Here is a 144179-nt window from a genome sequence, read left to right as displayed (position 1 = left end):
ACACAGACATTGTAAAATAACTTATGCGTGCCATTTTCAAATAAAAAAGATTCAGCCATTTTTAAAGACGACCAGCCGTACGCACTCCTTTAGCGCTTGTCTTCCTCTGCAATAACCTTTCATCCCAAGCGGTGTGGTTTTCCCTCGAAAGAACAAAATCACAGTAAACTATTCTTGCTACATACTACCTATCTATCTATCTATTTATCTACTTAGTGTCATGTTGATTTACTTCCTTTTTTTTCAAAACTCCTCCCACAAAGGCCACCGCTATCACACAAGCAAACAACACAACATCCTTATCTCAAGAAAAATAGTACTGGGGATATGCAATAAAACGAAACACATATGCCATGTTGTCTTATATTGAAATGTTTGCCACTTCAAAGTAGATGTAAGCCTTTATTTTCTGGAGCCGCTCCATGTACACCTGCCTCCATTGTAAAACACCAGTGCGGACAAAATATTTTTTAAAAATTATTATAAAACACTTAAGTTTAGGGCACAGTTTTATGTGGCAAATGCATATATACCATGTTTGTGAAGGAATAACTTTGACTTTAAAAACACCAAATTTATCCTTTGAGAACTCTAAATATCCATTTTGCACACTTTTGCAAAAGTGGGGTGCCCTATATAATATAACTAGGTAATCAGCAGTGCAGTGACCCAGATGTGAGGTTTCCTACAACACCTGACACGCCCCTTGTTCGGTCTACCAATGACATGGACCTGGCTCCTGTTAGAGTTTGTGTTCATGAAATTCTCAGTGCCTTCAATAACAACACCATCTGATGATCGTAAATACTTCACTTTTGAGCAGTGTGCCACCTTGCTACACAACGATTGACTACGGTGAATAGCAGATGATGTTCTGACTGAGTATTTACAATATTAGAGCTTTCTAAGGCAGTAGACTGGGGCATAGACAATTAATTTTAACCCTTTTAGCCAATGTGCATTCAAGGCTTGTATTGGGGTAAGTTTGTGAACGCTGTGTGTTTAGTGTTCCACTAATGAAATGACCATCCATTTTTAAAAAATGCTTAACCTTCAAATTGAATAATGAAAGTTTTTCTAGTTTTTATGTGACAAATGCATAACACAATAAAAGGAGAAACTTACTTATGACCAGTGTGGTTATATGCAGTGGTAATAAACAGCTAATGAAATAAAAAAATCATGACTTTCTCATTTTGCTTGGTCTATGTTCATCAATGTGTAGGTGTAAGATCATAACACCTCAACTCATGTTGTCTCTACTGTGTTAATTTATAAATGTGGACAATGCACCTTGTGTATGCTAACATTTGGAGAAGGGTGCTTTGTGCATGTGCCATAATGCATGCCAAGGAGGGCGGGTAAAATAAGAGTGCAATGTGATATTTAAAGTAATGACATGCCTTATGGAAACAGTAGTATTTCAGCAGTGACATTAAGTTTATTGGATTAACAGAAAATATGCAATATGCATCATAACAAAATTAGGTGCATTTGGGCACCCCAACAGAGACATTACATCAATACTTAGTTGAGCCTCCTTTTGCAAATATAACGGCCTCTAGATGCCTCTTATAGCCTTTGATGAGTGTCTGGATTCTGAATGGAGGTGTTTTTGACCATTCTTCCATACAAAATCTCTCCAGTTCATTTCAATTTGATGGCTGCTGAGCATGGAGAGCCTGCTTCAAATCATCCCATAGATTTTCGATGATATTCAAGTTAGGGGACTGTGACGGCCATTCCAGAACATTGTACTTCTCCCTCTGCATGAATGCCTTTGTAGATTTTGAACTGTGTTTTGGGTCATTGTCTTGTTGGAATATCCAACCCCTGCGTAACTTCAACTTTGTGACTGATGCTTGAACATTATCCTGAAGAATTTGTTGATATTGGGTTGAATTCATCCGACCCTCAACTTTAACAAGGGCCCCAGTCCCTGAACTAGCCACACAGCCCCACAGCATGATGGAACCTCCACCAAATATGACAGTAGGTAGCAAATGTTTATCTTGGAATGTGGTGTTCTTCTTCCGCCATGCAAAGTGCTTTTTGTTATGACCAAATAACTTAATTTTTGTCTCATCAGTCTAAAGCACTTTGTTCCAAAATGAATCTGGTTTGTCTAAATGAGTATTTGCATACAACAAGCGACTCTGTTTGTGGCGTGAGTGCAGAAACAGCTTCTTTCTCATCACCCTGCCATATAGATGTTCTTTGTGCAAATTGAGCTGAATTGTAGAACGATGTACAGATACACCATCTGCAGCAAGATGTTCTTGCAGGTCTTTGGAGGTGATCTGTGGGTTGTCTGTAACCATTCTCACAATCCTGCGCATATGCCGCTCCTGTATTTTTCTCGGCCTGCCAGACCTGCTGGGTTTAACAGCAACTGTGCCTGTGGCCTTCCATTTCCTGATTTCATTCCTTACAGTTGAAACTGACAGTTTAAACCTCTGAGATAGTTTTTTGTAGCTTTCCCCTAAACCATGATACTGAACAATCTTTGTTTTCAGATCTTTTGAGAGTTGCTTTGAGGATCCCATGCTGTCACTCTTCACAGAAGAGTCAAAGGGAAGCACAACTTGCAATTGACCACCTTAAATACCTTTTCTCATGATTGGACACACCTGTCTATGAAGTTCAAGGCTTAATGAGCTAATCCAACCAAGTGGTGTTACAAGTAATCAGTATTGAGCAGTTACATGCATTCAAATCAGCAAAATTACAAGGGGACCCAAATTTTTGCACTGCCAGTTTTTCACATTTGATTTAATTTCATACAACTAAATACTGCTTCACTAAAAATCTTTGTTCGGAAAACACCCCAGTACTCAGATGTTCCTAGGAAATGAAAGATACACCACTGTTATCTTTTTTGTTGAAAGTAGAGTAAATTATTATGCAGGCTGAGAGAGGTTCCTAAACATTTTCATTTGACTGTAACTGTGGGGCTTCAGCCACTTCTCCTAGAGCCATGCTTTGTAAGATATAGTCATGAACTGAAAAGTCAACACAAGGTGAAATGGAACCGCACATTAACTCTGACCTGATTCCCCTGTAAGCACTGCACAACATGTAATCTATATTAGGTCATCAAAAGGACTTTCAAAATGTTTAAATGTAACAAAAATCATCATTTTTAGAAAATCTCAAAATTGAATGCCATAGGTTTCAATGTGTATCAATGCACACACCCCAAACAGAACTCCATTTCACATTAGCCCAAGAACACATCTTGAATTAACTGGAATACAATATATATAAGAATTCTACTTACTTAATAGTTGCTTTCATTGATGTAAACACTGAAATCAAGAAAAATAACATAAGCCTTCTTTCACCTTTAATAAAATCTTATAAACAGCAATATTTAAGCAAAACAAATTAACCATTTTTAGGAAAGAAAACTGGGCCTGGTGGCATACGTCACATAGATTATAACTTGCCTTTTCCTAAGGAGACTAGACCATTAGATGTTCTCTTTTCTCAGATCTGTTTAGAAAATGTTTTGGTTTTCATAGTCTACTCAGTTAAAAGTACTTTTCATTATCATTTTCTTCATCAATAAGAGACAAAAAAAGTAATTTAACCAATACACATTTTGTACACCATTAGGGTAGCACAGTGGTGAATTTTACCAATTGCTGCTGCAATATTCATTGTAATGCTAGCAATGTTTTGCATTGACCCTGTATATCATTTTATATGTTTAAAGTCGGTAGGGAAGTAAGTACACTTTATTAGTAGAGCCGCTGCTCCTCCGCATCGAGAGGAGTCAGATGAGGTGGCTCGGGCATCTGATCAGGATGCCTCCTGGACGCCTCCCTGGTGAGGTGTTCCGGGCACGTCCAACCGGGAGGAGGCCCCGGGGAAGACCCAGGACACGCTGGAGGGACTATGTCTCTCGACTGGCCTGGGAACGCCTTGGGATTCTCCCGGAAGAGCTAGAAGAAGTGGCCGGGGAGAGGGAAGTCTGGGCATCTCTGCTCAAGCTGCTGCCCCCGCGACCCGACCTCGGATAAGCGGGAGACAATGGATGGATGGAGAAATGTACTATTTATAATTATATATGTTGTAGATTGTAATGTGAAGATAATTATTAGTTTGCCTTCATCTTAGAATTGTGTGAGAGTTATGTGTGTAAATCTTGAAATAATAAAGGAATAATATCTTTCTGATCATGTTAATGAAAACATTATGAGACAATTCATAAGTGCAAACAACTGAAATTGGGGTGGATCTCCAGACGTACTTACATATAAATATTTGACTCAAAAATCATGAAATCTATGATAGCGCCTAAAGCAATGCACTAAGTGAAAAATTAACTAGTATTAAAAAGGTCAGTGTGATAAAGCATGCCGGGGTCTGTGGCAATGTGCTACTGTGGTTTTTAAGTAAAAACAGTACGACTCAGGCTCTTTAAGTTTAGGAGTGGCTGAGAAGTTGGGCTGCTGCAAGGTGTTTGGTGTGCAGGCATGCCAATTGTGTAATTGGTCTGCTGTCCCATACTGACACTCCACACCTACGGGACGATAAAAACTAAGTCTGTGCAGGATAGACCTGTAGCGTAAGATAAAAACAAAGGAAACAATAGACTGGAGGTTCATAAGGAAGAAAGAAGAAAGACAAGAGGGGTGCAATAGTGCAGAGGCAAGCGGTTGGGAAGTGGCCCTCAAAGTCAAGTCAAGTCAACTTTATTTATAAAGCACTTTACATACAACAGCCGCTGACCAAAGGAGTAAGTGTACAGCACCCCAGAGGGAAGGTCACTCCTTCTGAAAATTCAAGAGCAGGAGTAACCAAAGGGCTATGAGGATCATCCAGCAGACAGAGCCAAGCTTGGGGTGCCCCAGCAGTAAGTGGGTGAGGTAACTGGGGTGCAAGCCGATTTGAGAGATTTGGGCATCTCTGCTGGCTAAGCAAACCTTGCCGAATGAGCAGCAGAGACATGGTTTTTATGGATGCATTGAGATCAGTGTCAGTTTTAAAGAAGATGATCCTCACTGTGCTGATTTTTAACCAGTCAGAATTATGTTTATGATTTTAACCTCCACAATGAACACTGCCTTTTATGGAATATTGATTTATTTATTATGGAAGACTATACTGCAGGTGTTTATATTGTATTTGGAATCAAAGCACTATGCACTTTGCATCAACCCTTGCCTGTTATGTCTCCTCTTTGCCCAGTCCGTCCTTGGGACATGACTATCGATGCCCTGGGTTCAAGGGAGTAGGCCCACTGCAGGCAACCCAAATATCACAGTCAGATCCAGTATTCAGATGAGATTTACAAGCAAATTTCAGTACACATAGAGAACATAACCAAACATACACATAAGTGCAAATAATCGAGTCACAGAGTATATTTCCAGACACACCCAAAGATAATACATTTCAAATAATAACCACAGAGTTGTGATAACTCCCAGAACATTGCTGTATGTGAAAAAGTAATGACTATTTAAACCAGAGGGAAAATATAATATTCATACATAAAATAATTATGTGAGATATATGAGAAACTACGGTTCATTAATCTTTATATTTTTTGATAAACAGAAGTCGAATACAATTTCCATATACAGTATAGGAAAAAAGATTAATTTTATGCAATATGCCTACGGAAGAAGCAATGCTTTAGGGGTTCTAGAGTACACTCTGGCTGTAGACTGTAGACTTAAAGCATTCTTAAAAAACAGAATGCAAGATGCCACAATTTAAATTATACCTTGGTAAATGTTTACAGATTGTGTCCAGTCTTGTTCGAACTCTTACTTAACAACTTTCATTGCAGTATGACGGAGTAGCCATTGAAGACGCGATTTTTCTTGTTTAAACAATAAATCTACAGAAAGTCCTTGCTGTTTATGTCCAAGTGGGCTAATATGTTGAATAGAAATGATAACTTAGAAGCAGAGGTAGGGTTAATACAGTATATGCCCCTAAGATCATTTTTTAGCATTACTCTTTCACATACTGCACTGCTTCAGGAGCAATCACAACTCATTCTCTAGGTGCGTCTGGAAAGGCTCCCTTTGTCTCTGTTGTTTTCACTTGCCTTACTCTGTGTGAATGGCCACATGCTATTCAAGCATGCATATAGTAAGCTTAGTTGCTTGGTTAGACACAAGGATATGCAGTTGAATAAACTAACCCCTTTACTTGTATCAGCGCCTAGGTAATGCAGCATAGAATATGACATTCTCAAACCCACTTAGTCATTCCAGTTCAGGGGCATGGAGGACTGGAGTCTATTATGGTGGCATCGAGGAACCAGATATGGATGAGACATTAATATGCCACAGGCTCACTTACACACATACACACACAAAAACTCACACCAACACAGTGTCAACTTAGAATAATCAGCCTTCCACATGTGTGGGCAAAAATTCATGCAGACAGAGGAAGTGTTGTGAAAACAACTCACAAAGATGCCAAAAGGCTGTAAGGCCTACTAAAGTCACAAAAGACTAATGCCAAGACCTTCACTAAAATGTCCAGATATGGCCTTACCCCAGACAGTCAGCCCTTAACTACTACCTGCAGCCTTCGGCCTACAAGTGTTAAAGAATGGGGAGCTGCCCTTAAAAGTTCGAAATGCACTAAAGTTCTTAGGATATACAAAAAAAGGACAGGATAACCTCTGGCTTATTGAGATAATCCAAGCAAAGTATCTTTATAAATAAATATTTTATGCCAGCAGCCATACCACATGCATCTGAGAAGTGGTCATCCACCTGAAGCTATGTTCAGGCCCAGACAGTACTTGGGTTGCTGCTGGAAAAGGTATTGTTGTATCCTGTAGTATGTGAGTGGATCCCAATACCCAAAGCATAGTATTTTGCTGCAAAAACAGTGCCATCCTTTGGATGAGACGTAAATCAGGGTCCTGACTTTCTGTGGGTATAAAAAATCCCTGGGCATTTTTCATAAAGAGAAGGGTTTAACCTGATGTCCAAGCTAAATTGTCCATCACAGCCTAGTCATTCTGGCCTCCTAATAATCCCCTGTGTCTAATTTGCTAACTACCTTTCACCCCTTAACCATCTAACAGCTAATTTGTGATAAACATAGTGGTGCAAAAAAGGCTGCCATTGCATCATCCAGGTGGATGCTACACATTGGTTGTAGTTGAAGTGGCTCTCCTCTCTCTCTATGTAAAGTGCTTTGAGTGTCTTGAAAAGCACTACATAATTGCAGTGTCTTCTTAATCTATTCAGAAAAACAACAACATTGAACAAAAGACAAAAAATAGAAGATGAAAATAACCTGCTAAAAAGTAGTCCAAAGTAAAGACGTTTCAATGCAACTTCCAAACTTACATATCCAATAACTGGAATAAAAGTTCCACAAAACCAGACAATTAAAAGAAGACAACACTCACAATTCAAGAACATCAACAAACTCAATGAGCCACTCCTGGGGCCCTGTCTCTCACCTCAATATAAAGGCAGAGGGAGACTTTAAAAGTAGGGAGGCCTCCAAAATGTAGCACAAGAATTTCACTAGGTAGTGAATACTCATATTCTTGCAGTGTATGTGACAGTAAAGGTTTCTCTCCAAGTCTCTTAGGTTCCACTCACAAAACACAAGGAATGTAGGAGCATTTAGGGGCTACCATTAGGGGTTGCCACAGTGGATCATCTTCTTCCATATCTTCTGTCCTATGCATCTTGTTCTGTTACACCCATCACCTGCATGTTCTCTCTCACCACAGCCATAAACCTTTGCTTAGGCCTTCCTCTTTTCCTCTTCCCTGGCAGCTCTATCCTTGGCATCCTTCTCCTAATATACCCAGCATCTCTCCTCTGCACATGTCCAAACCAACGCAATCTCACCTCTCTGACTTTGTCTCCCAACCGTCCAACTTGAGCTGACCCTCTAATGTACTCATTTCTAATCCGATCCATCCTCGTCACACCCAGTGCAAATCTTAGCATCTTTAACTCTGCTACCTCCAGCTCTGTCTCCTACTTTCTGGTCAGTGACACCGTCTCCAACCCATATAACATAGCTGGTCTCACTATGGTCCTGTAGACCTTCCCTTTCATTCTTGCTGTATCCGTCTGTCACAAATCACTCCTGACACTCTTCTCCATCCATTCCACCCTGCCTGCACTCTCTTTTTCACCTCTCTTGCACAATCCCCATTACTCTGTACTGTTGATCCCAAGTATTTAAACTCATCCACCTTCGCTAATTCTACTCCCTGCATCCTCACCATTCCACTGACCTCCCACTCATTTACACACATGTATTCAGTCTTATTCCTACTGACTTTTATTCTTCTCCTCTCTAGAGCATATCTCCACTTCTCCAGGGTCTCCTCAACCTGCTCCCTACTATCGCTACAGATCACAATGTCATCAGCAAACATCACAGTCCACGGGGACTTCTGTCTAATCTCGTCTGTCAACATGTCCATCACCATTGCAAATAAGAAAGGGCTCAGAGATGATCCCTAATGTAATCCCACCTCCACGTTGAATGCATCCATTGCTCCTACCGCAGACCTCACCACTGTCACACTTCCCTCGTACATATCCTGTACAACTCTTACGTACTTCTCTGCCACTCCTGACTTCCTCATACAATACCACAGCTCCTCTCATGGCACCCTGTCATATGCTTTCTCCAGGTCCACAAAGACGCAATGCAACTCCTTCTGGCCTTCTCTAAACTTCTCCATCAACATCCTCAGAGCAAACATTGCATCTGTGGTGCTTTTTCATGGCATGAAACCATACTGCTGCTCACTAATCATCACCTTACTTCTTAACCTAGCTTCCACTACTCTTTCCCATAACTTTATACTGTGGCTCATCAATTTTATTCCACTGTAGTTACTGCAGTCCTGTGCATCCCCCTTATTCTTAAATATCTACACTAGTACACTTCTTCTCCACTCCTCAGGCATCCTCTCACTTTCCAAGATTCCATTAAACAATCTGGTTAAAAACTCCACTGCCATATCTCCTAAGCACCTCCATGCTTCCATAGGTATGTCATCTGGACCAACGGCCTTTCCATTTTTCATCCTCTTCATAGCTGTCCTTACTTCCTCCTTGCTAATCTGTTGCACTTCCTGATTCACTATCTCCACATCATCCAACCTCTTCTCTCTCTCATTCTCTTCATTCATCAGCCTCTCAAAGTACTCTTTTCATCTGCTCAACACACTCTCCTCGCTTGTGAGTACGTTTCCATCAATATTCTTTATCAACCTAACCTGCTGCACATCTTTCCCAGCTCGGTCCCTCTGTCTAGCCAATCGGTACAGGTCCTTTTCACCCTCTTTAGTGTCCAACCTCTCATACAACTCATCATATGCCTTTTCTTTAGCCTTTGCCACCTCTCTCTTCACCTTTCGCCTTATCTTCTTGTACTCTTGTCTAATTTCTGCATCTCTCTGACTATCCCACTTCTTCTTTGCCATCCTCTTCCTCTGTATACTCTCCTGTATTTCCTCATTCCACCACCAGGTTTCCTTTTCCTCCTTCCTCTTTCCAGATGTCACGCCAAGCACCCTTCTTACTACATCTGCTGTAGTTTCCCAACTGTCTGGTAACTCTTCACTGCCACCCAGTGCCTGTCTCACCTCCACCCTAAACTCAACCTTGCACTCTTCCTTTTTCAACTTCCACCATTTGATCCTTGGCTCTGCCCTCACTTTCTTCCTCTTCTTGATCTCCAACGTCATCCTACAGACAACCATCCTATGCTGCTTAACTACACTGTCCCCTGCCACCACTTTGCAGTCTTCAATCTCCTTCAGATCAACTCTTCTGCATAGGATGTAATCTACCTGTGACTGTTCCTATGAAGTCAGTAGATGGATTAGGAGAGGATGGTGGGTCATGAGGTTGCTAGAAAGGGGTGTGTGGTGTTCCTGATATCTCTGCAAAAAGACAAAAGTCCAAGTCTTTAGAGTCCTGGAGCTTCCAGTTTTGCTATATGGTTGTGAGACATGGATGCTATCCAGTGACCTGAGACTTAGACTGAACTACTTCAGTACTGTGTCTCTTTGGAGAATCCTTGGGTACTGTTCGTTTGACTTTGTGTTGAATGAGTGTTTGCTCATGGAGTCCCAAATGAGACACATTACCTGCATTGTGAGGGAGCATCAGTTACAGCACTACAGTCATGTGGCGTGATTCCGAGAGGGTGATCCGGCTTGCAGGATCCTCATTGCTGAGGACTTCAGTGGCTGGATCAGGCCAAGGGCACACTCATGTAACACCTGACTCCAGTAGATAGATGGTAATTTCTGGAAGATGGGACAGAGCCTCATGTCTACCAGGGGGGTTGCAAAGCAGGATCCTGAGTTGTTTCCTCATGTGGTGAGTGCAGCAATGTGCTGTACAAGTGCATGCCCCCCAACCTGACCCGAATGCTAACAACTGGGTCCAGCCTCAAAGTATTTATGGTGTACACAAGTTTCCACAATGAACTTATTCAAAAAGCAATATTCTGTATCTTTTTTTCTGGTGTTATTTAGTGGCTGCCTTTATCATCTAGGAATAAACTTATTGTAGGTTTTCATACCATTTTAGTCCTACTTTTAGATAAACCTGTGCCTTGGTTAAACATGGTGATTTTCTATTTTTATTTATGTTTGTTCACTTTTTTTTTTAGGAATTTAGAAAGTATTTGTGTTTCACACATAGAGATAAGTATGTTTTCCTAATCTCTCCTGTTAAGATTTTGCCTTCCTACTTCTTCTGTAACATTTGGGTTTAGATATTGTTTGCCAATGACCACTCAGGCAAGAAAGACACTGAAGTAGCTGCTTCTGTTTAGTATTCATTTTCAACAAATGAGTATACTCTACTTATTATTGTCCTCATTTGTATACAATGAGGGAAACAAACTTTACAGACAAAGAGGATTAATACAAAAGGAGAATGATCTATGCAAGTATCAAATGTTATGACAAAAGAATATACTCCTTTGTATATTTTTCACAAAAGCAAATTACACACCGCCTGGTTTTTGTTTTAAATGAGGGAATGATGGAGGGAAATGGACAGCTAAATAAAGAAGGAGTTAAAATGAAAGCAGGAGTGAGTTACTAATTATGACATTGACTGAAATGTAAAAGTCTAGATGCATGGTTTCTGAAGACCAAGTCTGTGAACCTCTTATGTTGTGCATTAGAATTCCTGTTGTCTTCACTAGCATGTGCCTGTATAGAACAGATGGCACTTTCTTTTTACGTTTGGTTCTTACACACATAACAATAACACAAAGCAATATATTGCATTTTTTGGTTGGCACTGGTTTTCACCAGTATAATGGCTTTTTACCTGCTCTATTATTTTTTTGAAAAATGGCCAATACATTTTTGGTAATTTAAAGGGGACATCAATGAAAACTCGTCATGCCTTTTTGACCTTTGAGTCTCATCACGTTCTCCAACTTGCAAATACCAGTAACAGCACCTGCAAGCCATTCATACTTTTAAATTAAAATGGTGTCATTCACCTTGGTCATCATGAGGATAATGACATGGCAAACTACTTACCTTACGCTGCAGACATGAGATGGCTTGTGTTGGCAAAGGGGCATGAGGATAGAAAGGGTTAACCATCCTCCCCGTGGCAGATGTCAAAATATCCTGAATCAATTTAGATTAACACAAAGGCACTTTGCAAATCCTGATTATATGAGCACTTTCTCTTATTAAACTCAGAGAACTGCTGTATTCTGAGAGCCAGGATTTTAATCAGGTAGGTACCATTGTCAGCACAAGCAATCCCTCTAAGCCTGGCTGCCCTGCTTTTTTTTCTCTCTCTCTTTTTTGCCAGGACCTGCCATTATGCTGGGCTAACACCACTCTGACTGGCATTTTAATCGTGATGATCCCCACAAAGGTTAGGTGATTGGATTTAGGACACGTACTAAAACGAAATAATAAATATATAAAACATGTTTACAAGAAATTTTCTGTGAAAATTGTACTGTGGCTTGCCAGGACATATGGACCAGATCACAAGGCCAACAGCTGCATAGCTGTCCCCTTTCCTGTACACAGTGGTGATTGACCTTCATGCAGATAGTGGAATGGTACTATTGCAACATCTGGCCTCATTAAAAAATATATATTTATTTATTTATCATCTGGGTTTAAGTGTTCACTTAAAGTAAATGTCTGAAATCAAATGAGCTCTTCACACAGACTATTAGAACTATTAGTGAATAGAAAGAGGACATGCTGTGTGTGTGTGTTGGGCGCACAAGCAGACCTCCCTATTTATGCTTTAGATTGTTCTTCATACTTGTAACTTGTATAAGACAGGTCATGTCATGAAAAACATCCGTAAATGCTATTTCATGACTATCGCTAAGTGGATGATTAGCAGATAAGAAACATAATAGGCTTCACTCTGACGCATACTGTGCCTTCTTTGGCTTTGCAAAATTAAACACTTCTGCAGTTTAAGAGAAACTTTGGAGCACTATAGCTAAAGGACAACTGATACTCCAATAATAAGGCGTGAATACTGAGTGGACTACCTTTCTCCAGGATTTAACTAAGTGTCCTGCAGTTCCTTCAAGTCTGATTCTGTCCTACTGCATTATGAAATTGCTTACCTATTTATTTATCAAGGCTTATCTCAATGAGATTATAAATCTTCGTTTCAAAGGAGACTGACAGGGATAATGGCAGTTACAAAGTGATGAAAAACATTTTGACATTTGCTAATCTGACTCAACTCAAATTTTGCTCATTTATTTTTACAAATCTTAAAAGCTGATACTTTGGGTTTGAGGCAGCTTGCATATATTCATACCTACATCAAATTGTGATCATTGGAAGTGTTCCTGAAACTGGATATACAAACAACAATGACAATTCTGTATCACTGAAACTGAGACCCATTTCCAATTCATGAAAGATGTATACTGCTTCAAATGGTGATTGTGATGTAAAACATAATATGGAGACTATTCTTCTTAATGTGTCATAATTATATGCTAGAAGGAAAAATAGCAATATATCTTATGTATGTACCATGTAATGGACAACACTAGCGTCCCTGACAGGATTTGCTCGTTTCTCTTAACTGTCTGGGAGGCCAATACAATGGAGAGTTCGAGGGAGGCTCTCTATCAAGACTGTATGCTCCATTGACCCAGTAGATGGCAGCATCCCTGGGCTTCGGTACCCATTTGGACACCTGCAAGAAATAATAATAATAATAATAATACATTTTATTTATATAGCGCATTTCCCATGCTCAAGGCACTACCAGGAACAGTAGTCCATTGGGGCTGCCCTTTTGGGGTCTATGGGTGCCACTATGGGGGTCTGCAAGGAGTTACACTCCCTACTTTATGGGACCTCCGTATGACCCGGGAAGTGCTTCCAATGGGCAATGTCCTGGCACAGAAAGTACTCCAGGTACTTCAATAAAAGTGACCAACCATGCTGCCTTATCCAGGTGAGTCGGAGCTGGGAGAGAACACAGGCTATACTCATCCAGGAGGAATAGAGGAATAATAGAACAGTATATTGCTGTGCAGAGGTATTGTGTCTATTAAAAGTTTGAATTGTTAAACCGCAACTGTGTTGGCTTATGTTTGGGGTTTTGGGTTCAATGAAGCTGCCTCTTGGTCACAACTCATTTCTGAAAACAGTGTTTATTTTGGGGAATTTGATGCCTGCACTTAATAAACATTAGGAACTCTGCTAATAATGAGTAAAAATGGTAGAGTTTAACCTAATTTTACAATGCACACAAAATAAAATTGCCAGTGCTACTATCTGTTTTAATAAATGCACTTACCATTCTCTACTGGAGTTTAACATGCACTGGTTGATGCACTTGATAGCAAAGATAAGGAAGAAAGGAAGCATTCCATTATTTTTTTTCTTACATAACAAATTACTTTGCCGTATGCTGGATCTTGCATATGTGCTTTATTAATTAGCTTTAAATATATTTTGGCAAATATGATAATGAAAGTTTACACTTATAAAACATCCAGAGTGGGCAATCCCATGGCTAGACTAAACAATGGGTGTGACAGGTTTAAAGACCTGAGAGGCAACACAGTAATGCAGCTACATAATAAGTGTATTCATCATCTGTTTACACTACAATAATGCTGCCAGCATCATCGGCTATTTAATATTAAAAATCATTTGGAATTGGGAAATTCATAACAATGCATTCTTTGAACAACTATGTCTTAAAATACAACCTTTCACACACACATTGCCTTTTGTGGCCACCAGATGGCATATCAGCTCCCCAAATCTGACACAGACAGGCACCAGCAAGTCGGGTAGTACATATGTTTTATTTTCCTCTGTGAAAACCTTTTACTTTGTTCCCCAGCACACAGCACAGTACAAAGCACCAGTGAACAACACAGTACAGTAGTTTCTCTTCTTCTTTCTCACTCCATTTTCCACCTGCACTCCTCCTCCAACAAGCTTTGTCCCTCATCCTCCCGACATTGGCTCTCTGAATGAAGTGAGACGGTCCCTTTTATGCTGCACCTGGGAGCACTTCAGGTGACCCATCAACATTATCTGGAAGAACTCATAGGTGTGGTGGAAGCCTAAAGTAGGACTCTGCAACTACCCCTGCCAGCCCCTATAGAACCCTACAGGGCTGTGCCAAACTCCAACTCTCATGGAGTCCTATAGGAATCCAAGGCACTGCTGCATCCCAGTGGTAGTACCATCTAGCACTCCACGGGATGCAGTGCCCTGTCCACACCTGCTCCCACGGTCCTACCTTTATGACAGCCTCCCAACTGGGGAAGAACCCCAGCCATCTGTCACTCTTTATTATTTTGCAAGTTGGAGCTACAGTATTGCTAAAAAAACCCTAGCCAGCTTTTCTAACCGTTTTCACCCTGAGTATCTCTTGTGGAAACTGTACCATGGAGCAGTGAAGAAGGCACAGGTAGCATCTCCAAAGTTTACTAGCTTTGTCAAAAGAGTGTACCCCTAGATAATATGAGGCAACACTGGGAACAAGACTTTTCAATCAGAATTTCAGACAATGAATGGAAGTCAGGTACCAATAAAATATTTTCCTCATCCATTTGTGAAACATATGGTCTAATTCCATTTAATATTTTTCATTGTACACATTTCTTTTAACTCAGACTTTCCATACATTTTATTGGTCAAGAGTCTAGTTACAAATGCTACCTTCAGACACCTGCTTCACTGGGTCACATATTTTGGAAAGGTTAGACTCTTAGATTTTTGTTGTTGATCAGTAGTTTGCTTTCACACTAATCTTTAATTCTCTAACCCCACTATTTCCAGTAATACCAACATGATTTCACAGATTTATAAAAAATCTATTGTGGTAACTTACACTACACTGATGACATGCCTCCTTATCTTAGTTGGGAAACTTCTAAGTCATTGTTATAATATGTTTTGTTATTAAGTTTAATGTCACTGTTCTCTGTGCCCACTGTTATGGACTCATTCATACAGGCAGACCAAGTATGGTACACAGGGACTCAGCATCAGCATTTAGAATTGCCGAGCCAAGCACAAGACTAGAGAGCCAAAGACAACTGGACAATTGAATAGTCAGCCTAAAGACAGACTAGTATATTTCTGTCTTCTGTCAGCACACTATCCTCTTTCCTTGTTGGGAGAATGAGAACTGTATGTAGGCATTGTGCTATTCCTGTAATTTTGGAGGTGGGGTTTGAGTCCTTTCCTGTCCTTGTTTGGATCCAGAGAAAGAGCCTGCACATGGAGCAACCTGAATATAAGGATGGACCTATGGCCAACACTTTGAAGCTGCCGGGAGGAAGATTATGTCTTCCGTCCAGTGAAAATCCTTTTAGTGTGGTGACGAAAGATGGCAGACTGCGTTGATGAAGACCCCCACATTTCTTGATAGAGTCTGTCATAAGCTTCCTGTCTGTAATACCGCGTGAACCCGTCAGTAAAGAGCTAAATTATCCTTTATACTTCTCGTGTAATCTTGTAACCATCATATTGCATGCTGGGGGGAATAATACCTTTTTTTATTTATAATTATTTAGATTCAGGTTAATTAAAATGCCACAATTGAAAAGAACACATTTCCAGAGAGTAAGGAAACAGTCACCTAGCATAACACAATGAGAAAAGGATGCCTAATTTACTCAAAATTAAATAACTAAAATTCACTATATGAGGAACTGTTTAAAAGTTGATTAGAATTTTGTAAACTTTCATTAATGCCTTTAATTAATTACGCATAATAACCTCTTCTACAGTAAATGCCATATATTCTATGTTACTAAGAGGTAAATGTAGAGTACTGCTACTGTAATTTCTCAATAAGTTACTTCCTAAGTATATTGGGAGTTTTTCTCAAAGTTTTTTGCACAAGGCTACCAGCGATGTCATTGAACAAGTGGAACAGAAAAGGTGGTAAGGAGTAGATTAGGTAAACTAATTTGTGTTTTATATTAAATAAACCAGAGTTATGTATTTTAATATAGTATTACTACTTCTGCATAATGCTTTCTTATTTGTCATGTGTGGAGAGTTGCAACTTGTTGAAGGTTGGTTGGACTTCCAAATATGAATTTTACTACACTCTGTGCATTTGACAACCCTACTGTACTCCTCTTCCTCCTCCTCCTCCTACTACTACTACTCTTTTGCTGCCCCAAAATCTCATATTAAATCATCTTATTTATCGGTCTTGATGGACAGGATGGAAAAGAAGGAACTGATAGCACTGTATGCCTGGCAGCATTTTTACTCATTCACTGTGTTATAAGTTATTAACCCAAACTTGTAATTAAAAAAATTAAAAATGACTAACAACATCCTTTTAAAAAAGTTTCCAGAATTTGTTATCCTAGCCATTGTCTTAGTTGAGATTTACTCTTCCCCAATCTATAACATTCAACTTCACTCACTTGGGAATTTCAGAGTGTTATAACACTGTCCGTTCATTTTAAAACTGTCATTATTATAGGAGCCGGTGCCTAGCCCTGCAACACTGGGCACAAAACAGGAACCAACCCTGGATAGTGAATCAGTCCATCACAGTGCACACTTACACTTGCATTCACACCTTGACCCAATTTAGAGTTGAAAATTACTTTAAAATGAACTTCTTTCTGATACAGGTAAAACATGGAGTCCAGGGTGAAAAAATATGCAGAATCGTTAACTGCAAATTCCACATAAATTAAATCCTGGACAGGATTCAAACCTAAGAGCTGTGAGTTACCAGTAAAATATCTACTGCAGCACCATGCCACCCTTATAAAAGTGCACTATTCAGCTCTAGCGAGATGCCCTTAGATCACGGCTATGCTGCAGCTTCACCCTTCACATGTTTGATCCATTTATATATCTTTGCAGTTTTACCATGTTGTGAGATCCTGATGCTGTGCACCTTAATTATCTTTGTGCCAGAATCTTTCATACATCTTCATTGTGCAGCTCTCCTCAACTAGAGATTAATGTTTCCTTTTACTTGTCCTGTCTCATCCAGTCAGACTGCAGTAATCTACAGATGTATACACTTGTAATTTGTCCTCTTTATTCATTTGAGATTTTAGTGTTCATTCCTCGAAGTTACACACTTTCACTGACCAAAGTGTGACCTTGTCAGACTGCTCTGATGCTGATTTTGATTTGGTCTTTTGAGGACCTGATGCCATCCATATTTATCCCAGTGGTGTTTTATGCTTTAAGACGTCTTCATCCTGTAGCATTGTCCATGTGACTTTTCAGTGTTTCATACCTCAGTATCCTACATTCAACAAAGTGTTCAGACTGCAGCTTTGTTCACTAATGATTTTATTTTGTCAGATTAATGTGGCCTACAAGTCCCCTCCTCTTGCAGTTTCATACCTCAAGATTCTTCAGTTTTAATTGACTAATGTTTGATCTCGTCAAACAGCAAATGTTATGAACCCTTGGATTTGATTTTGATAATTTTTGTTTATTTTTACCATATATTTCTTACGGTTATTACTTTTTATAATTTCTTTTGTGTGATATCATCACAGCACCATCTCATTGTTGGTTTCCAGCATGGGCAGCACCATTTTGAACTCAGTTTTCATTGATTTGGACTTGTTGTTTACATTAACGGTGTCCATTGCTGTTCACGTGATTAGACAGTGTTGATGGAATGTGACATTGTTGTGTGAGGATATTTAAGATGGCGGGGTTGCATGATATCCAAGTTTTGTATTAAAATGCAATGAAAAAATATGAATTTGTCTTGTAGTTATGTATATAGAAAAAGAATATTGTCAAGCTTGGGTCACAAAGTTGCACAGGAGAGTTTAGCAGGTTTTTCAAGGAGTAGAAACTTTGTTGCTGTTCTGCCAGATAGAAACACAAGTCTCTTACAGAGGCGATCTGGCCTCACAAGGAACAGCTGTCAAACTTGATGCATTGGCCCAGACTCCTGCTCACAAGAACACAAAGTCTTCTTCATCAAGGGGGTCCAGAGGCCTGGTAGCAGCGGCTGGAGCAGAAGGAGTCTGGGGAAAGAGAGACAGGAGAGCGAGACCTCAGGATGGCTGCAGCTCGGTCTTTTAAACGTTCGAAACCTCATGTGAGGAACACTTTGCACGGCAAGCCAGCAAGCCAGTAGCTGATCCCGCAAAAAGGAGCTGTAAGAGTGAGTTTCTTTCCCATTGAAAAACTGTTTAAGAGGTGGTTTCTGAAGGGTTGACGCATCCCCCTGCAGCAGAGGTCACAATATTAAATAATCATGAATGTTTGCTTCAACCTTGTTAAGAATGTGTAAGGAAGAAAAATTGCAGAAAATGTTTAAGAAAAATGACCAGGAAATGAAGGCACTTGAATGGGTCAGACAAACTCTTCATCAGGGAACAGGCAGGAGGTTGATACAAGGGGAGAAAAACAGTAAACTGATCATCAAATCCCAATATACAATGCATTAAATGAAAGGCAAACAAAGCAAAGGTCTTACCATTAAATTCTTCTTGATAGTTCAGATGTGGGAAAAGTAAAGCAATCCAAAGCTAGGAGGATAGAACAGGACTTCTACTATCTTCAATAGAAGGAGGATAATGATATCACCTGTCATGTGACTTGCTACATGCATACACAATATTGTGTCATCATGATGAAACTGTACAAAACGGCATTGCAGTCACTGTATTAAAGTAAAGTTTATAATAATACTAGTTTATACCAAAATCCTCTTGTGCAAAAAAATAAATGAACTTTATAGATGTGTGGAATCCTTTTCTGAAATTTGAATTTCTTTAACACAAACCATTTCCATGAGATATCAAATTCAGTGAAAAATTTTCTTTTTGAAAAAAATATATTGTTGATTTTAAAAAAAACGTTATATACAATAAAATACAATACAGTATATTTTTGTATAGCCCAAAATCACACAGGAAGTGCCGCAATGGGCTTTAACAGGCCCTGCTGCTTAACAGCCCCCCAGCCTTGACTCTCTAAGAAGACAAGGAAAAACTCCCAAAAAAAAGCTTGTAGGGAAAAATGGAAGAAACCTTGGGAAAGGCAGTTCAAAGAGAGACCCCTTTCCAGGTAGGTTGGGCGTGCAGTGGGTGTCAAAAGAAGGGGGTCAATACAATACAATGCAGTACACAGAACAGAACAAATCCTCAATACAGTATAAAATAAAAAAAAATTTAGAAGTAAAAAAAAATTAAAATTTTAGAAGTACGAAGCAGAATTTAACAGTAGATGATATCACATAATAAGATTTGGATATTTTTAGAGTCCTGGAGACCTCATCCATCAAGCTGCCTCCCCCATTTGGCCATTCCACGGCTGAAACAGTGCTGGGCCAGCCAATCCGATGAAAGGACGCCTCTTTCCCACGATTCCTGTGATCCTCCATCAGGGATGACTTTACCTTAGGCAGGCAAAACAACTTGGCAAGTGGGCCGTGGCACTAAGTGCTACATTTGAGTACCGAGAAGAAAAACAGAATAGGTGAGGGTTAGTAACAAATTATAACTATCATGTTATGTATGTTTTAGTGCTAATGACTAACAACAGAGATGCAGTCTGTACAGTTAATCAGCAGCTCTAGTCAGGATATGCTAAACTGAAGTAGTGAGTCTTCAGCCGGGATTTAAAAGCTGAGACCGAAGGGGCATCTCTTATAGTAGCAGGCAGACCATTCCACAGTTTAGGGGCCCTGTAACTAAAACTATATTTGTTTAATGGCACAAATATTTTTCATGTTCAAAGTATTATTTAAAGTATATTATGAGCTGAATAATGGCTGTTTTCCTTGTTCTTAATGCTAGTTGAGGTAGAAATAACTAAAAATTAAGTATTTGCTAAACATGTTTTGTTGTCAATCAGTACTATTTTCCCTCTTTTTGTTCCTTCAAGATAGCCAGGAATTTTAATTTAGAAGGTTAGAAAGGTGCCTTTTTTGGTTCAAAAGACAGAAAGGTGTTATTTAATTCCAAGTAGGTGTAACATAACTTAAAAAAATCCATTTCATACACTCGTTTTAATTTTTCCCCAAAAATATGGGGAGAGGTTTCACCACACAGATGGAGAGATGTTATAGTGGAAAGTGGACTGAGTCCATGATAGCAGACATCTGTTTGTCATTCCACTGTGAAACACCTCCTGAGGATCATAAGAAGAAAAAACTACCAGGTGACTATCCAGTGACCTGAGATGAAGACTTGACTGCTTTGGTGTTGTGTCTCTTTGGAGAATCCTTGGGTATCTCTGGTTTGACTTTGTGTCGAATGAGCGGTTGCTCACAGAGACCTGAATGAGGCACATTACCTGCATTCTGAGGGAGCATCAGTTACGGCACTACGGCCATGTGACTCTACTCCCCGAGAGTGATCCAGTTCGTAGGATCTTCATTGTTGAGGACCCAAGTGGCTGGACCAGGCCAAGGGGGCACCCACATACCACCTGGCTGTGGCAGATAGAGGGTCATTTTCAGAGGATGTCTGCCTGGTGGGTTGCCAACCAGGATCCCAAGCTGTTTCATTGTGTGGTGGGTGCAGCAACATACTGTACCAGTGCATGCTCCCCTACCTGACCTGACTGTGACTACTTTGTGTAAGTAATAATTATATGTAAAACAATACAATATGTGTAATAATATTCTTTCAAGTCTAAATAGTTAATTTTAACTCTATAATACTTTTTTCTTTAAAAATAGTGTTTTCTTCATTTTACACCTTCATCTCTCAAAGAGGGCGGCACGGTGGCGCAGTGGTAGCGCTGCTGCCTCGCAGTTAGGTGACCCGGGTTCGCTTCCTGGGTCCACCCTGCGTGGAGTTTGCATGTTCTCCCCGTGTCTGCGTGGGTTTCCTCCGGGCGCTCCGGTTTCCTCCCACAGTCCAAAGACATGCAGGTTAGGTGGATTGGCGATTCTAAATTGGCCCTAGTGTGTGCCTGGTGTGTGTGTGTGTTTGTGTGTGTCCTGCGGTGGGTTGGCACCCTGCCCGGGATTGGTGCCCTGTGTTGGCTGGGATTGGCTCCAGCAGACCCCCGTGACCCTGTGTTCGGATTCAGCGGGTTGGAAAATGGATGGATGGATGGATCTCTCAAAGACTGGATGTGATTGAGTAATTCTTTTGCCACATTTAGATTCAGTACCCTTGAATCTTTGAAGAAAACCTAATATTTCTGATGGGCACGTATTTTTTTTTAAACCAATGTAATTAGAAATAAAAGTATGCATAACAAAACACACAAAAGAATAGGATTCTCAGGTGTAAAAGTAACAGGCTTTGTCTTCATTTGTGTCTTAAACTTATCAGTCTGTCACTGACTCTGTGCTTTCCACTATGGCTGTTTTTTGCCTTTTGATTTACCTTCACCATTGCCTGGCTGGTAGTGTCATTTTACTGTACATGGTCTTTGAACTCTGCTCACAACATCACTATGCTGAATCTTTGCTTACTTTCTGTCTGAACTGGTCCAATCTCAGTAGCCTTTCCCTCCTTGGAGTGTGGTAGCTGTATTTATTTATCTCATGACCCTGCATGATTGGGGTTTCCTTGTTTCATACCTGAGTATTCTGCTGATTTATAAGGAGGTTTGATGTTGTCAAAATGCAACATTCTGTAGTTTTGTTCACTTGTGATTTTAATATCTCAGGTCAAAATTGCCTCATTTATTTATCTTATAACTTTATTCACTAGATGTTTCATTGTGGGGTGGCATTGTGTGCCTCACAGTAAGAAGACTGAAGTTCATGTCCTGGGTACTCCCTGTGTAGGGTTGGCATGTTTTCCCTGTGTCTCTGTATGTTTTCTCCTGGTTTGGTTTCCTCTCAAAGACATGCAAGTGAAATGGACTGGTATTGCTAATTTGGCCTGTGTGTATGTGTGTCTTGAGCCGTTTAACAGCAAAGTGTTCTATGCATGTGTATCTGCTTGGGTCAATTGCTGGCATAAGCTCCTTCTGCTTCATGACCCTGCCCTGGGTAGCGGGTTGAGAAGATGGATGGATGAATATATTCATTGTTTTTTTTACCTTTGTGCTCAGCAGGTTCACTGACATGTCTTTGATCTAGCAGGAGTGCCAGATCCTTCTGTTTCTCCCATTTGTGGTTTGATTAAATTATATTACAGTTCAATATCTAGCATTTTTACCTCTGTTGTGGTTGATCACCCAATGTATTTATCCTATAGCTTCACTCACTGGCTGCTTTATTGTTTCTTGCCTCCTTGCCTGTAGATTAACTGATTTAACGTTTGATTTAATCAGAATGCGGGATCATTCTGTTCTACTAACTCGGAGCTGAATCTTGCCAGATCTTGGTGACCCATGTGTTACCTGTTTGAAGCCTGATCATCTAATAAATGTATTCGTATTTTTTCATTGTTGTAGTCCTCAGTGACATGCAGGCTTATGAACATGTAGCTTAGACGCTTACACTTAAGCGTTCTTACACTTAACGTTGAATAATACTTTGGCGAGATCTGCACCCCTGTCTTTGTCAAGTTATCCCCAGCTAAGGTCAAGTGTGTCAGGTACGTCTGTCTTGAAGGTTGTAGGATTTTGAGAACGCTCTTACGGGAAAGGTAACAACTTTTTAGTATATGTATTATCCTCCTATTTCACATCGGCGCTGACGCCACAGTCTAGACGGCAGGCGGCGCAAATCTATTCCTGCTCAAGTACAGAACGACGCGGGCCAGCAGCTGTTGGAGTGTAAAGCTGCATATTAGCAGTGGGAGAAGCGGTGAATCTAAACGGAAAATAAGTAAAGTGCAGCACCCTCCTCCCAGCGGAATGAATCAAGGTGAAGACATGCGTGCGCCGTAGGCCGTAAAGGGTCAACGGACATCGGGGACAGGCGACGATCGAGGCGGTGAGTGTGTCTCTCGGAGTTCGGTGGGGAAGGTGGTGAGATAAGGATGAACAGTGTGTGTGTGTGTGTGTGTGAAAGGGGATTAGTTTGAGAAGTAATTGGGAAATTAACTGGAAACGTTGGGACATCCAGGCGGGAGAGACGGAATAAAGAAAACAAAAAGAAAGTGAGGTCGCGTGCTTCCCGCCGATCGCGATGTTCACGTAGCTGGCGAGCCGTCACACAGGGCCCCGCTGGACTCGCCAACCCTTCTCCCTGCTTCTATACAAAGTGTAAAAATCTGCAAGGTTCATCATTAACCTCCTTCACTTGTGTGTCCGTGTACGAATGGAATGTGAAACAGTGGTAGTTTTTCGTTTTTTTTTTATTTTATCTCACGCTGAAGGGAGAGGCAGGGCACACATCCCCCTACTAATGCCACCAGGGGTGCGCTCAGCAGGCACACAGCCATGCTTCCTCTGTAACGCATCCCACTCACGATTTAGCTTACATGGATACGAGGAAAGGTTAAGGATACCTTGTCTCAAGTCGAATCTTCAACTTTAATATATCAATGGAGGCTGAATGATTGTCAGCGCAAAAGTCACCCAAGAGTCATTTTGACAAAGGAAAATCGTTGAGTGCAGGAGATCCAGGTTGGAGACCACCTTAGAAACTAGACCCACTAGTAATGGCTGTATGTCTGAATCAGTGTCGAATTCTGGATCTTACCCAACCTTTTCACAGTCTGCTCTGTGTCACATTTGGACCTACACGTTGAAAATTAACCCATACTAGTTTTGTTTGTTTTATTTATTGAACGCAGTAGTATTCGGACTTCTGTGCTTTTATAGGTGGTACATGTGAAGGTTTTCATAAAGTGATTCTGATTCATGATCAGACATTCACTTTCGGCAGATGGGGGATCAAGCTTGTCCTTGAAACCAGGGCTGTGGAGTCAATACACAAAACCTTCAATTCCAGCTCTTAACTCTTCTGGCCCCGACTCCACAGTTTGTAGTTTGATTTGTATATTTAATATGTTGATTGAAAACACATAACATACAAGATAAAAGGCATTTCATGACTGCCAACATGAATTATCAGGCTACTTTTTAGCAGACTACCCTGCTAAGTTTGGTTTTAAAAGCTGTAAAGAGGCTCTTGTGGCTTTTTTATATTATTTATGAAAGAAGTGGCAAACTTTGAGTAACAAACATAAGACAAAACTTTACAAATTAAAACAGGCTATATTTTTATAAAAAGGCTAAAAGGAAAAATAGTTTAATCCAATTAGTACAGGAGTGGATTTGCCACCAGGGGTTCTGGGTGCACTCCCAGGGGCCCATGACAGTAAGGGGACTTTTTGCAAGACAAACTTGATGAAACCACGGGGGCCAGAATGATCAACAGAGCCCCCTGCTCAATGAAATGACATCCCAATCTTGATATGTGCAAGAGGGACCCTCCCATTCCCTGTGGGGGGCTGAAACAATCAAGGTTTAATGAAATCAAAACTGACTAGGTGTCCATGCACTGCAGTTTTTTAGAAGTACTGTATTTTAAACTTGCTGTTAAGGTGCTAAGTCACCAAGGGGTCTGTGGGGATCTTAATCTATCCTTGAATTGCTATATGTAAAATTGTAAATTTTAACATTGTGTTTTTCTATTTACATTTAGTCAGAGTCAGTACATTTTTTACCCACTCTGACTCAAGTAACCCAATTGCTTCTGACTCCACACCCTTGCTTGCAACATTCAGCCCTAATACAGGAACAAACCTGGGTGAGCAGCTTGTCCATCGCAGGGAACACCCAGGACTGGTGCTGAAACTCACATTAACACTCACAGAGAAAGCTCTGGAAGGGTGGGAGGTGTGCTAAACAATGTGCCACTGTTCTGTCCTAGTGTTAGAAAAAAATTGCATATATTGTTTTTAAAGTTTGAGTCTATTTTTTAACATATTATTGTTCCATACATCTGTTTGTGTATGGAAAGTAATCTGTCTCTCTCTCTCACCAGTGAAACGAGTTAGATTATAAGTCCTTTTATGAAGGTGGAAAGATTCAAGATTTTTATTTTTTTATTTTTATCTTTAGTGAGTCCAGCTTGGCACCATTTACTTTTTAACCTGCAATGAAATTCTTGGCACGAGAGAACCCAAGGTGCACAAGAGACCATTCATTCTCTTTGTCATGGTATTGGTTAATGTTAGCAGTGAAGGTTTGGTTGACAGTTTAATAGAAAGGTTGGAGGTTCAAATCCCACTACTAACACTGTGCAACCATGAGAATGTCAATTCACTTGCTTGTTCTCCAGTTGGAATAAACAAAAGAAATATAACCAATTGGATTTCAAATATTGTAAGATGCTTTAAATAAGGACATCACCCTATTATTATTATTATTATTATTATTATTATTATTATAATATGTTATCATCCCCAGGCTCATTTTTAGTTTCTGTTTAGTTTCGCTGTACAGACAGCAAACAGTCTTCAACTAACAGCTTCAACTATCAGCCATTTGCTGTGTTTATTCAGACTGGCCGTTTGCCTCTCCAAATTCCTTTTACCTAATTTGTACAATCTTTGGCATTCATTAGGGCTGGAACCCATTTTGCAAACAAGTGCTAGAAAATAGTAAGCATTTCTATAATAGTTGTAAAAGGAGCTAAAGAGGGCTGGTATCAGGAAGAACATCTTTTTATGCTTGTTGCCGGTATACTTGCAAAGTATGTGGAACAAAGCAGACAGTCTTTATAAGATATGCCCACTTATCAATTTGTTTTTTGAGCTCTTAGGGTTTCAGGTGCCAGAGCCCACCCAGGCAGCATTGGGAAAAAAACGGGGAACAACCCTGTACACACTGCACATTTAAAATAGGAAATGTAACTCTTGACAGTGTAACATTTAACACTTTAAATGTGAATATATTGAAACTACCAATAAAATGTTAATATAACACTTTTTGAAGTATTGATTTAAATAACAGCATTATGGTGTTGTGTGAAGTGTTGATGTTTAACACTTTTTTGAGCATTTTAACACTGTAGTGGAGTTTTAAGTCACTGCAACAACACAGTTACAAATATAAAATATTGCACCCATGTACTGTTCAACACTATTTGATTATTGTTTATTTTATATCTTTTTGAGTGTTAATGCAGTTTAAATATCAACACACGTGAAATAAACAATGATTTATTTTAATAATGAAACACACCAGCACATTATATTGGTAACATTTTAATACAGCCTTGACTGAACAATTGACAGCTGCCACATCTATGTTGTCTATGAAGGCCAAACGGTTCTCATTGCATACAGGAGTGCATTGCAAATGCAATTATTAAATAAAGTAGCTTCCATTAAAATAAACTATTAATTAAAAATGAAAAAAAAAGCTCTAAGGTCTTTAATAATGGTACACAAATGCACATGTCATTAACTGATACTTGTCCATATAGCCCAGATCATGCATTTCTCCTACAAACATATCTAACACCAAGATGTACTTCCATGGGTTCAATAACACCTCATTTTTCACTAAAACATTTCCACCATTTGCTCTCTGTATTTAAACCTGTGAAAGGATTATGTACATTTTCAAAAACTTCTTCCACTGAGCTTCTGCTGGGATTGTCAGGAGGTATTACTCTGAGTACTTTGTTCTTAAAGTTTGAGTGAACGTCATTTAAGTGCTCTTCCATACTTTCAACAACTGAGAATATTACAGTGTCAGCTACATCACAGCCTTGCAATTTTATAATAATGAATGCACAAATTTCTGTTTTCTGGTCTTTGGATAACTGGGTATTTTCAGATTCAACAAAACCATGTTGAGACAAGATAGGTGTGCTGGCTTGTGGGGTATCACTCAGAACACTAAGTGCTGTTTGAGGTCTGAGCAGGACAGCATCACTACATCACACAACAACATTTATTAAATGTTTCTTAAAACCTAAAAAAAACTTTGAATTGTAAGGATCATCCATCTTGTGCACAACTCAGATTGAATCTGCTTTCCTGGATACAAATCATGCAAAAGCTTAAGATGTAGAACTAATGACCGTACTGTCCCATGCATTCCTCTGCAAATATAACACCTATACATCATGCAAGAATTTTGCTCTCAGATGCTTCACTACCAAGCTTTCTTTGCTAGTGCCAACATCACTGTTAAAAGTGGCTGTGTGCACAAAGGTGTTTCATAACAGTGTAAACCAAAATACTTCATCAAAGACATCCAAAAAGCTGCTCCCCTGAAATGGGATCAGTTTTTTTTATCTAGAGTAATGTAGAAGCTGCTTACCTCCTGTTTTGTCTTTCCACAAACGAGTAGGTATGGCTGTTTGCATTCCTCCCTCTGAAGATGTTCCTCCGAGCTTCTGCCACATTGGGGGAAAAAAGGCACAAACAGAAATAGTAGTGTTACAATGCTAGTGGCTGACAGGTAAAACTGATATAGACTCATCAACTACTTCTTACATTATGGAACATTATGAGATGATCCATGACATCACATGCACTAATATTTGTTGTTTTCTTATGTCAAGCAGGCTGGGGTGACAGGATGTGTAGTAAGACCAGAAACAATGTTAATATCCCATTTTGTAAGCAACAACATGATTGATTATAATTGATTAAAATATTGAAGATTTAAGAATTTGGTTGATTTTTTATTTTTAATTACCTGGTGTGTCATTCCATATATGCTGGCCTCTAGCAGAGTTTAACAGATAGATTTATATGAGGTGCAGGTGTTAGAGTCTCAGCTTCCTTGATGACCTTTGTTTTAAATGATGTGGGCCACGTCTCTAATAGCTTGGCAGTCCTTTCAGGACCAAACAGTGTGCTAAAATCTTGTAATACCTAAAGCAAACATAGTGTAAGAAAAATGTATCCTTTATGTAACCTGGGATAAAGTAGATCATTTAACTTTGTGTATTGTCATTCAGCCCTGCATCACTTTCACTGCCTACTTACAAGCCCTTTAGTGTCCAAGATTCTTTGGAAAACAGACAGAACAGTGCTCAAAGTCTCAGGATTATGGATGAGATGTTGTCTGTACTGGATTGCTTCTTGCATCTTTTACAGAATGATCTCCTTGTCAGTTGTGTGACTCATTAAAGCTATTGCTTCCTCACAGGCTCCGTCTTGTAGTTGGTTGTTCAGATTGCTCATTGTCTGTATAAGCACTGGGACTCCAGTGCCTTCAGGCTTTGAAGACTGCACCTGAATACCAGGACCCATCTTTCACTAAACAGTTTGTAAATGCCAAGCCAAAAAACCGGTACCATTTCCAGTGTCATAGTAATGCACCTAACACCCATGGAAACAGACAAAAAAACACCTCATATGTTGGAGGAAATATGTTCATCAGTACACTATACTAATGGCATATCAAAATGGCCACACACTTTTTTCTTCTGGAGATAGTTAAGGGAAATGGGGGTTCTACCACCAGCCTGAGTGGCAGTAAGAATTCTATATTTTTACACTAGGAAGCTGAAAAATACTAATAACTAAAAAAAAGTAATCACAAAAACTATATCATTGAAACATATGATTATCTACAAGGGTTCTCACAGTCTTTTTCTATTTACTTTATATATTAAGTAATTAAAACCTCTGAAGTATTTAAGAAAAAAAATCTTACATATCCTTTCTTGGACAGTGGACCTCTGATAGGTGGAAACAAAGTGACGATGTGCAAGGCATACTTTTCTTTTGTTAATTAATGAGGGATTCTTCTACAAAAAACAAACTAAAAAAGTAAAAACAAAAGTAGAATACCCATAAGTCTGATTAACAAAAATCATAAAATAAGGTGTGCTGAGTAGGGCTAGAGGTGATATACTAAAGCATGCTGATCTGAACTCCCATAAACACTAACAAAAAATGAATTAATCCATTCAAGTTCACTGAAGGAGCGATCTACATGTGTTTAGTGTTAGTCAGATGGTGCTTTATTAGTAAATCCTGCTCCTCAACCTCAGTCATATGAGCTGCAAGGATGTTGACCATTTTTTCGCCTTGTGTGGTCACAGATTGATCCAGTTTCATCATACTCCTTACTACAGTCTCACCTCCCGATTTTTTAAATAAAATACTCCTTATCAATTAAAGGAGAAATAAAAAAACACACTGAATCAAAACAGAGCGGCATGGTGACGCAGTGGGTAGCGCTGCTGCCTCGCAGTTAGGAGACCTAGGTTCGCTTCCTGGGTCCTTCCTGTGTGGAGTTTGCATATTCTCCCCGTGTCTGCGTGGGGTTGCTCCGGTTTCCTCCAACAGTCCAAAGACATGCAGGTTAGGTGTATTGGCGATTCTAAATTGTCCTTAGTGTGTGCTTGGGGTGTGTGTATGCGCTGTGGGTATAGCGGGTTGGATAATGGATGGACTAATCAAAACATGTTTTGAAACGAAGTACCTAAAAAATAAATGGGACATGAGCATCAGTAGGCTTTGCGCCCCAGGAACCAAGTTACCCGAACTATTCTATAACATCTCAGTAATTATTTACTGCTCTGATGCTGATCTTTCCTATCATAAAATAGACCATTATGATAGCAATTGACAAGAAGAATTCATAATTAATTGCAGAAGTACAGTATTTGAGGGTTCCTCTAGAGTGTGTCTTGCACGATTTGGCTCATAAACTAATCAGCACATCATCATCTCCTAACAGGCTTAAGTTTCAAGTTTGGTATTTTTCCATCCAGCCGTTTTGGCTCTAGACCATCCTCAAGAAATTGTTACACACAGACACACGCACACTCACTCAGACAGATACATACTCATCATCGAGATGTCAATGTTTTTTGGTATCAGGGGACCCTAAAATGTCAAGATTCTTCGAAACCCAGAGATAGAAATTTTTGACAAATCTAAAACTTTCTCTCTGCTCCCATAGTTATGGTGGGGGAGGGCGCAAAGCAATAAATACTTATGTTCAGTTAAGATCATCATAAAATCTTAAATATCATAGAATTATGTTTTTTTTTCTTAACACTTATATAAATTATGCAAAAATACCTTCAGTGATTGCACAATACAAAATATTTCCATGGCAATATGAGTGAACAGATATTAGCTATTTGCACTTCAACATCTCTTTCATTGAGGACCAGCTTAGCTGGGTTCCTTACCTGTTTTGCTTCTGAATTATCCAAAACATCAGGCGTTGCTTGTGGAGGACATAATATCAACATCACTCTTGCAACTTGATATTGAGAGTGTATCTGTGATGGATGATGCACAGGAATAGGATGGAGCTGGGGCAACAAAAAAAAAATGAAAATGAAGCCATGTCATCACTTTGTTCTGCATACAAAAGTAGCCAAAACATTAAGAAAAACTAAACAACTTGCTAAATATTCAGGTAGAAAATCATGTACAGTATAATCTATAAGAAAAAGTGCTATACCACTCAATATCAGTATAGCATTTAAAGGCAAAAAGCCAAAGGCTAACAAGATCAGCACAGTACTACATAAATGAAAGTGCTGTATATTAAGAGAACAGTAAACATTGAAGAATAAAGCATTTCTGGTTTACCATAATCTTCATAATCACAAGTTTCATCTGTTATTATAAAGCATATTTCCTTGGTGTTCACCAAATCTTCAAAGGCAACCTCATCAGCCTCTGTGCCTGCCTTATCTGGCATTTTAACTCTCTTGTCCAGAGGAATAGTAAACTTCTCTCTTACTGATGAAAAGACAATTTAAAAAAAGTTAAACAAAAAGGTACAGTTTCAAGCTATAAGTTTCTTATCGATATGCTAAGTCATTATTCTCATTCTCACCAGTAGAGATGAATTCATCAAATAGGCTCCCAGATTTTGATCTATTTTTTGTGTCTTCGATACAGGACTTTCATGATCATCTCAATTACTTTAAATTTTGACTTTAAAAGAGAAACAATTCAAAATTCAACAGAGTTTATTCGTCACACACACAGTTATACAGGTACAATGTGCAGTGAAATGACAAATGCTAGCCTACTCCAAGATAGTGCAAAATAAAGCAAACACATACTAGAAAAAAATAAAATTAAGAAGATAATAAAATTACTAAATTAAATAAAATTAACTATGTTAAATTAGATGAAAATTAAGTTAAAATTTGAAATACGAAACAGTAAAAAGTGTAAAGCGACTGTGCAGCAAGTTAAAGTGAGTGTACAAAATGAGTTTTAGGTTTAAACTAGGGGGCTCCGCCCCCTGCTCGCTTCGCTCGCCAACCCCTGGTGTTGGGTAACCTGAAATACATTGATGTATGTATGAGATATATTGGAGTGTAAAGGTGTAGATGACGAACAAAGTTTGTATTGGCCTCTCTTTCAACCTCATGTAGCATTTTTATAGACTTAGCTAATGGGTGATTGTTTATGACTTCAGCAACGTTTCTCATTATCAGCTCTGTGCATTGCTTGTTTTCAGGAAGATTCATTCGTTGATAGATTGCGTCATCTGGATCTAACACGTAGATGTGTGCATATTTGCGTTCGTGATTTAGTTCAGGGTGCACTGTTCCAATCCAATGTAATATTTGTCCACATACGTGAAAGCAGTATGGGCCATTGCCAGCTGGTGGCCTGATATTTACCCCGGTAGATGCAAAAGCAAATGAACTATTGTAGGATCTAATGCAGTCCATAAAGTTTTTACTTTCGGGCACATTGTTAGTTAGAAGCTTCCGTAGATATTCAGGATATTCATCTAAAGGAGGCAGTCTAACCTGACCCTTTTGACAACAACGTGTAAAGTCATTAGTTGTATTGCCAGTTGTTTCTTCAGGGAAGTTAAGTGAATGACAATGACAGCAAATGATATTCATTAATCCTAATGAATGTTCATTAATAGTGGACTCATTACAGAATGCGTTGTCAGCTAATTGGCGGAATTGTTTAGCGGCTGTTTGTCGTTCCTTTCTTTGCCGTTTATCTATTGCCTCTGCTGTTTGAGAGGCGCGTTGTAGGCGCCTGCGTTCATTAATTGTATTCAGGCGGGCTCGTTTCTGTATGTCCGTTAGTTGAAATGTTTCGTTTTGGAGCCGTGACTCCTTTGGTTGCGTTGTTTGAGAAGCGCGTTGTAGGTTCCTGCGTTCATTGTTTTTATCCAGGCGGGCTCGTTTTTGTAGCCCCGTCAGTCGAGCTCTTTCTTTTTGGAGCCGTGCCTGCTTTGCTTGCGGCATTTCAGACGCGCGTTGTAGGCGCCTGCATTCATTGATTTTATCCAGGCTGGCTCGTTTTTGTATCTTTGTCAGTTGTGGTCTTTCGTTTTGAACCCGTGCCTGCTTTGCTTCCGCAGTTTCAGATGCGCGTTGGCGTCTATGTTCATTGTTTTTATCCATGCGGGCTCATTTTTGTAGCTCCGTTAGTTGAGCTGGATCGTTTTGGAGCCGTGACCGTGACTCCATTAGTTATCTGTTGTCTACCGTTAGTAATATGGATAATTGCACTTACTGTTAATACGGAGCGTTTTCTGTGGTTGTATTGTTAATAATGCATCACTGTAATGTGATTCACATATGCTATATGGTTTGGACGTGTGAGGATGCCGTACGTTTAATACGGAGAGTTCGTTTATTCTTATTACCCGGACCATGCTGTGTAGTGTGGACATTTAGTTCAGAAGCGCGTTGTAGGAGCCTGCGCCTTTCGTACTTTCTCGCGCCTTCCGTACTATCTTTGTGGACCTTTGCGGACTCCATAGTGTCTTCCGTTTGACTCTAGGGTGCAGTGCAGAATCCTCTTTTCTGTGTGGCTGTGTCGTTAGTCGTTAGCTATGGGTGCGTTGTTGCTTCATGTCTTATTTACGTTAGTTGAGTTCTTTCGTTTTTGAGCCATGACTCCTTCGTTAGTTGAGCTCTTTCGTTTTTGAGCCGTGACTCCTTCGTTTGCGGTGGATCAGACTTCGCTTGCGGTTTATGAGACGCACGCTGTAGGTGCCTGCGCACTATGTCTCCTGCGTCCATCGCAGATGAACAATCTGTTGCTGGAGTGTTTAAAGTCCAAAACTATCTTAATTACCCTGATCCTACAGCACTTGTCATAGATATCCTGCAGAGAGGGTAGGGCTAACCTTAAGATGTGCTCTGCTGAAATAAATACAGAAATAAACATTAACATTTTTGCATTTATGTCCTGGTCTACCAACATGAGACTCATGTAAATGATCCGTCTCACCTGCACTCAGTTTACACATCCAATCTTCAATGTGTAAAATGCATGTAATTGTACTTTTATATCATCGATTTATCTCTGGTCCCTAATTCCTGCATTTGAGTCCAAGGGACTGCACTCAGCTAGCCACTGGTCGTGGGTCAAAGTGTGTGCTAGGTGGTGGTTTAAGCCAGGTGATTAGACTGAGCAATATTTCTCAGCCTTTATGATGCTGGGACCATATTTAGTTCACTGATGACACACTGGAAGCTGCATGGGTGTGTGTGGATGGGGGTTTTGTGAAACGAGGAGGATTACCAATGCCTTTATATTAAATTAAATTAAAATAAAAAAAACTCTATAATAATCACTGGAGTTAATGGTGTATTTGTACATTTGGATTATTTCTTTTAGACCCCCATCCGTGGTCAAAGACATCTCTCCAGAGTGCTTTTAAAAGTTGGCAATCATGTCATTCAGACTCAACTGTAATATGCCCTTTAGAAATGCAGTAAACAAGAAGGTAACTTTACCGTTATTGAGATTTACCCAACTAAAGTACTCTTTACCTGAAGTTGTAACATGGCTTCTGATGCCAGTACTGTATAATGTTAATTATGCTTTTCATTCTTATGAAAACCTCACCTCATACATAAAGACAAAATACATGGACACTATAAACATGATGTTAGAAATTTACTGAACAGAACATATTTAAACAGGTTACAATCCTTAGCTGTTTTGTTTATTTAAACTATGCATACCAGCTAATGTTGGCACTCTCAGCTCAGACTTGTGATAAATTATTTAAGTTAAAATCTTCAATTAAGTCAAACTTCAGTAATTAAGTTAATGTAAACACTTAATTAGTTAAAATAACAAAAACAAAAATTAAATTAGTTATGCAACAAGAGTGAAGTCCCATGACAGAGAGAAAATGGTGTATGCCCACAACCCTGATCAGGATAAAGTGGGTTCGAAAATGACTGACAGACTAACAAAGAAATCCGTATGTTTTTAAAAGTTGTCAGTCCTTTTATTATGACTTTAACATAATATGCATTTTCAAAATGCTGTGTGCAAGAAACTGTATCATGGTTTCTGTACCACCAGTAATGTTAATAATACCTGTTGTTCCTAAGAAAACCTCACCTTATACATAATGAAAAAAATGCATGTGAACTATGCTCATAATGTTATAAAGTTGCTACATTGAGCTAATATATGTATTTAATTTGTTGTTGAAGTTCAAAATGCTTGCCAGCTTGTATTAATGTTATCATTTTAGAAAGTCTTTGTTATAAATTTGTTCATTAAGGAGCTTCAGCTGAGTAGTATTGCAGTTATGAATAATTACTTTAAACACTGAAATGGCTGTAACACTAACAAAAATAAAGTTAGTTTGCCTGGTATTCCATGGTTGCCAACTGCGAGAGAAAACAATAGACTGGACACTTCTCAGAAAAAATAGTGTTATTCCAGAAACTTCTTAGACCAGCACGAAAAGATACCAGATGTGGAATTAACACTTTATGGTAATAAATGTTTAACTCCAAGATATGCAACTTCTTTCAATTAATTTTCACACTGACTAATGTTACATATTTGGTTTTCAACTCTATAACCTAAATACTCTAACTCTGAAATCGGTAACACCAAAATTTTAACACTGCCACATTTGTTGTGCAGGGTGCCAGTCCATCATAATAATTGTTATGGATCACATGAAATTAAAACAATTTTCACAGTGTATCATTGGTTATAGAGTTCCCAATACATTAGTATTAATTTAAAGACAACAATATTCTTGTTGTTGCCTATTGTAAAACAAGTCGTAACAAATTGACTACTAGCCTTAATAAAAGAGTCATAAAATAGATGGGCAGATGGATGCCCCAACTTACTTTCTTGCCCTCCATCCTCTCTTCTGCCATTGGCCTGCCACAGATGTTGTGTTTGTAGATTGAGGGGTTTTATGTGTTTTGGTGGCTATGCCTATCTCAGCCAGCACAGGGCGCAAGGCAGAACAAACTCTGGACAGGGGTCACAGACAATATTAAATACCAGTAACGGCATACTGCACGATAACGTGCAGTGACTATGCTTGACTTATAGTTTTCATCCTCTTTCTCTGTACGTTTAGTATTTGTTTGCTCAAAGGTTGATGTGCTTTCTGTTTCGTGAGCAGCTCTTTTCTCCACCCTAGAGGCCCGCTTCTTCTCTTCTTCCGTCGGCATCTTTTCGCGTTAAAACTGATTCATTTAAGCTGGCACTTAAGTCTTCAATCTGCCTCAAGAATGATTTAAGATATGAAGAGGTAAGGGAAGTGACTGCGAAGGTGGTAGGGAATGAGAACGACACCTGTGAGCATGCGCCGCACCGCCGCCCTGCTGCGTGCTGCCGAGAGTTGATTCTACAATAAAATAAAATAAAAATAAAAAGAGTAATAAAATCATCACCCAGAAAGCGGATAGTAGACGTCACGTAGTATATATGTACCAAATTTCAGGTCAATAGGTGAAACGGTTTGCGAGCCACAGGTGATTTAAAATCCTGGACAGACAAACGAACAGCCACGGTAGCGTATTATATAAGAAGATATTAGTATAAAATTTCTACTGAAATAAATTCTTTTCAATGTTTACTTTTCATTGTATACATTTTACATTATTGTGGATTGCTTCAATAATATAAACAAATATTTTTTTAAAGACAGGTGGCATAGTGTAGTAAAAATTAGCATTTATTTCCTAGCCTCATCGTTATCCATAGAATTAAAAAAAAAAAACCTGTAGTTTTGTGTGGGCATTAGGCCCACATAAAAATATCGATTTTCCAATTAATCATTATTTTTCATTTAAATGATTCAATATCACTTCTTAAACTCTCAAGATTGATTTTGTGAATCTTTATCCTGCTCAGTTACTATATGTAGATTTTTGCTTATCTTCATTTTTGGCGTCCAGTCCAGTAGATTTACTACTTTGCATAAAATGGAGTGTCGTCCTTAACTGAAATCAGCTCCTGTGTGGACTTACTATGGATTGAAAAAGTGTGTCGGTAAAAAACAACTGGATTAAAAGCAAAGACATATGTAAGCTGTGCAACTCCGAAGTATTGTTGTAACTATGACTGGGCGATATGGAAAGAAAATCTTATCACAATAATTTTTTTTATCAGTCGATATCAGTATATATCACAACATAAATCAAGTCTTTATTTCTGTCAAGTTTAAAGCTTCCTTTTTACTCCTAAGTGAGATGTTAAGATATCATAAAGTTAATTTTGGTTTACATATTTATTTTCTGTCAGAAGCTGAACATGACAAATGTACTGTAGAACATTATCCATATTACTAAACGAGAATGGTAAACCGGATGGATGCAGGGACATCCGGACATGGGCCGTGGACGCAAAAGACGTACTGCGCAGGTGCCCCACAAATCCCCCACCCTCCAAGCAACGGAAACCGGATGGAATGCAACGTAAAATAAGAAATGAGGCGCCGCGCCCATAGCACACAGAGAAAAGGAGTCAGACGCTGGCGCCGCACACAGCGCCGCACGAAGCCCATTGCACACGAAACGGGACACACACAAAGAAGAGGATTGAGACCCACGACACACAAAGCACCCCTCCAGTAACTGAAATAAGAAATGAGGCGACGCGCCCCTAGAGCACCAAAAACAAAGGAGTCACATGCAAGCGCCACATAGCACACGAAACAGTTCGCACACAAAAAAGACGATTCAGACCCACGACACACAAACACCCCCTCCACTAACATAAATAAAAACTCAGGCAACAAGCCCCTAGCACACAAAAAAAAAGAAGACGCGAGCGCCACACAAAGCCCATTGAACACGAAACGGTACAGACTACGGACATAGCACATGAAACGTACACAAAAAGGACGATTCAGACCCACGACCACACTAACATAAATAAGAAATGACACACAAAGCCCCATTTCTGAACAAACCGTCCGTATTAAACATACGTCATCTCAGCACATTCACACTATGCAGCATAGGTGGATCTCATTACAATGAGACACTATTAACCGTTCAACCGCAGAAAAGGCTCCATATTAACAGTGACTGCGATCCTCCTTATTACATATCCATATTTCTAACGCTGAAGAACAAACAAGTCATGAATTCACGATCACGGGTACAAAACGATACGGCTCGGGTAACGGGACCAAACACACGAACCCGCATGAAAAAAAACAATACACGTCGGCACTTACAACGCGCTTCTGAAACTCCGGAAGAAAAAATGTCTCGGCTCCAAAAACGCAAAGCTCAACTAACACAGTTACAGAAACGAACCCAGATGGACAGACACAATGAACGTAGATGCATGCACCGCGCGTCTCAAAGTGCTGCATCGAAACAGGCACGGGTTCAAAACGAAACACCTCCCATCTCAGACATACAGAAACGGCAGCGAAGGAACAAAATAAATAAACGCAGACGTCTACAACGCGCATCTGAAATGCCGGAAAACAAGCAGGCAAGGCTCCAAAAACAGAAAGCTCAACTGACCGACATACAAAAACGGGCAAGGCTCAATACAAACAATGCACGCCGTAAACTACAACGGGCTTCTCACACAGCACAGGCAAATCGATTACAGCTCCAAAACAACACGTCCCAAATACTGGACATACAACGACGCGCCTCTCAAACGGCACAAGCAAAAGATACACGTCACGGACATCAACGACAGACACCTGCTAAACGCTTGCGCCAGTTACCTGACAACGCGTTCAATAATGAGTCCACTATTCAGGAAAATTTCATTGGGATTAATGAATGTCATTTGCAATCATTGTCATTCACTTAACTTCCCTGAAGAAACAACTGGCAATACAAGTAATGAATTTACACGTTGTCGTCAAAAGGGTCAAATTAGACTGCCTCCTTTACATTCATATCCTGAATATCTACAGAAGCTTCTAACTAACGATGTACCTGAAAGTAAAAACTTTATGAACTGCATTAGATCCTACAAATCGCTATCCACTATGAACATGAACAGTAGCAATGCACGTGACATCCGTCTTGCAAAACTGTTAATTATTGATAAATGTACAATGGCATCCAGTCACTTACTCAACACCATTGATAAACTTCTACAAACGTTGATGAATGATAATATTCCCTCTGGAGGAAAGGTACTTTTATTAGGAGGAGATTTTAGACAGTGCTTAGCTATTGTTCCACATGCCATGCGCTCAGCTATTGTTCAGTCCACCTTAAAATACGCAGACAATTGGCATCGCTTTCAAAAGATACAGTTAGTACAAAACATGCGATGTCCAGATCCAGATTATAACAATTGTTTATTACAACTGGGAGATGGTACACTCACCAATACAGATGGACTTCACCCAGATATTATTACAATTCCTCAATCCTTTATCTGCGACGACTTAGTTACAGAGATATTTGGAACAGCAATCTCATTAGACCACATACCCCTTTTAACACAACGGACTATATTATGTCCAAACAATATTAATGTGGATCACATAAATAACCAAGTCATTGCATTACTTCCTGGAGAGACACAAGTCTTTCTAAACTCTGACAAAGCTGACTCTGATGACGACAATGACCATCTTCATTTCCCCTTACAATATTTAAACACTATTAACCCAGCCGGATTACCACGACACAATCTTAGCCTTAAAAATGGAACAATAATCATGCTATTAAGAAACCTTAACACTAAACAGGGTTTATGCAATGGCACACGTTTGGTCATCAACACCATGACATACAATGTTATTCAAGCGACAGTTCTTACAGGATCACATGCTAACAATACTGTTCCGATGCCTAGAATTGACCTTACAAGTTCTGACCTGAAATTACCTTTTACACTTAAATGGCGACAGTTCCCCATTAAACCTGCATTTGCCATGACCATCAACAAATCACAAGGACAAACCATGGACAAGGTTGGCATCTACCTCTCTGAACCCGTTTTTGGACATGGACAACTTTATCTGGCCTTCTCACGAGTTCGACGTTCATCTGACGTTAAAGTTAAGGTTATAAGTGCTCCATGCCAAGGAAAACTCATTCAAGGACAAGACACCATCTTTACTACTAATGTTGTGTACAAAGAAATTTCCAATAAACCTTTACACTGTGCCACACACTTTATTGTTTGCTTTCTATATGCATCATTTACACCTTCACACTATGCTATATCTCATTCATACATCACGCTCTTTGTCATTTCCCAACACCAGGGGTTGGCGAGCGAAGCGAGCAGGGGGCGGAGCCCCCTAGTACAACTATATTTCAAATAAATAAAATCTCAATTCTGACCAGTCAAAAGCTTTCAAGTTTTACAGGAGAACACATGAAATTTTTTGGACAACTCCAAATAAATAAAATAAAATCTTAATTCTAAAATAGTAAAATCTGTATATATCCCCAGTACAAATTCAAACAGCTTTCAACTGCAAATGAAGGAGAACATAAACCAAATTGACATATTTACTTAATTGTGGTCAACTTATGCAAGGCAAAAAAAGAAAGGCACGAGAAATCCCCATTAGTGTAGCACTTACCTGGGTCTGGAACTATAAAATCTTGCATTATGCGTGCCCTAATGGATGGTACTGTTTCAGTTGGTACAAAAGATTAGTGGTAACCTTTGTGGCAACATGCTTTTGACACAATTTGCATTGGAACCTACTCTGTTTCTTGTCAGACAAAAAAATCTCGAGACTACCGAATTCTTCGGATCCTTCTTTTCAACAATGTCCTCATCTTTTGAGTCTTTGGCTGTGTCCGTTGGAGTATTTTCTTCAGAAATGCTGATTTTTTTTTCAAGTTTTCTGTTGTCTTTTTCTCTTTTATATCACTCCCACCCTTGACATACTGATGTGCAGGGCTGCTGTAGCCCAATTACTATTGTGTGTGCTGCTGCTACTCCTACGCTCAGTGCTGTGTGCGTCAACCAAACGTGACTTGATTGTAACTCTGTTTCAGCCACATGACTGTTTTGGCATGGTGCTATTTTCATTATCCTTTCTTTTCATTGGCTTTTCATGTTGTCTGTCAAAACATGTGAGGAATGAGTTCTATTGACATTGTATCAATCATGTCTTATACTTCTACTGAGGAAAAGTTATTTTGTGATAATTATCTTTATCGTATTATTGACCAGCCCTAATTATAACATAACATATCTCCAAGTTTTCATTTAATTCACCTGAAGCCCAAAAAAATGACAGAATCTATAGCAGTTTTTTACCTTTAAAGGTAAGAGGCCCTACACCATTGTTGAAAGCGAGGGCTTTCGAAAAATGATACAGGTTTTGGATCTGCGGTATGCCATACCATTCAGAAGGCAGATGAGTAAAGTTATTGTGCCTAGGCTTTATGAAGTTCTTAAGTAAAGCATCGCCACATTGCTCAGGTCAGTGGAGAGAGAGCCCTAACTTGCAACATGAGGACATCCAGGACAGCAGATTCCTACATAACAATCATGTCACTATATTAAATACAACTGGATACTGGGTATCTGTTACATGACAGGCACACCAGGAGTAACCTTGCTGCCTGTATGGCTGGCTGTTGTTCCCAAAACCTTTCTAAAATCTCCAATGTGCTGTTCCATCGCGGGACCGCATCAATCATAAGTTTGTGTTTTGGCAAGTCCAATAAATGTTGCTTCTGTTTAAGCATGTGGCTAATTGTACTGCTATTGTGGAAAAAGTTCTCAACATGCCTCACCCGGGTGAGCAAGTGGGCAGTTGTTGGAATTTAGAGCAACCTGTAATACCAAAGTGAGAGTGTGAGCAAAGCAGCTGATGTGAAGTAGCTCCATAAACTGGACTATAGCATTGTCAGTCACAATGGCTGGTTCTTTGTCTTTTATGTTCTGTTCATTCAATGCCACTTATAGGTTCAGTAACTTATAGGTTACTGAACAACACTTATTATTTAAGAAGCAATATTTGATTATTTTACATTAATATTATTTGCAAGATGATATAGATGTTTTACAAACTAGACACCATTACATTGTATTAAAACAAGGAGCTCACATTATATTTGTGGACTCTGATGTGGCGATACATATGTTAGTTAAATTATGGTGAATTTTGAATGAGTCCAGTTTTGTGAAAGTCTTTTTTTTTTAAATAGCAATGCTATTTTATACTATGTAGACACCCTTCAAATAAAGTGTTGCTGAAATTTGTCACATTTATATTAATGTTTTCTGTGCATTGTTAAGTACTCTCCAAAAAGCCAGCACTTCAAATATATCAGTGCTTACTAACTGAATCAAGATAAATCGAAATCAGATTGAATCGGGGCATTATAAATTGAAATCAAATCAAATCGGGACATCAATGTTGATACCCAGCCCTAGTGGATGTCCTTAAGGTACTCCTGTTCTTCCTGTATGAATGTTATAGAGGTACTCTTGTATGAATAGTAATTTATTTAATGACACAGATAAACCAACTAACTTTATTTCTGGTGGACATTTTCTGTAATGAACAAAAGGGCTATCGAGTTACCCAAATATAAGAATGAAATATTCATGTTAAAAATCTCTCATATATATTTCTCTTCTGGTTCGTCCTGCTTCCACTTCAAAACTGGTCCCGCCCACACACAGCCGACACAGCATTTCTCAATTACTATTCGTCCTCTTCCAAACCCTTCCCCACGCTGCCTGCGGCCTCCCATACACCTTGCTATTTTCGTTATATTGCAACGGTTGTTTCCTAAGCCTTTGTTATACTGTAAAATGAATGACAGTATCGTTTCTGTCGACGGGGTTTTGTACAACATCATCTCGATTCCGGGATCCGGCAACTGCCTGTTCCTATCAGTGGGTTATTTCTTGACACAAACGGTTAACGAAGGCAATGCACGCTCACTACCGGTAAAGTAGCTTTATCACCTTTGTGGGAGCTACCTGTGTCTTTACAACAGCTTCTTACACAGCAAACATCAGAAGCTAAAAATTATCGTGAACACATTCAAGAATACAACTCTTCTCTAGCGTTTGCTTCCATGGGTGCACAGATAACTCAACCTCCTGGCCACGGACCATACTGTTTTAAAATATACGGGCAAATTTATCACCAAATCTCTCCACTATACTGTTCGCTAACACTTCTACCACTCCAGGATATGGACAGTTGTATGTTTTTGACACAGCGCAAACTACTGAAGTACGCTTACAAAATAAAGCAAACTCTGCATGCAACGAAAATTTACTTCTCCAGCTAGATTCCATGCTCAGAATCATCAACCCCTTCGCTAAATCATATAAACACATGCATAAATTGCTCAGTCCAATCCAACAGCATCTGTACGAACGGTTTTCAAGGAAAACCCTAGGCAGGATTTACGACGATACAATGTTCCAACATGTCACACTGATGTTGCAGTGATTTTCATCAGAGAAGATGGCGAACCGCCTGCCAAAAGGGACATTTGCATCTATCCCATAGGCAACTCCTGTAAACAGATTTCCACGCTGAATATGAATTGCGATCCTATGGTTTACCCACTTTTATTCCCTTACGGAGACATTGGCTGGCACAAAGATTTACAGCATGTTCCCGAATAAAAGAACCACCAAGCAAATAAGGCTTACTCAATGCCAATTTTATGCGTACAGATTAGCAATGAGAAATACATTTAGTGATTTGCACTCCAGCGGCAAACTATTCCAACAGTACATTGTAGATGCGTATGTTAAAACAGAGGGCGCGCGTCTCAACTATCTCAGATTACATCAACAAGATCTGTGCGTGGAACAATACAAAGGACTATCAGACGCACTGCAAGCAAATGCTGAAAATAACAACGTACGTGTAGGCAAAATGATCATATTACCATCCACATTTCCAGGAAGTCCAAGATACAGTGCATCCGGAAAGTACTCACAGCGCATCACTTTTTCCACATTTTGTTATGTTACAGCCTAATTCCAAAATGGATTAAATTCATTTTTTTCCTCAGAATTCTACACACAACACCCCATAATGACAATGAAAAAAAAGTTTACTTTTTTTTTTTTTGCATCGACAAAGTATTGAGCAAAGGCTGTGAATACTTATGTACATGTGATTTCTCAGTTTTTTTATTTTTAATAAATTTGCAAAAACCTCAAGTAAACTTTTTTTATGTTGTCATTATGGGGTGTTGTGTGAAGAATTCTGAGGAAAAAAATGAATTTAATCCATTTTGGAATAAGGCTGTAACATAACAAAATGTGGAAAAAGTGATGCGCTATGAATACTTTCCGGATGCACTGTACATGCAACAAAACTTATCAGAATGCCATGGCCATAGTACGTAAATTCGGAAAGCCTGATTTATTTATCAGTTTCACATATAATCCTGCTTGGCCGGAAATTCTACATGCACTGTCAGATACCCAAAGACCAGAGCACAGACCTGATACCAGTCTTCAGCCACGGTCAGTTGTACGTGGCTTTTTCTAGGGTTAGATCTTTCGACTCATTATTTGTCGTCTACACCAAAACACCTATTCACAACTGAGTCTTTCAAGAAGTATTTATTTCTTCTTGATTTCTGAATTCCTTTCTTACCGTTTTCCGTTCCTATTCTTACACCGCCATATGCTATGGCGGGCGTCAGCTAGCAAGTATCTATTTGAATATACAGTACTAGTTTGTATGGTAAAAATTCTAAGTACTGCATTTATGTTTATACAATATGTTTTATTTATTTATTTTTATTTATTTTTTACTTTTTTGTTTATGGTGCGTCATCATGATTGACACAGGTAAAACTAAATCTTTCAAATTAACTTGACACTGTAACACTAGATGGCACTATGCCAGTGCTTAACCCAACACACAGACACTAACAACACGAGTTAAAAGCACCAAGAAGTTGTTTAATTATTTTCTTCTTGTACAGTGCTCCTCAAGCACCCCAGCCACTAAACAGGCAATTAAATAACCAATAAATCAATAATTATACACTCAAATCTCTACTCCTCTCCTCCACAGCTCCCAACAAGCTCTGTCACACTCCTCCCGACTCTGGCTCTCTTACTAGGTCTCCAGCAGCTCTTTATATTGTCTTTGACCCAGATTTGCTTCTGTCCTTCTGTCCACGTGACTTGCCAGCACTTCCGGGTCAGATGAGGAAGTTGTTTTTTCTTCAGTCCAGAAGTACTTCTGGTACCAGTAAACACTCCCCAGTCTCCCTGCAGCATCTCCTTGTGGCACCCACGGTACCAAGCAGGGCTGTGAAGCCGAACTCCAGATCCCAGGGTGCCCTGTGGGAATCTGGGGCACTGCTATGCTGCAGGAAAGTCTCCATCTAGCGTCCCGGCCAGGTTGAGCTGCCAGCTGTCCATCATAACATGTAAAAACACAGTACTTCACAGAGCAGGGTTCCCCTACAAGTACAAACTGACGTAATCAAAGAGAAAACTATGCAGTTCAGACTTTGGACTGCCTTTTTCCACCTATAGTGAATTTAAAAAGTCTAAAATGTCCAAGAGGGGAATAAATTTTGCAAACAGTTTAGTAGTGTGCCAACATCTTGAATAACGTCACACATCATGCTTCTAAGAGTCATATGGTAGCAACAGGATATTGACACTAACAGCAGCCATTCAAAAATGCACAATCAAAATTAAAGTACAAAATGGATGCGCAGAAACATCACAAAAATAAAGATAAAAGTAATAACACAGTCAAAATAAAATTAAATGAATAAATATTTCAAAAATGAAATCTACATTAAACAAACCCCTTAAGTTTAAGAAAGTGCAGATTCAGATACTGATAGCTATTCATTATTTTACTTTAATAACTCAGAAAGATGGTGTAATGTTCTGCTTTGTCTTTCTCTTGAAAAATTGAGTTATTAGGTTAACAACTAATGATTTGATTGAAAATAAGCACACATGCATATATGAAAATACAAATGTGGACGGTGCACTTACTCTGTGTGACATTAAATTTTACAAATTATTTAAAGATGATGTATTTGTAGTTGGTTTGACATTTGCATTGTGTGCAGTATTGGCTAAACACAATGCTGTGATGCATTTTAATAGTAAATTAATGCTTTACATACCCTGCTTTTTGGGTCATAATAAAAAAAAAAAACCTTGAGGGAAGCTTAGTTTTTGCACTGTTTTAGCACTTTATGTAGAAGGTTAATGTTTAATGTTTGTCAGAACTGGGCTCTCAAAAGGGCAGCATGAGTTTTCCCAGATTTGGGTCTGGTGCTGCTTCTTGCACTTTCCTCTATTGTTGCCAGGATTGTCTGATGGCTCTACGACCATGAATTCAACTAAGCAGCCAAGTAAATGGATAGCCGGAAAATTCCTGTTTTCAAATTGTTACTTTAGGACTGCACTAAATTGTCATTGTTTTAATTCTGCTCCGTACTTATAAAAATTTTTACATTTTTTATTGAGGATTTATTCTGTTCTGTGTATTGTATTGTATTGACCCCCTTCTTTTGACACCCACTGCACACCCAACCTACCTGGAAAGGGGTCTCTCTTTGAACTGCCTTTCCCAAGGTTTCTTCCATTTTTCCCTACTAGGTTTTTTTTGGGAGTTTTTCCTTTTCTTCATAGAGAGTCAAGGCTGGGGGGCTGTCAAGAGGCAGGGCCTGTTAAAGCCCATTGCGGCACTTCCTATGTGATTTTGGGCTATGCAAAAATAAACTGTATTGTATTCTATCATTGTTTAAAATGCAGAATCATAGCATTGTTTTTTTAATCAGAATTACCCAAGTGAGAGAATATTACAGTAAATTTGTCAAGCAGATTCTGAATAAGGCAACTTTATACTAATCAGGGATTGGAAGTAGCCACAAAAATCACAATCAATACATCCCTGCTTTTCACACATTGCTTTGTAAAGTTGTGAAAGACACCTGAACCACATCCCTCACTGGCTTTAACATTAACGTAAAGTCTGATTTAGGCTTTTGGCCCCCTGAAACTTAAAACCTATATCTGTTTCATCTTCACAACTGATAGTGGATCTTAGACAGCATTTATGCTTTATCAAGTTGTCTCATCTTTCCTCAGAAACTTTAATACCACAGGATGCATCTGTCTGTTTATGTTTGTGTCCGCTTTTATCAGTCGCTGTGCCTCTCTTTCCCTCTTGCTGTCTATTACATTTACTGCAACATTTCCCATCCACTATTAATTCCCAATTAATTTCCATATAGTATTCATGCCTGCATACTGCCCAACCAAAACCTTTTTTTTTGTTCCATTACACCACTACTAAAACAGTGTTAGTAAAGAACTGAGCTGCCCATAGAACATTTGCTGTGTAGGCTTGTGTGTAGGCTAACAATTCATTTCAAGTTAGACAAGTGAGTTTCCCTCACTGTTTTTATAGTTGTCACAACTGTATGCTTCAACAATATGGACAATAAGTGCCTTATCTTTTCCAGGAAGCATCATCAGCTTGAGAGGCGGAAACCAAATAAAACACGCAGAGTTGTCATATGTCTGTTTAGGAATGATTCCAGTTACAGCTTACAAACTGAATATCAGGATGCCTCCAAAGGCAGATTTCCTGTGCATTTCCTGTTTCTAGTATGTTATCTTTGTGGAATAACTAACGTGGAAACTAACAATATGTAACGAACTTTCAGAAATGTCTTTAGTGAATTCCCTCTGGGTTAGTTATCTGGCCCTACTCCATTTAATATGGGCATCAGGAGTTGGGTGTTTTTTTATGTATATTTTGCTAGACTGTAATAGATGAGTGATAAAATGATTCTCACAACTGTTATTCCAATGCCAGATCTGAATGCTTTCATTGTGACAAGCAGATGGATACACAGTCTCTTTCAGACTTATTTTTTATGCAGTTTTTATGGTGCTGCCTCCAAATCATTCCCTCTTATTAATTTAATTAGATATCAAAATCACTTCCTCACTCTGCATGCCTCCCATGATTTTTTAATTTTTAGTGTTATTTCTTTTAAAATAGTTTTAATTGTTTGACATATGACAACTTTCTACTGTAATTTAGAAATAAGATAAAGATTCCATACCTAAACAACAAAGAAATTAAGTATTGAATTCAATTAATAATTTTTATTGAAGAGAAGAAACAGAAACATAATGAAACATAAGTATATAACAGATACATAAGATACCAGTTTTACTCCCAGTGTGTGATTATTATTTTTTCTCTCATTTTCTACAGATAAGGAAATAACAAACTTTGCTGCAGTCCTTTCAGATGTCAACATGGATAAAAAAACAGAAAACGTTAGTATATCATTATCAGTTTTGGGATGACCTTTCTATGATTTTTTTAACAAGATCAGTACAGAACAGTCTTATCCTTTGAGTGTCTTTTTTAACGGTTGTTTCTTATCTACATGTCTGTAACCGTTTTAGAATGTTCTTAAGAAGAAAATTAAGGAACAGCACCTTGGGATCACGGCAGGTGGTGATTCTAGATCAATGGTATCATTGCCCTTGGATTGTGAAAGCCTTTGCACGAGTGGTGTGCAGCTAACATCACACCCAGAAACATATAACAACAGCAGGAGCTTTTGGGGAGACACCCCTATCATCACAGTCACAGAAGATTCCGCTTTTTCTGATCCTATAGAACAGGTAAAATATTTGGTTAACAATGTGCATGTGGTGTTAATGAACTTTAAAGTGAGACTGTGAGTGTGTCACGTGGCAACAGCTGCCATCAAGAAGCATGCAATAGTATGATTTAAAGCTCACTTGATATGCTTATTTCCACTTGCGTGAGGTGCAGTAGGGATTGATAACAAACAAAGCGAACTTATTTGGGAAAGGTTTTGCTTCCAAAAGAATGCAGTGCAAGACAACTATGCAAGTTAGTAGCCCATGTCAAACAGAGACAAGAAAGAGAGAAATGTAGAATTTTTTTACTGGTTGTAGGTAGTGTATGAGTCTACTCTAGAGGGCCTTCTTCTCTTTGCATGATGTCATTAAGTGCACTACCAAACAATATTATTTAGATAATAGTCAAAGACAGTCAAAAAGAGAAGGTAGGTACTCCGTAATGTGTGTTTTTATGTTATGAAAAATGTCTGTAGCTTCAACATAAAAATAAATTCTAGTGGTATGATGATACACAAATCTGTTAGGCTTACTGTTGTAAATAATTAGTTTCAAAATAAAATTCAAACTAAAGTTTATAAATATTTTCAGTTCAAAGGATATATCATTGTGGTGTTGCGGGTCCACAGCTCCCGTTCTAAGGCCAGGTTTAAAATAAATAATCACCGCACTCGCGGCTTGGATGGGGGGCGTGGTGGTTGTGTGGCTGAAGCGGTTCTCAGGGTGATTCGCGATGTGGGCGTTTCTCACCTAAGTGCACAGGTGAGAGACCGCCCGCATCTGTGATTGTTCCTGGGGCTATTGATTTGCCACAGCTGCCATGCCCTCTTGATATATAGAAGCGCAAGTCGGCTAGGGGAGAAAAAAAAGAGAAAAAAAAAAACTAGAATGAGAACGAACAGAGGTTGCAAGACACAGGGGAGAGATAGAAAGAAAGCCAGTGTGGGAGAGCGAGCGAGCGAGTGCAGGCCTGCATGCAGCTGAACTGTGAGCCTGGGTGTTGGGCCGACACCCAGGGAGTAGTAGTAGTGGTCACTCCCAGTGATGAAGGCCGGATGACTCGCCGGGGAAGGCAGCGGGAGTCAGGACTTGGGACGTGGTTTCCCCACCGTGAGAGCCCTGGTCGTTGGGGAATCTCAAGTCACTGTCAGGAGGAGCCTACTGGAGCCAGGGATTGGTGAGGCAATCCAAACAGCTGAAGCAGGCACAGATAAGGTCAGCTGCATGTAGGGCGACTCCCCTATTGAGAAGTCCAGATGGAAGAAGCATGGGAGCCACCAGATAGAAGACACCAGGCTTGTAATGTTTTTAATTGACTGCTTTCTGCATGGTTTTAACCTTGTTGTTTTAAAGATTTTTCAAATGGTTTTAACCTCCACTTTTTACTCTTGTTTTATGGATTATTTATTTAAGGCAGACTGTTTTGAATCACTGCACATTATTTAATTTGAAGCACTGCATTTATTTAATTTGGACTTTGTTCTGTTTTAATAAAAGCACTTGGCACTTTTATACACCATCCCCTTGTTCCATTGTTGTTGCCTCACTGCCTAGCTCATCAGTAGCATTTCCGACAGTGACAGGTTCAAGGGCTCCCGGACAGAAGATGGGAGCATGCATGAACCCGCATCGTCACAATCATCTGGAAGGCTCTATTAAACAATACAGATGTATGTACTTGTGTCATTACTCCCTGTGATAGATTCTGTTTATACCTCAATCTTGTTTAATGTTTCCAGTGATCAGAAAGAAATAACTAATAAATCACTAACAACAACAATAACACTGGCAAATTCTGTAATCTTGAAATGCATATGTTCACTTTGAATATTGTGGGAGCTGTCAGCAATATAACCAGAATCCACACTCTTCATGGAAAATCTAAAAGCTCCAGATTCTACTCTGAAGGCCATGCTCATGTTTTTCTTTGATAACGAAAAATGTGATTTTGTTCTATGTCAATGAACCACATACAAACAGTTCTTTCTCTAAAATACATAGACCTTTCTTTATCAATTGATTTTGTACGCAGACTTGAATTTTGCTGAAATTACTCAACAGGCAAACACGCATAGCATTTGTAGTTTCCTTTTGAAAGGCACACATATAAGAATAATTCCTTATATTTTCTTTAGTTCTTTTGCTACTGTTTAAATCATGGGTCTCCAGCCTTTTTTCCCCTGAGAGCTACTTCTTACAAAATGAAAATGGCTGAGAGCTCCTCATGTTTTCTAACGTTTATTCTCATACCTTATTTCAAACCAAACAAACTGAATAAGCTTGTTTTGCCTGAACATTTACAAAATCTTGGTGTCCACAGCTCACATTTTGCATTAAAACATCACAAAAATATTTAATTCACCTGCAAGTACATTTTGTATGTCTGTGTGTATTTTCTAGTGTATCTCACACTATTGAATTAAAACATGAATGCTATTAAAACAAAACAATGCGATTCCAAATACACAGATATTACCTATTCATTTGTCATTTTGCTACATGTCACTGTTTCACTTCACAGGAGTATTCACATGTCCAGTTGCATGTGTGATGTGTTTTTAGTTAGTCCGATGACTGGCACTGCATGGAGTCAACAAGAGAGGTGTATGGTGGAGTGTAGCCACTTAGGTTCACTCTTATGGAGTCATTTAAATGTTCATCTGTCAGTCTTGTTGTGAACTTTGATTTCATGACATTCATGCCAGAAAAGGCAGACTCACAGAGGTATGTAGACCCAAACAAAGCAGACATTTTCAGAGCTACTTGGTGAAGATTCTTATAGTTATCTGGCTCTACTAAGCTCCAGAAATGCTGAGAATAGTGTTGGGACTTTAACTGCACATTATTTTGAGGGTTTACTAATATATAATATATAAAATCCAACATCTGTCTGTCTGTATGTCTGTCCGCTTTTCATGAGAGAACTACTTAATGGATTTAGATTCGTTTTTTTTCTATAATTTGCTTGAACATTCTGGTTGATTTTGCGACTTCTCTCATTTTGCTATGTATCATAGTTCGCTTGTGGTACCGAATTATTTGCGTGAATCCGAGAAACACGCAGTGGGCCGAGGAGAGGGGCCTTCCTCACTCACTCGTCAGTTTTGGGGCGTGTTCCTTAACTCAGCTTAGCTAGCGAACGAGAGAACAATTGAGTTAAACTTTGTTTGATATTTTAAATAAAGTGTTACTTAGGTCTTGATGAGTTTGACACATTGAAAAGATAGATTGCAATTCAGATCGTGGATCGTAATTTTGTGTTAAAAGGATCGTGATATGATTTTTTGGAAAGATCGCCCACCCCTAATTTGACTAACGAAGTTTTCAAATTTATGTAGGATTCATTAACCCTTTGGCAATCTAGTTGGAAAAGGGTTGCGAGCTACCGGTAGCTTGCGAGCGACGTGTTTCAGACCCCTGGTTTAAATATATGTACAAAATTTCAGTCAAACCTCCAATTTGGCAGGTAAAACTTTACAAGTTGTCACCAATACCAGCATTGTTCTGGTTAGGCTGGAATAAAGCCAATAACATTAGCAAAGTCATTACCAAAAAAAGTCAAAAATACCAGAGCTTGATATGCAACCAAAATCTGCAGGCATTGTTTTTACTTCCTAAAAAAGATTTGTTGCTGACTAACACCATGAAAGTTGGCCACAATAACCACAATCTTGGACGCTAGGAATAATGAATAATGAACTTTACATAGGTTTTCATCAAGCCTTTCACTCTTGGATTTTGTTTTTTGCACATATTTTTGCACACATGCAAGTAATATCTAGGTAAGTCTATGGTTGTCACATCTGTACCATCCTATCCAGAGGAAAATATTTCCTGGAAAATTAATATTTCCCTTGATTGTCTGCTAGAGAATAGTTTTCTTTAAGGCCCTACAAGATTTTTTCAGTGTTTTTCAGTTGCAGATTTCATTTACATAATCTTGTAATTTGACATCCAACCAATCTTCACCTTGTCCCAACAAACTTAAACAGGTTTGAGTTTGTTTTTAGTTGTAGGGGGAGGCTCTGTGTATGTGAGTACTGACAACCAAAGAGTGCTCACCTGGAAGTACAATGCATGAAATGCAGCTGTGAGCACATTTTGTTTTATTTCCCCCAACAGAATGGAAAGTAATTCATACATATGTTTAAATCAGTTGCTTAATATAACTTTTATTACAATTCTGCATAGTGCTCATCTGGATAATTAAGAAACACAAAATTGTTCTTTACCAATTATTTTTAATAGCATTAAAAATATAAAGCAACAATTAAATTAATATGTAAAATAATAAATAACAATATAGAATCGATAAAAGGAATTTTCAATGAAAAAAGTTTCTCTGTATATTTCTCCCAATGAATAAAGATGGAATACAAATTTAAATATGATCCTTACAGATTAACAAATAAAATATACAGTACCTGAGCTCATTTCTACTTTGAGTTGTGCCAGCAGCCATTAAGTTGTGTATTATAGCACACTGTCACAGTTCTACTTTTCTATTTCATGTGTTTTGTGGACACAGCAGAGCATTTCTGCTAATGGGATGGCATGTTAAAAACCTTTGGTGAAGTAAGCTAAGCTGCCAGTTTAATAAAATATTACAGTAATAAGTCACAGTGTCTTTTTTTCCTTTCTTGTTACAAACATAAATCACTTTCGATAAATACATCCCAACAGTTTAATGGATGTTACAGAAGCAATCTTAAAGATGAAAGAATTAAATAAAGTTACAGCAAGATTTTGTTTATTGCACACTGCAAATCTGAGGTTGCCTATAAAATACTGCATCTACAACTTAAAATTGTACAATCGTATTTTCTGAATAGCCTGCGTGAAACAGCATACCTTGACAAAGATTTGGCTGTGTTGCTATCTGAACAAGGAGCTATAATGTAATTTAAATTCCTGCAACAAATCAATAAAAGGTAAATGTTGACAGCCCTTACTGAAAGTACATTAATAATTGGACATTAATTTTAATGTCATGAATTTCAAAAAGCATTAAATGTGGCATGAGAAATAGTTATGGATTTTCATTACTTATATAGTTTTGTGGCAGAAGAAACTTTTACAGTGGCTATCCTCCTCTAAATGATCTATTTCCAGGAAATACTGATTGTAGGAAATTTAGCTTCTTATGCTATCCATGGAGGTAGGCCGAGTCATACATGTTTGCAGTCCACTATTTCAGCTTTTATAGCTTCTTTTAAATAAAGAAAGAAAAGAGCTAGTAATTTTTTTGTTTCCCTAATGTTTTAACAGTTACAAACATACATTGGTCTAAGATTCTCATGTGTATGGAGACTTCAAAGAACCTTCCAGGAACATCACAACTTACTGTAATGCTCAGAGGTTTCAAAAAATGTAAAAGTCTGTTTAAATAAATGTAACTTTAAAAAGGTGCAAAGTCTTGTGCTACATGAAGGAAGAAAGAATTCAGATACCTCTAACAATGCAACACCTTCAAGTCTATACCTTTTGAAGTTTCTGGTTGTTTCAGGACGATAAATTAATATAAAGATTTGAAAAACATAACATATGATGTTTTTATTATATTTATTATATTATTAATTTATTATATTTATTAATTTATTATTTTATTGTATTATGTGACGCTGGAGAAAACATTACCTGCCTTCTCCCAGTATGTGGACTGTAACACCCAGGGAAATAAGACTATTGATTTACTGTATGCAAACGTTAAAGACGCATACAGCGCCACCCCGCTGCCTGCGCTTGGGAAAGCAGATCATAACCTGGTTCTGCTTCAGCCTCACTACAAACCAAAAGTGAGGGTCCTACCTACAACCACACGATCATTCAGGAAGTGGACCCCGGAGGCTGAGAAGGCTCTGAGAGAATGTTTTGGAACTACAGACTGAGATATCCTGCAGGGATCACATAGTGAGAACATTGAGGAAGTTGTTGACTGCACTACTGACTACATCAACTTCTGTATGGACATTGTAGTTCCAGTAAGAACTGTATGCTGCTATGCTAACAACAAGCCATGGATTACAAGTGACATCAAGGGCCTTTTGAACCAGAAGAAAAGGGCTTTTAAAGGCGGTGATCAGCATGAGCTCAAGCGCGTGCAGAAGGAACTCCGAGTCCAGCTCAGGGCGGCGAAGGAGCAGTACAGGAGAAAGCTGGAGCAGAAGTTGCAGAATAACAGCATGAAGGGAGTGTGGGATGGGATGAAGATCATCACTGGCTGCAGCTCGAAGCGGGGTACCACCATTGAGAGATACGTGAAGAGAGCAAACCAAATGAACAACTTCTTTAACAGGTTTGACCACCCTAACCCACTCTCACTCTCACCTCGGAGTACTGCACCCTCCACACATCCTTCTGCTGATACCAGCATAGGAGAGACATCCCCACCCATAATTACAACAGCGCAAGTGAGCAGAGAGCTGAGGAGACTTCATGCCAGCAAAGCAGCGGGTCCAGATGGAGTATCGCCATGACTGCTGAAGGTCTGTGCATCAGAGCTGGGGGGTCCTCAACAGCACATCTTCAACCTGAGCCTGGAACAGGGGAGAGTCCCGAGGCTTTGGAAAACATCTTGCATCACCCCAGTCCCAAAGGTATCACGTCCTAGTGAGCTGAATGACTTCCGGCCTGTTGCTCTGACATCACATGTGATGAAGACCATGGAGAGGCTGCTGTTTCACCACCTGAGGCCACAGGTTCAACACGCCCTCGACCCTCTGCAGTTTGCATATCAGGAGAAGGTGGGAGTGGAGGATGCCATCATCTATATGCTACATCGATCCCTCTCTCACTTGGACAGAGGCAGTGGTGCTGTAAGAATTATGTTTCTAGACTTCTCTAGCGCCTTCAACACAATCCAACCTCTGCTCCTTAGGGACAAGCTGACAGAGATGGGAGTAGATTCATACCTGGTGGCATGGATCGTGGACTATCTTAAAGACAGACCTCAGTATATGCATCTTGGAAACTGCACGTCAGACATTGTGGTCAGCAACACAGGAGCGCCATAAGGGACTGTACTTTCTCCGATCCTGTTCAGCCTATATACATCGGACTTCCAACACAACTCGGAGTCCTGCCACATGCAAAAGTTTGCTGATGACACTGCTATCGTGGGCTGCATCAGGAGTGGGCAGGATGAGGAGTATAGGGACCTAATCAATGACTTTGTTAAATGGTGCGACTCAAACCACCTACACCTGAACACCAGCAAAACCAAGGAGCTGGTGGTGGATTTTAGGAGGCCCAGACCCCTCATGGACCCTGTGATCATCGGAGGTGACTGTGTGCAGATGGTGCAGACCTATAAATACCTGGGAGTGCAGCTGGATGATAAATTAGACTGGACTGCCAATACTGATGCTCTGTGTAAGAAAGGACAGAGCCGGTTATACTTCCTTAGAAGGCTGGCGTCCTTCAACATCTGCAAGAAGATGCTGCAGATGTTCTATCAGACGGTTGTGGCGAGCGCCCTCTTCTACGCGGTGGTGTGCTGGGGAGGCAGCATTAAGAAAAAAGACGCCTCACGCCTGGACAAACTGGTGAGGAAGGCAGGCTCTATTGTTGGCATGGAGCTAGACAGTTTGACATCTGTGGCAGAGCGACAGGCGCTCAGCAGGCTCCTATCAATTATGGAAAATCCACTACATCCATTAAACAGTGTCATCTCTAGACAGAAGAGCAGCTTCAGCAACAGACTGCTGTCACTGTCCTGCTACACTGACAGACTGAGAAGATTGTTCCTCCCCCAAACTATGCGACTCTTCAATTCCACCCGGGGGGGGGTGGTAAACGTTAACAATATATAAAGTTATTGTCTGTTTTTACCTGCATTATTATCAATCTTTAATTTAATATTGTTTTTTTGTATCAGTAAGCTGCTACTAAAGTATGTGAATTTCCCCTTGGGATTAATAAAGTATCTATCTATCTATCTATCTATCTATCTATCTATCTATCTATCTATCTATCTATCTATCTATCTATCTATCTATCTATCTATCTATCTATCTATCTATCTATCTATCTATCTATCTATCTATCTATCTATTGAAATTACTGGCAATCCAGATATTTACAAAATATCTTTCTAGTAACACATTACCTCCCATGAGATTGTCAGCAATCTATAATGTTGGAAAATTATACAAAAATCCTTATGGTCTACTTAGTTAAGAACATAACATATAGTATGCTTAGATCTTGGGTCTGTGGGAAAGGTTGGGTAATTTGAAGACTGCAGAGAATTTCTTAAAACATCAAACCTAATCCAATTTTATCCTACGTAGAGTCCTTTGCATTATATAGTGGTCTGTGCATAGACTCTTTTAGACTTGGGAATTTTTTCCCTGGACATATCATATCACATATAATGATGCCTAATGTTTCATAAAACAAGTGACATTCAGTTCGTCCCGCAAAAGGCAAGTATTCCTTTGGTCAGGTCTGTTGGTTTTGTCATTTTATATCAATGCTGGTCTCAGTTTGTTATTCTGAAGAACTTTTTATACAAGGGGATTAAAGTTTTACATGAATAACATGACATTACTTAGGCTATACCATATGGTGAAACTGACAGTTTAATATTTTCACTAAATGTTTATTACAGAAGAAACTGTCCCTAGAGGGAGAGCAGGTCAGCCTCTGCCAGATTAAGGTTGAAATGAAGGCGACCAAAGACAAAGAGATGGAGCCAGAGTTTACACTTAAGGTGAGATTGTTACATCAGCATAAGCTGTGTACTAAGAGCTTGATCACTTTTAAGACTTTAATACAACAGTTCAAAGTGAGCTCCTTTTACTTTTTGTAGGTAGTATTTTATCCTGTTTCTCAGATTCAGCCGAAATTCATTCTTGATATTACATTGTTTTGCTTTTGCACCTTCTAGTTAAATGCTTTGAACAGTGATCTCATGCATGTCTTGTTCATACATCTAAAAAGCTCTAAAATGCCAGATATTATCTTGGTGTCTGAGCTATTAACCCTGACATGTTCTAACATCTTGGTATGGTGAATTGGTCTGCCTTATGCCATAAATATATTTACGCTAAGGTTGAAACTGTATTGAATGATACTGCATTAATGTTACCAAACCAGCATTATAGGCTAATATGTAACTGGCCTGCTTTTGCATTTGAACAGCTTCCCTACAAAATACTTCTCCTTTGGCTTTACATATTCTTCTGATAGCTATACTTAAGTTGTTTCACTGAAACAAAAAAGTAGAGAAAAAGAAAAGCTTGAAAGTAAGGTTTTATGTTTTAATATTGTGCTCCTGTAACTGAATGTCTATCTGGTTTGTGCTACATGTTTATGGAGCATGCTATACTGCATTTCAGTACCATGTTTACACTAATGACTAAAATTGATCAAATACTACCACATCAGACTCGTACACATATGGAGCACATTGCATGAAGTCGTATTTCATTAATATAACCAGCATTTTTACTGTGATCCTGTTTGTATCACCTTCTGTTAGAACCATTAAATGCAGATATTGTGACTATAGCAAGAGAGTCACAGAAGCTCATTTTTGGGAAACCGTGATCCACATAGCCACATGCCTCTTTTCTTCTGTTGCTAGGGAGTACTTAACTATGAGCATATGAAACCAGATCTGTTTGGCAGTATCTAAGATGAACCATTATCTTTGGAGATGACATTGAAAGAGCTGCGTTTCAGGAGAACACTATACTCATGCCTAATCTGAGAACAATTAGCAATCAAGTGTGTCAGAAAATAAAAGTGCTATTTGCACCTTGCATTAATCAGCCTAAATTGTGTTTTAAATAGCTGTTTTTCTTTTAATTGTGTTGACCTCTTCTTAACAGAGTACTGATGTTTTTTGGGGTAATAGTGGGTAGAAGTTTGAATAAAGAAAAAGATAAGTGAATGGGGCTATCAGAGTTCAATAAGCAAAGGCAGTGCCCAACATTTCAGGCAATTATCATTTCTCTCCAATTGGCAGCAATTTTTCACAATTTGGAATAATGTGTGACTATTATGGTTTGTGTTCGTAATTACAGCCCTTTAACTGATCGGTCAGAAGCAGGACACCACACAAAGAGCCCCTGCTGTGCTCAAGCAGTCTTTAATGTGTGTCAAGTGCCTTTTTAACTTTGTTTGTTTTTCTTTCCTTAAAGTAAAATGGAATAAAAACTATAACATTGGCTTTGCAGAACCAAAGCTCAAAGTACCTTGGTGAAATAACATCTGTGTGACTTTAGTTCTAGGAATAAATTAATTCCCTGATAGCAGAAAACTCTATCTTGCTTCTCTGTCATTTAAGTATCAGGTTGTACAGTGAAGTGGGCATATGGGCTGAGGACATCTGTTTATAGTCTGCAGTGTAACACTGACTATACACTGCTTAATCGTTAGACTTTTAGAAATACATTGTTAATATAACTTGCCTTCCAATGTAACTGAAGTCTTATTCAATAGAAGGATTGGATTTGGAAAATAATAATATTTAGAGGAGCATTGAATGTTGAATATTTTTATCAGACTTAAGGTATTCATCTGGGTATTTCTAAGCTATGTTGTATTAGGTCAGTATTAACTATGGTGATCCAACCTTTCCATACCCTTTGTACTTCTGCTTGTGACAGAAAGGAATAATGCTGTATGTGTATCCCTTTATCTAGAAGCACTCATATCTTTCACTTTCCCAGTGTATACTTTATATATGATTAATCCAGTCAAATAAAAACCAGTTGCTGTTCATTGCCAAAATAGCCAGTTGACAACAGAGGTGAAGAAAACAAAAACTCCAGTTAACAACATAAACCTTCAGGGGAGTGTCCAAGGTTGCTTTCAATAGACAAAGTCACAGTCAAAATCAGAAAAGGTCACAGTTATATAATCATCGACGAAATGACACGTTTATGAGCATTAAACAACCCAAGCATGCTGTACGTGTTCTGGGCAGTCTAATAGAAAGGTTGTATTCTTAGATTCCAAAACTGTCAGTATGTCTGTGTCAACGCTCATGGACGAGAATAATAGCCTTACAATGTAGCAGTAATAATGAAGTGCCACAGCAGGATATTGAGAAGAGAAACAGATTAGCGGACTATCCTTAAAAGGTCATAATGATTATCATGCTAGATTTGCACAAATGAGTAACAAACATAGAAGCAATATGAAAGCTAGTCAACAGCTGTAATCAAGCCTTGTCAGTCCAAAGAAGTGGAACGTCAGTCTGAATTTTGCTACTGTTACTGTTGGGCCATCCCTGACACAAGCAGGCAGATTAGTCCACAATTTTGTCACCCAGTAACTAAAAACTACATCTTCCACTGTTGTTTTATTAATCATTGGAATCTTTAGTAGAATAGCATCCTGAGATGAGGTTTCTATGCACTGATTATCTCAAATAAGTAAATAGGGTCTAGATCATTTAAAACTTATGTTTAACAAAAAGGATTTTGAAATTAGCTGTAGACTTTATTGGAAGCAAATATAAATACATAAGAATAGGACTGATGCAGTTGTACACCACAATTCTATTAGTGATTATTCCTCCAGCATTTTAAATATAATTAGTTATATGTAGAATGATTTCAACAACCCGTGAATAACAAATTGCAGTGCCCAGTTCTACTAGAAACAAATGCATGAATTAACATCACTATACTCCATAGTTATAAAACTGTTTTTCGATAGTGTTATGTTTTGTAAATGATTAGGTCTATTGAGTAAGAAGTGGCAAGTCTTCACTGCAGTCTATACTGTACAATTACCACTAATTAATAACATTACGTTTTTTATTCAAAGATCAGTAGTTATTGCTCATCCGAATGGTTTAGCTGTTGACACATTTAAAGAACACAGTAGCAGAAATGTCATTAAAAAGACGAATGTTATGGGATCTAATTATATCGCCCAGTAGCAGAATGCAAAGTGAAAGCAGTGATGGTCAAAGTACTGAGCCCTGAGAAAGACCATATTTAAATTCAGAACTTAGTGGTGAACTACTATCATCATACCTGGTATGCAATCATAAGAATAGTAAGTAATTGTGATATCATTTAGAAAAGGTATGTTTATTTTAAGAGAGATGGTCTTCACCTTAACTGGAGGGATTTTACATTTTTTTCCAAAATTTGGCAGCAAATACACAATTTAATGAGAAATAGGAATAAAAATGTTGTGTCACCAGGGATCCCTGTACTAGTAAGTGTATTTCTATTAAAACATAAAATCAAAACTTTTCTTGTAGTTTAAAATTCTGTTTTCTAAACATAAAATCAATAGGAATAAAGCTGCCTTACCTGATGATGTTATACTAAATACACTACCTAATTTCTCTCTCTTTACTGAACCCAAACTCAGAAACGTTTGTTTCCTTTAGTTGAAACAAAAGTTGAAGAGGTGACCTTGGGATAATTTTATGTCAGAAACTATATATTACTTATAAAAATCTATGTGATTTATCATTCATAAAGATGTTCACATTAAAACCTAAGCTAACAAAATTATAGTACAGGGTATTTGGAGTTCGCATGTTCTTTCCGTGTCTGTATGGATTTCCTCTATGTGCTTCAGTTTTCTCCCTCTGTCTAAAGATATAAAGGTTCTTACTAATGTATAATTTCTCCACGAAACTTGAGATTAAAAATTTTTCTCTGCCACCATTACAAACTACATGCAGGAAATCTATATATATAAAAATGGAATGGGTGGGTCGTCGGGTGGGCCTTTTTTTCATTCCGTCGTTTTTTCGATGTTTTGAAAATGTAGAATGATTATTTGATTTTTTTGTTTTTATTTGATCGTGTCTATGTAGCCGCCGTCGTAATAAAGTATCGCTAAAATCGTCATTTATCGTAATTTATTTTTGACGTATAACGTCGCCGTCGTCGAGGTCAGTGATACCAGTGCAAAAAATCTGCTTATGGTTGAAAGACACGCCCTACTCACTGGACAGTTAAAAACACCAATCAAACTAACGATGACATCAAGTATTACCCAATCAAAAGTAGGAAAGGAGGCATCTTCATAAAATGCGTGTGGGATGATTTGCATGAGACGCTGCTTTAAAAAAAAAAATGATAAAAAAAATACGGGATAAATCCCGTCCAGTATTGATTCAAAACGGGACGCGCAATTTCATTCTCAAACGCGGCACGATTCCGTATTTTAAAGGACGGGTGGCAACCCTACAGTGCCAGGTAACCACCCATACAATCACATTGTGATTCAGACTAGGAATGCAATGAATGTAATTACCCCGATCTACATACAAGGCGAAAGTCTTGCAACATTCAAAGATGATGGTTTGGGATAAGTACACCATACAACATAAAAGAGCTTATGAAGCCTTGAACCGAAAAAAGCAACATCTCAGAGATCGTAAAAAAAAAAATAGGAGCTAATGTCGTTTTACTCGCTGTAGATTTTAGTCAAACATTACCAGTTATTTCACGAGGGAGACCAGCAGATGAACTCAACGCGTGTTTAAAATCCATGCTTCTCCCACGCTCGGTTATATGTCGCGTGTTCTCGGGTAGGTGCACCAAAAAATTTATACATTTAAGCATGTAATGGGCAAACAAAAAATGAGGTATACCCGAAGGCACAGCAGTAGTACTTAATGTAACTTTACTTCTTAAATGTTAATGTTTTACTGTTTAATAATTTATACGCTTCTTATATGTTGTTCAAATTCTTTTATCAAAATACCACTGACAGCGCAATGCACGATAACATCGAGTGAATACACCATACGCATCCGCCCACGGCTGCCCTGCTGTGCGCAGATAGGACTTGATTGTACAATAAAATAAAATAAAGATAAAAAGACTAAAACAATCATCACCCATAAAGCGGGTAGTAGACGTGACGTACTATATGTGTACCACATTTCAAGTGTATAGGTGCAACGGTTTGCGAGCTACAGGTCATTTAAAATCCTGGACAGACACACAAATTGCCACGGTAGCAAATTACAGAAGAAGATTTTACTGTTTAATAATTTATATTTATATGAAACGAGCTGTATATACCCGGCGTTGCCCGGGGCAGAAGTAACGTAATCGGTCAAACACTTACATATATACCAAAGTAAACCTAATCGGTCAAACAGTTACATATATAAAAAAACCGAACCTAATCGGACAAACAGCTTCATATATACAGAAGCGAACCTAATCGGACAAACAGCTAATCTATATACATAACCAAACCTAATTGGTCAAACAGTTACATAAATACAAAAGCAAACCTAATCGATGAAACAGCTTCATATATACAGAAGCGAACCTAATTGGTCAAACAGTTATGCATGTGCAGAATAATTTTACAAAGATTATGCGTGTTAACAATCATTAAAAAGAAAAGATTGAGGAACTCTTCTTCTATATGTGATGAAGCTGGATGAAGCTGACTTGACGAAGACGTAGGTGGCATAGATTGGTTTTTCTAAAACAGAAGAAAAAAATGAGTATCTATTATTATTTTAAATTAGAATGAAAATGAGAACCTTGATTAGAGATAGATTATCCGTATTAAAATATGTGCATGAATAAACTTTTGCTAACTCTCTAGCAAAAGTTTATTCATACAAATTGGCATGGGATGGCTTTGTGAAAAAGTAAAAATTAGATAAAAATAAATTGACAATGCGTACTTCGATTTGACTGAGATTATCTGTAATGATGAAAAAAAAGTTTAGTATGTTTTTTTTTCCATACGGGAAGGATGTAAGACCTTACATAGGCACCCTTCAGCCCGTACTGAAGGGTAGTGTCAGATTCTTACTGACTAAAAAACACCCTTTTTATTCCACAGCTACCCCAAAAACCACTATTAGGCATTACTTTGGGGTGGCAGTAGTTTAGTTATGAAACAGCTGGGTCCTGAAAAAAATCTGTCTTATTAGTGGCTTCATCACATATAGAAGAACAGTTCCTCAATCTTTTCTTTTTAATGATTGTTAACACGCATAATGTTTGTAAAATCATTCTGCACATGCATAACTGTTTGACCAATTAGGTTCGCTTCTGTATATATGAAGCTGTTTGATCGATTAGGTTTGCTTTTGTATTTATGTAACTGTTTGACCAATTAGGTTTGCTTATGTATATAGATTAGCTGTTTGTCCGATTAGGTTCGCTTCTGTATATATGAAGCTGTTTGTCCGATTAGGTTCGGTTTTTTTATATATGTAACTGTTTGACCGATTAGGTTTACTTTGGTATATATGTGAGTGTTTGACCGATTACGGTACTTCTGCCCCGGGCAACGCCGGGTATATACAGCTCGTAAAATATATAAAACAAAAACATTTTTTGGGTGGAGTATTCCTTTAAGAAGATCAAAGTAATCATACAGAATTAGCTTCTGATACTCAAAAGACACTAAAATGCCAAAAGGCATTTATTGTTTGCAAACTTAACCTTTCTTCTTACCACCTTCAATCAAATGGTCAAATAGAAATTGTAAATAGTGATTTACAGATATTCTTGTGTTGTAGACATAAACTTAATTTAGGATGATTGGAATTCTATGTAACGCTTAGCTGAGATAGCCCCAAAATGTCCGTAAATCATTCTCCCACGAAAACACTCCCATTTGAATATTTCTGCTGCAATTGTGTATCATCTTTGGTGGTAACTCTGACCAAATGCATTCTGGTTCCATTCATAAGTCCATATCTGACTTTAAAGAAAGTGAGTCCAATCACTTAGAAATTGACTCTTCTCAGTTTTTCATAATTTTTTCGCATCTCACATTTGATACAAGTACATTCTAGTCCTTTTCATTTGGTTCATTGGAAGGGTTATAGGCCTGAGAAAATGTGTTGGATCCCTTCCCATGACATTCATACCCCTACACTCTTCTGTTCTTTTATTGTCTCTTTTTTAGGAAACCAGATAGGCATGTACAACCTATGCATCTTCAGGGAAGAATTCTGTTAAATTATGTGAATATTTTGATAAATGTTCCCTTATGTAATACATTTTTTATGGTCTTCTTTTAATTTTTCTTCAGCATCTCTATGTTATTCTGGACTTAGTTAGCTGAGATTTTGTCTGTGATTTTAGAGTAATAGTAAAAACCAATCTAGACTATGTGTTCCTTTGTAGAGTGTGTTCCTTTATGGTGTTCATTTTATTGTCCTGACTTGGCACTTGTGCGCTCAAAAATATGTTTTGTATAAAACTTGAGAGTTGCTCTTATACCTAGAAAGTTTTGCACTGTTTGGTGTTTAGCTAAGGGAGGAGATGCAAGTGTGGTTCAAAAGGTCTTTTCAGTTACCATCACAGAATTAATATTGGAGGAGACAGAATCATAAATCTCATTCCTATAGGTTTATTTTGGTGTGGTGTGGAAGAAAGGCAGGAGGGGGTCTGGTCATCTATGGGAATGAGGAATAATTTAAAAAGGAGCACATTACAGTTAAAACTAAAATTTCTAATCCAGACATCAAAATATTGGCTGTAGGAATTTGTACACATTATCTGCCTAGAAAACAAAATATTGGCTGTAGGGATTTGTACACAATATCTGCCTAGGAAATTACATTATATCCATCCATCCATTTTCCAACCCGCTGAATCCGAACACAGGGTCACGGGGGTCTGCTGGAGCCAATCCCAGCCAACACAGGGCAGAAGGCAGGAACCAATCCCGGGCAGGGTGCCAACCCACCGCAGGACACACACAAACACACCCACACACCAAGCACACACTAGGGCCAATTTAGAATCGCCAATCCACCTAACCAGCATGTCTGTGGACTGTGGGAGGAAACCGGAGCGCCCGGAGGAAACCCGCGCAGACACGGGGAGAACATGCAAACTCCATGCAGGGAGGACCCGGGAATCGAACCCAGGTCCCCAGATCTCCCAACTGCGAGGCAGCAGCGCTACCCACTGTGAAATTACATTATATAATCCTTATTAATGTTTATATTCATCCCTCTTCAAACAGGAACTTTACAAGTGAAATGAGTCACTCTGTTACCAACACAATTTAATAACGATCATTCTGATCCAACCTTGTGACTCTGAAAGGAACAATGACATTATGTGTCATTTTCCACTTGTGGAAACAACAAGTTGAACCTATTTTAATAAAAAGTTAATGATGCATTATACAGTATAGCCAAAAGTATGTGGATACTCCTCTGAATTATTGAACCATGGTGTTTTAGCTGCACCCACTTTTAACAGGTGTTCAAAATCAAGCACATAGCTATGCAATCTCTATAAATAAACATTGGCCATAAAGTGGATCATAGTGAAGAGCTCAGTGACTTTAAATGTGGGGCTATCATAGGATGCCACCTTTGTCACAAGTCAGTACATGAAATTTCTGCTGTGCTAGATCTAAACAGGCCAACTGTAAGTGTTATTAATGTGAAGTGGTCTAGCAGCAACAATAGCTCAGCCATGAAGTTGTGGACTCTGCGACTGCAGAGTGCAGAGCATACCATATACAAATCAACTATATTATGTTGCATTGCTCATAGCGGAATTCCAGACTGCCTCTAGAAACAACATCAGCATATATGTGTCCAGAACTTCATGAAATTTGGTTCCAAACAGATACACACAAGCCTAAGGTGTTGCCTCAATTGGTGAAGAGCATGCTACCTTTGGACTGTGGAGCAGTGGAAATGTGTTCTCTGGTTTGATGAAACACACTTCACTATCTGGCCATCTGTTGGAGAAATCTGGACTTGTTGGATGCCAGGAAAAACTACCTTCTGGACTGAATAGTGCCTACTGTAAAGTGTGGTTGAGGAGGGATAATGATTTCATGCTATTTTTCAGGTTCATTGGTTGCAGGGAATGGTACTGTTAATTCTGTAGCATAAAAAGATGTTTTAGATAATTGTGTGCTTCCAACTTTGTAGCAACAGTTTGTGGATGGCTCTTTTCTGATACAGTAGGAGTGTGTCCCTGTGCATAAAGACGTTGTTTGATGACTTTGGTTTGGTGGGCCTTGAGTGGCCTGTAAAGAGCCCTTATCACATTTCCAACTAGGGAATCCATTCCCGGATGGGTTTATCCATTCCCGGGAATTCGGGAATCCCACATTTCATTCCCGGGAATCCCGGGCTCCCGGGCATCTCACATGTGAACGGTTTTAGAACGACCGACACTTATTTTTAATAAAACTACTGCAATATGTTGACACAAATAAAAGACTAACCTTATATACAAGCAGTTCATGCTCATATAAGTACATGTATCTTTAGTTGCGGTAATAAGAGCATAGAAAGCACAATGTCCTCGCAGGTGGCGCAGTGGTAGTGCTGCTGCTTTGCAGTAAGGAGACTGTGAAAGATTGTGGGTTCGGTTCCTCCCTGTGTGGATAGTGCTTTGAGTACTGAGAAAAGCACTATATAAATGTAATTTATTATTATTATTAACGTGTCCATCGTGCGGTCGTCCAAGCAAGAGCGCACCTTCGTGCAGAAGTATGCCAGTAGCTGAGAAAGCATGCTCTGCCTCCACTGAAGTAGGCGGCACAATCATCAGATACTGATACACTTGTTCTAAACAACGCCCGCGCTTGCTGTTGCTCTGAAACACCGCCATTTCAGCTTTTACTGATGCATCCAGTTTCTTGTCATCATTCTGTGATGGCAAGTTTCTTAGCGCAGATAATGCGGATGCAACAGACTGATGCATTGCAATTTCAAGTTGCTGTTCAAAACTGTTGTATGATGAAGTGCAAGCTGCAGCAATGGCGCCACCTTAATTATTTTCAACTATAACTCTGTTATTTCTTGATCGATTTTTACACTTTTACACGCTATATATGCAAGCTTGGCCATTCCCGTTTTCCCAGGAATTACAGCAGTTTCATTCATGGGAATGCGGGAATTAAAAATGTCCGGGAATCCTGGGCTCCATTGGATTCCCTATTTCCAACTGAATACCACTGGGATGAATTAAAATGCCGATTGTGAGCCAGGTCTTCTCGTCCAACATCAGTAACTTACCTCACAAGTGCTCTTTTGGCTAAATGGACAGAAATTCCCACAGTCAAACTCCAAAATCTTGTGGATGGCTTTCCCAAATGAGTGGATGCTGTTATATCTGCAAGAGAGGAACAACTCCTTATTAATACCCATGGTTTTGGAATGGAATGTCCAATAAGCTAATATATGTGTGATTGTCAGGTATCCTCAAACATTTGTCCATATAGTGTAACTTTAAATGTCAACTATTGACGCCATCGCGAAGATATCATCCCAATCTAACTCCCACCTAAAAGTCTCTTATTTGATGACCACATATTGCCACTACAATAGTGAGGAAGTTGACCCTGGTGGCTGAAATGGCTTTAATAGATTTTCCTTCACTCCCACTGATACAACCATCTTACAATGACCAGGCCCCCCACCATCTCTACTGCATCAACAGTTCCTACCACTTCAACTAGTATAGCCAGTTATGAGTCCTCTTGTGATGATTAGTATGGGGTGTCTATAATGGATCATCAAGTGAGGAAACAACTGAAGAGGCTTCATAAGGGGAAATCTGGGGACCAAATGGGGTTAATAGATGCACTTCAGATTTTTGTGCATGTCTGTGTTGCACATTGATTACCATTTGTATCATATTCAGTCCTTCCTTCATCATTCTGGCACTCATGTCACCAGCCTGTCCTTGAAATACACTACTTTGGATGCATCTACATTGCCCCATAGTTACAAAATATTCTAGCGCTCTGCAGGAATACCCAGGGGTGTGCCTGTATGTCTGATGCCATTTTCACCACACTACTTGGGTGCTTTAACTTTAAGCCACCTTTAAGGCTCCTGAAAGCACTTCTGCTGTGGAAAATACCAAGTAATGTTCCAGTTACAAAGAAGGCTGGCAACTCTTCAAATAATGACTGCAGACCAGTGGCCCTTGTGTCCTGTGTCATAAAGTTCTTCAAAAGCATAGTCCTGGATCCACTCCAGGTTGTTTTTCAAAGAAAGATTGGAGTGGATGATGCAATTTTGTATTTGTTCCACAAAGCTAAATCCCATCTGGGCCAAGCTGACACCACTGTGAGGATTTTGTTTTTTGATTTGTTACATGCTTTCAATACTGTTTAGCCATCCTTGTTACACAGCAAGTTTAGGCATATGCAGGTAGATGAGTCTATGGTGTCCTCAATAATGACTTATCTGTGTAGCAGACTGCATTTTGTGAGACTCAAGGACTGTGTTTCTGTAACAGATGTGAGCAACACTGGATCACCAAAAGAAATAGTCCTGTCTATTCTGTTTAGCCTGCACACCACAGTATATACATTTAACACCAGGTCATATTGCTTGCAGAAATTCTTAGACGATTCTGCACTAATAGGGTGTATTGATAAGATGGATGAGACAGGGTATAGGAGTCAGGTGGAGGACTTTGTTTCTTGGTGCAAATAGAATTATTTTTGACTTAACTTCAGCAAAACCAATGAACTGATTATTGACTTTTGCCAGACCCAAAGGTTTGTAAACCAGTGTACTGTTCAGGAAGTAGAGGTGGAGGTAGTAAACCTCTACTAGTACTTGGGGATACACATCAATGACTAATGTAGTAATAGAGGAAATGTATAAGAAATGGTAGAGCAAACAGTTTTTTTTTCTTTACATGTTCTATAACTCTGGCATAGTCAGTGTAGTCTACATAATGTGTTTCCAAACCACCAGTCTGTGGACTGATACTGGTCTGTAGGATATTTTGTGGTAATTCCTAGGTCCTGTGTTTTAACCAATGTGAACTGTTTTCCAATAACATTTAATGTGAAAAATTACAACATGTTGTGTGTGGATTGTCGAAACTCCAAAGTGGAGCACTTTCCAATCAAAGGTGAGTAAATCTGTATAAGCAAAACTCAAAGGAAGAGCCACACCTCCAATATAATGTTAGTAAATCTGGTCAATTAAAACTCTAGGAAAACCCACATGTCTGATTTAAAATGAGTAAATCTCGACAATAGAAACTCCAAGGAGGGCCCACAGTCCCGATCTATTGTTAGTAAATCTGGAAAATACAAAATATCCACTCTAACAAGAGATTGCACTAGCAGTAGTTGGACAAATTATGATATAGAGTAAATAAGTTTATTATATTTTCCACCTCCCAGTCCATAAAAGGTTTTCTCAGTATTCTGCTGGTCCATATGTCAAAAAGGCTGGTCTCCATCACTCCAAGAGAGACCCACTGAATCAACAATTTGATTAATAAGGTAGGCTTAGATATAGGATGTACTACCAAGCTGCTGGAACCAGTGGTGGAGGAATGAGTCAAGACAAAATTGATGGTCATTATAAGCAATGCTGTACATTGTGGCGGACAGCCGGGTCCCATGCCCAGCAGGGACGCCCCTGCTGCATCTGTTCCGGGGGAACAACCATGGGCAGCTCAATACCTCCCCCGGGACGCTTAGTGGCAGCCTCCCTGGTAGACAGTGATCCCCCAACCTGTCGCATGGCTCCATGGGAGATGGAGTCCTCCACAGCCTGGTTGGGGGCTTGGATGGCCGCTAGGGGGAGCTGCATGGAATCAGCAGCCTGGCTGGAAAAATCTTCAGCCCCACCCGGAAGTGCAATTAGGTCCAGTGGTCAAGCACCTGGAATGCTTCCGGGTGGGATATAAAAGGGCCAGCCACCACCACTCAGGAGCGAGAGTCGGGAGGAGGAAGACTAAGCATGAGGAGGAGTGGTGGTAAAGGCAGAACGGATTGTTGGCGGTGTGTTTATAAGTGCTTTATGGATTGAGTATTGCCTGTGGGTCACGGGGAAGACGTGCGCCCACAGGTGAAGAAAAATAAACTCTCTTGTTGTTTCATACGTGCCTCTGTGTCCATCTGTGTCGGGTCAGGCACCTATATAGTGCCTTGTTACAACATCCACTGTATTAAACACTGTAAGTGAATTCTTTTAGCCACAGAATTATTCAGCAGAATTATGTTAAGAGTAGTACTGAGGCTCTTTCATCCCAATGCTAATATGTCTTTATTATGCCTCACTGTTATGAAGCTCTCTTTTTTGTAGTTGGTTCTTGGTTTTGGGAGGATTATTATTGTTATTGTCTGTTATAGTCTACCTGAAACTAGTGGTAATTACTGACCTTCCTAGAAGTGGTGTCATTTTTCCAACACCAAAACCAGTGCCAGGCAGTTTTACTCCAAAGTAGAGTAATCATATTGCTACTTATTACCTTTTGACACCCTTGTGATGAGTGCCTAAATGTAAGAGTTGTTGCAGGCAGATAACGGTATGACATGGCAGGAGCAAGACCTAGGGGAGAAAGGATAGCATGTGTTCGCCATGATGATTCACAAGGTCATAGATGCCAATGATGAAACTGACGTAATTGAACCCTCTGGAGAGATTAGTAGACATACCTTCTGCCTCATATCTTCTGATTTGGAGGAGAAGAATGCAGTAAAGGTCTGCGTTGCACAGAGTTTTTGATACCACTCAAAAAAACGTTTTTTCCTTTTTCTGGCCACTCCCAACAAAATTCCATCCAGTTTCTGCCTACTTCCGCAAAAAGTTCAATTCTGCTCTGACTACATTCTTGTTTCCCCTCCAAAGGTACTAGAATTGGGCATATAGCCAAAGTGGATTCATGACAAGAAAAAACTTAAACAGGAAAAAAACAGCATGTAGATTTGAGTAAATCTGTTCATGACTGAATGTTCATGTTTGCTTCATCAGGCCGTGATCTTCAGCTCTCTCTGGATCGGTTCGCAGTGTGAAGCGGCTGGGATGGGAATCAGCACCCCCAAATCCGAGACCATGGTCCTCAGCCGGAAAAGGGTGGAGTACCCTCTCAGGGTTGGGGGTGAGATCCTGCCCCAAGTGGAGGAGTTCAAGTATCTTGGGGTCTTGTTCACGAGTGAGGGAAGAATGGAGCATGAGATCAACAGGCGGATCGATGCAGCGTCCGCAGTGATGCGGGCTCTGCATCGGTCTGTCATAGTGAAAAAGGAGCTGAGCCGTAAGGCAAAGCTCTCAACTTACCAGTCGATCTATGTTCCTACCCTCACCTATGGTCATGAGCTATGGGTAGTGACCGAAAGAACGAGATCGCGAATACAAGCGGCTGAAATGAGTTTCTTCCGCAGGGTGTCTGGGCTTTCCCTTAAAGACAGGGTGAGAAGCTCAGTCATCCAGGAGGGGCTCAGAGTAGAGCCGCTGCTCCTCCGCATCGAGAGGAGTCAGATGAGGTGGCTTGGGCATCTGATCAGGATGCCTTCTGGACGCCTCCCTGGTGAGGTATTCCGGGCACGTTCATCCGGGAGGAGGCCCCAGGGAAGACCCAGGACACGCTGGAGGAACTATGTCTCTCGGCTGGCCTGGGAACGCCTTGGGATTCTCCCGGAAGAGCTAGAAGAAGGGGCCGGGGAAAGGGAAGTCTGGGCATCTCTGCTCAAGCTGCTGCCCCCGCGACCTGACCTCGGATAAGCGGAAGAGGATGGATGGATGGATGGATGTTCATGACTGATTTTTCCTTTTCAGTTACATGATACATCATTTGATGCATATACAGTGGTGTGAAAAACTATTTGCCCCCTTCCTGATTTCTTATTCTTTTGCATGTTTGTCACACAAAATGTTTCTGATCATCAAACACATTTAACCATTAGTCAAATATAACACAAGTAAACACAAAATGCAGTTTTTAAATGATGGTGTTTATTATTTAGGGAGAAAAAAAATCCAAACCTACATGGCCCTGTGTGAAAAAGTAATTGCCCCCTTGTTAAAAAATAACCTAACTGTGGTGTATCACACCTGAGTTCAATTTCCGTAGCCACCCCCAGGCCTGATTACTGCCACACCTGTTTCAATCAAGAAATCACTTAAATAGGAGCTGCCTGACACAGAGAAGTAGACCAAAAGCACCTCAAAAGCTAGACATCATGCCAAGATCCAAAGAAATTCAGGAACAAATGAGAACAGAAGTAATTGAGATCTATCAGTCTGGTAAAGGTTATAAAGCCATTTCTAAAGCTTTGGGACTCCAGCAAACCACAGTGAGAGCCATTATCCACAAATGGCAAAAACATGGAACAGTGGTGAACCTTCCCAGGAGTGGCCGGCTGACCAAAATTACCCCAAGAGCGCAGAGACGACTCATCCAAGAGGTCACAAAAGACCCCAGGACAACGTCTAAAGAACTGCAGGCCTCACTTGCCTCAATTAAGGTCAGTGTTCACGACTCCACCATAAGAAAGAGACTGGGCAAAAACGGCCTGCATGGCAGATGTCCAAGACGCAAACCACTGTTAAGCAAAAAGAACATTAGGGCTCGTCTCAATTTTGCTAAGAAACATCTCAATGATTGCCAAGACTTTTGGGAAAATACCTTGTGGACTGATGAGACAAAAGTTGAACTTTTTGGAAGGCAAATGTCCAGTTACATCTGGCGTAAAAGGAACACAGCATTTCAGAAAAAGAACATCATACCAACAGTAAAATATGGTGGTGGTAGTGTGATGGTCTGGGGTTGTTCTGCTGCTTCAGGACCTGGAAGGCTTGCTGTGATAGATGGAACCATGAATTCTACTGTCTACCAAAAAATCCTGAAGGAGAATGTCCGGCCATCTGTTCGTCAACTCAAGCTGAAGCGATCTTGGGTGCTGCAACAGGACAATGACCCAAAACACACCAGCAAATCCACCTCTGAATGGCTGAAGAAAAACAAAATGAAGACTTTGGAGTGGCCTAGTCAAAGTCCTGACCTGAATCCAATTGAGATGCTATGGCATGACCTTAAAAAGGCGGTTCATGCTAGAAAACCCTCAAATAAAGCTGAATTACAACAATTTTGCAAAGATGAGTGGGCCAAAATTCCTCCAGAGCGCTGTAAAAGACTCATTGCAAGTTATCGCAAACGCTTGATTGCAGTTATTGCTGCTAAGGGTGGCCCAACCAGTTATTAGGTTCAGGGGGCAATTACTTTTTCACACAGGGCCATGTAGGTTTGGATTTTTTTTTCTCCCTAAATAATAAAAACCACCATTTACAAACTGCATTTTGTGTTTACTTGTGTTATATTTGACTAATGGTTAAATGTGTTTGATGATCAGAAACATTTTGTGTGACAAACATGCAAAAGAATAAGAAATCAGGAAGGGGGCAAATAGTTTTTCACACCACTGTACTTGAACACATCATCAGTGATAGAAATTGACATCACTGGGTGTTTCGGGTCTTTAGAACTATCATACACCATCTTCCAGGAGACCCATTTGAGGCTGATCAGACCTCAGCCTGTGTCCAAGTGGCTTACAGCAGCTCAAAGGTTCTCCTCTCTTCAGCCAGAGCCATCAGGAAGCTTTCTGTGTTATTATTCCATATTATTCCTGATGACTCTTTCCCTGCTTGTCCTGATGATGATGCCATAGGTTCCATAAGCCTTCTGCGAGGATTGCCCTGCGAACCCTCTGTAACCCACTTCTACAGGCCAGCACCTTGTTCTCCACCCTTGCCACTGACAGCAGTCTATGGCATTTTGCCCTTTTCCTCTCTTTCACAATAGTATTGAGTAGATTGGTTACAATAATTAAAAAATGAATAAATAGATGGATAGATGAATGATATAGCGTGACCAGAGGGTGACCAGGCATCCTTTTTTTCCTGGACTGTTTTTGAGACCTAAAATAACAGTACTTATAAAGTCCTTAAAATTTCCAGGAATTTATATGGATCATTACTCAGGTTATGAAAACCATCTATAGACTTACATATTTTGTCCATTTCATGTATGACATATTTATGTTTTGAGCCTGCACATGGTATAATTTAAATGCGGCATAGGATTTGTTTAAAGAGAAGAACACATGGCAGTTTGACTGACTTGACAACTAGGAGGACTTGGCAAAGCCACTATAAACCAACTACTACAGAAAGTGCCCAAAAAAAGTGGACATATATAGACAAGTAAAATAAATACTGCAAATAAAAACGTCCAGTTTTCATCTTGGAAACAGCAAGTTGGGAGCTGAACGTGCATGCGTTAGTTCTGTCACTTGTAAATTAAATCTTGTGTTGATTCAGCAAAGTACAAAGCTGCTATTCAGGGAGAATGCTGATCAGCAAAAGTGATAAGATGGTTTATTGAGGCTTGTTTCATTGTGTTCTAAAATGTTCAATTAAAACTCATAATTTTTAAAACCCACCTTCGGGTGGGGGGATGGGTCCTAACTGTTGTTTGTGCGTATGCGCCGAACAGCAGTTTGGAGTACCCACCCTTTTTAGAGTCCCTGGAGGAGGTGCTAGAGGGCATACCTTCTGGGGACTCCCTCGTACTGCTGGGAGACTTCAATGCTCACGTGGGCAATGACAGTGAGACCTGGAAGGGTGTGATTGGGAGGATTGCCCCCCCCATCTGAACCCAAGCGGTGTTTTGTTATTGGATTTCTGTGCTTGTCATGGATTGTCCATAACGAACACCATGTTCAAGCATAAGGGTGTTCATATGTGCACTTGGCACCAGGACACCCTAGGCCTCAGTTCGATGATCAACTTTGTGGTTGTGTCGCCGGACTTGCGGCCACATGTCTTAGACACTCGGGTGAAGAAAGGGGCGGAGCTGTCAACTGATCACCGCCTGGTGGTGAGTTGGCTTCGATGGTGGGGGAGGATAACGGTCAGGCCTGGTAGGCCCAAATGTGTTGTGACGGTCTGCTTGAAACGTCTGGCAGAGTCCCTTGTCAGAAGTAGTTTCAACTCCCACCTCTGGCAGAACTTCGACCAAGTCCTGAGGGAGGTGGGGGACATTGAGTCCGAATGGGCCATGTTTCATGCCTCTATTGTTGTGGTGGCTGACCGGACCTGTGGCCGTAAGGTGGTTGGTGCCTGTCGTGGTGGCAATCCCCGAACCCGTTGGTGGACACCGGCGGTGAGGGATGCTGTCAAGCTGAAGAAGGAGTCCTACAGGACCCTTTTGTCCTGTGGGACTCTGGAGACAGCTAATAGGTACCGGCGGGCCAAGCGGAATGCGGCTTTGGTGATTGCTGAGGCAAAAACTCGGGCATGGGAGGAGTTTGGGGAGGCCATGGAGAACGACTTTCGGACGGCTTCGAGGAGATTCTGGTCCACCATCCGGCGTCTTAGGAAGGGGATGCAGTGCAGCGTAAAAACTGTATATGGTAGGGATGATGCGCTGCTGACCTCGACTCGGGACATTGTAGGTCGGTGGGGGGAGTACTTCGAAGACCTCCTCAATCCCACTAACATGCCTTCCAATGAGGAAGCAGAGCCTGGGGACTCGGAGGTGGGCTCCCCCATCCTTGGGACTGAGGTCACCGAGATGGTCAAAAAACTCCTTGGTGGCAGGGCCCCAGGGGTAGATGAGATACGCCCGGAGTTACTCAAGGTTCTGGATGTTGTAGGACTGTCTTGGTTGACATGCCTTTGCAACATCGCATGGACATCGGGGATAGTGTCTCTGGATTAGCAGACCAGGGTGGTGGTCCCCCTCTTTAAGAAGGGGGACCGGAGGGTGTGTTCCAACTACAGAAGGATCACACTCCTCAGCCTCCCTGGAAAAGTCTATTCGGGGGTACTGGAGAGGAGGGTCCGTCAGATAGTCAAACCTCGGATTCAGGATGAACAGTGTGGTTTTCGTCCTGGTCGCGGAACAGTGGACCAGCTCTACACCTTTAGCAGGGTCCTGGAGGGTGCATGGGAGTTTGCCCAACCAGTATAGATGTGTTTCGTGGACTTGGAAAAGGTGTTCGACCGTGTCCCTTGGGGAATCCTGTGGGGGGTGCTTCAGGATTATGGGGTACCGGACCCCCTGATAATGGCTGTTCGGTCCCTGTACAACCGGTGTCAGAGCTTGGTCCCATTGCCGGCAGTAAGTCGAACCCATTTCCAATGAGAGTTGGACTCCGCCAGGGCTGCCCTTTGTCACCGATTCTGTTCATAAATTTTATGAACAAAATTTCTAGGCGCAGCCAGGGCGTTGAGAGGGTCCGGTTTGGTGGACTCAGGATTGGGTCACTGCTTTTTGCAGATGATGTTGTCCTGTTTGCTTCATCAGGCTGTGATCAGGCTGATGGAAATCAGCACCTCCAAATCCGAGACCATGGTCCTCAGCCGGAAAAGGGTGGAGTACCCTCTCAGGGTTGGGGGTGAGAACCTGCCCCAAGTGGAGGAGTTCAAGTATCTCAGGGTCTTGTTCACGAGTGAGGGAAGAATGGAGCGTGAGATCAACAGGCGGATCGATGCAGCATCCGCAGTGATGCGGGCTCTGCATCGGTCTGTCATAGTGAAAAAGGAGCTGAGCCGTAAGGCAAAGCTCTCAACTTACCAGTCGATCTATGTTCCTAGCCTCACCTATGGTCATGAGCTATGGGTAGTGACCGAAAGAACGAGATCGCGAATACAAGTGGCTGAAATGAGTTTCCTCCGCAGGGTGTCTGGGCTTTCCCTTAAAGATAGGGTGAGAAGCTCAGTATCCGGGAGGGGCTCAGAGTAGAGCCACTGCTCCTCCGCATCGAGAGTCAGATGAGGTGGCTCGGGCATCTGATCAGGATGCCTCCTGGACACTTCCCTGGTGAGGTGTTCTGGGTACGTCCAACCGGGAGGAGGCCCCGGGGAAGACCCAGGACACTCTGGAGGAACTATGTCTCCCAGCTGGCCTGGGAATGCCTCGGGATTCCCCCGGAAGAGCTAGAAGAAGTGGCCGGGGAGAGGGAAGTCTGGGCATCTCTGCTCAAGCTGCTGCCCCCGCGACCCGATCTCGGATAAGCAGAAGTGAATGGATGGATGGATGGATGGATGGATGGATGGATGGATGGATGGATGAATTTTTTAAACCAATTGTGACTTCTCCTAATTTATGATGCATGTAGCTGTATATTATATGGAACTCTTTTTGCTACACTGTGGCTTGGAGATCATTCTCATAATTTCTGAAAGCTCTCTTTCATACACGCAGCACAGAGAGAAGCAACCAAAGTGAAAATGAAGGACAACAACTATGTCTTGCTTAAAAGTAAATACCTATTGCATCATTAAAGAGTTTATGTTGCAACTAGTGATGACAAAAGAACTATGAAAAACACAAAATTTGGATATAAATCATTCAGTTTGTTAGGTAAAATTGATAAAATGCCTTTTATTTTTTTATTTTTCATTTTAAATGTCATCCCAAATTAGCTTATATATTCATTACAAGATAATGTAGAGATGCTATGCATAAGTGACAGCAGGTGATTACTTCAGCCAAAGATCATCAGTTTTGGCTATTTTTCAGGTTCACCATGAACATGAAGATGAAGTTATGGGGACCATAAGGTCTTCCGGTGATACAGTAAGTATCTTTAATTCAAGGTCCTGAATAAAACAAAAGATGTCTTCCTTAAACTGAATGATGTACAGTTTGATATTATATTTGTTGATCTGTTAAGAAATCAATATATTCTCTTGTGTGTATTGATGGTCTGAATGAAAATACTATTTTTTAAAAAGTCATTTGTAGATGCAGGTTTAATTCTAAATTCATTTTTATCACCTGTAATTAAATACTAAATTTTATGTTCTGAACAATGGACTCATTATGATTTTATGTCACGAACAGAGAACACGAGTATAATGTGTAACATTTTAAAAGATAGAGGTATTTACAGATAACATCAGTTTCTTCAGGCTAATATTTTAGTACCACTATTGTTACATTTACTTGCTTGAGTGCATAGTATGTACTGGTAAAGTCTTTTTATATCTTCAAAAATAAACATTAGAAAGGTGGAGAGCAATCCTGGGATTTTTCAATTATTTTCTAAATCCTCTTATTCTATTACAGTGTCTTTAGGAGCCAATAATATGATGCAGGCTCCAGCCCAGGACAGTATGTCAGTCCTTTCTCAAGTCAAATCAAGGTTATTGTCATGTGCACATAGTACATTGTGTACCTAGGTCCAAAGAAGTTCTTTTTTACATGTCTTCTGAAAACATCTGGCAACAATACAGTCCAAAAATAAGTAAATAAAAAATTATACACAGCATGATATATATTTTCACAAAAGCAGACCACAGGCATCAAAAGGTTTGGGGCAGCTACCCATATATTGTGCCTTGGATGCAAGAAGGTTTGAATTGATTGAGATGTTCACAGTTTTGACTCCAAAACAGAACTGATTTTAGTTTGGTAAAATGGCAGCTTTAAAGTCCGTGACAGGAAGTGACGTCATATGGACCGGAACCGGAGGTGATGTCATCGCGACCGGAAGTGACATCAGCCGGAGCATCGAGACTGAAAATGACATCATCAGTAGTGCCAGTACTAGAAATGATGTCATCAATAGCACTGGCACCTAGTGGGATTTCCCAAGGATAGTCTACAGAGGACAGAGAGAGAAAGTTAGTGCGGCTCGCCACTCCCTGATCTGGCATGGTACTACTGTTATTTAAGCCCTCTAGCTGCCTCCCATGCGCACGTGTTTGACAATATACAAATGTATACTAAACAAGCTGTGTTATCTGGCTTTGCCCATGAATTTTCATAAGACAGTGGGTCTCTATTATAATGACACCTGTTAATCAGATGTATCAGAACTACTATGTAAGTAAGTACAGTGGAACCTCGGTTCACGACCATAATTCGTTCCAAAACTCTGTTCGTAAACCGAGTTGGTCATGAACCGAAGCAATTTCTCCCATAGGATTGTATGTAAATACAATTAATCCGTTCCAGACCGTACGAACTGTATGTATATATATATTTTTTTTAGTTTTTAAGCACAAATATAGTTAATTATACCATAGAATGCACAGCGTAATGGTAAACTAAATGTAAAAACATTGAATAACACTGAGAAAACCTTGAACAACAGAGAAAACTAACACTGCAATAGTTTGCGCTATAGTGCTAGGAACCGCTCGCTAAAAACACTTTTTTTAATGAGTTTTAAGCACAGGGGAAAACATGAACATTTGAAAAATCCGTAATTTAATAAACCACCAAGAAAAGTAACATTGCAACAATGCAGTCTACGAACCGATCACTGGAAATAGAACTGAAAACAAAAACAAGCCTTCTCTACCTTATGCGTCCCTTGCTCGCTCTCTCTCTCACGCCTGTGTGTGTGTGCGTGCGTCTCTCTTTTGCGAGCCTGGAGCGCCTGTGTGTGTGTCTCTCTAGCGCGCTCCTGTGTTTGTGCACGCCTCTCTCTCCCGCGCCTGTGTGTGTGTGTGCATGCGTCTCTCTTTTGCGAGCCTGGAGCTCCTGTGTGTGTGTCTCTCTAGAGCGCTCCTGTGTGTGTGCACACCTTTCTCGCGCGTGCTCCTGTGTGTGTGCGCGGCTCTCTCTGTCTCGCGCTGCCTGTGTGTGTGCCTCTGTCTCTCGCGCTGCCTCTCTCTCGCGCTGCCTCTGTGTGTGTGTGTATGTGCACCGCGCTCTCTTGCTCTCTCTCTTGCTCGCTGCACAAGAAATGCACAGGGAGAGACTGAACATGTACAAACCAAAAGGGAACCTGGCTTGTTCATATACCGAGTGTGTGGTCGTGAACCGAGGCAAAAGTTTGGCAAACTTTTTGGTCGTAAACCGAGTTGTACATGTACCGAGACGTTCGTGAACCGAGGTTCCACTGTACTTTTCTGTATACCATATTTGTAGTTTGTTTTTATTTATTTATTTACTAGGGAGCTCTGCCCCATGCTCACATCGCTCACCAACCCCTAGGCGGGTGCTGCGTGCTAGCCACTTCGCGGATCGGCCGCTTGCGTATGAAGATACGGATGTACAATTTAAACATTATTATTTTCATGGGAATTGTTACATATGCATAATAGAACTAACTATTTGACATTACAGGGATTAATTAACCACAGTAAAAATTAGTAAAACGTAATTAATTGAAAGAAAATTATGTTTAATGTTGCGTTAGAGGTATTCATTGCGTTATACGTTTTCGTTCTGTAAACGTTTTAATACGAATGGCATATCAAGATCTCCTTTGGTGTGTAATGTTGTCCGTGGAACATTACATTTCTTGTCATCTGTTAAAATTTTACATGTCAGAATTGTTCGACAAATTTTGAATACAACTAATCTTGTCCTATGTCATAGCCCATCACTCAGACATAAATTACGCAATAACATTACGATACATCCTTCTTTTAACAGTAATTCAGCCAATACAAGACCGGACGGTGTTATCAGTTGTAGATATTCTATGGTATATTGTAAGTTGATGTTTTCATCTTCCACAACATCACCACCAGCTGAGCATAGTCTATTGATATGCATATAACCAATTTGCCGTACAACTGATCAACAATTTTCTCGTTAATTCGTTTGACTTCATTGTTTCTCGGTGCTAGGATTGCCCATGTACTCATTTCTTCTGTTGATCACTCTTCAGGATGAAATTCTTCAATAAGATTTGGACATAATAAGTCTTCTTTTATTGGGAACTTAAAGTGAGGAAAACATAAAAATTTATAACAGCTGAGAGTGCAGGAACTGAGTCTGACAAAAACATTCACACAGATGAGAGGTGAGAGGACCATGGTTGAAAATGGTTGAGAGGAGGGCAGGACTTGAAAAAATCTCTTGACAAAAGCCTCATCTCGGGGACTTGAAAAAATCTCTTGGCAAAAGTCTTGTCTCAAGATTTTCGTTTATAATAAGAGAGAATTATTTGTTTATTTACCAAAGGCTAATATTATTGACAGGCAGTATTATTGTGTTGTAGTATTGTGTAGGCAGTATTGTGTTGCTTTCGACATAGGACTTCAAACCCTGAGGCTTAAAATTCAAATCCTGCTACTGGCATTGTATGAACCTTAACAAGTCAGATCACCAAATTATATTAAATAATAATAATTCTTTACCGTTATATAGCACTTTTCTCACTACTCAAAGCACTCTCCATGCAGTGAGAACGCGGGTGCAAACCCATGTTCACCTTGCTACCTGTTCTCCAGTTGAAAAAAACAATCGGTTAAATTTCTTTTATATCTTAAATGTTTTGTGTTTCCTTGGATAAAGGTGGTAGTCCAATAGTAGTGGTCAGAAGGTTGATTGTGGTTTTTCAAGTTTTTGGGAAGTTCTTTACCTGTACATTTTTGAATTAGTGGGGAGATTTGAAATGGACAATTAGAATTAAGTACTACTATATTTATTGACATTATCCTTTTGTTAATTATAACTAATATTTCTTAGATGTTTGGACTTGTTTTTCTAATTTTACTTGGCCTTATGGGTTTGTTACTTAGCCTTTGTGTTTTTTTCCTGATAAAGTAATTCAGAAGAAACTTAGTAGATTCACTTCACTTCAGTTTCTTCAAATAGGCCACAGTATATAATGATTGTAGGAATACTTAATTGCTTGTTCTAAAACTTTACTGTCACCATTGTTTAGTTCTTCAGAAAATTTTTTTAAAGCTAAAATGCTAAATAAACTACATTTACTAACTGTGGACAGACATATATGATCATATGCTGCCTTTGGAACATCGGTTGTAGTTTACAGAGATTAATTTCCTTCTTTTGTGTGTCCTCAGCTAGACCCTTTGGAAAAGGAGTGGATTTATTCTGCAGCCTGTGGAAGGCTTCCAGTGTTATGTCACCTTTTAGAGCAGGAGCCAAGTCTGGTACACAAAAAGGTGAGTTCATTTATCAAAGAAATGTTGATGTTAGCAATATTTAACAAATGTCTAAAAAAACAAACACTAAAATGAAGCAGCACATTTTAAATTTTGTACACGCCATTTCACATTTCATGACTTTTCCAGTTCATGACTTTTTCCAGATTTTCAGTTGCAAACTTCATTTACACAATCTTAATGAGTTAGAGGAAGTCATGGCATGCTCCAGTGATCATGTGACATCCCCAGTGACACAGTACAACTAGTTTGTGACTTGCCTTAACAAAATCAAACAGGTTTCCTAAGTCTTAGGGATGTTGTATGCAAAAACCGACAATCAGTGAAATACCGGGAAGTACAATGCATATAATGCAGTGATGAAGTATAATGAATGCGGGTGGTTTGGACCTCACAAACAGAAAGAAGTTGCATCTGTCTAATGTCTCATGTTTTATATACCACAATAGAATATAAGAAAAGGCTGAACTTGCAGTACCTTTAAACTTTTACATGGGTACTGACTCCATCAGGCAGTTTGGTATTTATTGACTGTCAGAAAAAGGGGCAAGCTCGCACTATTTTGGAAATGTGAAACTGTTTTGGAAAGTCATCACGGAGTAATTTGGCATGTCACATAATACTCTACCTAATTGTGTAATGTGACATTGGCCTAAATTGCATATTCAACCTAATAAATTGTATCCCTTAGGGTAAAATAATATTAGATATTTAAGCTTTAATTTAAGCTAACCCTATCAACTGCTAGCCCTGTCTTAAATACACTCATGTGAGTTTCTGCATGCGCTTTTCTCCAGGTACTCCCACATCCCCATTGACATAAAGATTAGGTTAATGGGTAATTCCAGATGGGTTATGTGGATGTTTGCACATATTGTAATGACCAGGGCTGATTCATGCCTTGCACCCAGTGCTTTCAGAATAGCCTCTGACACACTACAACCTTCAATTTGCTATAAACAAGTTTGTTAATATTATGTTATATAACATCAGCCACACCATTAAAACCAATGACAGATGAAGTGAATAATAGTGATTATCTCTTTACAATGGCACCTGCCAAGAGGTGGAATATACTGTAATAGATAGCCAGTCAGCTCTTCTGTGTTAGAAGCTGGAAAAATGGGCAAGGATAAGGATATGAGGTTTATTACCAACAACTATTAACAAATAAAACACACATGTTGGCAAATTTTCTTTTTTCTATAACGTCACCAAGTTTCAGTTATATTAGTCAAAGTGTTTTTGAGATTTTCTGGTACTAAGCTACAACATTAAAACTGCTCACAGGTGAAGTGAATACCATTGATTATCTTGTTTCAAAGGCACTTGTGAAAGGGTGGGATATATTAGGCAGCAAGTGAACAGTCGGTTCTTATGGGATGTGTTGGAAGCAAGAAAAATTGGCAAGCATAAGGATCTGATCGACTTTGACAAGGAAGGACAACCAGTGTACTGGCAAAATGTCATGGGCGCCTAATTCTATTTGATGTGTGAACGAAAGGCTTTTCCCACATTGCTCTGGGCAATGTTCTGCTGGAAAACCTTGGGTTTTGGCATTTATGTGAATGTTACTTTGACACACATACCACCTACATCAATATTATTGCAAACTATGTATACTCCTTCATGGCAGTGGTACTCCCTGATGGCAGTGACTTCTATACCAAGGTAATGTGCCCTGCCACACTGACAACGTAGATTAGGAACAGACTGAGAAACATGACAAAGAGTTCAAGGTGTTTACTTGGCCCCCATATTGCACAGATCTCAATATGATCAAGCATCTGGTGGGATGTACTGGAGACATAAGTCCAATCTACAGAGTAACCACCTCGCAGATTAAAGATCTTAAAGAATCTGCTGCTAATGTCTTGGTGCCAGATACCACAGAACACCTTCAGGGGTCTTGTGGAGTCCATGCCTCAACACATCAGAGCTGTTTTGGCAACACTAGCGTGTCCTACATAATATTAGGCAGGTGGTTTTTAATGCTGTACCTAGTCTATGTGTGTTTTGTGTCTGATCAGGTCTTTACTTACCAATTGTGTATGCTAAAACCATGTTTAAGCTTCAAGGTTATCACTAGACCAAATCTGCAACAATATACCTGTTGAACTATACCAGTGAGTTATTTTAGAGTGGAGAATGGGGTCAAACTAACTGTTCTTTTCTTTTTGTCTTGTGCTTTTAAAACAGGATTTCACCTCTGTAAGTATCTTAATTTTCATTAACGTACATTTTGCTTATCTTTTGTATTACTTTATCCAGTGTTTATGTTCTTCACTATGTTCTTATTTATGTTCACTATGTTCTTATTTATGTATTTTATTTGATCTTGCTTGTTTTTATGTTTCTTTTTGAGCCTTTTGTTCTATTTATTTTCTTTGTTAACTTTGATCTCATTTTCATTTTACTCCCTTACACTTTTCCTTCTTCAATTTTTGTTCTATATTCATGTTTCCAGACATGGCCTAGAAACTGCAAAATTATATTATGTAGATCTTGTAAACTGGTCACACCTTGACCATGCCTTTGTCCCACTTGCTCTCATTCTGTGTTTATTTATTTAATTGCCTGAATGTATTATTTCAAGTATGTTTATCATCTTCAGCAAAACAGAGGCAGATACTTTGAGTCTGTTGTATGGAGTGAATAATTTAGTGTTGCATGTGTTCTTACATTTTATCGACATACTGAAGTAAAAATATATAGCAAATACTGCCCCAACCACCTATGATTATAATAATGGAAGCAAAACTTTATAAACCAGTATACACTCCCATACATGCACAAAACAACATTTTGTGTGTTTGTTGTGTTTGTGAAAAAAAATAGACGAATTTACTATAAATATAACGATGGATCATTGAATTGTGCACTACAAAGATGTGCTTTCCTACATAAGGACTGCAGTATAAAAGTATTACCACACTAAAAGTATGTCCTTCCTTCCCTCACTTACAAAGAAATAATAAGTGATGTAAAATAAAAGAGGAGGTTTGTGTCATAATTAAAGAATCATCACATAATAATATGATTTAACCAATGAAAACATGCATGCAGCAGCACAAAGTAGAAACACTATTTTCCTCTGTTTTGCAATGTGTGCTTTGTGAAATATGTTTGAGGCTGGACATTGAGCTAGTTTTGGAACTTTGGGAATAGCTAGATTTTTTTTAAATGATATTTTCATGTATTTTTCTTGTGTACTCTTAAAAAATGCCATAACCTAATTTTCTTCATTGCTTAAACAGTTTTGAAAAAATGAATGCTTTACTGGTCCATCGTGATGTTTTTCTCCAATTCCTTACCACCAGTTATTTTTTCTTTGATATTCTTAGATTCCTCTTTATACAGTTTTTCAGCAGGTTTATCTTGTATTATGGCAATCAATTAATAAATTCTCATCTTATTTTTTTCTGTTACTGTTTGGTCATGTCATTGCTTCCCATGTCTATCACTACACTAAAGTGATAACACTCTTTTTTCCATCTTTAATTTCTACTTCTAATGCTTTTGGGTATTTTCTCTCTATATCATTTCCCTTACTTTGCTTATGCAGCTACCTTCTTCTGTCTTAAATGACCTACAGACAAAACAGATCTTTTCCTGGTTCATAAGGATTTGGTTCTAAGGTCTGTAGGCCAGCTGGATTCCCCTCCTCTGCTTGCACATGGTTCCTTAAATCTGAAGTGATTTCTGTAAGGCTCTAATGATCTCTTCTGTTCTTTCTGGGTGTTGGTCCTCCTGCCTCCTCATTTTTGGCTACTATCCCAGGGGGTAAGTCATAAATTGTTCATTAGCCTGCTTTTATAATATCTTCTTTGTTATGTGTACTGTTAATAACCAAATCTAAAATTACTTTCCCTTAAGTTGTACTTATATTGTATCATATTCTAATAAAACCTGAATAACTCCATTTTGAGAACAATCAAGAAAGTCACATTTATTTATTTTGAGACAGGTGGCTATGCAGCAACCATAGTGTTTCTAAGCTGTCAGCATTATGATGAAATTTTTATAAATGACACCACTTCCATTGCCTCTTATTGCACTTTATATAGATGATCTTTTATTGTTCACTGAGTCTTGTTTTAACTGTGTTCAATTACTAGTTTCATTAATAAAGAAACAAAACAACAAAAATATCAAAGGAGTCCAGCAAACATGTAATTTGTAGCATAAAATCACGTGAACTGTTTTCTATAGTCCAACTATCTCTGTTTGCTTTTCCAGCAGCTTCTCTCTTAACTAGATATCTTTGTCATTAAAATAAAATGGCAGAGAATGCTGGAGGATTTGATTGATTTTTAATGCACATCCCATTCTGGAATGGTGTCCCTTTGAACTTTTTTTCTGTGCTAAAGAGAATCTAAATTTTTTAACACTGTATTTGTGCTACACAGTACTTTTAGAAAGCAAATTGCTTTTCTTTATACCCATCAGTGTATGATCCGTATTTTACTAAATATTTAAAAATGTGCTTTATACACAATATGATTCACCCTTTCGGATCTAACTGTAAATACTTATTCCTTTTCTTTCTTTCTAAAGTATTCTTGTAATAATGCTTAATGGTGTTTAGACAATACTAAATTTGCTTCTCTTTTGCATAATGAATCATTAGTTACACCTATTCATGATTAGTTTTTGTCTTAAATGAACAATCCAGAAATTTTATGAAACTCAGAATGTGAACTGAATGAATCATAAAAGTAATGCATATTAACATGTAAATTTTTTGGGTTTTGAAATATATAGCTATAATAATTTTTTTTTCAAAAATTCAGTTTCTGCTCCACTTGATGTTTATTTTGTATGTTTTTGTTCTTCTTTTGTCTTAATGTATGTATATTTTTATGTAACTCTTGTTAGAAAATTTAAATGCACATTTACATATACAATAAATTCCAAAATAAGCTGCTAAATACAAGACACAATTAAACAAGGCAGGATTTAACCAAGCATTAAGAAGTTGGTTTAACAGATAACCAGACACAAAGTTGCCATCCTAAGAACAAGATCAGGAATACAAACACCATTGTAGATTATGTTACTGTTTTTAAGCCTTCTGTATTATTGCTTCAAAAGTAACCCATAATGAAAACAGAAGCTTAGCTCATGGGCTAACAAAGTCTGATTATCAGCATATATGTACCGCGTAGTTTTGTTCAGTATCAGAATTATTTTCACTTCTCTATATATATAATTTTTATTTGTATGATAACTACTGATATTATAGATTATCTCTCAGGCTGATATTGGGACTACAGGATGCAGTAGTTTTTCAAGCATTGAATTTATTGCCATTGCTTTTGTGTATAATCATAGCAGTAACTCACATATGCTTCCTCTCTCTGTCCTTTTATGTTTTTATATTGATGTTAACATGCCTACCTGAGGTTTGTTTCTGTTGATCCTGACCAGTTCACCTTGGCTATTTTCAACCCTTTTACAGTTTGTAAGTATTTTCCTATTCCAGTTATGATTCATTGAGTAATTTCTGAAGACATTTTTCACAGATCATTCCTTATTTGGGGATGTAAAGATGGGAAAGCTGTAATTTTTCAGGTGCTACCATCAAAGTATCAAGAAGTGTAAGAAAGAGGTAGAAGCAAACATGCCACTCGAACTTCCTTTAGCCCAATGTGGAAGCAAGTAGACCACAAAAAAACAACATTTTTACATAACAATGTAAAACGTTAGGCCAAAATGTCACCTGTTCTGCCACAGGTGAAAAACTGGAAAGTCAAAAAAGCACCAAAGGGAAAAGAGCATCAGGAGATGAAGTCTAAGTCAAAAACAAAGCAAAGTGTCAAAACCAGGAAGTCAAAATTATCTACACCAAACCCTAAACACTATTCCAAACCCAGAGAACTAACAATTTGAAGCAAGAAGTCTTAGCCTAAAATACCTTCACCAAACAAACTCTTTTATTTATTTTATTTTATCCTTGATCTTGAGCAGAGAATTACAGACTTATTTATCATGGCACCAGTGATGTCATGAGTGGCAACTCTATGGCCATACCCCCAACAACAAATTGTTGTGTTAGATATAGCATTGGCTAGTCAAAATGAAGACGTCCATTACAAACAATGTTGCATTGTGGCAATTTTATAATCTTACCTATAAAAAATTATCAAAATCTAAGCAATATAATTAGATAAAAATACATATTTACATTATCTATGGTTTATAACCAAAGTACAAAAAATATCAGAGAACTCAGAAAAAATTAAGAAAGCTCTGAAAAATGTATTAAATATCCACCTTAATAACAGTTTCAGAAAATGGTTAGCCACAGAAATTAAAACATGCATATCAGTGTTGCTTGCCCCTGTTTTGATTAACTCTAGCTTGTTCATATCTATAGTTATTAATTGTTGGTGAAATAGTGAAAACTGGTGTAATTCATTCCAAATGTAATTAACAATACAGCCAGTGCTGTAATAAAAGAATATTTACTGTTGTTGTTTTTTTTAGTCTAATATATTTGTGTTTAGACTTGGCTGATTGCCTTGCCTGGAAGTTCTTTCTACCACCTGGAAGTTCTTTGTACCTAATGGGCATTGTTGCAAGGAACATGTTGGATGAGGTGTCACTGTTGTAGTTTATATGTTAATTGTGAAGTGTAGAATGTGCACACAAAAGAACCCCATTCCTCTAAGAGTAATCAATCAGTTTATCACTTGGAGGTTCACTTGATGTTAGATTTGTAGTATCTTTCCATAATTGTTATCCAAGCTCAGCCAAAATTATGAGTTTATTGTGTTATAAACTGAGACACAAGATTTACATTGTGAAATTGTGTCTCCTTAAATTCTATTTCTTTCTTTGACTCTTTGAATCTTTGTGTCATGTCAATCAATTTTATGTTTCATTCTTTAACTCCTTTATACCTTTCAGCATAGTCACTAACACATTTGTAATGCTCAGTATGCCATTTACTTTTGTCTTCATTTATATCAAAACAGATTTCACAACATTTGATATCCATTAACCATCACCTAATCTCTTTTCAGTTCATGAAGATGAATGATACTAGTTTTTATTGGACATATAGCCATGTTGCTGAAATATATATAAGTATTAAATTGTATTTGAATGGCAGACACTTTGTAAATTCAGTCTTCAAGTTATGTGTCTAGCAATGCATCCCTAAACCTATGCCAAACATTGCGAATTGTTGGCTTTCATGTGTCCAAAGCATATATTTAAGCTGGAAGTCTGAAAACTTCAAAGCAAGTGTTTGAATAAAAAGGCAATGAAGTAGTGTTTTAGGAGGCTTGGGCAACAGAAATGCATAATTGCAACAAGTTAGAGAGGAAGAAAAAAAGATCAGTAAAATGTACAAAAAACATTTCTGTAATTCTGGATCTACTTTTTAGAGTTAATGTAAGGGGTGATAATTGTTTGGTGCTTGAATCCCTTCCCCACCCTGTTTCTGACAACAAGAGTGGTGGTAGGTTTGGGGTTAGGTATCTGCAGGTCATACTAACATCATCAATCACCTCTCCCTTGACAGCCATTCACACCCTCCCCCGCTGTGAGCACGCTCAGTTTGTTGATTTGTAATTAGCTTCTCTCAATCGCAGGAAATGTCACTCATTTCTCCTTCAAAACACACACAAACACGCGTGCATGAACACAGCCAGTTTTGTCAGACCCCCCATCACCCAGTATGTTCCTTTTCTATTAATAGCAAGAAAGGGTTGTAGTGTTAAGTACAGTTGGGGGTCTTGTCTTAATTTTTTGAATAGAAATCATCTCAGTCTTGAGTGAGATAGATTATTAAACTAGCTTTAATCTTGTTTGCTACATAATAAATTACTGTAGCATTCAGTGTTTTGTTTGTAACTCTCCCCAGTCTCTTCCAAACAAATGTGTTTTGGTATCTGTGTCCCTGGGCCACTTTTGGGACTATTTTTACAGTTCAAAACATAAAAAGATTTACTTGTGTCATACAGAAGGACCATGTCAAACACACCAACCGTTCAAGACAAAGTGTAATTTTTTGAGATTTAAAAATTTGATGCCCCTTTTTTTTTTTACAACAGCTGTTTGTATTCACACAGTAAAGACAGGACCTATGTAGGTTTTCATAGCTAATCTATTATTTGTGCTGCTTTTCCTAGTGAACCCAGGCAGTGCTTTCTACAAATGTAATGGTGATTGTTGAGTTTTTGCTTTTTATTTTACATAGCCCTTTAGCATTTAATGTGTTGCATCATGCTTAGTATCTATTGTTGGTACTATTATGTCTGGATACCATAGCATTTAAAAAAGAAAATGACTCTATTAGAGTATCTACTTTTTAGTAATGCAGCTAACAACAGGGGATGCAAAAAGGTCCTTTTATATGGATTGCTTAACAGTACAGACTATCATGTTACCCAGCACACATATCTTTGTACAGCAGCCTAAGAGAACGCATTATGTGACATAAACCCATATTATTTTTCTGTGATAGTTGAATCATGTAATACACTACATGTATTATCCTGTATTTTTCTTCCGAGAGAATTTTATAAAAAAATGTTATGTCTTGAGATTGTGAAGTATACTTTGTCCACACTGGTTATCACAGCCAGAAAATGAAAGACTTCTAAGTTGATCGTGTGGATTCCAAGATATCACAGTCTGAACTGAAGTCTTACTTTCAGTAAATTATCCACTGTTTCTCTTCTTAAATCATTTAAACAGACAGGACTACATTGGGCAGCTAAGCATGGAAAAGAGGACATGGCCATTCTGCTGGCCAGTGCTGGAGTGGATGTCAACACCAGGGCTGTAAGTACTTAGATATCTGCAAAGGATCCAACAATTAAAGAATCAATTAGACGGCACACCCCAGTGCTCAAAATAATTGGTAATCAATCTAGTTATATACAAAGCTGTAATTTTATAAAAAAAACTTGATACAGAAACAGTACAGTTAAAATATGTATTAATTAAAATCCTTATTATAAAAAAATTAATTGCCCCTAAAGAAAAAATCTAAATCAACCTATTCATTAGGAAAAAAAATTATTATTTACTTGTAAATAGTGGTACCTTTCCTCCTCTTATACACATGTAAAAAAATATGATTGGAATTTGCTGTTTGACACTTGAATTCTATTATGCCTCTGATTTCACTTGAAAAAGTAATAAAAAATAATGTAGTCTGTTCAGTTTAAGATCACATAGAACACTAAATCAAATGGTATTTTAAAATACCATTTTATATTATATGCTTACATTGAATAAAATGTCTTTTCCAAAAAACTAAATTTACGTGTAGGACATAGTTCCAGTAATGAGTCAAAAATATTCCTATACTGTATACTAGACTGGTGTAAAGGGCATAACTTCACTTCTCAGCACACATACTTGAAGAAGCAATTCATCTTCTTTTATGTCAAAACCTTTTTCAGATAATGCTATAATTAACATTATTCATTAAAAGCATGCACACTTGCTTAGTATTCTCTTTCAGCTTTCTCCAACTACCAACAAGTCGTGATAGCATTTGACCTAAATGTATGCTCTCAGAAGATTTTTTTGCCACAGTACCAGTATGCTGCCCTGTAAAATACATTGAAAGAACATTTACCGAAAAATTAATTACGACTGAAAAACCAAAATCTGGAATATGCAAACTATGAAAAGTTGTATATATATATATATATATATATATATATATATATATATATATATATATATATATATATATATATATATTCATGCTTGGGATTGCATCATATTCACTTTTAAGATGTCAGCTGTGAAGCTGGAAGTCTATTAAGTTATTCTGGCAGCACTGTACAGAGCCTTCTTTTGTTAGCGTCAGTATGGCTGTAAGCACTGCTCAGAAAAAAATAAGGGAACACTTTAGTCACACATTGGATCTTGATGAACAAAATATTGTTTTTTTAAATAGTGTTTTGAACAACCAAACCAAAATCACCAAACAACTGAAGATTGGATTCAACATCATACTGAAAATCGAAGACAAACATTGAAATCAAAGGCTGATCCAAATTGAGTGAATTTCATCACAGCAACTCATAATGTGACTTAGTAGTTATGTATAGCCCCCATGTGGCTGTATGCACTCCCAAGAACATCTGAGCAAGCTCCCGATGAGACGGCAGATGGTATCCTAAGGGATCTCCTCGCAGACCCAGATGCATAGCATTCCAGAGGTTCTAAATTAGATTCAGGTCTGGGGAATGTGCCGGCCAGTCAATGGCATCACTGTCTTCATCATCCAGGAACTGCCTACACACTTTGGTCACATGAGGCTGGGCATTGTCCTGCACCAGGAATTACCTAGGACACATTCCACCAGCCTAAGGTCCACAATGGCTCTGATGATTTCATCCTAGTAACTAACAGCAGTCAGGGTACTGTGACCTAGCACGTGGTGGTCCATGCAACCCTACAAAGTATGCCTCCCCAGACCATTACTGACCCACTACCAAACCAGTCATGCTGGATTATGTTGCAGACTGCGCAATGTTCACCATGGCATCTCCAGACTCTTTCATGTCTGTCACATGTACTCAGAGTGAACCTGCTGTCATCTGTGAAGAGAACAGGGTGCCAATGCCGGAACTACCAATGCCAGTCAAGCTGCATGGTGATAAACTGTGAGCCAAGGTCCCAGTAGTGGACGTTGGGCCCTCATTCCACCCTCATGGAGTTTGTCTCTGAAAGTTTGGTCAGAAACATGCAGATAAGCAGCCAGCTGGAGTTGACTTTGTGTAGGGCTCTGGCAGTGCTCTTGTTGTTCCTCCTCGCACAAAGGAGCAGATATTGGGTTGATGCATTCTACAGCCCTTTTCTGCTCTCTTCATGGAATGGCCTGTCTCCTGGTATCTCCTTGATGCTCTTGAGATTGCGCTAGGATGCACAGCAAACCTTCTTGAGATGGCATTTATGGATGTGCCATCCTGGAGGAGCAGGACTACCTGTGCAACCAGAATCAGCTGCAAGTACTACCTCATGCTACCGTTAGTGACAACAACACTAGCAAAACCAGAGAAGAATCATTTAGAAAGGATAAGGAGAGAGCAATTGTCTGTGATCACCACCTGCAAAACCATTCCTTTTTGGGGGTTGTTTTGCTTTTGCCTCCCCAGTGCACCTATTGTCACTTTCATTTGCATCAAATCAGGTGAAGTTGATTCATAAATCGCTTTTGCTTCCTAACTGGACAGATTGATATCCCTGAAGCTTGATTGAGTTGGTGTTAGACTGTGATGATTAAGTGTTCCATTAGTTTAGCATAGATACATTTTTCATCTTCAATCACAGAGGCCAGTGTTATTTTTGATGGGTCATGTATACAATTATCACAGTTGCTTCTTGTTCTGCATTTATATCATCATAATCTAATATGTAATTTTCTGCTTTCCTTTTGCATCATGGCTCCTGGATATATTTTTTGCAGCATGTAAGTAGAATGATATGTTTTTTATTATAATTAACTAACTCCTTTATCAATGATTGTTTATGAGATTTGGAGGTTAAGTAACCAGTCTAGAGTTACACAGTGAGACAAGAGCAGACATTGTACCAGCATCCTTGAGGATTACAGTCCAATGCCTCAGCTACTACACCATACTGCACATACTCTACACTGCAAGGCTAATATCTAAGAGTGATTTAAAACCCTTAACAAATCTGTTTTTAAGTTCAAATTTATTGTCTAGTTTACATAGTGCTATGAAATTCTTACTTGCATATCTCCTCAAAAAAGTAAAAATAATACAATGCCAAGAAAAAGACATACACACAAAATAATGTTCATAGATAGAATAAAGCAAATACTGTATATACAATTACATAACATACATATATACAGTATAAGACCCTGTAAAGAATTGTTATTATGACTAGCTGTTCAGAACCCTTGCATGTTAAGAACATGAACAGTTTTTGTTATGATTGGCTGCTCAGTAACCTTACAGCCAGGTGCAGAATTTGGCCCTGAACCTTTGCCAAAGGGATGAGCAAGAAAAGTGACTGTGCAGAATGGCCAAGGACTTTATTAATATTGATTGATTTATTTAAGGCACTTTGTGTTATATACCTGTACAGTATGTCTTTTACAAAAGGAAGATGGATGCCAGTAACATTCTTAGCTGCTTTTACCATCCTCTAAAGAGCTTTACAATCTTCTTGCTATGAAGGATGTTGTGCAGCAATTGAGGATGGACTCCACTGTGCACCTGCAGCAGTTAGTGAGAACAGATGGAGGAATTCTACCTTCCCTAAAACACTCAAGAAAGCAAAGGTGTTGGTCAGCCTTATTGACAAGAGCTGAAATGTGTTCTGCCCACTTCAGCCCATCAGTAAAAGTCACCCCAAGAAATGAAAAGCTGCTGATCCTCTCAACAGCATACCCTCCAGTGTAGATAGGAATGTGGTGTGCTTTTTGAAGTCTATGACCATCTCTACTATTTTTCCTGACATTAAGGATGAGATTGTTGTCCTGGCACTATTGGGTCAGCAGGTAAACATCATTGTAAGCTGTCTCATCATTGTTGACAATCAGGCCACACACTCATAGGTTAACAAGCCGACTGCCCTTTGGAGTGCCTATATTCAGGGTCAATGTTGAGGATGTGATATTGCCAATTCACACATGCCGATGTCAGCCAGTTAAGAGGACAAAAATTCAATTCCTGATGATGCCACTAAGTCCTAAACCGAGAAGTTTGGTGGTCAGCTTTGCTGGTATAACAGTGTTAAGAGCTGAACTATAAACTATAGAAAGGACTCTGCTAACGCAGTGTTTAGTCTCCAGATATGTCAGTATGGTGTGAAGTACAAGGGATATGGTTACCCATATATGTAAGCAAACCACAAAGAGTGATCTTATCTGATAGAGTAACTTTCAGCTGACTTTTCAGCTGTACCATACAGGCTATTTTACCATACATCTAAATGTAGAATATATATTTTATGCACTGGGCATGCACACCTTGAGAAATGGTAATGTCATCTACTTGATATTGTTTCGTTATGTGTCATCATCTTTGTGTTTGTGTTGGAATAGGAAGTTTTGTGAATTTGTATTTGACTATAGTAAATATAAAACCTTGGGGAATATTTTATTTCCCTTCATTTTAACATAAAGCTTTTTATGTGAAAGGTAGTACTTTGTAGGAATGTGAGACTATGTGAGAATTAATGTGTATTTTTATATATTTGTTTTTTTGTAAATGTGATTGCATGTTCTGCTAACCATCTTCATAAGTGTCTGTGCATGGATATGTGAGGCTGGTAGAAAGGTAATGAATCTTTTAAATTAATTTTGTGTGAGGCAGGATTTATTTGTGTTATGAAGTCAGATTTTAATGCAATGGCCCTACAAAGTCAGTTGAAATTAATAATGGTGTAAACATCTGAACTGTTTGAAAATACATTTTTGATAGTACATACATATTTTTAAGATGCAAAAACTTTTTTTTGTATCAGTGGTTTTAGTGCTTTCTAGATTTTTTTTTTTGGGTTCCTCTTTATTTTGGAATTTGATTATTAGACTTTAACAAAATTTGCCTTAAAATATTATTATTGTAAAGTCCCATATAGTATATACATAAAAATGTGTGTTTGTGTTTGGATTGAATTTTGTGTTTTTGCAGTACTACACAGGTGTCTTCATTTATTATTTGTGACATTAAATGATTTTTGTTTTCTGACATCTCATCTTCATGCTCTTCTCTTTCATGTCTCTTTGTGGTTGATATGCGGGCTCCATAGGGAGTAAGTACCTGTCCTGTCCTCCTTTTCATTTAGCCTTTCTTGGAGTACTATAAAATCAGTGAAAGGTGAAAAACTAAAAATACAGGGTCTTATCAGCTTACTCTTTTTAGCAAAAAGTGTTCTTGTAGTGCCTTCCTGTGGTGAAGTAATGAAAAACACCATGCAGGAAAATAACAGGTTGTAAAAGTCATATTGCTTTGAGCAGCAAAATAAAAGTTTTATATGTCAGTGATACAGTGTTTAGGGATGTTATGAAGTTTCCTTTTTTTGCCGTTTACATTCAGATTTTGTTGTGTAACGCATACTGGTTGGTGGTGGTTTCTTTACTGCTCATTCTTTTCATAGAAAATTTATATACCAAAACTATTTTGATATATATATCAATACAATTACCTCTAACAAAAAACAAATGTTTCTTTTAATTGTATGCTGTCTGTGTTTTTTCAGGTGTATCAGTATTTTTACATTTTAATTGTGTTTGCTCATATTCTTCTTCCTCTGCTTTTGTCAGCATTTCACCATGAAGCTTCCTTATGAATGTTTGAGATCCACCTAGCTAATGCTTTTATTGCTTACTTCGTAAAGTTGCAGGATTTTTAAAAACTGTCTTCTAAATTTGTCTTTGTATTATCTTGCCAGGGCTATACGGCACTGCATATTGCAGCTCTGCATGGTCATTCTCATATCATGAGGCTTCTTATTGATGTCTATGGTGAGACTCATAATAAGTTTGTATGGTTCGAAACATTTGAACCCAGGATTTCTTCATGATGTTTTTTTTTCTCCCTCCTCAAGGGGCTAAAGAAAATCTACGGGATTATAGTGGCCGTTTGCCTCACCATTACCTTAAAATGCATGAATTTCAGGGTGATGCAGGTGAGAAATACACTTGAGTTATGCAATGGACATATATTGATTGTTTATTTGTTATTAGGCTATTATGACGATGTCAGTTTTATAGCAAATGAGGATTAAAAGAAATAAAGTGTGCTAAAAAAAGTGACATGTAAGAGAAATGTAAAGGAATATCAAAATATTGATTGCCCTGTGTACACATATGTGTGTATATTAAGTTTTGATTGGTAATCTTTCTTATGATGCCTTTTTTTACCAGAATTCACAGTCTCTCGTGCTATTGAGCGCAAAAACAAAAAGTTGCCCATGCTGTTCTTGCACAGGAGCGGTGGGACCTCGAAAAAGAAGTGGGGTTCTGCAGAAGATCTGTCTAGTACAGATGAAAGGGCTGGAACATCTCAGACATTGCTGTTGCCTCCTTTTAGGCCCAGAAAATTCTCCAGATAGCAGAAATCTTCAAAGCAAAACTGTTTTTCACCAAGACCATTTTTATAATAGTTATTGTTATACCAAAGCTACATTTTTTAAGTGCAAATTCCATTTTAACATTTAAGGTTTGCTAATATACAATTTTATTTATAAATTACCTTTATATATGTCAGTGTTTGTATGTTAAACCAAATATTCCTACATTTATAATATTTATTTTATATAATCATTACCGATTTTATGATGGATGTACAGTGGTGTGAAAAACTATTTGCCCCCTTCCTGATTTCTTATTCTTTTGCATGTTTGTCACACAAAATGTTTCTGATCATCAAACACATTTAACCATTAGTCAAATATAACACAAGTAAACACAAAATGCAGTTTTTCAATGATGGTGTTTATTATTTAGGGAGAAAAAAAATCCAAACCTACATGGCCCTGTGTGAAAAAGTAATTGCCCCCTTGTTAAAAAATAACCTAACTGTGGTGTATGACACCTGAGTTCAATTTCCGTAGCCACCCCCAGGCCTGATTACTGCCACACCTGTTTCAATCAAGAAATCACTTAAATAGGAGCTGCCTGACACAGAGAAGTAGACCAAAAGCATCTCAAAAGCTAGACATCATGCCAAGATCCAAAGAAATTCAGGAACAAATGAGAACAGAAGTAATTTGAGATCTATCAGTCTGGTAAAGGTTATAAAGCCATTTCTAAAGCTTTGGGACTCCAGCGAACCACAGTGAGAGCCATTATCCACAAATGGCAAAAACATGGAACAGTGGTGAACCTTCCCAGGAGTGGCCGGCCGACCAAAATTACCCCAAGAGTGCAGAGACGACTCATCCGAGAGGTCACAAAAGACCCCAGGACAACGTCTAAAGAACTGCAGGCCTCACTTGTCTCAATTAAGGTCAGTGTTCACGACTCCACCATAAGAAAGAGACTGGGCAAAAACGGCCTGCATGGCAGATTTCCAAGACGCAAACCACTGTTAAGCAAAAAGAACATTAGGGCTCGTCTCAATTTTGCTAAGAAACATCTCAATGATTGCCAAGACTTTTGGGAAAATACCTTGTGGACTGATGAGTCAAAAGTTGAACTTTTTGGAAGGCAAATGTCCCGTTACATCTGGCGTAAAAGGAACACAGCATTTCAGAAAAAGAACATCATACCAAAAGTAAAATATGGTGGTGGTAGTGTGATGGTCTGGGGTTGTTTTGCTGCTTCAGGACCTGGAAGGCTTGCTGTGATAGATGGAACCATGAATTCTACTGTCTACCAAAAAATCCTGAAGGAGAATGTCCGGCCATCTGTTCGTCAACTCAAGCTGAAGCGATCTTGGGTGCTGCAACAGGACAATGACCCAAAACACACCAGCAAATCCACCTCTGAATGGCTGAAGAAAAACAAAATGAAGACTTTGGAGTGGCCTAGTCAAAGTCCTGACCTGAATCCAATTGAGATGCTATGGCATGACCTTAAAAAGGCGGTTCATGCTAGAAAACCCTCAAATAAAGCTGAATTACAACAATTTTGCAAAGATGAGTGGGCCAAAATTCCTCCAGAGCGCTGTAAAAGACTCATTGCAAGTTATCACAAACGCTTGATTGCAGTTATTGCTGCTAAGGGTGGCCCAACCAGTTATTAGGTTCAGGGGGCAATTACTTTTTCACACAGGGCCATGTAGGTTTGGGTTTTTTTTTTCTCCCTAAATAATAAAAACCACCATTTACAAACTGCATTTTGTGTTTACTTGTGTTATATTTGACTAATGGTTAAATGTATTTGATGATCAGAAACATTTTGTGTGACAAACATGCAAAAGAATAAGAAATCAGGAAGGGGGCAAATAGTTTTTCACACCACTGTATTTGTCTTTTTGTTATAATCGAAGGCTGAAATATACATACATTGTTCAAAATGTATTGCTTTATTACTTAGAATTGTGGTTATATTAATAGACTTAGAAGCTCATATTTATAAAATGAGTTTATGCTCAAATTTCTTTGTACATTTCTGCCTTCACTGGTGACAAATCGAACATCTCTTGAGTTTGTCCAGTGCAAATCTTTAGTGGTTTATTAGACACTATTGCTTCTGAACCTTTGTAATTTTGATCAAAAGGGAACTGTATGTATTATTGTATGCAGACAATAACAACATCAAATTTCCAAAAATGAATATACCTTAACCCTAGACTTTATTGCCACAAAATACCATCAGGGTAGAAAATATAAAAAAATAAATAAGATCATTTTCTGATAACTTTTTAAATTGTGAAACCCCTATTAACCCATAATTTTGTAAGCTGCATACTTGCCATTGATACAAGGCATAAGGTTAAATTCTGTTTATTGTTCATGTTTCTCCCATTCTGCCAACCTCTAGTCATCTTTTCTGCTGCAACTTAAAACAGCAGCTTGAACAAATTCAGTGTGAAGCATCAAAGCATGTTTCTTTTTGCTGTTCAGTTTACAAGAATCTACAAATCCAAACATCATCTGTATGAATTACCATCAATTTACCATTTAATCATCCAATCACCAGGTACTACAGATTTAATTTTATTATTTGCATAGTGTTTAAAGTTACTTTCATATCTGAAGGAAGCACAGTGCCCTTTTTCATTAATTGTAAATGCTGATGATTGTTGATGAAGATGCAGATAATGGGTAATCTGTCATATAGTTAAGAGACTCATAAATCAGTATTTATCAGCACTAATTTCATAATAAAGTTTCCTCTCACATAACCCTCCCAAATGTATTTTGGTTTGATTGATTAACCTATATTGAGTTTGTGTCACCCTGTATGGGCTGTCACTCTTACTCATAACAGGCCATAGTGTGGGTTGAATCCCATTATACATCTGATGATGCCAGAGTAAGCCGACCAACCATGACACAGTATTGGATAATGGGCTTAGAAAACAGAACAAAGCACTTTATGAACAGAGAATCGTGTTTCTTTGTTTACTTTGGATGAGCCTGTCATAGAACTTCAGTAAGTAAATTGTTTGCGTCCCTTTTTAAAAAAATATAAAAATACAGTATGCATGTTTGTTAATAAGAATGGGCTATTTTTATTACTTAATTCTGGTATAACAGTAATCTTAAAACAGGGGAAACGAACAACTAGTGCGTCTTGAATTGTTTTCTACTCAATGGTGATCATTAAAGGATTACACAATGCCAAGTGTTTTTTTAAATTGTCAGTTATTGAGTAAAAGGCAGTTCCCCTGTGTTCTTCAACATGCCATAACTTTGCTTTCTTCCTTCATGGTAACATTTATACTTTTCTTTCATACATTCCACATGGACTCCTTGTTATAAATTCTTTCCATCTTCATTTCCTGCTACTTATCCATCTTTTATGTACATCTGTTTAAAGACTCCTCTTACTTCTTGAGCATGGGAAAGGTGCTATATAAATAAAACTTGTTATTATTATTATTATTCACAATACACTTCCTACTGTGGATCGTCTGCCTTAACCTCTTGACCTCAAGCCTTCCTATTTTCATGTGGTTCTTTTTCACTGTGCTCCAAGTCATTGTTTAATTTTGTTCAAGTTCCTACATCTGTTAAGGTTGCATCTTTTGTTTGGAAGAAGCCAAAATCTTCACCTCCTTGAAAATATGTTCTCTCCAAGTTACTTTCTTAATCTTTCTATTTTGTCAAAAACTATAGGTGTTCATTGTTTCTTCCTGTGTTCATACACACCTGTCTATTAATCACTTTTATGAATCTTTCCAATCTGCCTTTTTATCCCACCGCAGCATAGATGTGTCTCATTTTCAAATCACAAATAATTGCCTCATGAATGTTGCCACTCCACAGCCTTACTGCCGATTTTGACATGAGTGACCACAAAGGTTTGCTAACTTCCTGGTAATCTATGTTGGACTAATTGTAGCCTGTTATACATGAATGTATTCCTACCACTGCACCTTTTCTAATCGTGGTGGTGTGATGCAACAACTTACACCACCATGCATTCCTGACTGAAGATATATTTTGTACTGTATAAAGAAAATAATTTAATGTGTGTTTGTGATCTGTAGTCGTCTTTGGATAAATGCTTCAGCCATATTTACATATGAAGTGTAATCAAAATGTTATCGTGTTGAACCCGAAGGAGGTATTTTATACTGCTAATTTTGTAAGAGGCCAAGGGTTAGCTTCACTGTAGTAAAATGTGTCAATGATTGGACAAATTTGTAGCATCTTTGGTTCATAGTTTATGTTTCTTGTTTTTGTGGAAATTAGAAATGTTGCGCTACCAAATTTCATGGTAGGATATTTCTTGAAGGTGACCCAAGATCTGGCTAATGTTCGACATTGACTACAGAAGAAAATGTTACACTGTGGAATGAATCGCAAAGAAAAATAAAAGAGTGGCAGTCCATGAGATAGACAAAGGCATTAAGGCTGGTTCAGCGAACTCCTTCTTTATGAACAAGTGAATATGAGAAATAAATGTTCGTTCAATGTTTTGTGGAGAATCATAAGCTAATGAATTTGACTTATGAGAAATTTTACAAACATCTCATAACAAGGGTTAGGGTTGCAACTAGGGTTGCTTTTTTATGACGTAAAGTCCAAACTAAAAATGAAACAATGAAGTATGGTGATTTGTATCTGATATGAGTCTGTGTGCTAAATATGTTTATGATGTTGAGGGTGCAGTCTGTATTAACTGTATATGCGTCAAATAGCCCGCACAACCAATCAGTTTTAAGTTGGTATGTTGTGATATTTGCAAAAATCAAATAGGGAGGACTATTGAGACAAGCTGCATCTACATCATCATCATCATATTTCACCCTAAATTTCCTGATGAGGGTCATATCAGTAACACACTGAGATGTGTTGACCAGGCCATTCCTATTCTCAGCAAGTTTTGAGTGTGTTTTTCTTTATGGTAAAATACATATGATACCGTAGAGAACTAAGATGTCCCCTTGTAGGTCAGACTGTGATTTCGCCACTACGATGTGATAAGGTTCGCAAAGCAGAAACAGGAAACTTCTGGCACAGCGTATCAGCCCACTTTAAGCCCAGGGTACAACACATGTCACTGCATGCTGTGGTCAGTTTAAATGCCTGCACAGATCACTAGTGCCGTTCCCTCAGACAGAAAATAGTGGAGGTGGATATTGTATGTAGTTCACTGTATTTTTTTTTTTTTGCCTGTTCTTATCTGTATAGTCTTTAAAACATTAATTTATTTGAACCTCCACATAAATACACTTCCTATAAATGTCAGTGCTCTATGTAATACATTAAAGAAAACCATGATTCAATATATATTGCTTTTGATCTAAACCCTCCAAAACTTTGTAATGGTATAAGATTTGAGATCAAAGTGTTAAATTCAAATCTTACTGATGCTACCACTTTTATAGGATATGCCACAGGGTGAAATAATATTTATACAAAAAATTCCCATCATTCCTACTAATTACTGTACCTATTTGAATTCAAAAGAACACAGCATCTTTGAAAATTGTGTTTAGCAATGACCATCATCAAAAGCCAAAATCAGTCAGTAGGAAAAGCAAGAATTGGCCAACAGTAAGAAAATTTGACTTTTGTGTAATTGTATGTAGCATGTTCAAGGGTAAGGATCTCTAGTCAGCTAATAATATTAGGCCCTGGGGTGGAGAAAAAACAGATATTATACACAGAAAAGTACTCAGTTACTTATATAGTAGATGTGATACCCTCCATTAACTTGAGGCCTGATAAAAGAGGTTGAATAGCTGTCCTCTTCCAGCTGGAATTCCTCCATTGTAGAGAGGGAATTGGAAACTGTATGATTAACTATCCCACTCCTCCGTATGTCCTTTTTGGACCTTTTTATCATCCCTGCTAACAGAAATATACTATATACAGTACATTTGGTGCCTTTACCTTGTCTTTTCAGCAAAAGATCTCACAACATTATGGCAGTATGTAGGACTGTGGTTTCTTTTCAGAAATTAAACAGCTGTAAGTTTAATATTGAATTAGTGTGTCTTTTGTCCCTAGTTGAATGGATGAAGTCATTGATCCAATGATGAGAATGATAGTACATGTTATTATATGTAGATATCAAGGTGAATAGACTGGCATGGAAATTGAACCATTGCCCGGCCTGTCAATAATAGAAGAATGGCATGGAAGGCGCTGCAATCTACCTGGGATGGTTGACATTCCTTATCCCAGTTGGGGTAAAGCAATAATGGATGAACTGGGCAATCATGGGTACCAGAGGCAGTTCATTCCCCAACATGATAGGTTGCAGCATCCCTCCAGGTTTGCCCCGGTTAGAACTCCTGCATGGTTGCATGGGAATTGGAGTTTAGAAGAGCAGCCCTGTCGGGGTCCTTGGGTTCTGCTACAGGGCACTGTTGGGGTAAGACAGCCCTGGTTTCTGTATGACCTGGAAGTGCACCGGATGACCACTGACAACTGCATCGCCTCAGGGAGTCAGAGTCGGAAGACAGAGGCCAACACTCAACTGGAGGTGGAAGGAAAGAATTTGTGATTATTTTTGTGTATTTTGGCTGGTGTTCAATTGGAAGAAGTATTGGTTGAAAGTAAAAATTCTTTATTGTCCAGTGGGAAGCTCACTTTTGTTTCCCATCTGTTCAGCACAGTCCAAAACCAGAATAAATGCCACAAAAGCACACTTCTTTCTTTTTTTCTTATGTCTCTCCTTCCTCCTCCACACCTCCCAGCAAGCTTTGTCTTTCTTCCTCCCAACTCTGGCTCCCTGAATGTAGTAAGGTGGCTTCATTTCTAGAGCACCTGGAAGTGCTCCAGATGTCCTGTACTCTCCTTCTGGCAGCACTTCCGGGTGTAGTGGAAGTGCTGCAATAAAGCGCTCTGCATTTGCTACAGCACCCCATAGCCACCCACAGGACCCGATAGACCTGTACCAAACTCCAACTTCCCTGAAGCCCTGTGGGAGTCCATGGTAACACAGCAAACCAGGGGGTCTTTCCTCTAGCACTCTGGGAAGAGATAATACCTTGAGTACACTCTCCCCCGGTCCTTCCATTGCAGAGGTGGCCTGGCCAGGCAAGAGCCCCAGCCATCTGCCACTATCTCTCTCTCCTTCTATATATATAAAATACAACATCTGTCTGTCCACTTTTCATGAGAGAACTACTTAACGGATGTATATCAGGTTTTTTTCTATAATTTGTTTGAACATTGGGTTTGATTTTGTGACTTATCTCATCGCACTAAGTATCATAGTTCACTTGCAGGAACGATTTATTCGCGCTAATCTGAGACAGAGGCTGAGGGGAGAGGGAAGCGTGATGTCAGGAGTGGGAAGCCAGATGGGGCCCTCCTCACTCACGTGCCAGCCTTCATTCGAATCGCTTTGTATATGTATATATATATATATATATATATATATATATATATATATATATACAGTATATATATATATAAATAAATTGTCACGCTGGTATTAGACAAAAGACAGACAAGAAGAAGATGGAGGGCATTATGCATCCACTAACCACATTTATGTTTCTTGATCTTGAATGGATGAGCAGGCATACAACTAAGGTCAGTTCTGCCATAAACTCCAGACTGTCCCTTCTTGCTCCAGTCACATATAAACAAATGCCACACTGCCATTACATGTATTTTATATACAGACTGTACAGTATAACAGAGAGAGAGTGGACTTTTTAAAAGGTATTTCAGGAAAAGACATACGTTTTTTTGTTCCTAATTTTAAAGGAGTGGTGCTGCTAAATCAAAATTGGGAATGATTATATGCCTAATTATAAAAGGTAAAAGTTTTAGTTAACTTATACAGTATATAATAATTATATTAACTGCACAGGCAGTTGATTGGGCAGCCTGTATCACTGTCTTAATGGCTGTTTCTGAGTGAGCAGCTCTACATCACTGATAGGTTGTGCCTCTGGTTTTAGTTTGATTAAATTCTCCATCGTGCGTGGGATCTGGATAGATATTATAAGGTAATTTAAATCATGTAGTGGCGTCTTTATTATGAATGCTTTTTGTGAAATCCCTACAAGCACATTATTTATAAAGCCTGCCAAAATCAAGGGACTATTAACAAAATTACTTTGGATTAATCCTGCATTACATTAAATATCTCAACTGGATTGGTTTGCCAGAATAACAAGACCCCCTAATAGTGCCGTGTGTTCTAACGCAGCAGAAATGAAAGCTATGGCTAGATGGAAACCTGGTGGCTCAACACTTTGATGCTGTGATGGAATGACCAATTTATAAGTGTCCAGTCTACTGGCCTGAAACTGAAGCTGGTCCACCAGAACTTGACATCATGGTCTAGATATCACAAAGAATTAATCCTTAATGGTTGAACACACATCCAAAACAAGACCAAAGGACTAATTCTCATTAGACCACATCTACTGTGGACAGTTAATCCTTACAGTTTCCAGACTTGAATAAAATCAAATTCAAGTGATGTTGCTCAATGTGAGAAGATATTACAGAAATTCTGAATGATTAGAATTTCAGTGTATCTCATACCAATTTTAAGAGGGCTGCATGGTGTATCTGATTACCTGATGTCCTTTGTAGAGTAACTGTCATGGTCCTGCTCAAAAATTAACTTATAAGCTATAGCTTATCATTCTTTAGTACAGTAAATATAACAAGAACTTCCATTGTAGGACCTTACAATCATATTTTTCCATCCATTAAATATGTGCTCTTTATAGAGCCATTTACAAGGCTCTTTGAAATCATTTAACAGGTACAAGGCATCATATGCCTGCTTTCCAACTAATAGTACAAATGGCTTTAGGCTGCTGAACACAGCAGAGGGGCAGGACAGGACTTGGTTCAGGTCTCCGCCTGCAAAGCCCTGGGGACTTTAATTAATAAAATGGGAGTTTTTTTACGCCCCAGGGGTGTCCTAATGAGATCAGCCCTTATCAATTCTTCAACCTTCAGCTGCATCAAACCTCCATCGCTCAAAGCCCAATACCCTGTTTCCTATTCACCACAATAATCTGATTTTTACAAAGTGCCTTTGATCTACAAAGTCTACCGTAATTTAGTTTGAGGGGCACAGATGGAGTAAATATGGGACCTGGTGGCTTCCTTAAGAGCTTTAACTGCTAATTCCAGATTAGCTGAAAAAGGCTGCACTTGTTTTCAGTTTTAGGTATCAGAAAAAGAAACTATAGGGTGACATGGAGATGCTCCAGGCCCTGGTGTTGGTGAGTGGGGGTGAGGTTAGATAAGAGGGAAGATCTGTAATAGATACTTATCTTGCCACCTTCCAGATCTCAAACAAAGCCCCCTCTGAAGAGATTATAAACCCAGGGAGGCACATTAACTTTAATCCCAGGCTTTGAGGCCCATACCCCCTTCCCCCTCTGCACCCTGCTGAGGTAAAGGATGCTCTTGAATAACTAAGTGCAGGCTGTCAGCACTGGGTTGTGTGTGCGTGTGGGGGTGTGTGTGTGTGTGTGTGTGTGTGTGTGTGTGTGTGTGTGTGTGTGTGTGTGTGTGAAGGACAATAATAAAAAAGACTCTTGAAAAGCACAAACTGTGGTGTAACAGATTCTCTCCTTTTGAAGAGATTAGGGCCCACATTGTCAGCCATTGTTGTTCTTTTTAATCAGGCCAATACCTCCCCTCTTCACCCCCTCTCAGGCCTTGTCATGTATTGTGTGCACTAGCTGGGGGTGTCAAGGGCTCTCCGTTTCTGTGTTCATTTTGACTTAACAAATGTTCTCAAATGTAGATGTCACATCGCAAATCTTAGTGTGTTAGAAACACACCAGCATGAAATGCAGAGCACAGCAGGAAAAACAAAGTTTGGATGGTAACACTTGTGTAATATAGCATTATAGATACTTTGTAACAATACTCAGATTAGCTCTCTGAAATATATATATATATATATATATATATATGATTGATTTATCTAACTTAGTGCCTTTCATATCTGTCTTATTTATACACGAATATGGGAGATAGATAGATAGATAGATAGATAGATAGATAGATAGATAGATAGATAGATAGATAGATAGATAGATAGATAGATAGATAGATAGATAGATAGATAGATACCTCATATGTCCTGCATATAAAAAACAAGTGTGTGATAGAAGAAATGGTGTGGACATAGAGTTTACAAGAAAAAAATGTCTAGATTTATGTAATGCCAAGAGTAATGTGTCAGAAACCCATATTCAACTACATTTTGATTTTATAGCAGATTTAGTAAGAAAAGAGCTTAATCAGCAGTATGCATCTGCAAAAGTGGACAAAAACTACAGAGGTGAAGCTCATTTTTTTTGTATTTCCTTTGTGATTGACATTTAAGTAGAAAGAGGCATAAATTAGCTGAGAAGTGAATAAATGGGACAGGAAAGGAAATAATTGAGAATTGAAGATGACAGGGATGGACAGAGAGGAGGAGACTTAAGACAAGTTGAAAGTGACTCTGATCTAAATTAACTTTCTTTGCCCTTTAATGCATCATTAAAACAGGAAGACACATACCCAAAGATTATGTTAAAAAGTGTGAATAATAAAGAAACCTTTAAAAGGTTGACCACTGTAAAACGTGTGATGATCCAAAGTCTTAACCAACCTGTTATGTTTACCACAGAAGGCACTATAGATACTCAGTACACAATCCTCAGGTTGGCACTCAGAAGTGCTGTAGTGTAAACCGCTTCCTAGTCACCCCTTTTATTGTATTCCACCTAAGACCCATTATGCATATACTGCTGTTTGCTATGAAATTGTATACATTCCAATTTTAATCAAAACTGGGATTCTTTACTCATGTACTCATATTCTAAACTTGCTTATTCCATTTCAAAGTAACATGGAACCAGAGCCACTCCTGGCAGCTCTGAGTGTAAGGTAGGAAGCCACCCTGAATGGGCCACATGTAAACTGGAACCTCTTACAGTTTAAGCAAAACCTAAAATCAATGAATTTGGATGTGAGAGAGCAGTAGAGTACTAAGAGAGAACCTTTGGGGTAAGTTAGCCAATAATCTACTCTATATCCTCTCTGCATTTTTAATCTTCCAAACCGGCTCATCTCATCTTTTTGGTTTTTCTGAGCTCGTGTTGTTGCCCCAGGGGGTACATCACTGTGCAGCTCCACAGGGACTGCGACATATCTGGTATATCCATGTGGGTTTTTTTCCAGGTATGACAGCATAACACTTCCCTAAGATTTATGTATTGAGAAATGTATTTTTTTCATGTTTTTCAGTGGCCTGCTGAAAGTCCAGAGCGAAATCCAATTGACATTTTATAGAACTTGAAACCGACAATCCATACTTAAAAGGTCAAAAACGTCACAAAGGTAGAGCAATCTTATAAGGTGGAGCAGGCTAAGAACAAGTGCTGTGCACAAGGTTGGATAACCAGCTATTGAGTTTAAAGGCCAAATACATTATTCAAAGAGCATTATGTATTTGCAACTGCCTCTAATAAAAAAATTATATAATCATTTTTTAAGGATTTTCTTTATTTATTCAATGTAAGATTTTTACTGAATATTTGATAATATCTGTGAAATCTATGTAATAATACAAAATATCAGAAGGGGAAAATGTATTTTTATATTAGATAGTACAGAGTAATGGAAAGGCACATGCTGTCTAACTGTTAAAACAAATTCAGGTTTCTTTCTCTGGTAGCTTATAATTGCCCCCTTAGCTTTTCAATGTCTAAGTGCCCAGGGGTCTTCACTGTAGTAAGATACTGTAGCTATAAAGTCACTTTGGACTTTAAAAAACTCCCAATCTCAGTCTTAGTGATTTAGAAAACAAAAACATTTAGGGATTTAAAGATGGGGCTACAACAGCAACCATGCAGTAAAATGACAAAACTTCAATATACAGTGTGAAAAGCAAAGAAAGTGCATAAAGTCCTAAAAGCTGTTTTTACTTTTATTGTCAAGTTTCTCCGTCAGCCCCCCTCTGTTAAAGCCTCCTCACACAACCAGCCTTTTAGATCCTTCAGATCTGGACTTTGCAAATGGAAATTGGCAACCCAGCAAGGCCACCCAGTACAAATGCCATCAATCAGCCTGGCTGGAAGGGAGTGGCGTTGACCGCTTTGTTTCAACTAACGAGGTACTCTCTGCACAAGAGGCCTATCAGATCATTAAAACAAAGGTTTGCAGCCTGAAGCCACAGGGGAGGCCCTGAGTGCGTTTTCTGTGCCATGCTTGTCAGGAGTAAACGAATGAGGCCTGTCAATCACCTGCCCATCAAGCGCCCAACAATTATGAGGCCATTACCAAAGACATGCTTTTAATCTGTTTAGGGATTTTAGGACCGCTCCCTGGAGTGACGGAGTTAGATTGATAAAGCTAATGACATGGAAGGATGGCAGGCGGAGCTCTGGAGAACTCTTTTCATGGCTTGCATAACTCGACTGCCGTTTGCATATATCTTGTTGACTAGTCATCGAGACCGCTGAAGGGTACTCCACCACCACTCACTACAGCTCTTTAGGGCCATCTCTTACTGAGAATGGAGAAGTTGAGCAGTTATATCTACGCAAGGGTTGATGAAGTCTAGGTTGATAGAGCTAGATACAACTTTATTTGTCCCAGGGAAAAAATTGGCTTTTTACAGAAGCTCTTTAAAAAAGTAAATACTTAAGTAGGTAGATAAGTAAAATAAATTAATATACATATACACTCTGGTCTGTAAACACACCCGAATGACTAAAAAGAAAGAAAATTTAAACATTAAGAAAATGTTTGACTTAACAGTCCCAGTTCCAGTGCAGCATTATGTAAGCATATTGCTGTTTGTGTAAAGGAATTCCTAGTAGTGTTTCTGGACTCACTTCTGCTCAACAACTCGTTGGCTGAAAGTCCTCAGTGTTAGTGTGTCACACAGAGGATGTGGAGCATTGTTCATAATGGCACCCAGTTTTGTTTAAATTCTCTTCTTTGCTACTACCACCAGGGTGTCCAGAGTGTGTCCCATAGCTGAACTTACTCTTTAAAATTGCTTGTTGATTTGGTTGGCCTCTCTTGACGTGATGTTACCAGCCCAACACACCACAGCTTACAAAATCATACTGACTATCACAGAGTTAGAGAAGATGTAAAGGGTGTCACTTCCCACATTAAAGCAACGCAGTTGCCTAAGGAAAAAGAGCCTGCTCTGCCCTTTCTAATATAGCTCCTCTGTGTTACGGGACCAGCCCAACTTGTCATTAATTTGAACCCCCAAGTACTTGTAGAAGTGAACCATCTCTGTATCCATTCCTTGATTAGTGACCAGACATGTCCATGGTGTGGAGAAAGTCAATGACCAGTTCCTTGATTTTGCTGATGTTAATATGCAGACAATTCTATTTTCAGTATAAAGCAAAGTTCTCCACCTGACTCCTATACTCTGTCTCATCACCTTTATCAATACACCCATAAATGCAGACTCATCTGAGATTTCCGCAAGTGACATGATCTGCTGTTATATTTATAGCCTGAGGTGTACAGAGTAAAGAAAAAATGAGACATGGCTGTTCCTTGTGATGCTCCAGTTTTGCTCACATCCATATCAGACACACAGGCCTTGAGTGTCGTACACGGTGGTTTGCCCAACAGATAGTCCATTATCCAGGACACCATAGACTCATCCACCTGCATATATCTGAACTTACCCTTCACAGGGATAGGTTTAGGGATAACTGAATTAAAGAATGATAAGCACACCTCAGCACACTGAAGTCATTGAGCTTTGTGGATGGATTTTGTCAGTCCACTTCATTCACTGACCTTCCCAACTCTCCACCTCTCCGTATGGAGATCTTATCTCCATTTTGTAGCTGAACTCTTGTGAGTGCCATAGAATTTTTTCTGTCAGTATGTAGGTTGGCTGTAAAATGGTGGTCAGGGTAAGAAATTGATTTGCCTGTGTGTTTGTAGGAATTTGCACATTTTACTTTTCATTTCTTCAATAACACACATTTTCTGATGTGTTTAATACCAGTCCAGTGTTTTGTAGTTGGCAAGGCTTTGATTTTCAATCTGTGAGGTGGTGGGTTCAAATCCTAGTACTGTGCTCCAATTGGAAAAAAAAACCAAAAGAAATGTAACCAGTTGCATCTCAAATATTGTAAATCACCTTGGGTAAAGACATCAGCTACATAATGATATACTGCACTTCACAATGAATGCTACCACTAGGAATTTTGGGAAAACATGTTCCAGAGGTCTTCCCATCTAAATTAAACTAAGTGGATCATTCAGATTTGGTGTGCATTAAGCTTGGGTTCACCTTAACAGTTATTTTGTATTATTGTTATGACTTACTCCTGAAGTAAAAACATAATAATATAAATTCAAACATAAATACATCCCACACACCTGCAAAAGAACAGTTTCAAAAGGATGATTAGAGAGATGTTTTACATGTTTGGACCTTTCTTTTGATGAGAACACAATATTGGCATAAAAGATCCCAAATGTAGGAGGCAACTTATTTTATTCTTGCTTGTTTGCTTAGAGATAATCAAGAAGGTTCCATATAAAATAAATATTAGCATCAGTCAGTCAGTCATTCTCCAACCCGCTATATCCCAACACAGGGCCACGGGGGTCCGCTGGAGCCAGTCCCAGCCATCACAGGGCAGGAACAAACCCCGGGCAGGGCGACAGCCCACCGCAGGGCACACACACACACACACACACCAAGTACACACTAGGGACACCCGGAGAAAACCCATGCAGACACAGGGAGAACATACAAACTCCACGCAGGGAGGACCCGGGAAGCGAACCCAGGTCTCCTTACTGTGAGGCAGCCGCGCTACCACTGCACCATCATGCCACCCCTAAATATTAGCATGCAATACCTAATTAATTATTACACAATGAATTAATAAGGAGCGGTATGCTAACACAGTGCCTACTGCTGCTGCCTCACAACTTCAAAGTCCTGGGTTTGAGTACTAAAATCTTAGTATGGATGGAGTTTCTGTGTCCATCTCACATCTAAGTAGAGTGTTCTCCAGATGCCAAGATTTTCCAAAGTCCAGGTGAATTGAAAACTGACTGGCATCCCATTCAGGATTTTTTCTTGCCTTGCGTGTAATGCTATCAAAATGATTTCATGGAAGACTGCAATGAGAAGTTGGTTCATAAAATAAGGGCACAGACGACTGAATAGGCCAGCATTTGTAAGCAGAAATTCTTCATTATTTTTTTCTATTTGTCACGACAAAACATCCAGTTTAATTCAAATGTTTAAATTCTAACTCATATTCAGTTGCAAATAACTGGACTTGAATGATGTCACAAGGGAGTAGGGGAGGAAAGTACATGACTTGGGGGCTGATTGATTAATCTTTAATTTTGAAATGATTGCAAAAGTGCCAGCCATTGTCTTCCAAGTGACTGACTGATTGATCACTTGACTGATTGATCTTTAATTCCTGGTGATTAAAGAAATGCAGGCATTCATCATCAAAAGCTTTACAAGTTGTTTCCTTCTTGAAAGAGCAGTGGATTTATCTCAGGATACATTAGGGCTGAGCTCATTGTGTGCTGGAGATTTGACAATGACAAGAGATGCGAATTAAGTGAAGTCCACAATGCTACCACTCTCCACAAAGTGGAAGAGACGAGGCTCCGGTGTTTGCGTGGGGAGGTGGGGGTTAAGCCGCCCCAGAGGAGTCCATCAAAATATCAGGAAACAGAACAAACATGTAACATGTTTGTGAGAACCAAATGATGAAGCTCTTTATTGACTTTTGGAATTTTGAGGGAGAAAGAATGTATTTTAATTGTGATTTTTTGTTAAATGCAAAATCTGTATAAATAGAAAATCATCCATCCATCCATTTAATGAACGGGCTTAATCCAATGACTTGTGGATGAGCAAAGACACAGGGAGAGTCCAAAGAAATGTTGGGGTGCCAGCCAAGTCACCCCATTTAATCCAATGTTCATTCAGACTAAACTAAACAACAAACTTAAAGAAAACAGCCTTCTCAACTTCGACAGATCAAAGGCTCAATTCTTGATTTTGGAGCTCTGGTTCTCAGGTAAGCTCGGATCCAAATGAGATGTCTCATTCCGGGTGTCTGGGTCTTATAGGATTCTACCCAGGGCAGTTTTGGTTGTACAGTACTCCCTGGGACGAGCACCCTTCTTGGCACTGTGGATAAGAGAAGAGACAATACCATTAGAGACAGCACCCCCTCTTGCCTCTTGTGGGGAATTACATATCTCAGAGGAGCCCAGAAGGTGATTCTCTGACATGCTTGCTTGACAGGCTTGTCCTAGCAAAATCAGGCAAGTGTACATTTGCAACTACTTCTGGATGGTGTACCACCATATTACAGGGTACACTCACTCTTGACTGGCAAGACTGAATTGCCAGTTACCTTTAGATGTGCATCTTTGAGGTGTGGAAGAAAAAAAAGAGAAGATCACGATAAAAGCCTATAATCTTAACCCACACAAGGATCAACCTGGAATGTGATGACATAACATAACATAACATAATATAACATAACACAGATTTCCTGAGTCCATTTAAAAATAAATGAGAAATTGAGCCAGTCCTGGCAGAATTGGGTGTGATGCAGGAAAAACCTTAAATGTGGTGTCAGTCCATCACAGGACCCTCTCAGACACTCACTTGGGGCCAGTCTAGAGTCACCATTTAACCTAAAGCCAATATCACATTACACGTCTTCTAGTCAGAGCAGATGGCTGAAGTTGCTGATCTTATCACCTGGGTATGTCAGTTTACATGACCTGATTTTCATATTTCTAATGTATTGCAAGCTTGATTCTTTTTCTGAGAGCCAATAATGCTGCTTGATGGAGCCAATGCCTACGCAAAGGATCAGCAAGTATGATATATTCAGCTAAAATCTCTATGTTTTTTTTTTACAATTTTTCCCATTCTGTGTTGGTATGTAAAATATGACATCAGACAAATGAGTCTTCTGATTGTCAGGTGCCGAATATTGGCATTCCTTATTCCTTATCAAGGCATTTTATGCATTTTACTTCCGGCTAATTGCTCATTGGTTCTCAGCTGTCACATGCACACAGAGAGCCTGCCCCTGTGATTTAAGACAAACCTTTTTGATTTTGTCAGGGTGAGTTAGAGACTAGTTAGTCAGAGTTGCATAGTGTGTCACACTACATGACTGTCACTCACAGGAGAACTGCCTATGATTTACTTAAATTATGTATGAGACTGTAGAATACTGGAAACGTTATGTAATATGACATAGTCTTAATTGGCACTTCTTGATGTAATGTGTAAATGCCACACAGACATTGTCCTGGCAGAGGTTCAAACCTTGAAAAAATTACACAACTTTCTCAATCCTGTTTATCCAGTTTGGGCTACAAAGGGCTGGGACCTATCTGTTCACCATCACGCACAGCCCTAGACAAACCACTAATCTATCTCAAAGTCCATACTCATGCACACAGCCAAATTGGAATCACCAATTAGTCTAACCTGCACAAATAGCGAGGATGTAGAAGGAAAACTGAAGAACCTGGGGAAAAAAACACTCGACACAGAAAGAGTGTGCAAACTCCACACACACAACAATTGGTATAAGATTTAATCTGTAAATACTGGATCTGTGAGGCAGCAGGATTTGCCATCACAGCACCTCCCTTCGCAAAATATATAAATGAAGAATGCAGAGACATAATAATAATAATAATACATTTTATTTATATAGCGCCTTTCCCATGCTCAAGGCACTTACAGAATATAATAAAGAACGGCAGAATATACAGTATATAGCATTGTACAAACCAGATAAATAAATAAAGAAGATTAAGACAGTAAAAAAAACAGACAACATAATTGATGGTCTCGCACACACACACAGGTTACATTGGCATCTTGACAGAGAAGTAAACTGAGAGAAAGGTAATAAAGTCAAGTAGAGCTAAAAGCCTTCCTGAACAGATGAGTTTTGAGTTGTTTTTTAAAAGAATTCATGGAGTCAGCTGACCTGATTAATTTTGGTAGGTCATTCCAGAGTCTGGGCGCTATACAGCTGAAGGCCCTGTCACCCATGGAGTGTAGATTAGTGAGGGGCACAACAAGATTACCAGAATCAGAGGACCTTAGTGTGCGGGCAGGCACATAGTGATGGAGAAGGTCACTGATGTAGTTTGGCGCGAGGTTATTTAAAGCTTTGTAGGTTATTAGTAGGATTTTATATTCGATCCTGTAGGACACAGGGAGCCAGTGAAGGCGGAGCAGGATGGGTGTGATGTGCTCGCTGCTGCTGGTTCGAGTAAGGACTCTTGCAGCTGAGTTTTGAATAAGCTGGAGCTGTGATATAAGATTAGAAGGGGCACCTGCCAGTAGGGAATTACAATAATCGATGCGGGATGTGATAAAAGCATGGACAAGTTTCTCAGCATTAGAGAAGGAGAGGAAGGAGTGAACACGGGATATGTTACGGAGGTGAAAGTAAGAAAGTTTCTTAATGTGATTTATGTGGGCGGAATAAGTGAGGGAGGAATCAAAAATGACACCAAGATTTTTTACAGTAGAGGCAGGTCTGATGAGATCACTGCCAAGATAGACTGGGAAGGAGCTCATTTTATTAAGTTGCATTTTAGTCCCAATTTGCAGGAGTTCAGTTTTATTGCAATTTAATTTTAAAGAGTTCTGCTCCATCCAGGTTTTAATTTCACTAAGGCAGGTTGTGAGCTGAGAAAGCTCTGATGAAGTTCCACTTTTAACATTGAAGTAGAGCTGGGTATCATCTGCATAAAAATGATAACCCAATCCATAACTACGGATAATATGGCCAAGGGGAAGCATATAAATACAGAAAAGCAGAGGACCAAGGACAGAGCCCTGAGGGACTCCTTGTGTGACTGGCACGGAGTTGGATCTGCTGTTGCCAAGACTAACAAACTCTTGCCTATCAGTCAGATAGGACTTGAACCACTGGAGGGCAGTGCCAGAGATACCCAGCATGTTCTCCATTCTGGACAGTAGGATGTCATGTCTGACTGTGTCAAATGCTGCACTGAGGTCTAACAGAATTAATATGCTAGTTTGTCCAGAGTCTGCTGCCATAAGCAAATCATTGGTTACCCGTAGCAGAGCAGTTTCACAGCTGTGCCGCGCCCTGAAACCAGACTGAAAGGGTTCCATCAAATTATTAGAGGTTAGGTAATTGGTGAGTTGGGAAGCTACAACACGCTCAAGAACTTTTGACAGGAAAGGTAAGTGGGAAATAGGCCGGAAATTGTTAAGATTGTCAGCATCAAGGCCAGACTTTTTTAACATTGGGGTTACAGAAGCAATTTTAAAAGTGAGTGGCACGGAGCCAGTGTCAAGGGATGAGTTTATTATTGTTGTAACAGTCGGGATTATGGCATGAAGGCAGGATTTAAGTAGTGTGCTGGGGATGGGGTCCAGTACACAAGTAGTCGGCCTCATCTTACAAAGCAGGTTATTAACAAACATGCAGATCCTTTATTGATTTTCAAGTTAGGTTCATATCCCTGACTTTTCTTCGCCATTAGTCCAACTACATTTTTTTATCTTCTAATTTAGATGCCGGCAGTTTCAGAAACTACTTTAATGGAAAGTTAAGATATTAGTCTTATGGCAGTGTTGTGACAAATTGAATGCACATCTTCCCATCTTCCCTGCCTGCAGGTTTTGTCCTCTTTGCTGAATCTATGTCTGCTGCTCCAGTGACTATCAAACAAACTGAGGATCAGGTAGTTTTCAGAGGTTATAGTGAACATACATTTATACTTATGTAGAATTATCTAGATGGATACATCCTCCCTTGCTTTCTCCCATCTTAGCAGTTTCTTTCTTTTAATTTGTATTTCTCTCAGAAAGATTTTTGTAAAATTTAAGTGTGAGAATTGTAATGACTGAAGATTGGTTGATAGATCCAGATCACTGTGCTTGCATTATCCAATATGAAGGGTGAAGAGCTTCAATATTATAATGTAGTCGCTGGAAGCAACAATCACCACACTCCACTGAGAAGGTTACTCAGATGTGTTGTGCATCATAAATGCAGTACTTGACAAATGACAAACACTATGTCCACCATTTATTGACTTGCTTAAAAACACCACAATGTCCACATGCTGATCTTATGTTTCAAAGAGTGCAAAATGCATTGCCTAACAGTGGGCACAGAATGAAGTGGTCTGAATACTTTCTGAATCCACTGAAGATGCCAAAGCGTGCACCCAGGATTAACTGTTCTTGGCAGGGTATCAAAGTGACTAAAGCATTAGATGAGAGAAACCATGAAGTTATGGGTTTGAATCCCCACAACCTGGATGAGCCATTTAACCAGCAGGCAGTCCAGTTGTAGGCTTGTGACAAGAGGCCATCACAGCACAATTCACAACAGACTTGTCTTCTGTGTACTTGGCATGTTCATGCGGGCTTCAATCAACACTCCCGAAATATAGTGGATTTGTGTCTCCATATTGTCCCAGTGTAAGTGTGTCAGTGTGTGGTAAATAATTTCTGCTTCACACCTGACTCATATCAGTACAGAAATATGGGACATCCTAAAATACTTCAAAGTAGCTGAGGCCTAAATGATCTCACTCACTCGGTCTTTATATTATATGACACCTTTCATCCACATTATGACTTGGGACTTTACAAAGTAAACAAGGATAGAATTCAAAATGACCAGTTAAAATAGAGAAAGTTCCGTATGGCATCCCTGTTAATAAGGCTTACTTACAATTAGTCAGCACAAGCAAGACAAGAGGACAGCCGGCAGCAGTTAACACATTCCCAACACACACCAGCAGCAAGCTGGACAAACAACGGATTGCTGAGGTTTAATTAGTCAGAGCCACACAAGGCTCCTTCCAGAGTCTCAACAGCTGGTGTCAGTAAACTGTGGAGGCGACCCTCACTAATCCCAGATCAAGCCTTTCCTCTGCCGACAAGCTGCACAATTAGGAGGGCAAACACAAGTGATTCAATTTACAAGGAGTTGGAAGGATAACACACACCTGTAGTGGAGCACATGAAGGGGTCCCGTGGGGCGGAGCAGTCAGAGCATTGCAACTCATTTACACATGATGTTCAGGTCTGCTCTGCCCACACGTGCGGCTCTAGAATGGCCTGGACACAAGCTGAGCAAATTGGGCTGTCACTTTACTTTAAGCTGTTGACGGTGGTGCACATGGTCAAACGCTCTCTATTTGTGACACTTGAGTCTTCCTCAAAGGGTCAGCACTGTCCAACACTGTCAGAAGAATGCCGCGGTTTGCCAATATGTTGAGAATTTCTCATTACCACTTTCAGCCTACTTCTTTTATCTCTGAATACACAAACTCTGAACTTCTGCTATTTGCAAAGCTGGCCTGGCTGCTCAGACGTTGAATGGAAATGGCGCAACGTTATGTGCCGGCAAGTAATCAGCTGGCAGCAGATGGTGTGTTACACTAATTTGTTGATTCGTTCGAGGCTCAGGGATATTAAGTGGTGTGGCATCTCAATACAATATTTTGTTTAAGCAAAGAGGAAGATGGGCTGCGGAGGACTTCCAGAGAGATGTGTGTGACAAATAGAGATGATGGAGGAGAGAAAAAGAGGTGGACAAGCATGAAATGACTGTTGTCAAGCAAGGTGTGGTGGAAGTGCCCGAAGGGACTGCAGTGCTGCAACTTCACATGGCTTTTAAAATGCCCTGGCTGGATCATTGGGCAGCTGGTGTGCGCTGGCATACTTTGCTTTCCTACTCCTTGATACAGTGAGCATCATACTCTTGCTCTATGACGAATCAGGATTTCTTGCTTAAGCTAATAATAAAATAAAAAATGCATTGTGTGATAAACTGGTAATTAGACAATAACAAATAATAAGAAATCTTAATAAAATTAGTAAACCAGAATCTGGGTGGCCTGGCAGCTGAAAGGCTGTAAAAAATGGCTTTTAAGTTCCAATGCATTATCACAGGGGGCCTAAACGTATCATCAATAACATTTATAACAACATTTATTTATATAGCACAGTTTTATCATGTTATCAGATCACTTAACACCAAAGGTACCAACAAATCTCTTATGGTCTTTTCTCAATCGGATATATAGGAAGAAATATCAAAACTATCTGTGCAGCACTTGCCTTTAACCAGGGGCTGAAGTAGAAAACAAAGAACTGGTGGTACTCCCTGGTGTTTTGGCTGATAACTTATGAAACTATTGCAGATTGGGGGAAGGTGAAGAGTGTTGCTCTTTCTAAATACAGTTTAGTAATCAGGCAAAATGCCAGTACGCATTAACTGCTGCTACTTATAAGAGCCTCTTATCCATGCCACTGTCCATTTTGTACCCCATGTATTCAACCCACGGACCTCTAATGGCAGGCAGCTTGTGAACAAGGCCTGTCTTTACTTCCACTTCCTTTCCTGTGCAAAGTTTATAATAGACAGCATCACAAGAGCAATCGCTCATGTCTTTGAAAGACTGCAGCTAAACGAGGAATGGACATTCTTGCTCCTTGGCTACACTAATAGCAAACAAAAACATTAATTTAAACTTTCACATAAAAATCAGTTTTATTTGCAGCAAAATCAATAGCAGCAAATGCACTGGACAACACATTTTGTCATAGGTTTTGCTTCCTGAAAAAATTTGGTGATTATGATAGACAGCCTTAAGATGAACACAAATATATTTCCAATTGGCTGTATTATTACGGAATTGGTAGAAACATAAAAGTAACCTTTCATAAATTTAGTATGTTTAATGATGGTGATACATAGCATTAGCTCACTTCAGCTGAAAATGTCTTGCTGCTGATGTTTGTTCGCACATCTGAGGCTTGTCCTTTCAGTGCCTAACAAGTGTTGCCCAACATTGATGGATTCTACTTGCCTTGGTGCTGCTTCTCCTTTGTTGCAGTGTCATGGTGAAACCATTCATTATGTTCAACACTGACTGCAACAAGATTGGTAGGGAAGAAGTCCAAGTATGACTGCAGAAAATGACTCTAAACAATATGTTGCACTTCATGGTTTTATATGTTTGCCGCATGTTGTCAATGAGTTGGACATAGTTTGGTGCCCTGTAGTTGCCCAGCAAATTCTTAGCAACGTCTTTGAATGGCTTCTATATGATTTCCTCCTACCCCACTAGCACATCTTCAAATTGATTGATAACTTGTCTAATTTGTGGACAAACAAAAATGCCTTTGTTTAACTCATCATCAGTTTCGTGGAAAAATCTGTCCCAAATATTGAAATCTTTCAACTTCCTTCTTCATTATTTTAACAAAATTTGTCTACAGTCCAAGTTTTCTATGACATGGAAGGAAAAATATCTTTGTTAGGTTGTCAAGTGGTTTATGTGCTACACTTTGCCCAGGAACAGAATGTTTACAGAGTGGCCAGTTCTTTTTAATGTAATGAGACTCTTTAGCACAGCTGCCCATCAGCAAATGAAACAACAGGACTTGGTATATCCAAGCTGCATTCCTAGTGGCAGTGCATTCATTCATTTAGACCAAAACAGATGTTCCAATTGGAGTTTGTTGGACTGTACATGTATACATACAATATGAGAGGATATCACAACAAAAAAGCAACTGCAATAAAATGGTATGCGACTGGAAAATTTAAAAGTGACTTTTGTGATCAGCTGGCCAAAATTCACAAGATACACCCAAAAAGTGTTCAGGGAGCAAACTCTTCATTTCCAGTGATATATGAAATGCAAAGAATGATATAACCTGTGTGGGTTCATGCAGTCTTCAGTCAGTCCCAAATGACAATTCCCAGATGATTTCTTTACTTTAGAATAACTGAGAGCAGACAGTTTTCTCAAAATGCACTGGAGATGTTACTAAGTCATTATCACAAGCTCAAGGTTATTTTATCATAGAAATCAAAAGCTGTATATTCTAACAAAACAAAACACTCTGAATCCATCTGTGCCTTTCAGCTTTCCTGGAACTCACTCCATTCCTGTTCAGCTCTATAGACTTTCAGGGATCTGGAAACAGTCAACTGAAACGGTTAAAGTGTCTTCCATACACACATGTTCATACAGAGGTATAACTCAAAGTACTTTACAAATAATACAAGAGAAATTACAGTAGAAATTAGAAAGAGTCTGTAATGGTTATAAAGTCAAAAGGCAGTGCCTGATATAAAAATGTACGCTGTAAAGTTAAGGTGAGAAAATTACTTTTAAATGGATTACTTCTTTTTATAAAAACAGACAAAGTAGTACTGGCAATTAATTTTAATTATTTAAAAAAATGATCTTCTAGGTCTGGCACAGGTGTCCCTTTACTGTTTTATAAAGTGAGGATGGCTGGCAATACAAAAGATAGTGACATAGAAATCAATGTTTTGATGGTTAAAATAAAAGGGTGTATGTACAGTGGTGTGAAAAACTATTTGCCCCCTTCCTGATTTCTTATTCTTTTGCATGTTTGTCACACAAAATGTTTCTGATCATCAAACACATTTAACCATTAGTCAAATATAACACAAGTAAACACAAAATGCAGTTTGTAAATGGTGGTTTTTATTATTTAGGGAGAAAAAAAAATCCAAACCTACATGGCCCTGTGTGAAAAAGTAATTGCCCCCTGAACCTAATAACTGGTTGGGCCACCCTTAGCAGCAATAACTGCAATCAAGCGTTTGCGATAACTTGCAATGAGTCTTTTCCAGCGCTCTGGAGGAATTTTGGCCCACTCATCTTTGCAAAATTGTTGTAATTCAGCTTTATTTGAGGGTTTTCTAGCATGAACCGCCTTTTTAAGGTCATGCCATAGCATCTCAATTGGATTCAGGTCAGGACTTTGACTAGGCCACTGCAAAGTCTTCATTTTGTTTTTCTTCAGCCATTCAGAGGTGGATTTGCTGGTGTGTTTTGGGTCATTGTCCTGTTGCAGCACCCAAGATCGCTTCAGCTTGAGTTGATGAACAGATGGCCGGACATTCTCCTTCAGGATTTTTTGGTAGACAGTAGAATTCATGGTTCCATCTATCACAGCAAGCCTTCCAAGCCTTCCAGGTCCTGAACCAGCAAAACAACCCCAGACCATCACACTACCACCACCATATTTTACTGTTGGTATGATGTTCTTTTTCTGAAATGCTGCGTTCCTTTTACGCCAGATGTAACGGGACATTTGCCTTCCAAAAAGTTCAACTTTTGACTCATCAGTCCACAAGGTATTTTCCCAAAAGTCTTGGCAATCATTGAGATGTTTCTTAGCAAAATTGAGACGAGCCCTAATGTTCTTTTTGCTTAACAGTGGTTTGCGTCTTGGAAATCTGCCATGCAGGCCGTTTTTGCCCAGTCTCTTTCTTATGGTGGAGTCGTGAACACTGACCTTAATTGAGGCAAGTGAGGCCTGCAGTTCTTTAGACGTTGTCCTGGGGTCTTTTGTGCCCTCTCGGATGAGTCGTCTCTGCGCTCTTGGGGTAATTTTGGTCGGCCGGCCACTCCTGGGAAGGTTCACCACTGTTCCATGTTTTTGCCATTTGTGGATAATGGCTCTCACTGTGGTTCGCTGGAGTCCCAAAGCTTTAGAAATGGCTTTATAACCTTTACCAGACTGATAGATCTCAGTTACTTCTGTTCTCATTTGTTCCTGAATTTCTTTGGATCTTGGCATGATGTCTAGCTTTTGAGGTGCTTTTGGTCTACTTCTCTGTGTCAGGCAGCTCCTATTTAAGTGATTTCTTGATTGAAACAGGTGTGGCAGTAATCAGGCCTGGGGGTGGCTACGGAAATTGAACTCAGGTGTGATACACCACAGTTAGGTTATTTTTTAACAAGGGAGCAATTACTTTTTCACACAGGGCCATGTAGGTTTGGATTTTTTTTCTCCCTAAATAATAAACACCATCATTTAAAAACTGCATTTTGTGTTTACTTGTGTTATATTTGACTAATGGTTAAATGTGTTTGATGATCAGAAACATTTTGTGTGACAAACATGCAAAAGAATAAGAAATCAGGAAGGGGGCAAATAGTTTTTCACACCACTGTAAGTGTACTCATTAAAGACTGGCCTCCCATCCTTGTTTTGTTCCCATCTTGCACCCAGTGCTCAAGATCAGATATGAGGGTTAGAAAATAAATAGGTTGTAGTGGGTGCTTCAGAGTGTCTCAAGCAAACCTAGTTAAGGGATGAAATAAGTTTATAATTTTGGAATGTAGACTGATAAATTCTCCTATTCTTAATCTGGATTAAAATATAATATGTGTGTATTTAACCCAATCACATCACCATAAACCAATTTGATGAAGTACTTATGTCTGTTCTCTGGTGTGTGATACAAAGTCTCAGGCATCATCCATCATTTGTCTATCGATTTTTGCAACCTACCTTCTCTCTTACAGGATTGTAGGACGTCTATGTATTTCCAGCCAGAATTGGGCACAGTGTAGGAAGTGTCCCACTTCATGACAGGGTACACTTATGAATATACCTGCCCATATATATCGGGTCACTTTAGAGTTAGCCTAACATGTACATCTGTGGGGTGTTTGAAGACGCTGGACTGTCCTGAGGAAAACCCACTTGGAGGCAGAGAATAAGGTGCCAGCTGCAAATGATCATCACCAGGTATATAGAGTAGTTGTTCTGGAGAGCCTTTAACCGTCATTTCATTCCACCACAGTGAGGTAAGAGGTGCTCTGCAGTCTGCAATGATCAGACCATATAATGCCTCGTCCTATTATACCTGTCCTCAGCCTAGTCAGCTAGACATCCTGGCACAGGGAACAGGGTTCCTTTGTATTCTTATATCATTATAATTGGGTCACTTGTGATCCATGCTTACTTTCATGTGTTGCTTTCCCACTGCACAACAGGAACTGTAACCTTTATGCAAAAATATGAGACATGCAAAGAAAAATGATGTGGTGCGAAGTGAGGTGCATTTGGGAGTTTATGGGGAAACTTCCCCCTCCCCTTCTTGCTTCTAAGCTCTGGACTTCATGGTGGAGACTATAACTTCAATGCAGTACGTGGGAGGCAGCTATGAAGAGTCATGTACTGTGCAGTGTGGCACTCAACCTTCACTGATAACTCCCCAAAGTCCAATGAATAAATTGTTTCACAAGGTGTAGGTTTCTTACAGACTATATCACGTTTTCCTCCAGGATCCACCCAGGATAAAATTACCACCACCTAGCTTCATGGTGAGGAATGGTATGTTTTTGATAATATGCAGTGTTTGGTTCATGCCAAATATGGCATTTAGTCTGTTGGTGTGAAACTCAATTTTGGTCTCATCACACCATGATCCTTCTTCCACTTGACGTCAATGTTTCTCATGTAGCACACTGAGATAACGTGTGTTTTTTCTCTTTTCCACTCTGACTCAAAGCTGCAGCTTCTGAAGCACTGGCCAATAGTTGTGGTCTGCACTGTCTCTCTAATCTTAGCCATGTAGCTTGTAACTCCTTCAGAGATCTCAAAGGCCTCTTGATGGCCTACCTCACAGTATTCTTCTTACATAATCACTCAGTTTTCGTGGATGACCTGTTCTAGACAGATTTACAGGTGTGCCATGCTCTTTCCATTTCTTCATGATTGATTTAACATCAAGGACTATTCAGTGACAAGGGTATTTTCTTGTCTCCATCCCTTGTCTCGTGCATTTCAATTACCTTTTCATGGTGTCGCACGGAGTGTTCTTTTGTCTTCACTGTGCAGGTTAGGCCACAATATCTACAGACGGGTGACCTCCATTGAACTAATTTTGCGACTTCTAAACCAATTGGTTGTACCACTGATGGAATAGGCGTGACAGGGAGTCAAAATTTATATGATCATTTGTTTGCATTTTATATCTTAAATTAACTTGGACAACTTTGCAGATATCTATTTTTGCTTTAGCATTAAACAGTCTTTTTTCTATTGATTCCAAATTAAATCCACTATGATTCAATGTATAATGATAAAATATAAAAACTTCCAAGCGGTGAATACTTTTTATAGGCACTGTTTTTTCCCTGAACTGAAAGTGGTTAGCATTGTGTAAAAGGGCCGCACCTTTACAAGTACTCAAATCCCTGTTTTGGATTTTGGGCAAAGTCTGCATGCTCTTCCTAAATATTTTAAAGGGTGTAATTTTGGGTCTGTTGGTTTCCTCCCAAAGTGCAAAGACATTCTGCTAAACTGACAGAAGACTGTTAAAGAATTTGTTTTAAAGGTTATTTAAAGTGTTTTTGAGCCTGTTATTACCAGGATAGGACCTGTCTGTCTGCTTTCTAGCAAGCTTGTCCCCTTGACTCTCTCCAGATGCCACCAATACTCTCCCTTCGTATTGCCCATTCTGTTACCGTGCTCTCATTGAGACTTAGCATTAATTTGATTATTATAAGAGACTTTGTTTAATAGGAGTCATTGACACCAAACCTGAAGTGACTTTTAGAGCAGCGCTAGCATCACTTCTACACTGAAGCGCTAGTCTGTTCCCAACAGACCATGATGTATTCTGATGTGACCACATGGATGTGCCCTGAACTCTACTTAAAGGACCAGCTACCCATAACTCCTCTTTGTTTTTCCACCCCAATCAGACCCCTCTCCTGGCCTAGTCATGTGAATGTCAAAGATAGATAGATAGATAGATAGATAGATAGATAGATAGATAGATAGATAGATAGATAGATAGATAGATAGATAGATAGATAGATAGATAGATAGATAGATAGATAGATAGATAGATAGATAGATAGATAGATAGATAGATAGATAGATAGATAGATAGATAGATAGATATCCTTACATGTAAGCAAAAATAGGTTAATATTAAACCATTTATAGTCAGTTTGGTTCAAAATGTGTAATGTGGTAAAGGTAAAGCCTGTTGTAGTAAAGACAAACAAAATCTCCAGTTAATATTTATGCTTAAGAAAACAGTGATTGAAACACACACACACATACCGTACATATACACCATACACTGTATATATATTAGATCACCTCTCTCTCTCTCTCTCTCTAAATACATGTCTGATGCAGATATTGGTGATCATGGTCTTCCAAAAGTTTCTTTCCCTAAACACACTAAAGATATCAATGGATCTGATGTTGTTCCCAAACCATCTCACAGTATTTCCTCTGGTGGTATTTCCCTGCTTTCCTCTTGCTCTCTTCCCATTTGTTTTACCCAGCAATGCAACACTTTCAATGCTCTGACAATGTGTCCAAAATATTTTAATTGTCCATTCTTTATTGTACCTAATAAATATCTTTTCACCTGTGTTCTCTTTAATACTCCTTCATCTGTTACTTCATTTGTTACTTGTTCATGAAATTTTAGGCATTCTTTTACAAAACCACACCTCACAACTCTCTAGTCTACCTTCCACTGTTTTGCTCTCAGTGAACGTTTCACAAACAAATAGTACCAAACATAATACCTTAGAATGTCAACCTTTGATTTCATTGTTATGTGTTTGTTTATCACTACAGTATATGTTTTAACTGTATAAAAGTTGTTTTTGTAATAGCGATCCCTCTCTTCATTTCCTGATTACATCTTCCATCTCATGTTAACATACCACCTACAGATATCTTGACATTTTCAGACTTTACTTTTAACTGACATTCTGGCACTACTTTGTCTTTTGTAAAAATCATACTGTTTTCTTGCAATTCAGTTTTTGTCCCTTCTTTTCACCATCTCCTTCTCCCTTCTTTACTTTCAGCAATAAAAACAGTATCATTGGCAACATTGACACCTCCTGCCCTTATTGCTTTCCTGCCTTCAACACCTCTTAAAATCATTTTGCTGTACAATGAGAACATCTGATGAAAGAACACAGCCTTGTTATATATACCTCTTCATATCGACCTCCATTCTCCAAATTCCCACTTTAGATTCATTACTAACTGCATGTTTGTTCCATCACTTCAAATGTTCAACATTCCTTCATGCTTGACTTTATAAAACACACATACTATATGTATTATGAGGGGCCACTCAGGTAAAAGACAATGATTCATAATTATATAAATTGGTTCAGATATATACAATATGTATGTATGTATGTATGTATATATGTACGTATATATATATATATATATTTTGTGGGGAACAGCCCGGACACAGACAGGTAGACATTGTTTAAAGCACCACACATGTTTATTTACAACCACTATATGCAAAGATGACACACACAACCCACTTCACCCCAAAGTCCAGACCTCTTTCCTCAGTGCCTTTTCCTCAGGTCCGCCTCCACTCCTCCCCTCTGAGCTCTGGCTTTCTCTGCTCCCGACTCTAGCCATCGAATGGAGGGAGGTGGCCCCTTTTATATCCACCCAGATGTGCTCCATGTGCCTCCCAATGAGTGACTGCCGGCACACCTGTGGCGGAAGTGCCGGCTGTGCTCCCGGAAGCACTCAGGGTGTCCCTGGTCTTCTTTCCCCCAGCACTTCTGGGTGTGGTGGAAGTGCTGAGGGCCAGGGCTCCCTAGGCATCTGGGTGCCCCCTGGCGGTGACCACGGGCCCCTACAGGGTTGAGCTTCCAAGCTCTGTTCCCGTGGTCCCTATACCATCCAGGGCGGCTGCCCTGTCATGGTCCGGAGGAGGTGTAGTCCCTCTTCCAGTCCTTCTGGGTGTCCCGGCTGGGTACCACCCCCAGCCACTTGCCACAATATATATATATATATATATATATATATATATATATATATATATATATATATATATATATATATATATATATAAAATAAATAAAAAGAGTGAGAGAGAAAGAGAGAGAGAGAGAGAGAGTGGAGGGCAGCCGGCAACATTACCCAGCCAGGATGCCTTCTTAACAGAAGGTCTGGGGAGAAAGTGTGCTATGGGAATTATCTCTAATTGGATCACTAAATGGGTAATGCACCCCAGATTACCACAGGTCACACTAGGACTTAGAATTTGGTTGCACAGCCTTGTTGGACTCAGGAACTGCAGAGCCCTGCTTCATTGGGCTCCCACATTACCCGGAAGTGCTTCCAAACTAAGCCTACTGGACACTTGAAGTATTCTCAGGTGCAGCATAAAAGGAGCCAGCTGCCACTGCTCCAGGAGCCACAGTCAGGAAGTGGAGGACAATGATTGCTGGAAGAGAAAAAGACAAAAGTTGTGTGCTTAATGGTGCTTTGTACTGCGTATTGCTGTTGTGGTAAACTATTGGGAAGTGATTCCCATGAAACAATAAATCTTTTGTTGCGCTGGACTTGTGTCTGCGTCTGTCTGTGTCAGGTATTGGGGAACTGGAGCATACTTTGCATTATACTATATAAAGTCATATGAAAATGTCTGGGAACCCCTCTTAATTCTTTGGATTTTTGTTTATCATTGACTGAGCTTCAAAGTAGCAACTTCATTTAAATATATGACATTCCTTATGGAAACAGTAGTATTTCAGCAGTGACATTAAGTTTATTGAATTAACAGAAAATATGCAATATGCATCATAACAAAATTAGACAGGTGCATACATTTGGGCACCCCAACAGAGATATTATATCAATACTTAGTTGAGCCTCCTTTTGCAAATATAACGGCCTCTAGACGCCTCCTATAGCCTTTGATGAGTGTCTGGATTCTGGGTGGAGGTATTTTTGACCATTCATCCATATAAAATCTCTCAAGTTCAGTTAAATGTGATGGCTGCTGAGCATGGACAGCCTGCTTCATATCATCCCATAGATTATCGATGATATTCAAGTCAGGGGACTGTGACATGAATGCCTTTGTAGATTTCGAACTGTGTTTTGGGTCATTGTCTTGTTGGAATATCCAACCCTTGCGTAACTTCAACTTTGTGACTGATGCCTGAACATTATCCTGAAGAATTTGTTGATACTGGGTTGAATTCATCCATCCCTTGACTTTAACAAGGGCCCCAGTCCCTAAACTAACCACACAGCCCCACAGCATGATGGAACCTCCACCAAATTAGACAGTAGGTAGCAGGTGTTTTTCTTGAAATGCGGTGTTCTTCTTCCGCCATGCAAAGAGTTTTTTGTTATGACCAAATAACTCAATTTTTGTCTCATCAGTCCAGTCCAAAGCAAAATGAATCTGGCTTGTCTAAATGAGCATTTGCATACAACAAGCGACTCTGTTTGTGGCGTGAGTGCAAAAAGGGCTTCTTTCTCATCACCCTGCTATACAAATGTTCTTTGTGTAAATTGCGCTGAATTGTAGAACAATGTACAGATACACCATCTCCAGCAAGATGTTCTTGCAGGTCTTTGGAGGTGATCTGTGGGTTGTCTGTAACCATTCTCACAATCCTGCACATATGCCGCTCCTATATTTTTTTTGGCCTGCCAGACCTGCTGGGTTTAACAGCAAGTATCTATCTATCTATCTATCTATCTATCTATCTATCTATCTATCTATCTATCTATCTATCTATCTATCTATCTATCTATCTATCTATCTATCTATCTATCTATCTATCTATCTATCTATCTATCTATCTATCTATCTATCTATCTATCTATCTATCTATCTATCTGTGCCTGTGGCCTTCCATTTCCTGATTACATTCCTTACAGTTGAAACTGACAGTTTAAACCTCTGAGATAGCTTTTTGTAGCCTTCCCCTAAACCATGATACTGAACAATCTTTGTTTTCAGATCTTTTGAGAGTTGCTTTGAGGATCCCATGCTGTCACTCTTCAGAGGAGAGTCAAAGGGAAGCACAACTTGCAATTGACCACCTTAAATACCTTTTCTTATGATTGGACACACCTGTTTATGAAGTTCAAGGCTTAACAAGCTAATCCAACCAATTTGGTGTTGCAAGTATCAGTATTGAGCAGTTACATGCATTCAAATCAGCAAAATTACAAGGGGACCCAAATTTTTGTACAGCCAGTTTTTCACATTTGATTTAATTTCATACAACTAAATACTACTTCACTAAAAATCTTTGTTCAGAAAACACCCCAGTACTCAGATGTTTCTAGGAAATGAAAGACATACCACTGTTATCTTTTTTGCTGAAGTAGAGTAAATTATTATGCAGGCTGAGAGGGGTTCCTAAACTTTTTCATTTGACTGTAGATATATTTACAGTGCATCCGGAAAGTATTCACAGCGCATCACTTTTTCCACATTTTGTTATGTTACACCCTTATTCCAAAATGGATTAAATTCATTTTTTCCCTCAAAATTCTGCACACAACACCCCATGATGACAACGTGAAAAAAGTTTACTTAAGGTTTTTGCAAATTTATTAAAAATAAAAAAATTGAGAAAGCACATGTACATAAGTATTCACAGCCTTTGCCGTGAAGCTTGAAATTGAGCTCAGGTGCATCCTGTTTCCGCTGATCATCCTTGAGATGTTTCTGCAGCTTAATTGGAGTCCACCTGTGGTAAATTCAGTTGACTGGACATGATTTGGAAAGGCACACACCTGTCTATATAAGGTCCCACAGTTGACAGTTCATGTCAGAGCACAAACCAAGCATGAAGTCAAAGGAATTGTCTGTAGACCTCCGACACAGGATTGTCTCAAGGCACAAATCTGGGGAAGGTTACAGAAAAATTTCTGCTACTTTGAAGGTCACAATGAGCACAGTGGCCTCCATCATCCGTAAGTGGAAGAAGTTCGAAACCACCAGGACTCTTCCTAGAGCTGGCTGGCCATCTAAACTGAGCAATTGGGGGAGAAGGGCCTTAGTCAGGGAGGTGACCAAGAAACCGATGGTCACTCTGTCAGAGCTCCAGAGGTCCTCTGTGGAGAGAGGAGAACCTTCCAGAAGGACAACCATCTCTGCAGCAATCCACCAATCAGGCCTGTATGGTAGAGTGGCCAGACGGAAGCCACTCCTTAGTAAAAGGCACATGGCAGCCCGCCTGGAGTTGGCCAAAAGGCACCTGAAGGACTCTCAGACCATGAGAAAGAAAATTCTCTGGTCTGATGAGACAAAGATTGAACTCTTTGATGTGAATGCCAGGCGTCACATTTGGAGGAAACCTGGCACGATCCCTACAGTAAAGCATGGTGGTGGCAGCATCATGCTGTGGGGATGTTTTTCAGTGGCAGGAACTGGGAGACTAGTCAGGATAAAGGGAAAGATGACTGCAGCAATGTACAGAGACATCCTGGATGAAAACCTGCTCCAGAGCGCTCTTGACCTCAGACTGGGGCGACGGGTCATCTTTCAGCAGGACAACGACCCTAAGCACACAGCCAAGATATCAAAGAAGTGGCTTCAGGACAACTCTGTGAATGTCCTTGAGTGGCCCAGCCAGAGCCCAGACTTGAATCCGATTGAACATCTCTGGAGAGATCTTAAAATGGCTGTGCACCGACACTTCCCATCCAACCTGATGGAGCTTGAGAGGTGCTGCAAAGAGGAATGGGCGAAACTGGCCAAGGATAGGTGTGCCAAGCTTGTGGCATCATATTCAAAAAGACTTGAGGCTGTAATTGCTGCCAAAGGTGCATCGACAAAGTATTGAGCAAAGGCTATGAATACTTATGTACATGTGGTTTCTCAGTTTTTTTATTTTTAATAAATTTGCAAAAACCGCAAGTAAACTTTTTTCACATTGTCATTATGGGGTGTTGTGTGTAGAATTCTGAGGAAAAGAATGAATTTAATCCATTGTGGAATAAGGCTGTAACATAACAAAATATGGAAAAAGTGATGGGCTGTGAATACTTTCCGGATACACTTATATATATATATATATATATATATATATATATATATATATATATATATATATATATATATATATAAAATATACTGTGTATATATATATATATATATATAAAATATACTGTGTATATATATATATATATATAAAATATACTGTGTATATATATATATATATATAAAATATAATGTGTATATATATATATATATATATATATATATATATATATATATATAAAATATACTGTGTATATATATATATATATATATATATAAAATATACTGTGTGTGTATATATATATATATATATATATATATATATATATATATATATATATATATATATATATATGGTCCGTCATATTTGTATTCATCAATTAATTACATTTCTTGTTATAAACTTTGCACACTGCACCTCCAAAACTTCACTTCTATTTTAAGTTTCTGTTTAATGTACTATTGAATATTGTTTTATTCAATTTAATATGACACTTAAAGTATCTTTTTAACACAACTCATCAAACTTATTCTTTGGTGATTTTCACATTCCAGAGCCCCTCTTTTTTTCATTAAAGCCATAAATGCTGAGTTTTGGTAATTCATTAGGGATTTCTTCACTGTCATAATATTTTTGTTAGGTGAACTTTATCCAGTTTTGCCACCTGCATCTGTCATTTCTGCTTCTATATGTAAACATAACATTCTGACACACATGGGCACCTACGTGCAGCACCATCGCAGGATGAGCCATGAAATAACATGTATATTTGTTGCATTGCTATTAATGTGTTACTATTCTTATTATTGGGAGTAAAATAAATGCCTTAGTAGTAATGATTACCCTAGTATTATTGGGTTTATAATCACTCCTAGTAGTGCCACATGTTTTTATTTGTTACCTTTGATGTTATGGTCTTAACATGGATTTCTGCCCTCAGAGGAGATCAGTTATTAAATTGCTTTATACTGAAAACTGCCCTGCAATGGCAGAGATAAGAATTAAGGAAAAACAATAGTGCCTGACAACAGTATGAAACATTTGATTTTTAGAGGGGCCCTTTGCTATGTCAGCGCTGAGTTTTTTGCATTATCACATAAGCGTTATGTCACTGAAGATGTTTGGTCTTGTCTAAAGCATTCATTCAGTAGAGATTCAACGCCACTGTCTTTCTAAATGCTCCTGTTGGCATGCTTGAAAGGAAACACAGTGCCATGTTTGGATAATCAGATTATAACAAAAGAGAAAGACAGAAATGAAATGGTCCATTAAGGTAATTTGGTTATTGTGCTGTAGGTCAAACTGTAAATAAAGTGGATTTCCAACCCAGTGTGTGTCTGAATACAGATCATTGAATATTACCAAACTACAAAGCTTGCAGGCGTAATATCACAAGCAGTCAGCTTCTTACACCTTGAACCCACCTTAAGTGTCAGGTCCTTCTCCTTAGAGGTTCACTGCAAACACAAGTGAACTGATTGGAACTCTTACTCTAATGTTCTAATGTTCTAACTGACTGGAACATTTAATGCCATTCCTTAAAATGTAATTTTAGATTGTTAGTCCTTATTAGAAGTTGTATGTTCAATAAAGTGCTATAGGTAACTCACTGATGTTGCATAAGAACTCCCAGTTGGTCTTAGTTAAGATAATCAAGCAGACTTTGTTAGAATGAAACACGAGCAATCCATTTTGAACAAAGGATTTTGTCTTTGTCTAAATAAAAGAAAATGATGCTTTAGTGATTGACTTAACGATTAGGCATACATTAATATGTATTTAGTAATTGCTCTGAGCATCTCTTTACTTTATACAAAACATGCTTTAATTAAAATGACTTGTTTAAGAAAGGCAGGTCGGTTAGCTAAAGTAAAAAATTTGAGGGAACCTGATTTACAACTAGCATCCATAATTTGGAAAAGTTACAAGTTTAACTTGATCACATTGGGTATGACTAAAGAATCTGGTTAAAATCTAAGAAAATGTGTTAGGCAATGTATGTAGTTATTATAGTGTAATAATATTTTATAAAGATTTGCTCCATCGAATAAACATACAAATCTATCTATCTATCTATCTATCTATCTATCTATCTATCTATCTATCTATCTATCTATCTATCTATCTATCTATCTATCTTTTACAATTATTTTAAACTACAAAATTGTGCGCCGCAGATACCAAGCTTCAGCCTGTTTTGTCCCAAGTATATGACGCTGGAATCCTTCACCGCTTTCTTATTTACGTCATTGATTGATTTCTTGAGAGTTGCATATGTACATATTGATTATGTACAGCGTCGACAAACGGCGCGTTTAAAATCGTTGTTGCTCAACATCTGTGACTGTCTGCTCCATTTTTAACCCGAATTGAATCTTGGACTAAAGTTGTCCGAATCATTGACTTTAAAACGCAATTAACACACGAACATACAACAGGAAGAGAACGAGATAATGATAACCTCACACATCGAGCTGCAGTACTTGAAATGTCATCAAACGGCCGAGCACTTTAAGAGGTGCAAAGGACTCGACCTAATCCGATTTCGGGCTCTTCTGTTACTTTCAAGTACAAGTGTAAAGGGCCAGCGGCTCTCCGCGCTTTTAGGTGATTAGGTTAGTAGCGTCACGTCTCATTAAGCGCCTTTTAAAGATCAGACATCAGCTACTGTACAGGAAGATGAAAAGGCCAGGACTAAAAGCAACGTAAAATTAAAGCATACATTACACAGCAAAGGTATTGCGCCGATTTAGCCAACAATTGCTTAACTAATCAATTATGAGTTGATCACGCTTTTAATTTAAGGAACCATGACATTGCTCGTTGGTGAAGATCAGTATTTAACGAAAACGTAAATGTTTCAATAATTGTTGCTTACATGTATGGATAATCTATCTATCTATCTATCTATCTATCTATCTATCTATCTATCTATCTATCTATCTATCTATCTATCTATCTATCTATCTACGAATTAGTGTCATTGCGTTTTGTTAGAACTTCAGCGCACGAATCTTTAAAAACTCACCAATGACAGCAATGCTAATACGTTTTTATGACTAGAGGCATTTTAAAAGTTTTAAACTTTGAGCATTAAATATTAATGTACCGTTTGGAACACATCAGTATCTTGAGATAACTATTTGAAATACGAATTATGTTTACTGAATTTAACGGGTTTCACTATACCATGTTACAGAACTCAACACAATGAATGATATCGGAAAGGATTTGAAAAGCTTTGCGACAAATTCCCAAATTGACCGTTATGCATTCTGATATTGTAACGAAAGGTATCTTAAATATCCTAAAGGTTATTTCAATGCCGGAAAAGAAAGAAGTTAAAGACTTCGGCTGTATATTCTTAAGTTATTTATAATTTTGTACTTTTTCGGTTTCTGAAGTTTACACACACTTAAATATAGAATGTTTCTCAACAATCACATCTAAGAGGTACAGAAAAGAATGACATTTAACATTAACACGAGTTATACGGCATAATAATAATGAGGGATAGTTAAATAAGAAAGTGTCGCGCGTATACGTTTTCCCTGTGGGATTACACACACTTCGCAGTATACGTACGAAGGAACTGTTTATAAAGAAGTTTACTCGTTAAGCCATTCACTTACAAATCTCTTTGGTAGAAATAACATGAAAGGGGAGCATCGTTATATTTTTACCCAAAGGATCAATGAGTTAAACAATAAAGACAAACTGCCAACAAGTCTGTTTTTCTAGCCATTGAGAAATGTTATCAAAAGACCGCCATCAATTGACTTTGTTTTTATCATGTATTTTAAACAGGCTGTACACATCTATTTTGTGTGATACGAACGACAAAGGCAATCTCCCAAACCATATATAAGTGTATAAATAAACGTTTGCCTCCCCCTGCCAAAAAAAAAGTTTAATCATTTTTAAAATTTCGATACCTTGAAGCTAATATATAACCAGAAGGCCTCTCCGATTTACTCCCCAAATATTTTCGAATACATTATTCAGTGACAGGAGCAGGGAATTAGCCCACGACAAATGAATATTTGACCGACCTGAAGAAGATTATACGTGTTCAAAACAATCTAGCAGAACAATGCAATGTATATTAGCTTTGAAATATGGAGCTCGTCAAAAAATGCGTATCTATGCGATGGAAAAGCGCTCTTAGAAATGTGTGTAAAACGAATAGTCAGGCTGATTTATAGCAAATTGACGTGAAGATGATTTAGTCCTTGTTTATTATCTAGTTTATAATATATGAAATCAAATGGAATAGTATTTTGATTTTAAAGAAATAGTTTTATTATGATTAAATAAAATTTACTTTGGATCAATCATCTCTAACCGTTTAAAGAAAATAAAGTTTCCATTGCATGAAATAAATTGTAATTAGCTCAGAAAGAGCGCAGCGCTTTACTTCATTACATTGGCCTTCGTTTTGCATGTAAATGAAAGTTGTTGTCAAGGCTGTTAAACGAGTCTAGAGGACTTTAAATTGTTGGAACGGGGGTTGGGTAACACAGTTACCACGATAAAGTGTAATGAGGTGTAACGTGAAAAGAACCCGCTCATCCATCTTTAGATCCCGGCTACACCAAGCGCAAGGTGGTAAACAGAGACGATAGATAGATAGATAGATAGATAGATAGATAGATAGATAGATAGATAGATAGATAGATAGATAGATAGATAGATAGATAGATAGATAGATATTCCGACCTTCAAATTTTGCTTTCACTTTTTGCTTTGAAATGACCAACAGTAATTTCAGTGGATCAGTGAATTGTGACTGTGACTTCTAGAACACTTGTTCATTCACACCTGTTTCGACTAGTCAGTCTTGCTATTCGCAGACGATAAAAAAAAGACTTTAGAGAAACAGAATACACTTCCTTGAACTAAGTGTCTAGAAAAGAAACTCACTTGAAAATCAAACACACAAAGCAGTAACTTTACATTGGTGCAGATCGCTCAGGACGAGTTAACGAAGAATTCAAAGAAAGTTAAGAGGAGGCTCTGACTTGTAAAGTAGTCGAAGTGAAAACTTGCCGGCACAGTAGTCTGATTAGAACCCCTCTGGGAACAGCTGAGCTACGATCATTCACTTCATGGGAACCTCTCCTTTTCGTTGGTATAGTATAATAAGTTAAAAGTAAAATTTGATGAAAGGAGCCGGTCCTAAAACAGACTTAATCCACCCTGAAAAAAGGCAGCAGCAGGACATTGTCAGCGAGCCAGACCCCCACGCCAACCCCTTTCGATGGACGTGCAGGTTAGACTCCGCCCTTCCGCTGCTCTCGGCTATTTCAGCGCAGTCCTTCTGCCTTTTCTACCACAAGACTTTGTAAAGGCCGACAGAGACGGAATAATGCCAGCGGCTTCTCAAATGGGATTTGGAGACTTCTTGTTTGGGAAGACTATGGGCCTTCCTCAGGGATACCAGAACGTGCTATTGGGATGTGCACCGCCAGTTTCTCATCCATCGGCACCTCCGAATTCTTTCCTGCCGCCTACTGGGGTGCAGGGTTACCGCTTCATTCCCTACCCACACATGACTCCAGTGGGCCAACTGGTAAGTACGATGGCTTGTTTTCTTTTTCAATGAAATGTGATGGTGGTTTTGTATATTGCCTTTAATAGTTGGCTGCAGCCTAAATGGTGTATTTTACATTATCGGTAAAACACAGGCAAGTAAATGGGTAAATACTGTTCATTATAAAGGATGGTTTTGAAATACATAATTCGCAGATATCCGCATTTTTTTGTAATTTTAATGTTGGTTATGCTGTAATGAACATTTTTGTAAACTACCCACGAATATCTCCTGAATTTGGTTTTCATTATTTTTCCAAATGTAAGTAATTGAAACAGTAGGGAAATTTATTTTCATGCGTAAACCGGCGGAAAAAAGTACGTTTGTTCTTTAAATGTTTTTAAATGTTGATAAACTGTTAATGTTTTAAAAAAAATATTTATAATTCTCATATAGCACATCACTCTTTTTCTTACAAATAATAGTAATAGTGCGTTGAAGCAGTCTATAGCGCCTTTCATCAAGGAAAGTATCAAAACCCTAAAGTCGAGTTAGTCGAATTATTCAACAGAAAGTAACTTCTTTTAAATATTGCATTAACGCCAATTTATTTCGATCAATTTAGCACAAAAACAAGTCCAGGTTGCCGTTCCAGTGCGCACAAGACAAAGATAAACCAGCACCTCAGATCAGACAGATACAATTCAGACTGGACTGGCTTACGGTTGGGTGTCTTGATAAAAAACAGACATTTTAAGTAGACATTTAGTTAAGGTTCACTGTTATTCGATTACCTTTTATGTGACTTATAAGCATTTGGCTTTTTCTCGCTCTATTTGCGATCTGGTTCGTGTAAGCAGCCATCAAGTTTTGAAATCAATTATTATAAAACATGAAAGTGAAGCTAATAAAATTTGGTGAACCGTTTTCTTAAAAATGAAACCATGTGATGGGCTTGTGTGAGTAGAATTCCATTTTCACCATTGAACATAAATAGGTTTTTCTTCATGAATCAGGCAAGCTTGTCAAAAGATCGAATGGTTCAGAAAAGTTTACATTTCAGTAAAATCTTTGGCATATATTTTCTGTGAATCAGATAATAATAATAATAATAATAATAATAATAATAATAATAATAATAATGACCTGCAATCATTGCGTACAGTAAACACGGGCTAAGTACAGGTTTTCTTGATCTTGATAGCCTACTATATATCAAAGATTTCTGTTTTGCGCACATATTAGATACATTTTCAAAGCCCAAAGAACCCATTCCTTATGTGGTGGACCTTTCCTAGAATGAAATGGTTCTTTGTACAGCCAAGTTCCATGAGGAGCCACACAATCCAATGAAATGCCATTGAAGGACCGGTATTGTTAAGTGTGCATCCAGGTCATATTGAAATGTCTAGTTATAACAATTTGAAGAATTCAGTGAAATAAAACTATGCTCGCTAGTATAAGTTTTTTGTCACAGCCTATTTATTTATTTATTTATTTTTGCATTTTTTTTAGAGTCCACCCTTTGACCTGAAGGCTGCATCTCCCTATCACCAGGCTCTTTTGAGCCAGACCACCCCCTTTTACTCTCCTTATCGGGCCCTGGTGACAGAAGACCCAAGCCGAGTGGTCAAAGCCGCCACCCGGGAAAGCACAACCGCCCTAAAAGCCTGGCTCAACGAGCACCTTAAGAACCCCTACCCTACCAAAGGCGAGAAGATCATGCTGGCCATCGTGACTAGGATGAGCCTGACTCAAGTGTCCACTTGGTTTGCCAACGCTAGGAGGCGACTGAAGAAGGAGAACAAGATGAGCTGGGTGCTGGCAAGGAGCAAATCCGACGAGGAGGAGAGTGATGGGGATGAGGATGAGAGTACGGGTAAAGGAGAAAGTGGGGAAGAGGAGGAGGAGGAAGAGCAAGACATCGAATTGCACACCTCAGTGGAGTCATGTGAGAAGGAGGCATCAAACCATGAGCCTCACCAGAGCACAGGAGGGTTCCCTGAAATGGCCAGCAGCCTTACTGTGGATAACAAAATGCAGGCATATAAACACGATCCACCCAAAAAATTGGAAGGCAAGGTAGACGTTAACGAACTGACGGATCGAAAGGATGCTGCACACAAGGGTCTGGAGCCAAAAGAGAGCACAGAGCCCCCTAAGCCTAAAATCTGGTCTTTAGCCGAGACTGCGACTTCTTGTTCAGCCACGGGTTCGGGTAACAAAACAAACCTCAGTCATAACAGCAACCAGGACATTGGAGCTTTGTGGGCGGAGCTGGCCATCAGGAACGGACACTACTTTCCGGTTCATTTTCCCACTGATCCTCAAAGAAGCGCAAGGGCGGGAGATTTGGGAGACTGCTAACCTGCCTTCCCTAATTCTCTCCACGTGCACTTACATTTGTATTTATTTTTATTACTTCATTGTTGAACATACCGCACAGTCCAGGGAACTCTTTTTTAAAAGATCGCGGAATTAAAAGTCGAACGTTTAGCCTTGGCGTTGGGGCTTTCCGTGTCCATAAAGAAGTCAAATCGACGTTCTGTAGATGCTCTGTAATTTTGTACATTTTGTAAATATACAGTTTGTATACTCGACTTTGGTTGTATATTTTATGTAATAAATTTTATTAAGAACTGTTTTTTCGGGTTGTATAAAACTTATCATTATTCACATTGTCTCCACATTTGACGATTCACTTATTTTGAGACAATGAGGTCCTGCGAAGGACTGGCGTCCCTTCCAGGGTTGCTGACCAGGATTATATGAGGTGTATATTTGGATACGTTTTAAAATATGAAAACCTACTATAACAATTGCTGCCTGTGGACAGTTGCGTATTTGGGTAATCGCCACTGAGCTATGCGGCAAGAGGATTCAAGGGACTTCAAGCACATACCGTTTTTATTCCAAACACTAAATGCTTTCTTAAAAATATAGAAATCCACAATCCTAAAGTATTTTACAGACTAAGTGACATTTTTCTACAATGACTTGTTTAATAGTGTTTTTCTGTATCTTTGAATGCACGTCTTGAAAGAAAGATATGTTAAAACGGTGATCGAGAAATATATCCTCTATACTTTCTTTGCTTTTCTATAGATTTAAATACATAATAATAATAATAATAATAATAATAATAATAATAATAATAATAATAATAATAATTCTTTGCATTTATATTGGAGGTCCGGTGAGCGTTTTAATAACATTTACTGACAGAAAGCTACGATGATATTTTCTGTGATGGTGATCGTCTTGTCCGTCTAAAGACATCAAAAGAAACAAAGTTATATCCTTCACAGTAAAGCTGGCAAACCATCCATAGCCGTGTATTCTTGGATTGCAGTGACATTCACTTGGGATAACCGGGACCACCCTGAGAGTCACGAATGACCTCAACCGGCACGTCCTTAGAGAGGTGGGAGGCAAATCACTCAGACAACCGGCTGGGGATTCGAGCACTGGGCGATTTACCGTGTTTTTAAATAAACATGTATTTATTTAAAAAACGAATAGACGTCTAAACTTTACTAAACTAAACAATAGATGTATTAACTCAATAGCTTTAAGAAGAAGACAAATAATACAAATACAGTAACTAATACAATAATAAATAAATAATAATACAAGAATGAATTGTGTTTCGCGTAACTGCAGAACTGTAAACTTACTTTAGGCAAGCCCTTATATATATTCTCAGAACTACATAATTCTGACTATTTTTTTTTATCCAGAAATGCGTTTCACATTGTTGATTTCTAAATCAAGCCGTCATCACACACTTAATTAAACTGAAAGCGATATTCCAGCCCTTGGTTTCCAAAGCTGATATATTTGGGGCGCTCAGCGTGTCTGTTTCTTATGGAGACAATTTCTTTCTTTCTTTCTTTCTTTCTTTCTTTCTTTCTTTCTTTCTTTCTTTCTTTCTTTCTTTCTTTCTTTCTTTCTTTCTTTCTTTGGTTTAACCTTTTAAATAAAATGTACTATTTGCAATAAACATTCTTGCGCTCTATACTTGCTGGGCTATGGGCTTTATTCTCCTCGCAACTCTGCTCAGGATAAGTGGATTTCGATGGCTATGGAGGGCGGCACGGTGGCACAGTGGTAGCGGTGCTGCCTCGTAGTAAGCAAACCTGGGTTCGCTTCCCTGGTCCTCCCTGTGTGGAGTTTGCATGATCTCCCCTTCGGGTGCTCCGGTTTCCTATCACAGTCCAAAGACATGCGATCCTAAATTGTGTGCGCTTGGTGTGTGGGTGGGTTGGCGCCCTGCCTGGGATTTGTTCCGTCCTTGCGCCCTATGTTGGCTGGGATTGGCTCCAGCAGACCCCCGTGACACTGTATTAGGATATAGCGGGTTGGATAACAGATGGATGGCTATTACTCCGATATAAAACGGTATTGGATTCACTGCATCTTTCTACACAAGGTGATGAGAACATCCTTTCTGACTCCGCATAATTTAAGTAAAGTGCCTTCAGCACTGGTAACTGCCGCTCCATGATGGGCAGAGTTAAGACAGCAGTAGTCACATACTGGGATCAGTTTATAGTCAAAACTCAAGGTAACGGGGACCTTCTTCGTTTTGTGGGAGGAAAACCGAGGGCAGAAGTGGGGATGTATGATGTGTACGATCTGTTGGGACATACAAACAAGAACTGTGTGGTCGTTACATTCTGTTGTGACACGTTGTCACAGATTCAGCGTTCAGTGCAAGGTGACCGTGCAGATTAGACTGTGAGCCAGCAGTTTTTAATTTTCGTTAAATCATGCATTTTCTCAACACTTATGCACTGGTGGTTTTATTCAGTCCGTAATGCCCAAACACCTGGTGACAGAAAAAAATATATAATATAATATAATAGAATAGAATAGAATAGAATAGAATAGAATAGAATATGGGCGGCACGGTGGCGCAGTGGGTAGCGCTGCTGCCTCGCAGTTGGGAGATCTGGGGACCTGGGTTCGCTTCCCGGGTCCTCCCTGTGTGGAGTTTGCATGTTCTCCCCGTGTCTGCGTGGGTTTCCTCCGGGCGCTCCGGTTTCCTCCCACAGTCCAAAGACATGCAGGTTAGGTGGATTGGCGATTCTAAATTGGCCCTAGTGTGTGCTGGGTGTGTTTGTGTGTGTCCTGCGGTGGGTTGGCACCCTGCCCGGGATTGGTTCCTGCCTTGTGCCCTGTGTTGGCTGGGATTGGCTCCAGCAGACCCCCGTGACCCTGTGTTCAGATTCAGCGGGTTGGAAAATGGATGGATGGATGGATGGATAATATAATATAATATATAGGGGATCGAAAGGAGTTTTACAATTTGCCCTCCGTTTAGGCAACAACAAAGAAGGAAAAGGTATTTCAATAGCACCGGGCTCAACGCCACAGATCGGGACTCTGTGTTTAAGCCTGTTAAATAAATTGACCGTTACTCAATGGGTTTTAAATAACAAGGCGCAGAATACAGTATGCCTAAAAGAATAAAATGGCACACGTTAAGAGAAACTGCAACCACCGAGTAATAACACATTCCGATACTTTTTGAAATCTACAGCCCTACTCCCCACTCTGCACGTATAGGTGAAGATATCCTAATCTGAGACAAAATAGGTTCTTCTGCCTTTGACACTGAAGCGGATAGATCGCTGACTTAGAGGCGAATCAGGGCGACACATACTGCAAATACACAACTCTAGTAATCATTCCTGAGCTAAAGTGGGGAATTAGAATCTTTTAATCCTCCTCCATCCACCTATCACTCCGCCCACCACTTTTTGATTGAAGGGCTCCTGAATTCGGGAGTTTAGCCGAACTGCATTGAGCAACAGGCAGGTCCGTCCATCACCGGCAGGCACATTGAACACGCAGAACACTCTCAGTTGATCCAATTTCAAGCGCAAATTTCGTTAGCGTTCACTTTGGGTTGTAGGCAGAAAAAGGAAAATAAAGACAAATCCGCGCGAATAAGGGGGGTCATGCAGAATCTTTATAGACGTTGACTGACTGTCTGCTTTTATGTCTCAACGCATTATATGACATTTTGTTCATGGCGTTAATGAGAATGAGAATCGGTAAACATGACCCTTAACAGTTTTAGTTTCGCTTAATCATCATTAATTCACATTTCTTTCTTTCTTTCTTTCTTTCTTTCTTTCTTTCTTTCTTTCTTTCTTTCTTTCTTTCTTTCTTTCTTTCTTTCTTCTTGATTTAAACTACATCAGCAAGATGGGTTTCGTCGATTAGTCAGACGAGAAGGTCACGTGACAGCAACATAACTCTCTTTCCCAATTCTGATCAGCTGCATTACAAGGAAGTCATCCAAGGGTGGGCTTGTGAATTTGTAGGGTGGGCAGTTCAATTCAGTATTGAAAGAAAGCAGCCGCAATACCAATACATTGGCCTCAACATTGTGGATTATATACTGAGAAGCGAACGAGAAAACATGTAAATCGCCGTCTTTTTACATTAACTGTATTAAAGCTGATTCGCTACAAAATAAATAAATAAATAAAAACCTCAGTTTTTATTTTATACCATTGTATAAATTAACTAATTTAAACTATAATATAAAATAACTATCCATCCATCCATTATCCAACCCGCTATATCCTAACTACAGGGTCACGGGGGTCCGCTGGAGCCAATCCCAGCCAGCCCACCGCAAGGCGCGCACACACACACACACACACACACGCACGCACACACACACACTCACAGACCAAGCACACTCTAGGGACAATTTAGAATCGCCAATGCACCTAACCTGCATGTCGTTGGACTGTGGTTGGAAACCAGAGCACCCAGAGGAAACCCACGCAGACATGGGGAGAACATGTCAACTCATATTTAAAATTTGTGAAGTTACTTAGTTTCTGATCATTCTCAGGCCACATGCAAACTGACGAGTGGGTTACAGCCTAATGCACCTGAGTAAATTATTTCAATTCTTTGAAAAATTAGAAAATTAAGTACAAAGATGTATTTTTTTAGTTCAATAACAAAATAAAATTTATGTTAGATCTACATATTTGTTTTAAATTAGAAGAAATTCAGTTAATTATTTCAAATGAGTACATTTTACATAATTATTAACCGACATTACTTAGACATAAGATTATTTAAATGTATTAAATGATATTGCTGGTAATGTGATAATGGATATACAGGTAAGCTCCAAACACTTCCTTGTATCCAAGATTGGAGAAAAACAGTGTTGGTGTGTGATTCTTGTGA

The 144179-nt window shown here is 39.0% G+C and overlaps 2 protein-coding genes across 2 annotated transcripts; both read left to right on the top strand.

Moving 5' to 3' along the window:
• Positions 1 to 23120: 23120 nt before the first annotated feature.
• On the top strand, positions 23121 to 96989 carry LOC114659393 (uncharacterized). Its single transcript, XM_051932458.1, has 11 exons — positions 23121 to 23330; positions 47708 to 47772; positions 47905 to 48126; positions 56720 to 56821; positions 77346 to 77402; positions 81599 to 81700; positions 83900 to 84028; positions 90410 to 90496; positions 96065 to 96176; positions 96260 to 96340; positions 96579 to 96989. Exons 2-11 carry the CDS (start codon positions 47752 to 47754, stop codon positions 96764 to 96766), a joined length of 1101 nt encoding a protein of 366 aa, XP_051788418.1. The 5' UTR covers positions 23121 to 23330; positions 47708 to 47751; the 3' UTR covers positions 96767 to 96989.
• Positions 96990 to 136391: 39402 nt separating this feature from the next.
• Positions 136392 to 139599, top strand: irx7 (iroquois homeobox 7). Its single transcript, XM_028810607.2, has 2 exons — positions 136392 to 136994; positions 138471 to 139599. Exons 1-2 carry the CDS (start codon positions 136683 to 136685, stop codon positions 139320 to 139322), a joined length of 1164 nt encoding a protein of 387 aa, XP_028666440.2. The 5' UTR covers positions 136392 to 136682; the 3' UTR covers positions 139323 to 139599.
• The last annotated feature ends 4580 nt before the right edge of the window (positions 139600 to 144179 follow it).

This window comes from Erpetoichthys calabaricus, chromosome 10 (assembly GCF_900747795.2).
Source record: "Erpetoichthys calabaricus chromosome 10, fErpCal1.3, whole genome shotgun sequence".
Classification (NCBI taxonomy): Eukaryota; Metazoa; Chordata; class Cladistia; order Polypteriformes; family Polypteridae; genus Erpetoichthys; species Erpetoichthys calabaricus.
This window is presented reverse-complemented; position numbering and strand designations above follow the sequence as displayed.

Coding starts and splice junctions, on each gene's coding strand:
- LOC114659393 (XM_051932458.1), top strand. CDS start 47,752: ATGGATAAAAAAACAGAAAAC. Junction 84,029..90,409: donor TATGTTCTTATTTATGTATT/TTATTTGATCTT, acceptor TCATTTAAACAG/ACAGGACTACATTGGGCAGC. Junction 96,341..96,578: donor TGAATTTCAGGGTGATGCAG/GTGAGAAATACA, acceptor TTTTTTTACCAG/AATTCACAGTCTCTCGTGCT.
- irx7 (XM_028810607.2), top strand. CDS start 136,683: ATGGACGTGCAGGTTAGACTCCGCCCTTCCGCTGCTCTCGGCTATTTC. Junction 136,995..138,470: donor TGACTCCAGTGGGCCAACTG/GTAAGTACGATG, acceptor CATTTTTTTTAG/AGTCCACCCTTTGACCTGAA.